Source organism: Colossoma macropomum, unplaced genomic scaffold (assembly GCF_904425465.1).
Source record: "Colossoma macropomum unplaced genomic scaffold, Colossoma_macropomum, whole genome shotgun sequence".
Taxonomy (NCBI): domain Eukaryota; kingdom Metazoa; phylum Chordata; class Actinopteri; order Characiformes; family Serrasalmidae; genus Colossoma; species Colossoma macropomum.
In genome coordinates, this window is record NW_023495255.1 from 120,235 (window position 1) to 236,693 (window position 116,459).

The following is a 116,459-nucleotide window of genomic DNA, read 5'->3' on the forward strand; positions in this document are numbered from 1 at the left end:
GGAGGAACCCCCCAAAACAGCTTAAAGAAGCTGCTATAAAAACATAGAAAAGCATCACAAAGGAGGAATGCAACAGTTTGGTGATGTCAGTGGTTGCAGCTTTTGCAAGCAAGGGATATGTGACCAAATATTAAATGGTATGTATTTTTAATTTACTTGAAGACTGTTCCTATACTTTTGCTCACCCAAAACCTGGGTGTTCTGCCACCAAAGGTGCCAAGTTCGTAGTTGTTTAACACATCTAGATGTAAATATCAGGAAACAAAGGTTGAAATTCTGATCATCTTTATATAAGCAAAAAAGTGACAAAAACATTTTCATTTTAAAAGCTACTAAATTCTTAATACTAAGCCTTAAACACCCTTGAAATCATAGCATATATATATATAGCCTATATAGCCTATGTGTGCTGCATATATATATATATATATATATGTATATATATATATGCAGCACACATAGGCTATATAGGCTAACATACGACATCGCTATGATATTCATGTAAGAGTTCATGAGTGAAATTATAATTGTAAAATGCAAACCCCATAATTCTAGCTCCAGTAGCTGCTCAGTTTAGGCCACAAGCTCTGTAGTTGGATTGTATTAGTGATTAGATGAGAAATTATAGTTGTATTGTGTTAGTTATTCATACTACAACTAATTAATTAATTAATTAACAACTACAATTAATTAATTAATTAAATAAACTTAAACAGTGTAACTGGAGTTATATCAGTTTGTAGAGCAGAAATAGCAGTTTATGGAATAATTTAGGGATGAGAAAGGAACAAATGAAAGGAAAAAGTGGATAACAATTATGGATAGGTAAAAAGAAGCAATAATTTAGGAAAAACAGGGAAACTGACAGTTGGTGTAATATTCAGCAGTTAGTTTATTCATTATGAGATATAGTTAATTTTTATGCAAAATGAACCTCACTAAAATTTTTATCCTATTACGGTCCTTCACTTGTACACTCTCCTGTAATGCACAGGGTGTCACATCATGTCGGCACCCAAATGGAAATTTTCTTTGGCAGAATGTCCCAGAACTTGAAGAGATCCTGTAAATAAAAACATGCATTTAAAATAGAGCGTGCCAAAATTAATCAAATAAAATCATATCATGAAACTAAGTTTTAGGCAGCTAGTAGTTACATTAGTTCAAGTAGAAAAGCCTATTTGTAGTCTGAAATGTTATATTTATATAGGTTTTTGTATTATTGCATGGCAAAACTGACAAAAAGATGGATCTTTTATTTGGGAACAAAAATGTAAATGCATAAACACTTATGAACTGCCAGCCAGCCAGATATGCAGCATTTTGTCTAAACTGAAAAACTGCAGTCCACTTCATTATCAGCAAGTGTCCAAGTGATGAACAATGCATAATTACTTACATTGACAGCAAATAAAATTAAATGGAGGAGCGTTTTGACACAGCATCTGTCATGGTTTCCCAGGTCATTGCTACCCTTTTCCTGCTCTTGCCTTTGTCTCCCCATGTGCTCTTCAGTTTGTTTTGGTTTCTTGTCTCCACCTATGCATCTGCCTTTGTCTCCCCTCCTTTCATCATTGTTCCTACCTGCATGTAGTTCGGCTGCCCCTCCTTCCCCTGGTGTTTCTAGTCTTGTCATTCCTATAAGTAACCCTCTTGTGTTAGTTTTCCTTTGTCTGATTTAGTCTGAGTTTGCTTCGGAGTTTGTCTCCCTGAAGGTCTGCTAGTAGACTGTTTGGTTTGGGTTTTGCTTTATGGTTCCTTAGCTTCTTCTTTTTGTTCGGTAATGATGGCAAAACCAAAGCTTTCTGAAGCAGTGAAGTTTTCCTTTAAATTGTATCCAAAAAGATACACTCATGATGTTGTTGTTACTTTTAATCACCAAAGTTACTTTTGTTATTATACTATATCTACCTACAGTCAGAACATTTTGGCTGCACATAGTAAGTTTAAACAGGGTTACAAGTCCTGAGGTGCTTTGCCTCTAATAACTATTGCAAAATCTCAGCATTTTTCCCCAAGAAACACATATGGCACAGAACAATAAAGAGCATCAAAAACTGGACTTTGCGTGACTTTTGACAAAAGTTGTGTGACATTTAGCCTAAATAAGGGCTCCAACAAAACTAAATTTGTTAAATTTGTAGCTTTCTGGTTCCATGTTATCTCAATTTGCTAGCTAGATAAATAGCAATTTAGGAACAGACTAACAACTAATGTTAGCAATGAACAAATGTTGCAAATTGGAATAAAAAAGGGCCTTGATGAGACATTTGCAAAATGAAAGAAAAAAAAAACGGGTACCTTAAATACTATGAAAACAAGCAAACCACCTGTCGTCATCCAACTTAATTGGCTAATACTATGACTTAATAATACCTCAACACATTAGGCAGCCATATAACGTTTCAGCCATCACTGCACGCTTCATCCCTCTCAATATTTAAATGCAGTGTAAACATAATGAAAAATGTTTAGCACATGTACTTTCTGGAGCTACCTTGCCATCGTAAACTTGGCTTCTCCTCCTCACTTTTGTCCACAGCTAGCTATCAGTTCACCAGACTATGGCTCAGTTGCCTTTGCCTATCCTTGGGTAGGCCAGATGTTGTTCATTTGTATTTTTGAAAGTGAATTTTGCAGGCTGAATTTGACCAGTCGAATATCAGCACTGAAATTAGAAAGCTGAATATAGTTTTTGAATATCTGAATATTGAATTATTGATTTTTAATTTTTTAATTCCCTCAAAAAATATATGTGAAAACAAATGATTTTTGGGAGCTTGAATTAAAAAAATGTAAATTTCTGAATGCTAAAATAAAACTACTTTGAATTTCAAAAAGGTTAATTCAAATCAGACACACAGACAGTGATTTTCAAAGTATTTTCAGATATATTTCAGTGCTATGATTGTTGTGTTCAGTTGTGTTTAAAGCTTAGTATTAAGAATTCAGTAGTTTTTAAAATTCAGATCTTTGGTCTTTTGAAGGGGACTGTAACTCAACATGAGCAGCTTCAGTGGGAAAACTCAGACTTGACTGTGTCATGGATATTTTCAGGCTGTTTGAGAGAATGTTCAGATTTCAGCTGGCTTGCCTTAGAAATATTTTACTCTTATCACTACAAACACTTGATGTAGTGTGAATAATAGACTCTGAACATTAAATCAGCTGAATTTACAGGAAGAAATTTGAGAAGTTTTTTTTCTGATGAAAAAAATATTAAAGCTTAGAGACAAACAGCCTCTAAGAAATGCTTTGGTAAGGTCTTTTGAGCAGCAGAGAGGAAGCTTTTCTGCAGATAAGCTGATCGACTTTCATTTCCCATTTCTTTTGAAAACATGATTTCTTGGATGCCATCTTATGAAACTCCCCCTCTCCCCTGCTTTCAGTAGGCCTATAGTATTCAGTTGGCACTCTCCTTCAACCACCTTCATCTGTGACTTCCAACCATAATCAGAGGATATTTGGAATATTTCTCAGTAATACCCAGCACATCTCCTCTTCAGTTAGCTACTAATTTGCTGGTGACCCTTTCTTGTCATGATAAAATTACTGGTAGAGAAAATATAATTGACCACACAGAAAAGAAATGTAAATAGAAAGGTTGGTTTGTACATCAAATTACTATGGTCATAAGCAAATACAGATAGGCTGAGCATGATCCACGAATGAAGACAGTGGGCCTCATTCACCAACTGTTCTTAAGAAGAAATTTCTTTTTAAAACCCAGTTTTACGAAGATTCTGACATTCACCAGTGTTTTCTTATTTGAGATTCTTACATAAGAACAGAATCTACACACTCTCAAGAGCACAAAGATGTTAACAGTTCTGCAGTTTAAGAACACGTCATAAATCTGATGTAGATTTTTTCCTAGGACATTTCTCAAAAACCTAGGAAGATATTAGTGAATGAGGCCCAATGTTTAGATGTTCTAATGTAGCACAGAAGGTGGCAGAAACTTCAACCTCCAGCCATTAATTTTTGCATAGAAGTTATGAAAGGACCAGATAGGATTTTCTTACTGTAGGTTTTTGCTCCATGGAAGAGAGTGATGGATTGGACTGGAGCATTGATGGAAGGAAATGATGAGAATTCAGGAAGGGAGATAGAGCTGTCTGGCAGGAAAGCTGGAGAAGGCTTGAGCTGGAACTTAAGGGAGGAGGAAATAAGAAAGCCAAGAGAATGAAAAGTTGGGATTGATACACAGAGCCTCATGAGGGAATAGTTTAGCCTACAGTTACCACTGAACTCAAAAATGAGTTAATTATTGGAGTGTCTTTCTCCTGGGGTTATAAAAATCCTTAATTGTATGCACATTTTTGTGCTTTCCCAGATCTAGTACACCTGATTGAACTCAACTGCTAATTTACAAGCTCGTGTTGTGCTGGTTGAGGTGTGTCAGAGTGAGAAAAATACAAAACTATGCAGTGTCAATTCTCAATTCACTATAAAGAAAGCAGTGATTACTGATAACTCATGATGAATTCATAATGTTTGTGCCCCCTAAAGTGATGAACCAGTCACACTATTACTCATTAAATACTGATTCTTCATGATGAATTCATGTTTGTGCCCCTGAAAGTGATGAGCGAATCACAATTTATTACTGATTATATACTAATTCTTAACGATGAGGACATGAGCTAATAAAATAGCAGGGGTTAATCATTTTACCTACCAAAATGACAGTCATTCTTTTGCCCTCTCAAGAACAGTGATGAGGGATAAGTAGCTACAATATGGCTCATATGAAAACATGACATTGACGAAATTCACAGGAATAAAAAAGCATATTTTATTATCATCTTATGACTTCTACACTATACACAGAACCAGGGCATGACTAGAGAATCTGTCACTGTAACACGGAAAATGAAGAGAACCCAATACATACTGGTTCTGTAGTTCCACAAACATCTGTAAAACGGACAGAACTGCTAGCTAATTAAAGTCACAAAGATGTTCACACTGCAGCGGTGTTTCCACATAACTCACAGAAGCTGAAGATCGAGTCTGTGACTCAGCTTTACTGAAAAACTCAGAACGGAGTACAAACGAAAGGGCAGAATATGGCGCCAGGTCAGCGCTCGGCTAAGCGCAGTTAGCGTCCTCTCGCTGTCTCGGCTCAGTCTGTTTACTACTTGGCCCTGTGAAGCACCGCCACCGCACACATAGCCCTTCAAAATAAGAGTCCCTGTCAAAGGAGGAATAACAAATAAACCAAGCAGCATAAAATTAACATGTGATTTTAACCAGACAGAATAGACGTGCCTGACGCCACATATTACTACTACAATCACACGACGCTCGTGAGAAATACAAACACCTTACTATTAAAACCAAAAAGATTTATTGCAAATAACTAAGCACGAAACCAAATATTTAAGCTACTTTATAATGAATTTAGAAATAATAGTTCCTGCAAATCCGTTGTTTCGCCACAGATAACAGCTGCATGTTTTACACCTTAGTCTAAAAAGAGGTGAGGCACAAACATACATACTAGACTTATAGCATTTAACGCAATTACTGCCATTTACTGGCGAAGAAAAATAGCAGTAATTTCCAGCTGCGGAAACAGTTGAAGTGTTACATTGCAAAATGCTGTGTTTCCATTAATAAAACATTTAGATATAGCAAATTTTTTAAAAGAATAATAGATGTATAATGGGCAACACATTTTGGTGGTATTTCTCAGAATAACTGTGGCATATATTAAGATAATTCACAGTTTTAATTAAATCAAATGCCTATTTTCAGTAAAATAAACTAGTTTACAGTTTATTAAACATACAGCAGTTTATGTTTCTGTTGTAACAGTGTGACATTGCAGTATGACATAGGTAATCATAAATTGCATGAATAGAATGAAACTAACAGAGCTTCTGGCAGTTCGCCAATGTGTACTAACATTCTTTTTATATGCTTAACACATGAATTCCTAATTAATTCAGGCACTGAATAAAGCCTTTATTACCTTCATCTTCATTCATTAGTACATGCGTTAGTAATTTAGTCTTGTGGTTGTTAATATATGACTTATTCATTTGTTCCTGATTAATGACTCATTACTTTCTGATTAGTTATTCATTAGTAAATGCCTTAATTACTGCCAGTTCTGCCACTGGACTTCCTGACGAGCAGACCCCAAGTGGTGAAAGTTGGTAATGGCTTCTCTTCCACACTGACTCTGAGCACAGGGGCTCCCCAGGGATGTGTGCTTAGGCCCCTCCTGTACTCCCTGTATACACATGACTGTGTAGCCAAACACACGTCTAACATCATCTTCAAGTTTGCTGATGACACTACCATCCTAGGCCTCATCACTGATGGAGATGAAACAGCCTACAGAGACGAGGTCAGCGCTCTGTCAGAGTGGTGCCATGACAGCAATCTCTGTCTCAACATCAGCAAAATAAAGGAGATGATCGTGGACTACAGGAAGCGGCAGAGGGGTGGTCACTCTCCCCTGTTCATCAATGGAGCCGAAGTGGAGAGAGTCAGCAGTGTGAAGTTTCTCCGCATACACCTCACTGATGACCTCACCTGGTCCCTCCACACCAACACTATCGTGAGATCTGCCCGTCAGCGTCTCTTCTTCCTGCGCAGGCTCAGGAACTTCTACAGATGCACCATAGAGAGCATCCTCACAGGCTGCATCGCTGTCTGGTACAGCCGCTGCACTGCCTGTAACCGCAAGGCCCTTAAAGGAGTGGTGAGGACGGCAGAAGCCATCATAGGCAACAGACTACCAGCCTTACAGGACATCTACCAGTCCCGCTGCCTCAGGAAGACCAAAAAGATCTGGTCAGACAGCAGCCACCCAGCACACAGCCTGTTCACCATCCTGCCATCAGGCAGGAGATTTCGTAGCATACAGGCTAGGACAACCCGGTTAATGAACAGTGTCTAGCCACAGGCTGTCAGGCTTCTGAACAAGCTGTGAAGCTGTGGGTCCTTCACCAACTACCATTTTACTCAGTCACTTTGTCAGTATTATTATTACATCATATCATCTCTGCTATGGACAATAACACCTTAACACTAAGCCACTTTAAAGAACAATAACACTGAGTGACTTAGTCACTGTAAAATGTATATTGCCTGTATATTTGTGTACATTTCTCTATATTTGTGTATATTTTATCTGCATGTTCTCTATATTTTGGGTATATTTAATATATTTCATTTTGTTTTTCTGTAATTTTATTTTTACTTATTTACTTTCTGTAGAGTGATTACCTGAGCCTCACCACAAGCATTTCAATGCATGAATGTCCTGACATGTTGTGCAAATGACAAATAAACTTGAAACTTGAACTTCATGTACCCTTATTATAAAGTGTTACCAGGCATTTTAAATGCCAGAAATATGGGCACATAGCAGCAGTGTGCAAAGGGAAACAGCGGTGTGCTAGATGTGGGGGTGATCATGACTATGGCAAGTGCAGGGTATGGAGGATGTCAAGCATACAGAAATGCATAAATAGTACAAAATGTAAGAATTATGAAGGAAATGTCCTATGCAGAAGCTTTGAAGGAAGTCTAGACTGTAAAAAGAACACAACTAGAAGAACCATGTCAAAATCGGTGCAGAGTAAATAAAGGTTCACTGATTGTGGATAAAATCAAATTCCTTGCATTCATGGAAGAAGTAGAAAACTGTTCTGCACAAACTAATAGCAGGACAGAAAGAATCAAAATAATTCTTAAGGCAGCAGAAAAATATCTTGTTAGTGTAACGGTTGAAATGATAAATGGGAATCTGGTGATCCAGTTAAACAACTCACAGACAGCATGTGGTTCGTAATGTTGGCACTGTATATTCTACAATGGAATGCAAGGAGTCTGATGGCAAATGGACCAGAATTGAAAAAGTACATTTAGGATCAAGAGAAAAAAACGAGTGTTATTTGGGTTGAAGAGGCGTGGCTTATACCTCAGCTTGATTTTAAATGACAAGGGTATGAGGCCAGAAGGAGTGATAGGGAGGCTTTGAAGGAGGGGTGGACCCATTTGTGAAACAGGGCCTGAGATATAGCATAGTAGACGTAAATAAGGATGTAGAGTCTGTAATGGTGAAAATATGGACAGGTAACCAGTTTTTAAGAATAGTCAATTTCTATAACCCCTGTGAAAGGTTAAGTACGGATACAGTAGAAAAAGTGGGTGGACAAAGGAATCACAAACTGGTTTGGTGTGAGGACTTTAATGCGCATAGTACTTTGTGGGGAAGTAGTGAGACTGACCAAAAAAAAAGGTTAGACTGGAAAGAAATGGTGTGTCTGTATACTGGTGAAGGGACGAGGTATGATGTAGTAGTGGAAGGCTATCTGCAATAGACCTGATCTGCAATAGATCTGACGTTAGTAACTAATAACTTAGCTGGAATAGCAGAATAGGTAGTTAAGCAAGAAACAACAATGGGTAGTGATCATTTTCCTATTTGTTGCACTGACATAAAAATTGTGTGCAGCCCCTTTTTTTGAGTACATTTTTACCCAACGTTTTACTGAGCAAAGTTTAAATTTTACATCTAGTAAATCATACCCATTTTTTTGTTTATCAACACATTTTACCCCTTCCCTTTTGCAAAAACTACTTTTTAAAACTAAGTAATACAACTTAAATTATAAGTATTTCAAACCTAATTTTTTTCAGTTTTTATTACTGCACATTTTATAGACTACAGAATAAAATATATTTTTTGAAATTTTATTTACTCCCACAGTGTGATGCTAATCATGTCAAAGGTTTATTACTGAAATTCTTAAATGACTACACAGCAGAACACAAATTTTCGAGTATCTTAAATGATGAATCCAGCCAAAAAAAAACAATAAAACAGAAAATCCCACTAAAGCCTACAACCAGAGCATCAAAAGAAGAAAATATTTTCTAGTGTTAAGCAATAAGACATTGTTTACAGAATTTAAAAATAACACATGTATCATAATCAACATAATGGACAAAAATAAATCTGAAAAAGAAATCTTATTATTCACATAAAGAGCTAGGCTAACACAAAATGCTATGTAGGGTCAGTTCTCATTAAATCTTGCATTAACCCTTTCAAAAATGTCTAGGCTTTAATTCTGTAGTCTCAAAGAAAAGAGGACATCATCCTTCAGGAGCACTTTGTAGAAACGAAATCATGCTTCTTGATATTCAAGCTAGCAACTTGCTTGAGCCACTTTATCTCATAAGGCTAAAGAAATATCTTCTGAAACACATAAAATGTGTATCTTGGCTTTGCTTGGCAAACTAGATTCAATATGTAAATCAGTTCCTTCCACAATGTGCAAGCTGTTGCTCTGCTGCCACATTTAGTCAGCACTTCATTACCCTCAACAATGATGGTAACATTGATGGAATCCTCCTTGACAAGAGGGATCTTCAGAATGTACTTGGTTTTGCCATCTCTGTCATCAAAGAAAAAAACTGTTCAATCCCATACAAACATAGTATAATTTTTTTTTTACTTGAGTAACAGTACAAAAGTATTTGGTTGAGAATGTGCTTCGTGTCACAAAATAAAAAAGTACTTTCATTTATTACAGATCCTGCATAATATTGTTTTGATAAAAATCCAACAAAGCAAATTATAAGCTTAATCAAAGCTTACCTGATTTAGAGCATCTGGTTTTGGCCTAGTCCCGGCCACTCCTCCCTTGGATGTCATAAGTCCAAGCAGACGTGGTGTGTAACCATCAAGCCTACCCATGAGTGTTGCCTCCAGACAAATAGTCGTAATTCTTCTGAAGAAATCCTTGATATAGTGAATCAAGGTAAATAAAAGGATTTCACAGTCTTCAAAATGAACAGCCAATTTCTCAAAAGCAATCTGTAACTAGAGAGAATTTGTGTCCACCAAGGTGGCAGCCTATATATAATTTTTTATTCTTTGTATTTGAGACACTCTAGCAGTGTTTGTGTGCACATGCTGGGGGCATCAGACATATTTAGGAGTTGCTATATTGTGGTTATGAAAGTTTAGTCATGAGGACTTGATACTAACTCACTTCACATTACTCACTCCATCTAATTCAAAAGGGCAGGACAAACAGGCTACTCAATAAACACAGTTAAAACAATCATCACTGCTAACTGTACATATCAGTCATAATGTGTTCATATTAACATAGGCAAGGTTTACCTCATAAACAATATTACTAATGTTAACTAGGTACAGGAGTAACAGGTTAACCACAAAGGAATGCTAGTTCACTACTTTGCCATGGCTTATTAATTTGTTTAGAAGTAGATTATACAACAGTGCTTGGCTCTTAACTTTAGTTTAAATCTGAGTGGCAACATAGCAGTGAGCCAGGACAGGTTGAAATGTTAATATGCTAAGCTAACGCACTGGAGGACAGCAAGTTCATGTTAGCTTCAATCCAGGTAGCATTGATTAACATTTGTAAATAACCTTAGTTAACAGTGTAGATTTTGCCTAAAATTGCCAACTGCAGTTGCTAATTGAATTATTTTATGTAAATGTTACTCAATTCAATTGTATTATATTTACCACCCCCAAAAAACATTTTTACAGTGTGCAGGATAGGCTTAGAGGTCGCCACTGAAGTGGGAAGGGTAAGAAGATGGAATTTCAAAACAGCAAGGTGGGATCTATTTATTTAATTATTTTAGGAGGGAGTGAAGGAACTTATGTTGGAGGATGACAGAAGATTTTTTTTCATTAGGTTTAAAAGGGCAAGTGCAGTAGCAAGTCATACGCATGGCTAAAAGAAGGTATTGGCAAGAATTTTGTTGATCTTCAAGATAAATCATGGATGAGAGAAACTCAAATTGGCTATTAGGAGGCGACAGAGGATCTTTAATAGATGTGGAAAGACTGAGAAGTGGAGTAGAGCTAGAAATAAGGTACAGAGACTCATTCATCAAGCAAAGAAGAACTACTATGTAAACAAAATTCAAAATCTTAAAAAGAAGAACCCAAAACATTGGTGGGACTATGTTAATAAAGAGTTGGGACGATCAAAGACACCAGGGGCCACCATCAGAGTGGGGAATATAGAAAACTCTGACCTGGCAGAGACCTTTAACAGCTTCTTTTCTGAAGCCTGGTCCAGTAACACTACCTATATATGCTATCCACTCCCTAATACAGTCAGTTCCGGAGAGTTGTGTAGCACTGGTCAAATGAGACAGAAATTGCTGAGGCTGAATCCCAGGAAAGCTAGTGGCCCAGATGGTATTCCACCTTGGCTACTAAAGCAATGCGCAGACGACTTCTGGCAACAGGGCATTGTACCTACCATGTGGAAGGCTGCCAACATCTGCCCTCTCCCAAAAATCTGAAATCCCTCTGAGTTAAGTGATTGGAGGACAATCGTCTTAACCTCATGTCTTGGAAAGGTACAGGAGAAGTTTGTGCTCAAAAGGCTCATGCCAACAGTTTTACAGGAATGCAAGAATCAGTATGCATACTTACCTGGAAATAGCACAATTAACTCACTTGTCAAAGCTGTCAACACATTGCTGTCTCAGACAGACTCTTGTTAGCCAACAATGGTTCACATTTTGCTGGCTGATATATCAAAGGCCTTTGACCGAGTTGACCATGCAAAGTTAATGCAGCATCTGGCTACATTAGATCTGTGTCCTCAGCTTTTTTCTTAGATTCATGGGTACATGGTAGGGAGAAGACAGAGAGTTGTGGTGAATGGCGTAAACAGCACATGGAAAACCATTACATCAGGTGTTCCACAAGGAGACATTATCTTATCTGTCCACAAGGTCAGTTTTGTTTGAGGATACATTTGATGTAGGCTATGCTGATGACATACGGTTGTCTCGTGCCATTAAAATTTCTCATTTTGGCAGTGACACCTCAATGGAAGGTGAAGTTAAACAGCTTGAGGAGTGGGCTGCAGCAAATAATATGGTCCTCAATGGCAATAAGTCAGTTGAGATGAGAGTGTGTTTTTCTAAAGATCCTCCCCAACTCCCTCCTTTGATCATTGGTGGACAGGCTGTCCCTGTTGTAACTAAGACAAAATATCTGGGCTTTTACCTGGACAATCACCTCCGTGGAGATTCTCATGTCGAAGAGGCAGTGAAAAAGGCATCTAAGTAGATGCATTTCCTCACTATCTTGACAAGAAATGGGGTGCCTGTTGAAAATCTTGTTGATGTGTATAACACCCTCATTAGGCAATGCCTAGAGTATGGGAGTGTGCTGCTGGTGGGCTGCACAGAAAAACAGTGAGGAGCTATGGACAGGGTTCAGAAAAGAGCAATCAGAATCATGACACGGTTTCATAAGATTCCTCTACAACTTCCAGATCTACAAAAACGGCAGGAACAGGCCACTGTAAAATGAATAAAAGACATGCATCAGCCCAATCATCCTTTACATGAACTCCTTCCACTCAACAAGAGTGCGAGAATGGGTCGTCTCCAGCAGAAAATTCTTCTGCTGTTGCTTGTGTATGCAAGAACCAATAGACTAAGAAACTCCACTATTCCATGTGGCATCAGGCTGTTTAATTTATTGGAGTGTGGTGTATATGTATCTGTGTATATATTTTTATATATTTATTATTTTAAATGTTTTGTAGTATATTTTGCATGTTCTGCAAAATTCAATGTTTGGATTGCAAGTCAGAATGTTTTGTAAATAAACTAAACTAAACTAAACTTCATCCATTGGAAGAGATACTTTCGTTATTGAAGTGTGGGGTATGATTAGGAAAATGGGGGATATACAGAACAACCGTGGTTGTCCCATTCTTAAGAGAGGGGGAAAGTTAGTGATAACTGACCAAGAAAAAAGCTGAGATGTTAGCAGAAGTATTTGTAAAGGTACATAGTAATAGTATTTTGATGGAAGAAGAAAGCTCACATAGGAAACAAAGAATAGTAGAACATCAAAATATCTTATTTAGGAGGATGTCAACCAGTCACCCATTAGATATGTATTTTACTGTGAATGAGCTAAAACAAGCATAAGAGAGTGTTAAGCAAACCTCACCTGGAAAAGATGAAGTGCTATGAAATGATAAATCATCTATCAGACAGGGTACTACAGTATGTTTTGCAGTTGTTTAATAAGATATGGGATAAGATAAGGGAGACGATCTGTTTCTTGGAAGCATGGAGTTATAGTCCCAATTGGAAAGCCAGGTAAAGACAAGTCAGTAATTACCTGTAATTACAGACCTATGGCCTTGATATCAAATTTATGTAAACTAACGGAAAGAATCATGGTTCACAGGCTGAACTATGTTATAGAAAGTAGAGGACTGTTGTCCCCACATTCCAGTGTGGCTTTCGTACAGGCCGGAATACAATGGATGCAGTGCTACATGCCTAGAATCAGACATTAGAAAGGCAAAAGTAAAGAAGTGGTTTTGGCAGTATTTTTGATGTTGAAAAGGCATATAATATGGTATGGAAGGAAGGGCTTTTGATTTTGAAATTGGAATAGGTGGGAGAATGTTCAACTGGATAATGGATTTTCTTCTAGGAGAACAATTCAAATAAGAGTGGACACATTGTACTCTGAAATATATCTGATAGATAATGGTACTTCTCAAGGAAGTGTATGTAGTCCAATCCTGTTCAGCATTATGATGAATTTTTACACAGATAGACTCAGGTATAGGTAACTGTATGCAGATGATGGGGCTATATGGAAGAGGGGTCATAATGTGGGGCAGGTTGGGAGGAGTATGCAGACAGCAGTCTCTACAGTGGAGAATTGGGCTAATGACTGGGGATTCAGAATCTCAGTAAGTAAGTTGTTTTACAAAAAAGAATAAAGCACCTTATATTCTGCTAAAATTGTACAGGTAAAACTTAGAACAGTTATTAGAAATTAGGTACCTAGGATTGTGGATGGACTCCTGGTTGACATTTAAGACACACATTAATAAATTAGTGTCTAAAAAGTAATAAATGTGTTGAGATGTTTAGCTGGGTGCGATTGGGGTGTGAGCTGGCAGGCTCTGGGGCAAATATATTTCTCTTTAAAACGATCAGCCCTGGACTACGGCTGTATAGTGTATGGTTCAGCATCAAGAACACTATTAAATAAGGTGGCTGTAGTTCAGACATTGGCATTAAGAGCTTGCTGTGGTGCTTTCAGGTCCTCTCCTAATCCAGCAATACAAGAGGAAAAGAGCAAAATGCCACTAGTAATCAGAAGAGACTTGCAGTGTTATACTGGGTGGGGTTAAAAGGGCACAAGGAGGACCATTTCACAAAGAAAATACTACAGGACTGTTGGGAACATGGTAATGACAAAGTAAAAAGCTTTGGCTGGGTGGGAGATAAACCTGCACGACTCATAGGATTGACAAGTGTCAATCAGTGTGACAGAATTAGCATCAAAAGGACAAACGACAAGACTTTATTTAGAACAAAGATAAGTATGAGCTCCAGGTATTTACAGATGCATCTAAAGATCTTGCATCAGGACGGTCAACAGTGGCTGTGTACGTTCCACAGTTTAAAACTGAAAAAAGAGAGCATTTGACCATATTGCAGTATTTTTGGCAGAACTGGCAGCCATAATGTTGACTCTGCTGTGGGTAGAGGAAGTGCATACAATGAGAATAGTAGTCTGCTCAGACTCCAAAGCTGCATTGCAAAGCCTAACAAATAGCCGGTTGCTGGCTAGGGTGGATATAGTGTATAACATCCTCCAGATCCTTCTTAGGCTACAGCATTTAGGATTGTCCATTAGTTTCCTGTGGGTGCCATGCAGGGGTAGAAGGAAATGAGACTGCAGACAAACTAGCAAAACAGGCCCTCAAAATGAGGCACATTGAAGTTATAGTACTGTTGAGTAAGTCGGAAGCGATTATTTGAGTTAACGCTATCAAAATGTGGCAGAAAATAAGGGATAAGGAAATGAGAGGAAGACATCTTTATAACATTCAAAAACAAGTAGGGCCCAGAGTGACAACTGTGAGCAGATGGAAGGAAGATACTGTAGTTGCTAGGTTACGTATTGGACATTGTGGGCTAAATCATTCTTTATTCAGGATTGGAATACATTTAACTGGTCAAACTGTGAGCAGCCTGAGATGGTGGAGCATGTATTAAAACATTGCAAAACATATGAAAACGAAAGAAAAACGTGTTCGCTGATTATGAGGAAATATATAAGTAAATGATCAAGAAGTTGTTGAATTTGTCCCAGTTTAATGATCTGTTAGTCTCCTTTAGAAGGTTAATGTTAAATCCTGATATTGGTGCTCCATGCTTTTGTCCAGTAAGTGATGGTAATGAACCACATAACAGGTTTGTCCACCACCACAAAAACCCAGAAGAAGAAGAAGAAGAAGAAGAAGTAGAAGAAGAAGAAGGTTATGCTCCCTGCTGAGACTATTAAAATATACTTTCAGTTCCTTGTAAAAACATGGGTTTCCTGTGAACCTCTCCATCTCATCTGCTTCATCATGCCTTTCTATGTATTTACAAGGAAGGATCAGTGCAGGTACAGAAATGATTAGTGCTAAGTATGACTTTTAAAGTAGTACTTTGAAGATGCTCTAGTACAGGACATATCATACAACTGCTTATAGTTCTTTCAGAGAGGTCATTTCAAAGTGGCTTGTATATTTATTATTTATGAATATATGTTATTTTATGAATGCTTCTGTAGATCTTTTGAGCGGCCAAGTGAAGCATTTCTGTGAAGAGCTGATCCAGTGAAACTACCGGCATCATCTGACCTACAATACATTTGAATAATGCCAGAGCCTGTTAAATCTATAACAGAGAAACTGATTTTGTTGGGGTTATAAAACATCAAAGAACTGTGTCCTCAATGTATTGAGATGCGTGACAATAATCCTTAACACTAATTCAGGGTTTGAGATGTCCATATGTGTATGAGTATGAAAAATGATTATATACACTATATGGATAAAGGAACTGGGACACCTACACATTACACCAACAGGAGCTTTTATGTCATCCCATTCTAAATCTAAAGTCATTAATATGGAGCTGTTCCCCCTTTGCAGTTATAACAGCTTCCACTCTTCTGCGAAGCTTTCTATAAGATTTTGGAGTGTGTCTGTGGAAATTTTTGCCAATTCATCCAGAGCATTTTTGAGGTCAGACACTGATATTGGATGCAACGGCCTGGCTTGCAAACTCCGATCTAGTTCATTCCAAAGGTGTTTGATGGGGTTGAGGTCAGGACTCTGTGCAGGCCAGTAAATTTCTTCCACACCAAACTCACCCAGCCATGCCTTTATGGACCTTGTTTTGTACACTGGGGCTCAGTCATGCTGGAACAGAAAAGGGCCTTCCCCAAACTGTTCCCATAAGTTTAGAAGCATACAGTTGTCCAAAATTTCTTGGTTTGCTGAAGCATTAAGATTTTCCTTCACTGGAACTAAGGGGCCTAAACCAGCCCCTGAAAAACAACCCTATAGCATTATCCCTCCTCCACCAAACTTTACAGTTGGCACAATGCAGCCAGGCAGGTAATGTTCTCCTGGCATTCACCAAACCCAGACTCGTCCATCAGACTGCCAGATAGAGAAGCGTGATTTGTCACTCCACAGAATACATTTCCACTGCTCCAGTCCAGGGCGGCGTGCTTTACACCACTCCATCCAACGCATGGCATTGTGCTTGGTGATGTAAGGCTTGCATGCAGCTGCTCGGCCATGAAAACTAATGTCATGAAGATCCCAGTGCACAGGTTTGTGCTGAAATTAATGCCAGAGGAGGTTTGGAACTGCAGTTATTGAGTCAGCAGAGTGTTGGCGACTTTTATGCACTGTGTGCCTCAGCACTTGGCGACCCACTCTGTAACAATATGTGGTCTGACACTTTGTGGATGTGTTGCTGTGTTTGCTAAATGCTTCCACTTTTCAATAATACCACTCACTGTTGATTGTGGAATATCTCTGAGAAATTTTGCAAACTGACTTGTTGCAATGGTGGCATCCTATTACAGTACCAGACTCTAATTCACTGAGCTCTTTAGATGGATCCATTCTTTCACAAATGTTTGTAAAGTGCTTGATTTTATACACCTGTGGCAATGGGCCTGAATGAAACACCTGAATTCAGTGATTAAGAGGTGTGTCCAAATACTTTTGCTCATATAGTGTATGTGTAGCAGCATGCCAGTGTGATATTCCCTCACACTGTGACTCACAGGGTCGTGTATGTCAAGTCAAGTTAAGTCAAAGTTAATTTAATATAACGCTTTTTACAACAGGTGTTGTCACAGAGCAGCTTTACAGAAAAATCCAGGTCCAAGCCCCCATGAGCATCGCCAACAGTGGCAAGGAAAAACTCCCTAAGAGCAAGAGGAAGAAACCTTGAGAGGAACCAAGACTCAAAAGGGAAACCCATCCTCCTCTGGTTGACACCGGATAGAAAACAGTGTTAAAATATTAGAATATAAAATGGGGAAAAAACAGGTGGAGCAATGCTTAATTAAATTAAGTTTGCTTAAGTTTGGGTTTAAGCAGCAGCAGCATCATCAGGAGGGTCAGTTCATGCAGGTGAGGTTTGCACAGCGTTGTACAGAGTGAAGCTCCATGGTGGTCAAAAAGGTCCAGAGGGCCGAAACGGTCTGAGCAGTGGGCACCTGATCAAGGCAGAAGAAGCAACAGCATCAGACTACACAGGATGGGCAGCTGTTCAGCTCGGCAAAGAAAAGGAAAACACACAGAGAGTGTAAAGAGTGACTGATCACAGATTACAGGGTTAACAGGGTGCAGCAGAGACTCAGTCAGGTCTAGATATTACAGCCTAACTGAATCAGCACCTTGTGATCTAAGTAGGTGTGATGGTTCATAATATGAGAGGAGTTCACTCAGGTACTGAGAGGTGAGTCTATTTAGAGCTTTATATGTCAGTAAAAGAATTTTGTAATTAATGCAAAATTTAACTGGCAGCTGGTGTAGGTTTGATAAAACTGGGCTGATATGGTCAACCTTTCTGGTTCTTGTGAGGACTCTGGCTGCAGCGTTCTAGACTAATTGAAGCCTGTTAAGGCTTTTGCTGGTACATCCAGACAGCAGGGCATTACATTTTCTGCATCCTGTAGAGATAATGCATTTCTTAATTTAGCAATATTGCAGAGATGCAGGAAGGCTGTTCTACTAATATTTGTTATACATGCGTCGAAGGACAGATCAGGATCTATCATGACACCAAGATTTTTTACAGATGTACCTGACGCAACTTTTGGACCAAGAAGCAGAACCTCTGTTTTATCTGAGTTGAGCAGGAGAAAGTTTCTCAACATCCAGTCTTTTATGTCTTTTATACAGTCCTCAATCTTGCTAAGTTGAAGTTTATCATCTGGTTTGGCTGATATATATAACTGTGTCTTCGGCGTAGCAGTGGAAATTGATGCCGTGTTTACTGATAATGGTACCCAGTGGTAGCATATATAATGTGAATAATAAAGGTCCTAAAACCTAGATTATGGAACACCATACTTTACTTTTGCAAGAACAGATGATTCACCATTTACATTTACAAACTAGCGAACAGTGAGGTAAGAACTGAACCAGGAAAGACCTACTCCTGTTACTCCTACAAGGTTTTCTAGTCTATCTAGTAGGATAGCGTGGTCTATCGTGTCAAATGCCGCACTAAGATCAATGAGGACTAGCAAAGACACATTTCCTTGGTCAGAGAATAATAAAAGATTGTTTACAATTTTCACTAGTGCTGTCTCTGTACTATGATGTGGCCTAAAACCAGACTGAAATTTTTCATGTGTATGATTCCTGTGCAAATAGGAACTTAATTGTTTTGCCACAACTTTTTCCAAGATCTTTGGTATAAAGGGAAGATTTGAGATCGAGGTCTAAAATTTGACAGTTTGCAGGCATCAAGGTTTTCTTAATCAGAGGGCTAATTACTGCGAGTTTAAGAGTTTTTGAGATATAGCTAAGGCTAAGAGAGGAGTTTATTATTGACAGAATATACTTGGTTATTTCTGGCAAACTTTCTTCGAGTAAACCTGTAGGAATCAGATCTAACATACAAGTAGAAAATTTTGCGGAGGAAATAATTTTAATTAGTTCATTTTGTAAGTAAGTAAGTAAGGTAAATGATTCCAGCTTCTCTGCAGTAGTTACAATATTCTCAAGATTTAGACTGGCATTATAAGGCAGCAGGTTTGTAGAGTTTAATTGTGTATTCTGAATTTTCTGCCTAATTTTTTCAATTTTATCACTAAAGAAATTCATAAAATCATTGCTGCTATAGGCTAATAGCATCTGGGGTTCCCTAACTGTTTGGTTCTTAGTCAATTTAGAAATTGTGCTAAATAATCTAGGATTATTCTTATTATTTTCAATGAGAGAGGAAAGATAAGATGAGCGTGCTGCAGTAAGTGCCCTTCTATAGTCTATAAGGCTCTCCCTCCAGGCGGATTGAAATACTTCTAGTTTAGTCAGATGCCATTTTTGCTCTAGTTGTCTGACAATCTGTTTTAAAGCTCGAGTATGATCATTATACCATGGGGCAAGCTGTTAGAAGCTGATAATTGTGGGAGGTCTCTAATAAAGCTACCAGCCGTGGAGGAACTTTTAGTGCAATTAACACGATAGCATGGTGATAAACGTACATTACTACTAAAGCAAATTTCATATGATATTAGCTAATGATCTGATATTGCTGTGCTCTGGGGGAGAATGGCTAAATGATCTATGTTTACACGAAAGGTCAGAATTAAGTCTAAAGTGTAGCTGCAATAATGAGTGGGCCTGTTAGATGGTGATACCCCCGGATGGAGGATTTCGGCTTTACGTAGACTTCGTGGTTAAGGTCTGTGTGGGTGGGTCGGTGCTTGCTAACGTGAAGACTCCAAATAGGTGCAAGAAGTGATTTTATTAAACGACAGGACATAAACAAACAAACAAAACACTGTACGAAATGGAAAGAAAACGCAATAATATATACACTATTTACAAGTAGGTTTGAGTTACAGCCGCAAGGCTGGAACTCCACACACATCTACACACGCTGACTCTAGCTACACGGGCAGCTAGTAGTGAATACAGGTGAGACCTCCATCTGAATGGCTCTTGTATTCTAAGCTCCACCCCAGCCTGCACCAAACCCAACCCTGGGGTACATAACTAATACACACACACACACACACACACACACACACAACACATACTGTGTAGTAACATACACCCGGTTGCAACCATGACAGTCTCACCAGTAAGTCCATACAAACATTACATATAAAGATCATGATTCCTCTAACATATTTCGCTTTCTTTACAGGACCCGCACAAGAGTGGACCCCCCCTCCCTACGTTGGTGGATCTGTCTGACTAGGATAAGAGGAGCCCCACCTCCGCCAACATCCTCTAAAGGACGCACATCAAAGGAATTCAGGTAAGTAACATTTTACATTACTTAAATGTCCATACATCTGATGATTACACTACCAGTCTCTAGCATGTATCAGGGCTGGTGATGGGGTGTAAAACTTACCACATCACAGGGCCCCTTTATATTTTGAGTGAAACCTATCTATCTATATAAGATAGATATAAATGGCTTGCTTAGTGGATCTTGTGGTTTATCAAAATGGATATTAAAATCTCTGACAATTATTACTTTATTTGAAAACGTTATTAAACTTGATAGAAAGTCAGAAAATTCCTGTAAGAACTGAGAATACGGCCCTGGCTGCCTATAGATAGTAATTAGTGAGAATTCTTATTTGTTCCTCGATCACTTATATTAAGAAAAAGAATTTCGAAAGAAGAGAATTTGTAGCCTACTTTGTGGTTCATGCCTAAAACTTTTGTATAGATGGTTGCTATACCTCCACCCCGGCCACTTAAATGAGGGCCGTGTGCATAACTATAGCCTGTGTGGGGGGCTTCATTTAGACTGAAGTATTCATCGGGTCTAATCCACGTTTCTGTGAGGCACAGAACATCGAAATCATGATCAGTTATAATTTCATTTACAACAACGGCCCTAGATGTAAGAGATCTTATGTTAAGCAGTCCTAGTTTTAGACCAACGGTGCTGTTACTGCAAATTGGTATAACTGGTCTGATGTTAATCAAGTTACTAGAGCAAACTTTTCAAGGATTTTTGATGCTTTGTTTTATTCAGGGAACAGACAGTCTCAACTGGGTGGAACCTATGTGTCTCAGGGCAGCTCGCAGACAGTCGGTTTAGCCTGTTTTTCTGCTGCCTGGCCTCAGCCCTGGTTTGTTAGCGACTGACTGTCCTAAACTGACGGCTATCTGAGAGAGTATATGCTGCATGAAATGAGAGCAGCACCCTCCTGCGAGGGGTGGATACCGTCTTGACTCAAAAGACCAGGCTTGCCCTCAAAAGCAGACCAATTATCTACAAATCCCACATTGTTTTCTGAGCACCACTTGGACAACCAGTGGTTCAGCAACCATAACCTGCTGTACATTTCGGCACCATGTTGAACTGGGATGGGGCCAGAGCATATTACGGCATCGGACATCGTCTGGGCTAATTCACACACCTCTTTAATGTAATCTTTAGTTGTTTCTGACTGCTGCAGACGAACGTAATTAGAACCTACATGAATGACTATCCTAGAATATCTATGGCTAGCTAGCAGCTTCAGGTTCCCTCTAACGTCTGGTGCCCTGGCTCCCAGTATATAGTTAACTGCTACTGGTGCCCCTAAGGGAGAAGCTATTTTCACGTGCCGTAAAATAGAATCACCTATAACCAGAGTGCTTTCAACAGGCGTCTCAGAGGGCGTCTCACTGAGTGGGGCAAACCTGTTGGACACATGAATGGGAGATGAGTGGTGCTTGCATGGGGTAGCTTTAGCTTTAGCTTTGCGGCTATGCTGCCAAGACACCACCCATCCGCCCCACTGTGACGGCTCTACTGCCAGAGTCGAGGGCGTGCTAGCTCTCCCTGAGGCACCCAGAGCTTCTAACAGCAAGTTTGAGCCCTGCTGACTAGCCCTGCTCTTTTCTAACTTCTGGATGCACACCTCTAACTGTATAATCTTCTCCGTCAAGTACAAAACTAACACTTCTCACAAACAAAGCTAGTAACACTGCTGTCACTAGTGATGGAGAGAGAGGCATAACTAAACATGCTGCACTCAGAGCAAAGCAACAGCTCACGGTCTGCCATACTGATACTCACGCTGTTTCATTGGCTGAATTGAGTCCTTTCCAGTGGTCTTGCGAATCCAATGAGAGAAGAAGTGGGCAAATCAAGTAAGCCCAGGACAGGAGTTCTACATCCCTAGTTAGCACTTTCCTGTAAAATTATGAACCTCAATAGTCAGAAAGGTCACCAATAACAAAGTAGTACAGATGCCATCACCAACACAATAATAATAATAATAACAATAATAATAATAATAATAATAAGAAGAAGAAGAAGAACAGTTATTAAATATTAATGACCAACATAGATTCTTTTCTTCAAAAATATAGTTTAGAAAGTGACCAATGTCACACAGTGAATAAATTAACTCCTAGAAATTAACCAATTATCAAAAATTTTGACCAATTGTCAATTTCTCCTTTAGTTTTATCTATTTGTTTATTTATTTTTTTTTTTTTTACCAAATCATATCTCCTCTTCTTTTCGTTTGTTTCTTTCCTAACCCTCCATTTACTATTACTGTTCCATAAACTGATTTGACTCTAGTTACCCTATTTAATTTCATACAATCATCATTTGACTATTTATTTACATATTTATTTTCAGCTAAAAATACAGGTTGAAATCTTTACTAAATCACATTTGATTTTATTTAATCTGTCTCTCTGTCTGTCTATTTCTTCTAGCATCTTAGTATTTGATTACTGAAAAAGAACATATTAAACATACATGATAAACATCTGTCTCTACCAAACCTGACAGAACAGGGTACTCATACAGTTAATGAGACAAAATACAGCCTAATGTACCTGTTGACTTCATAATTATGTTAGATGATACTTTGATATCAATATGCTAGTTAACAGCCATTTTTTTACTGCGTGAGTTTTACATTCCACTCCAACCAGCGTGAAGGATGCACTGCACACGCTGGCCAACCAGAAAACCGGCCTGGAACAAAAATGTATAGACTCAATCTTTATGATCCTTGAGTCCTTGAGAAATTTACCAGAGCAAAATTAAACCATGAACTACCAAAATATAGGCAGCATATTAATTGTTCCACCAGGGATAATAACACACTAGACCACTGCTACACCATTCTTAAAGACGCATATCCCTCTGTTCCCTGGGCAGCTTTGGGGCACTCTGATCGCTCGGTTCATCTTATTCCAGTCTACAGGCAGAAACTAAAATCTGCAAAGCCTTTAGTAAAAACAATAGAGAAATGGACCAGAGAGGCAAAGCAAGAACTGCAAGATTGTTGAATGTACCAACTGGAGTGTTTTTGAAGCTTCAACTGACAACCTGGATGAACTGAATGACACTGTGACAACGTACATCAGTTTTTGCGAAGAAATGTGTGTGCCAACCAAGACCTTCCACACATAGAATAATAACAAGCCATGGTTTACAGCCAAACTAAGACAGCTTTGTCAGGCCAAGGGTAATGCCTACAGAAATGAGATAGGGTCCTACACAAACAGGCCAGAAACTCACTGACAAAGAAGATCAGAGTGGCTAAAAGAAACTAAATGGAAAAGCTGAAAAACAGGTTTTCAGACAACGACGCTGCATCAGTGTAACGAGGCCTTGCAATATTATGAACTACAGAAACCCACCTCCCCCTGTCGAAGCAAACAAATCCCAGAACAAAACTCATCAACAGATCCCTGGAGCTGTGTGAAGTCTGCTCCTGCTTCAAATGCTCCAGCATCATCCCAGTCCCCTAGAAACCCTCATCTGTGGTCATAAAGTCCTTTGAATGACTGCTGTTGGCCCACCTGAAAGATGTCACAGACACCTGCTGGACCCCCTGCAGTTTGTCTACTGGCAAACAGTCAGTGGATGAAGCAGTCAACATGGGGCTGCACTACATCCTGCAACACGTTGACTTCCCATGGACATATGCAAGGATCCTCTTTGTGGACTTCAGTTTGGTGTTTAACACTATCGGCCCAGAAATTCTGTCCTCTAAACTCTCCCAGTTTAATGTATCCCCAGCGACCTGTCAGTGGATCACCAGCTTCTTCCTGACTGACAGGAAACAGCAGGTGCAGCTGGGGAAAGTCAGTTCTAGTATACAGACAGTAAGCACTGGTGCTCCTCAAGGATGTGTACTCTCCCCACTGTTCTTCTTTCTGTACACCAACGACTGCACCTCTAAGGACCCATCTGTTAAACTCCTCAAGTTTGCAGATGACACTACGGTTATTGGACTCATCCAGGATGGCAACGAGTCTGCATATCGGCGAGAGGTTGAACAGGTGGTGTTCTGGTGCAGTCAGAACAACTTGGTGCTGAACACGCTTAAAACTGTGGAGATGACTGTGGACTTTAGGAGACCCCCTCAGCACTGCTCCCCCTCACAGTATCCAACAGCCACGTGTCAACTGTGGAGACCTTCAAGTTTCTGGGAACTATCATTTCCCAAGACCTGAAGTGGGAGACCAATATCAACTCCATCTTCAAAAAGGCCCAGCAGAGGATGTGCTGTCAGCGGCAGATGAGGAAGTTGGATCTGCCACAGGAGATGTTGAGCCAGCTACATTGCAATCATCAAATCTGTCCTGTGCACATCCATTACAGTCTGGTTCAGAGCAGCCACAAAACAGGACAGAAACAAGTCAGCTGAAAAAATAATTTGTGCCCTCTCGCCCACCCTGCAGAGCTTGCACTCTTCAAGAACCAGGAAACAGGCAGGGAAAATCATTATAGGTTCCTTGCACCCTGGACACAACCTTTTTTCAACACTGTACACTAAGACCACCAGACACAGGAGCAGTTTCTTTCCTAATGTCATCACCTTCATAAATAGCTGACCAGTAATATTATCTGCTGGGACAAAGCTACTCCTGGTATCCCCCCCCCCCACTTCTTCCAGATAGTTATTACATCCTTCATCAGACTCATGCCATTGTTTACCACAATTTCATTCTCATACATGATGTAGATTACTGTTATTTGCACAACCACACAAACGTATGTATATTACTTGCCCCTACATAATCTGTTTGTTGCTTGTATATTGTGTATTGTCTGTAAATACTATGTACATTGTCTGTATATTACTCATCCATATGTAGTCTGCATATTGTTTGTATACTGTGTATATTGTACATTGTGTATTGTCCGTAAATGATTTGCATATTGTTTGTGTATTGCATTTAATACTGGAAAGACACCACAGGCACCAAATTCCTTGTATGTGTCAGCATACTTGGCCGATAAATCTGATTCTGATTCTAATTCTGATTCTGAACAGTGAACTGTCTCATGCTTGTTGTAGTTTGCTATGTGTAGGTAACACAATACAACTTTAATTTCTCATCCAATAGGCTAATATAGACTTCTACAGAGGCTGTAGCCTAAACTGAACAGCATCTGGAGCTAGGGTAAAGCATGCTGATTTACCTAGACATGTTATGAGTGGTCCAAATAAAAAAAAATAATAATAATTATGAGGTTTGCATAATCTGTTAATCACTCTTATAATCTCACATTTTTATCAGTGCTGCATGTTAGCCTATAGTATATGTGCTGCATATCTGAACATCTCAAGCAGTCACTCAAGGTGACATTAGCGTAGCTAGCGGAGATAAACACAGCAGGCGGTTATGCCTGTGACCAAAGCACAGCTGTTCCGAGATCAGATGAGAGAGAGTCACTACCTGATTAGGTATTCTCATCACTGTTTCACACTGAATCTCTTAAAACCCTTCCGAAACTTGAGAGGACAGCATTTTTTTTTCTTTTTTTTCAAGGACCTCGGTGTCCTCATGCATAGTTAGTTATGAACCTTACAGGTGCTGATAACAAACTCAAAGCTTGATGCAATGGCAGATAGCAATGGTTGCAATGCATTGGAGGGCTGAGAAAATAAGGTGGAGTTTGGCAAAGAGCATAATAATTTTGATTGGCCATAATACAGTGACAGCAAACACAGAAAACACATCAAATCTTATAAAATACAGTTTAATAAATATCCTGTCCCTATTTGATTGGGTGGGGCTTTGATACAGTAGGCTACTGCATTTTCAGAACACCACTGTTTCTATATTAAATCTCACGAATGGAGATATGTGAAAAAAACCCTTCTGAAACTACTGAGGTCCGGACCTCAGTGTCCTCATAGCTAGTTATGGCCATGTGAGTGAGTGAGTGAGTGAAAGATATGAGTGAGTGAATGAGTGAGTGAGGGAGGGAGTGAGTGAGAAGTAGCAAACATTATTTATAGACAAAACAAGTATTGTGATGGGATGGTAAGTTAAACTGAGGGACGCACACAAATCATAAAATTTTGTCTTTTTTTCTAACTCTACCTTTTAAAAATCCCAGACACTGTAGACACAATATTCCACTGTCCCCTTTTTGTTACCTTTGTGTGTTTATTTTGATGAAACATGCCGAATAAAATATAACATTGGTGAATAAGGAGGAGACAGAGTTGAACGTGTGGCTGTTTACTGGGAGGAATAAAGTTTTAGGAAATGTAAATTGAACTGAGGGAGCAGCCACACTCTGATAAACAGCAGGGGGCACTGTCACAAAATCCTTAACTTCCAGCTTATTGCACCAGAGAACTTGTAGAGAAGAGAATTAGCACCCTGTAACATCTTCCGAGTTCCTCAAAAGCTAGAGGTGGCTCCTGAGCAAGTCCAACATGAATGTGTTAATATGGAGCATTTGAGCAAAATCATTGTTTATAAATGCTTGAACATTTTTCATTTAAAAGAATACATTCATTTCCTAAACACAGCACAGCATAAAACATTTTAACACAACTCTCATATTTTTAAGAGCTTTTGAAGTGCAATTCTAGGACTTTAAAATGGCACCTCATGTACATTCATGACATCAGTGAGCGTGAACAGCTAATGAGCTGCTCCATTCACCAACCAATCAGCACTCAGTAGCAGTAATGATAGCGTCCCACTGCCCAAAACTTGTTTGCTGGTGAAAAAAGGAAATATACAGGTAGGTTTTCTCTGTGTTTTAGTGAAATACATCTTTCTTCTTTCTACAATCAAAGGAAAGTTCTGGGCAAGTGATAAGGAACTATTTTAACTTTTTATTTCTAGCCGTTTAGCTCCATTCACCCCCGTTCATTGCGGATGCCCTCCTGGCATTTTGCAGTCACGTTTTTGACATAATGGGAGAAATAAGAAGAGGCCAGGCTCGTCATTAAACAGTTCTGATTGCACTTTAGATTTGTTTTGACCTTTTTTACATCAGTAAGGGTAGCTTTAATGTATTGTGGCATCAGAGCACGTCTGGCCTCTAGTTCAAGAAATGTTGTGCATGTCAGTTTTAGTTTATGGTTCTCTGTAGTTATGTTTTTTTTCTCCTGGTTTATTTTGCTAGAACTCTTATTGTGGAGGGCAGGGCTAGGAACCACCTATGGGCTCTCTGTGTGTGAATGTGCAGTGAGAGAGAGAGAGAAAACAGTAAGAGACATGAGTTAGAGAGGGTTCTGCTTTGCTTGTACCCTGGGTGCTGAGTTCATTCTCAATAAGAGCTGCTTTATGGGCACGAACTTCGAGTTGTCTGTGCTTCTTCTGGGAATCCCCATGCTACATTACTGTTTTACATACATACATGCATACATACATACATACATCATCTAAACCGCTTATCCTTCTGGGTCGCGGTGGGGTGCTGGAGCCTATCCCAGCAGTCATTGGGGGGAAGGCAGGATACACCCTGGACAGGTCGCCAGTCCATCGCAGGGCAGCATTACTGTTTTAACCTTATTTATTTATTATTAACATTATTATTATTTTTTAATTATGTGTTTACGTTTCAGCTGTGCATGCATCATTAGTTGCTTGGTAACTGACATCACAGTTGATTGTCTACTTTGAGAAGGTTAAGATTTCCTAACTTGACATAAGATGCTGTAAGGTCATCATCATCATCATCATCATCTAAGCCACACATCCTCCTGAGTCGTGCAGGGTGTTTCTGTCATACGAATTTGTGAAAAGTGTAGTTTAATTTGTCTTTGCTTCTGGCCTGACAGTCCAGGCCGCCAGGAAATCTCCCAAAACTCCCAATGGGCAGTCCCAGCTGGCTGGCGTGTTTCTTTATAGCGTATTTTGTAATAGCCCAGTTTTGAAAAATTGCCTGCCCCTACATGTCACACTAGAAGAATGGTCTGTGTTTGTTGGTTTTTTTTTTTGTTTGTTTGTTTTTTTGCATTTCCTTTCAAAGTAGGTGGTTTCTGACACAATCCTGTCAGGTATTTTCTCCTCCTAGGCTTCCAGTATGGACAGCTCCTGATGGTGGAGTGAATTCAGACAACTGCACAACATGTTACCGCATTTATTTTTCAAAGTTAAAACAACAAATACTGTGAGTGGTGCTATGGACTAAGCATTCACCTCCACCAGGAAGTTGTGAGTTTGAACACCAGTGATGCCACAGCTGACCATACATTCTGTATTGTTTACCTAACCAAGATGCAGAACTAAAATGTGAGTTAGGAGAAATTTTGACTAAACTAAGAAGAGTTAACTAAAGAAAAGCAGTGTAATCAATAATCTTATAATTTTGAGTTCAGTTGACTTTCATTGTTAACAGTGAATGTGAAGTTTCAAGTAAAGTATGTGGACGCCTGAAAGTCACATCCACATGTAAATCTCATTTTAAAACCGTAGGCGTTAATAGGGAGCTGTAACAGCCTCCGTTTTTCTGAGAGGAATTTTCACTGGAATTTGGAACATTGCTGTTGGGATTTGCTTCCATTCAGCCAGAAAAGCACAGGTGAGGTTAACAGTGATGTTAAGGCCTGGCTCGCGGATGACATTCCAGTTCATCCTGAAGGTAACTGATGGGGTTGAGGTCGGGGCTCCATGCAGACCAGTGGAGTTCTTCCACATCAAATTCTGCAAACCATTTTTATGGGCCTCACTTTGTGCATGGGTTGTTGTCATGCTGAAACAGGAAAGGGCCTTCCTCAAACTGCTGCCACAGTTGGAAGCAAACAGTTCTTTAGAATGTTATTGTATGCTGTAGTATAAAGACTTCCCTTCACTGGAACAAATAGAAGACCCATTTTATGTTGTGCATTAGCCACTGGGTTGTTATTTTTGTAACAGATGGGAACCTTTGTATCACACAATCATCATAGTATTATTATTTAATATTAAACTTTAGATTATTTAAGTCTTTCTGAACCCAGCTAGCCAAAATCAACTTGCGCATGGTACTGCAGGAATATGCATTTATAGTTAATTTAATTGTGAATAGGAGTTTTAAATGGGTACTTTTTAGGTTATGGGGCTGTTTTCCAGTTCCCAAAAGGTCAAAGCACTAAAATGTCAAAAACCCATTGCCCACATTCAGTAAATAAACATAATTTAGATTTATTTCATGTTTACATAAAATCAGGGATATGAAGCTGACAAATACGTGTCTGGGAGCGAAAATGTTACTTCAACACTTTATCACTAGAGATACTGCCCGCATCTCAATCCTGGATGGCCACACAACACTGCAGCAACTGTGTCCACTACTTAGATAGCAACGGATTTTTGCCCAAATGTGGCCCACATCTGCAGTTCTATTATGGCCCACATTTGGCCTTGATGTACACGGTTGAATCAGGGTGAGTCTGGCTGGCTCAACTCAGCCACAGGTCCACCATATATGGACCAAATCCAGGCCAAATAAATTTAGCATACCCTCACCTTACATGGGCCATATCTGGGCCAAAGGACTTAACCTCACCCTTACCTTACATGGGCCAGATGTCAGGTGTGTTGTGGACCAAATCAGGGCCAAATTAATTTACTGTATGCTCACCTTGCATGGGACACATGTCTCGCATGTTGTGGGCCAGGCCTGGGCCAAATCGTGGCCAAAGGACTTACCCTTAGCTACACCTTAAACGGGCCAGATGCTTGCCAGATCAGAGCCATACCATACACTTACCCTACATCGGCCATGTTGGCCTTAAATGAGCCATATGTCAGGCACCCCAGCCGGCATTTCAACGTTTATTCATGGTTGAGTCAATGTTGTGAATCAAGGTGACACTGACGTGGCATTAGGTGTGGTGTTGCACAGAGTCACACTGTAGCGTTGCCCAAGTCTTTAAAGACTTGAGTGTATTTGCTGGACTGAGAATAAATATCCAGCCAAGAGCGTCCTGTGGGCACTGATGAAGGACTAGAGAATAATTAACAAAACAGGGCAGCAACAGATGAGCTTAGATCTCTAACTTTACTTCTAAAAGGACTAATAAGGTAGGTATGTAATTGGAGACAGAGGAGTGGACGCTGTTTTAAAACTCCAGCAGCACTGCTGTGTCTGATCCACTTGTACCAACACAACCCTCAACAACATACCACTACCATGTCAATATCACTGCAGTGCTGAGAAGGAAACCACCTCCCAAATAATAACTACTCTGTCGTCCTATTGAGGCAGTAGATAAGCAAATAAGCAACTACCTCCTCCAGACATGCTTCTACCCAAGAAAGCAAGTGAAGGCGTACGAAAGTACTGAGGCATCATCGGGGAATAAGACACTGCAGCTCACTGCAAATGCATGGCAGGTTGTTTATGTTCGCCTGGCATTTGTGTAACTGTTAACTCGATTTAAGTGTTAGTGGTGTTGCTTGTAGTTGTTGTTTTAAATTTATCACCATTGCACACCCACAGATGAACTGCGCAGAATACAATCCTCTGCTCCTCTTGACCCCAATAATCAGCTTGTTTTTCGCCAGTTTACCCGTTCCATGTTAAATGGTCCAGCAGGCCTCCTTCGTAGAAAATCACTTCCTGACCTCCATCTGCAGTTTGCGCCACAGCAACGCAGTGATGCGATGTTATATGCAGACAGGTTTAACTAGTTAAACTAATTTAGGTGCATAAAAATTGGCTAGTGAGTGTATACATAGAGCATGTGTGAGAGAGAGAGGCAGACAGAGAGTGAACATCTGATCCGTGCTCTACGATGTTAACTATACTCAGCTCTTAGCAGATGTGGAAATCTCTGGTCAATTTTATTGTCACCTGCAGCTTGTGATTGTGGATTCATCTAAAATGAAAAAAAAGCAAAATTAGTAATAAACACTCACCAGATAAATGAAAGTTAGCTTATGCACGATCCTCAAAGAAGAGCAGGCAGTAGGAAAAATAAATCTACAAAGCAACAAGAAAAAGGGTGTGCATACACTAAAATACAAGAATAAGGGTGCTACCGTGAATGACAGTGTGCTATGATTTTCACAATAGCACACAACCTTCGAAATCCTAGTGCTTTTATACAATACTTGTTGCAAAATAAAGAAAACAGCAAATCAGGTGAGCCATTGTTTCAAATACATAATATTGACAATATCTTGTGCTAAAGATGTAGTAATATATGTAAAGAAACATGCACTAATATTACAAAGAGCAACACTACAAATGTTATTAGAATATTTATAATATTGATATTAATAAAAAGAAAGTACCTGGAACAAGTTGTAAGTCATTATCAGTCAAGAACCAGAAACGGCAGATGTATGGCTGTAGGAAGACAACAGGTTTAGTAAAAAAATTAAAATACGAATTTAAATAATTGAAACAGATACAGGCATATTTATGTTGACTAATTGCTTTTGCATAAACATACAAGCCTCTCAAATCCAGTAAAGACAGACACTGCTTCCAAACCTTAGAAATACCTGTTTATGCAGACCGGGTTTGTTCCCCAGCCTCTCCTGGTAGGCCAGGATCATCAGGATGGACAGAGTACACAACATGTGTACTTGAGTAAAAGCAGAAATGCTCTTAGTGAAATATTATTTAATAAATATTAAATGTATTCAATCAATATTTGTACTGAAGTTTGAATTACTTAAGAATCAGAAGTAAAAGTACTGTAAATTATTACAGAATGTATTATTATTAGTTATTATTAAATCAAGGACAATCAAAAAAACATGAGTCTGACTGACCTCTAGTCAGTGACACTGTGTTTTCTTGTGCTATTTTAAATTTCCTTTACCATACATAAATTAATATTCTCATAAATATATGGGTTTAAGCATGTAAAACCCACAGGGCAGCACCAAATCATACCTCAGTTTAGTTAGAATAACTAACTTACTGTTGTAACTTTAACTCCAGCACCTGTCACTCAACATCTCTGCCTCAGATTTCTGTTCTATCCTCAGAACTCGGGTGAAGCATCAAACTTGGTCTGTGGTATGTGAAGCCATTAGCCTGCTAACCAGCAAGCTAACAGCCCCAAACATCACATAACTTGATTAGTTTCTGCTTTTCTGTCACATTATTTATAGACAAAACAAAGTAGTGTTAAGGGGTAGTATGTCAAACTGAGGGACGCACACAAATCATGAAATTTTAACAAAAGAATAATGTTTTTATTTTGAATACATCTATCTTATGTAAACAGGGACACATAAATAATCCTGGAAATAATGAAGGTTTGATACAAAATATAACATTTATTTGGTGATATTTCAGATGCAAAATGTGATATCGGTAAATACGGACATGTGAAAGTGGCCGCTTCAAAATCTCACTTCATTACCTTATCCTAACTCCAGATAAGACAGTATTACAGAAACATCCTACCTAGACAAAATTTCCTACATACCGCCCTAATTTTGGGACAACCCCAGAAGTGTCTTACCTTCTGTTTTAACCATCTGTTCTTATTGTTTTTAGGCAACTGTGACAGCCAGCATAGTTCTCTACTAGCATAATGACGTTACATTTATCCATATTTTTATGTTTTTTTTCAAACTCTACGTTTTAAAAATCCCAGACACTGTAGACACAATATTCCACTGTCCCCTTTTTGTTACCTTTGTGTGTTTATTTTGATGAAACGTGCCGAATAAAATATAACATTGGTGAATAAGGAGGAGACAGAGTTGAACGTGTGGCTGTTTACTGGGAGGAATAAAGTTTTAGGAAATGTAAATTGAACTGAGGGAGCAGCCACACTCTGATAAACAGCAGGGGGCACTGTCACAAAATCCTTAACTTCCAGCTTATTGCACCAGAGAACTTGTAGAGAAGAGAATTAGCATCCTGTAACATCTTCCGAGTTCCTCAAAAGCTAGAGGTGGCTCATGAATGTGTTAATATGGAGCATTTGAGCAAAATCATTGTTTATAAATGCTTAAACATTTTTCATTTAAAAGAATACATTCATTTCCTAAACACAGCACAGCATAAAACATTTTAACACAACTCTCTTATTTTTAAGAGCTTTTGAAGTGCAATTCTAGGACTTTAAAATGGCACCTCATGTACATTCATGATATCAGTGAGCGTGAACAGCCAACGAGCTGCTCCATTCACTAACCAATCAGCACTCAGTAGCAGTAATGATAGCGTCCCACTGCCCAAAACTTGTTTGCTGGTGAAAAAAAGATCCTGGATGGCCACAGCACTGGCTACTCAACACTGCAGCAAGTGTGTCCAGGGGTACTTCCCTAGATATGCGTGAGGTTGATTAACGGCCACCCAATCAAATTGGGAAAAATATTTATTAAGGTAAACATTTTAAGGTGATGAAATTTTATTAGTTTTCTTTGCGTGCCATCATTGTATTATGGCCAACCAAATTATTACGCTCTCCTCTAAGCGCCGCCTTCTTTTCTCAGCCCTCACTACTTATCAACTATCACTATCCACCATTGCATCAAGTATTCATTTCTTTTAACATCGGTGTTGGAAATTTAAGCCCCAGGTGCAGTTAAATGATGTAACTGAGGAAATTTAAAAGTGAGATTCTGTTCCGTAGAGTATTTTGTTTTCTGCTCATCCAAAGCCAAAAACAAATTTAAAAATATAACCACAATTCAAGGGCCTGTGGGTGATTTTACAAGTATACCCAACATAACATTCAAGTGGAGTAGTGTAATTATTTTGGGTGCCAGTTACTTTAACATTCTACAGTAAGAGGGGCAACACATTTACATTGTGTTGACTAACTAACATGAAGTAATGCATTAGTTTAGATGAACAAGACATGAAGTAATGCATTAACAATGGTTAACTAATGTTAAGTAAACATGTAACAATTGCATTAGTTGATGTTGTTTTCATATGAAGTGTTGACTCATCAACATGAAGTAATGCATTTATTAACATGAACAAAAACTGAGGTTCTACATTGTTAACTAATGGTTAACAAATGTTAAGTAAACATGTAACAACAGCATTTGTTCATGTTGTTTTTTATATGAAGTGTTGCCTAAATAATACATTTATTAATATGAACAACAAGGTACTACATTAATGATGGTTAATTACTGTTAAGTAAACTGCATGAGTTAATGTTCTAGTCTTTTGCTCATGTACTGCAGTTATACATAATGATTGAAAAAGCAGTGTTTAGTTTAATTGGCTGAAATTACACTAAAGCAGTGGTAGCCACTAACTTGTTTTATTTACTTCCATTTAGTGACATAATATTTTGAACTTTCTACTGTATTTTTAAGTGATAACACTTTCACTTCTCCCTACTGATTTTCCTTCAGTTCCATTTCAGTCATGTTTAGTTGTTTGTTGGGGTTTCATTGTGTCATGTTGTTGAAGTGGTTCAGCTCCTGTTTTGCTTCTTTGTTGCTCTAATGCTTTAATGTACTATTTTAGATGAAAAAGGGAATGAAAAGCTAAGAATAGAGTCTAACATTCTTCAGTTCCTATGCTGAGAGATGTACCTAGATGAGGGATGTACCGAGCTCCGCTGGACCTTTCCAAGTTACTCCTTATTTATGTATTATGAGCGCAAGGTAATATATTCTTTTATATATAAAGGCTTACACTAATATGCTACAGGGAGATTCACTTGAAAGAGGCCCTGAATATTCTGTTGTAACTCCTGTTAGGATGAAGCATCTGAACCAAAAAAATACACTAAATACCTTGACGTGTGTGTAATCGATTGCATTACATGCAATACTGAAGGTGATCTCTGTTTTCTCCCAGACACATTAAGGGGTACAGGCATTTGCACTCTGATGCAGGTGCATCCTGGCTTGTTTGAAGCTCCATATACTGAGCAGCACATTGCACGTTGTTTTGTTCAGATTGATTTGTCCTTGAGAGAGTTATTACAGAATATTCGGGACCTCTTTCGAGTGAATCTCCCTGTACATTCTGTTGTATGTTAGATATGCTTCTGTGTGTATTGTAAGAAGGAATTATACATACCATTCTCTCAGTCATATCAGTCAGGCCTGGATGGGGCAGCATACTGAAATTACCCTCTCACCTACCAAATTTGTAAGTGTGAATGGGACATTTTTAGGAAGTCATCATACATTTAGAAATTGAAAATGTAAACATGATTGTATAAACAGACATTATTTTCATCACAAGGACACTACTCAGAGAGCATAATATGGTTTATGTTAAAACCAATAATGGCTTAATAATGCATTACTAACATCTATTAAATATTACTAAATGTTAATTAAGGTCTTGTTCAGTGAATTTAATATACCTGATGTAAAGTGAAAACCAATAACATTTTGTACATATAACGACATTTTGATAGCTTCCTCAAATGCAGAGGAACATGAACATGACTTGCTAGTTTTGTTAGATTACCTGCATTTGGTAGGGCATAAAGCCTCTTTTAAAAAGGCCCAGATTAACCAATCCTCTGTTGAGTATTTGGGACAGCTGGTTTTACAGGCTCAGAGGTCAATTTTGCCTGAATGGTGTGCTGCGGTGTGTACTATTTCACCACCTGTCACCCTAGCACAACTATGCTCTTTTCTGGGACTGTACAATTACTGTCGGCCTTGGATTGAAGATTATGCAAAAACTGCTCAACCACTATACGATCTAACTAAAACAGAAAATCAGAAGCCTGGGTTTCAGCTAAATGATGATCAGTTACAAGCTTTTCATTCCTTTAAAACTGTTCTATGCAAGGCCCCAGCACTAGGCCTAGTGAACATGGAACTACCATTCATCGTGCATGTTTCAGAATCACTAGGATTTGTGTCTAGCTGTTTAACTCAAAATCATGGTGAGAGAGAGAGGCCTGTGTTTTATTACTCTGCTGAAATAGACACGGTAGCACTTGGAATGTCACCTTGCCTGAGAGCAATTCAGGCAACTTATCTGTCTGTTTTAGCTGTTGCTCCTATTGTTTTGGATCAGATTCTCACTGATAAATGTCCAGTGTTTCCTCTTTGCTCTTAAATGGCAGGATTGTTTCAGTGACAGCACAAAGGTGGGGTAACTGATTTGCAGTTTTAACTGCTTATAGTAATCAAAAGGGCACCTGTGAATGCTATTTCAGATCATTCGGTGGAATTGGAGTATGATTCAGATGATTATGACTGTGAAACTCTGGTGTCTAGTTCAGTGCAAAGTATGTATGCTGAAACACCTTTGCCAAATGCTGATGTTATTCACAGATGGCTCTTCCCGCGTCCTTGATGAGAGATGACGCACAGTGTGGGTTGTCACAAAGCAGTATGAAGAAATAGCTATCGGCAGATTGCCGGATCATTATTCTGCACAACAGGCAGAACTGGTAGCACTAACTCATGCCTGTGTGCTTGCTAAAGATTTAAAAGCAAACATATTTGTCGATTCAAAGTAAGTCCATGGCACATGCCACGATTTTGGCTTGTTATGGAAGCAGAGACATTTTCTGACAGAAAATGGAACCCCAGTGAAAAATGCTCAGCAGGTGGCAGACTTAATGGAAGTGCTCACCCTTCCAAAACAGGTTGCTATTATTAAAATAAAAGCCCATTCTTCTGCCACGTCTTCTGAACACCAAGGCAACTGTTTAGCTGAAAATGCAGTCACCCTGTGAGCAACCTGTTGTGAAAAATTTGGCTGATCTGCTTGCTTTATACCAGCAGGCCCCAGGTTTGAAAGTTTGGACTTGGGTTGAGCAAGGTGTGTCTCTTCACGATGGAATCTGGGTTAAGGGGGTAAATATGTGGCTCCTGATGCCCTGCTTCCCTATTTGGTGGCTACCATACATAGTCTAGGTCACCCTGGAGTAACCCAGATGGTACATCGCTTCAACCAAGTATGGTAGAATCCTAAATTCCGCAAGTATGCAAAGAGCCATTGTCTAGCTTGCACCACCTGTCTTAAGGCAAATCCAGGACCTGCAGTCTACCTCCCCTACCAAACTGTAACACCACCGAGTGGCCCGTTCCAAGAATTGCAGGTAGATTACATCACTTTGCCAAGATGCCTGGGAAAACAGGACTGTTTGATAATAATTTGCAAGTTCTCAAGGTGGATTGAGGGATATGCCACTACTAAAGGCACTGCCCTACATACCGCTAAATGTCTGGTGAAAGATTTTATGCCAAGGATCAGGTCCTCAAGCATCAGGTCAGGTTGAAAGGATGAACAGAACTTTAAAGTCAAGACTGACCAAGTTACATCATGAAGGGGTTTCATGGGAGAAAGCTTTACATGCTGTACTTTGCAGCATCAGAGCTTCAACTAACAGAAATACCCAGCTGTCACCATATGAGATTATTACTGGTCGTCCTATGTCACTTCCAGGAACTATTGATTTAAACGTGGCAGACATACATATTATGTCTGATAGTCTGCTGCAATACTGCCAGACATTATCTGAGGCTGTTGCCGCCGCTCAGAAATAAGTGTTGGATGCATGGAAAGAACCTACTAAGGGGGGTCACCCTATCGTTTCAGGTATGTGGGTAATGGTTAAGGTGCATAACACTCAGCCATTAGGGCCAAAGTGGGAAGGTCCATATCAGGTCCTCCTTACTACACCCTCTGCTCTAAAATGTCAAGGAAAACCAAAATGGATACATGTGATACCTGATGGTGATGGCTAGTTCAGGGATAAAATGGGTGACTCTGGTTGGGAGATGCTCTGAGGAAGAACTATGGTATTTAGATCATGGGGGTTACCCTCAGAGTGAAGATTTTCCTAATTCCCCTTTGTGGCTAGCTCTCCCTTACTCCCACCAGAGGCCAGGACCCATGTTAGGTAGGGAAAGAAGGTATCCATTACAAGGGCTAAACCAAACCTTTATATAAGGGCATACGACACTGGTTGTGTACTAAAAATATGATGCTGCCGCTGTGTCTGTGTGTTTTGTTTCCAGGATATACCCAGAGCAGACTGGACACTGTGATGAAGGAACAGGACATCAGGTTCCCTTAATGGTGGTTGACGAACTGACATCAAAGCCTATCTACACTATATTGCCAAAAGTATTCGCTCGTCTGCCTTCACACACATATGAAATTGAGTGAGATCCCATTCTTAATTCATAGGGTTTAAAATGATGTCGGTCCACCCTTTGCAGCTATAACAGCTTCAGCTCTTCTGGGAAGGCTTTCCACAAGGTTTAGGAGTGTGTTTATGGGAATTTTTGACCATTCTTCTAGAAGTGCATTTGTGAGGTCAGACACTGATGTTGGACGAGAAGGCCTGGCTCGCAGTCTCCGCTCTAATTCATCCCAAAGGTGTTCTATCGGGTTGAGGTCAGGACTCTGTGCAGGCCAGTCAAGTTCTTCCACACCAAACTCACTCATCCATGTCTTTATGGACCTTGTTTTGTGCACTGGTGCATAGTCATGTTGGAACAGGAAGGGGCCATTTGGATGGGTAAGTGAATACACATATCTTGGTAACAGTACATGTTCTGTTTCAATCTCTGCCTTCTCTATGAATGGCACATTTTGGTATAAAACACTGTACCACCACAAATACCAACCCATGCGGTATTTGGATGAGGGAACCACTTCCTTTGGGTTTCTATTGGGTTTGTGGAAACAAGGCTTATCCATCACTTCCATCTGATTCATGGTGCAGTTCCTGTTACATGGCTGTAGTCATGCCTCCTATTACAGGCCATACCGATCCATGGACCACATTACAATCTCATGGACCTTTACATCGTATGAAAAGAGAACTTGGCGTTACCCTAGCAGGTATACAAACATGAAATGGTCACATTATGAAGGACCCCTGGTCTAGTATAGCGCAGACAGTAGGGTGGGGAATATTTCCATTTGGAGGTGTTGTAGATGCCTTACAGAAGATAAACTATTTGGCTTATTCCACACAGAAACTAGCTAATGAGACTAGTGAAGCTCTGCGCTTAGTAAATGATGAACTGTGCATTATGAGAAGCAGTGCTGGAAAATAGGAAGGTTTTAGACTTGCTGACCTTAGAAAAAGGAGGGGTATGTCACATTCTCAATACCTCCTGCTGCATCTACATCCCAGATAACTATGAAAATATTGATAAATATGTAGCAGATCTTCATAGACTCATTCCAAATCCTGCTCCAGAAGGATCTCTTGATAAGATCTTGGGTTGGCAACATTTTTGGAGGTATATTTTCTGGGATCTTACAGCAACTGCTCCATTATGTACTTCCCTTTGTATCACCAGCAATAGTTGCTATTGTCATCTACTTTTGCCTCAAATTACTCTGGTGCTTAATGACTAAACTCCACCAGCATAGGCGTTCCTTATAACCATGGTAACACTTCATTTCCCCAATTTGCCGGTATGCGGACTGAAGCAAAAGAGACCTGTCTTTAGGACGTGAAGAAAGAGGGAAATACTGGCCATATTTCTCTGGAAGAGGAAAGGATAGATTGATTAAGCTTGCGATTTTATAGTATGTTTTAAGGGGGGAATGAAGGAATTTATTGTTGTGAAATGTGCTGTGTTATACATTCTGTATTGTGTGTGAATGTGCTGAAGTTGTACATTAGGCTGCCTATTTTGTGTTTACCCCTACATGGTCATGTTTGTCACACCTGTTACTTGTCCTTTATAAGCTGGGTCTAATCTCGGCACCAGGCCAGCTATAAAACTGTGTCAGTCCAATGTCTTACGGGCTGGCTGGGTGTCTGGTACCTGTGTGCACATTGAATAAACTTCACTTGTCCAGACAACAGACTGGGTCCCCTGGTATTGAGAGGGTTTGGATTCATCAGTAAAAACCTGAAATGTTTGACTTTGCCTTTACTTAGTCTAAACTTTTGTTGGCTATCACACCTTTGGTTGTGTAAGTTTGATTGTTGTTTATACTTAAGCTCACTTTTTGGTGGTCTTTTTATATATTTGCTGAAAGCCCAAAGATCATGGCCAGCAAATATTGTTTTTTTGGTCTTGTCCCTTGCATACAGAGATTTCTCCAGATTCTCTGAATCTTTTACTGATATTATGTACCATAGATGATGAAGTCTCCAAGTTCTTTGCTATTTTGTGTTGAGAAACATTATTCTTGAATTGTTGCACTATTTGATCGTGTGTGATGAACCCCTTTTCATCTTTACTTCTGAAAGAGTCAGCCTCTCTGGGATCTTTTTTTCCAGTCATGTTACTGACCTGTTGCCAATTAACAACCAGGTTTTTTTTTAGCATTACACAAATTTACCAGCCTTTTGTTGCCCCATCCCAACTTTTTTGGAATGTGTTGTTATCAAATTTTTCAAAAAACAATAGAATTTTCAACATTTGATATGTTATGTTTGTACTATTTTCAATGAAATGTAGAATTTAAATGATTTGCACATCGTTGCGTTTTGTTCTTATTGACATTTTGCAGTGTCCCAACTTTTTTGGAAATGGAGGTTTTTGTTATTGTAAGTTTTTTTTTTGGGGGATAAAAGTAACAGTCAAAAACAGGACAAAATTGCTTTTGCCAGATTTATTCAAATAATTTGTCAGACAAAAACAGTTTTTGTGATGCTGATAAAAACAATAAGTCATTCAAGGAAATCATTGGTTAAATACACAAAAAATTATAAACTGATTACAATAAAAGGAAAAAAAAAGTAAGTGAAATGAATAGTTTCAAAAAGGCCTGAGCATTGCTGGCTCTCAGTAGCTTGGCTGGACTCAAAACAAGCTGATAACATCTTTCTTGCCAAGCTACTGTTGATCTCCTGAGTGTCAAGCTGTTATTGACTCTTGTCATGAGCTAACCTGCTGTTCACTGCCTACATCTAGAGTTAACCCCCTTTAGGCTAATTTTTCACCATCGCACGATGGTCTCAGCCACCAATTACATGTTTGTAAAACATTCTTTGTGCATAAAGCTACAGATTTGAACTTGGGTAATATGTGCTGTTCTTTTTAGCACAACTTAAGCTACCTTTTGTGACACAGCGACCTGTAAATTACAGCACACAATCACCAGGAAGGGTACAAACTCTAGAATTAGGAGCCCAAGCTCTTTCAAGAATGAAGGTCACAAACCAGTAAAGACACTATGTAGTTTGTTCTGTTTTATCCTGAGACCGCATACCCAGTAAATACATAGGTCTATGAATCACACATGATTAAATGAGATCATACCATAGAGAAAATATATTTACAGCAAAATCACAAATGACAATGACAAAAACAGCAAAACAATTAATAATGAAGTAATAGTGAAATAATGTGTAGACAGGACATAATCTCTTTCAGTATAACTTACAACACTTAATAAAGTGTCTTAAGAGTAGGTTTTGACGAAATACTGATTTGACCACCTTTTCCAATATATACAAGGCACATGTGAAAAATCTTTGGGCTGTGTAGTCCCTGCTTTACTATAGCTATTAGTTACTTTGTGCTTGTTGTGGCTATTACTGCAGAAATGTTACAGCTGTTTATTTCCATGGAAGTTCTTAGCAGGAAATCACCTAAAGTGGCTGCCCCCACTAGCATAAGCGGTCAGCAATTACCGCCTCCTTTTAGTCAATCTATTTTCACACACATTTGGAATTAGAATAACTTCCTTATTCTGTTTGTTATTGCTGCTGTCATTGTCTACTGTTGATTAAACTCAAGCATTAATTTAAGAATCACTTGTTTGCTTAAAATACCTACAGTTTCCCTTTAAAAGGTACTTCTTCATTCATTGATTAATATTGTGAAAATGTCACATTGCTGTGAAGGTGATTACCTTTAAAGAATGACCTACTTTAGAAAGAAGAATCCAAGAGCATAAACATCTGCCCCACTTCTCACTTTAATCCCACGAAATATCCCTAAACCCACATCAATGGACACAGGCGGGCCCACGTCTGGGATTTTAGCAGAGAATGTAAGAGTCCCCCCAGTTTTCCTCACAACTTCAAACTGAAGACCTCCCAGACGATTCCTAGTTTGGTTTGGCCACAGTGTCAGTGAACGGAAACGATCACCGTCCTCAAATATGAATGCCTGGGACAGGGCACCTTTCGCACTGCCATACGTCTTCTCTTGATTATTGCTGAATGTCATGCATAGAGCGTCCATCTGGAGATGAGAATCATTTCTCATTATTTTCATGTCATCACATTGTGGTTAAGTTCCTATTCACAAGGGGAATCAGTTAAACCAATGGGCTCAGTGAAATAGTCAGTGTTATTTACACACATAGGAGCTTGTGCATTTGTGGGTGTGATGTTAATTGTACAATTACAATAAATTTTATTGACACCTTAACAGATTCTGTGTCAACTGGGAAAAAAAATATAAATGTAATCAGACAAAGAATAAAATATGTAATAGAAAAAAGAATCTCACTGACCGTATGATCGCCCAGCGTAATGCTGATCTTCTTCAACGTCACATCGATATCTTGAGTCAAAATATCTTCTTGTCCTTCAACACCACCCACCAAAGCACCTGACAATTTTGAAAACTGTTTAACACACTTTCTGTGCAACAAGTACATACTGACAAATCTAGTTTATTCAACAGTAGATAACAGTACTATAACCTCTCCTTTAAACAAATAGCAAAAAATGCAAAAGTTACTAATAACTACCAAAAGCACAATTGCAAGCCTATTTTGTACATTTCACGGCTGTTAGGAAAACAGACAACTTTTTACCTGAACAGCTTTTTCAATATTAGGCACAAGAAAATAAATATTGTTCCTTACAGGGACGCATAAACTCGCTGTCAGGAGTGTTTAACTGCAGCTAACAGAAAATGAGAGAATGGAACATTTAAATATTTTGGCTTTTTTGTAGAATAAAGTTCGTATTTTTATTTTATATGTTCAAAATCTGCAGTAGCCACACACTGTTTAACACTGGATTTTAGAGTAAACTGAAATGTTGCCATTGCCACCTGCTGGCCACTTTGGTGGTCATGACAATAAAAACAAGCAGGATTTGTGGGCTAGTTCTGTAACCTAATGCATCCTAATATTTATATTAAAAAATATAAAAATAAAGAGACACAAAAATATTTTCAGCTAACAGTTATCATCCTCTCTCATTCATTTTTTCAACCACTGTAATAACCTCATACTAGATGTTCATGTGTAGCTTGACTATGAGCATGAGAAAAGCGTGTTCCACAAATAAGCAACCTGACTGGCCTACATTAATCTTATTTCCAAAAGTCCTGCAAGAGAGAGCAGAGACAGCAGAGTGTGCATCAGCGGATGCTGTGTTGGATACATGTGCATATCTCTCACTACAATAATACACTGTCATCTAAAAAATAAAAAAAGTTATTTAGCATGCTGCCACAGTATACGTCATCTATGTGATTCCAAAATCCCCCCCGACCTGAAACACCTTCCCATGCCCCAGATTTCTTAAGAATCGCCATATGGTGATACAGATTTGTTGTGACAGTAACCATCATTTCAACAAATTTTACAAACACTAGGACTGTGAAAAGTCTAGCCTAATTTGAAGTTTTTTCTGTTTCTGTTAAGCAGCAGTTTAGGTGAGTGTATAAGATGCTTTTGTCTGGTAATAACATCACCTTGGTGTTGGCTTGTTTATTATAGTTCGATATTTTATAGCAGTCCTTATGGAAACTACGATTACAAAACTATGAAATTATGAGAATACTATTAATCGTGCAGCCATATGGAGCTAATTTTATGCTAAAAGTTTCAAATTAAATAAACTGAGAGCAAAATACTGAGTTAAACTTAATTTCAAAAAGACTACTACTCATTTTGTTTCATTCCGATATACATTTTTTACTCTTTTTGCCAGTTTTTGCTTTAATAATTTTTCCTATTTGCTGATTTTGCTGATAAATTGTTAGAATCGCTTTTTTGCTTCTGAAATCTTTTTTTTGCTTCTGCCTTTTCGCACTTTTAACAGGAGGCAGGTCTCAGAAGAGGGCGTTCACTTTCACTTTCTATTGTTTTGCAGCTGTTTAAATCAAAGTTTATTAGCCCAGCTTCTGGCGACCTACATCTCCACACAGTTTCAATTCCTTACCTTAAAACACCTGATCCGGCTCAGCAACTGATTATCAAGCTCTTCATGAGCTGAACCAGGTGTGTTGGGTCAGGAAATTGTTGAATCTGTGATGTTGTGGGTTGAGGAAAATAACGTAGCACTGACAAACACAGTAAAGGGTGGAAAATACCACTGATTACTGCCAGCTATGTTTAATTACTACAAAAGGGAATAAAGTTGACTTGTCATGGTTGGCCATTCCGTTCTGGGAGTTAAAGGCAATTATGTGAGTGTTTTCTTGTTTTACCCAGAGAATCCTGTGCCAGTCACAAACAGGCGTTCAATCTCTGCACTCCAGTTCACAGAATGCTGCTGCTTCAAATCACTGTTTTCACATTAATACAGTGAACTAACTTTAGACATTTAAGCAGTTTAGTTTCATTACCAGTATGGCTTGCCTCTCTAGAGGACACTGCTAAGCTTAGCAGCAAACTCGAAAGGTGGCACAGCTTCGTTCATAAACAATTTGTAAGGTGGTGGCTTGCCAGAGGTGGGATTAGAGCCAAGGCCGTCTGGGGCCAACCGGGTGAGCCACCACAGGGCTTTGGAAGGCAGGACCCAAACGCTAAGCTTCTATGCGATTGGAGGGTATTATTGAAATAACATATTAAACTGTGGATACCAGGGCTCGAACCCACGCTGGCGAGTTGATAACCCGGCGCTCTACCACTGCACTATAGAGGCCATGTCACGTGGTGCAGGAAGGGTTTACCTTAAAAAGGAAAACGGGTGGAACACAAAAGGCAGTATGAAAGCCCACCTACAAAGGCTTAGGTGGGAACAGAACAAAGGACCAGGGGAAAGACTAGCTCTCTCAAACACTGAGGAAATGCTACCTGAAAAACCACTTTCCCAACAGAAAAGAATGCACGAAGGAGAACGAAAAGGAGAAAGGGACAAACTTGTCCCTTCTCTAGCTTTACATTTAGTTCTGTTCTTTTAAAGGAAGAAAGACGCAACTCGAGAAAGAGGATAGGCTCGAGAAAAGAAATTCTCTAGAGCGTCTACCCGAGATTAAAAGCCGGTCTGCTTACCGGAATTCTGAAACAAAGACTCAGCAAAGTATGTCTTGTTCCCAGCCCTTATAAAGCCTCCTGAGCAGGTGTGGCTCATTTGGGTCGTTGACTCCCCCTGGTGGCCGGCGGTGGCCTAGCCCTTGAGCCAACCCTTACACAGTTATGTTCGTCAATGCCCAAAACAGCAGTTACATCGTTTTGCACATATTGACACAGGATCCATAAACCTGTGTTACATTAATAATTTAAAAGGAATATGACAAACATTGCTCATAATGTCAGATATGCCAGTACAAGACTGCACTTACAGCAGCACTCAGTACAGTGTGTTCTGCCATGTTGGGGTGGTTCACGCTGAGCAGCTACGTGTTCAGAAGACCTGTCACCCCAAATCAGTTAACCAATAGAAAGTGCTGGTAAATCCGACTTCGCAAGTGGCACCCAACTGGCAAAATGAGTAATAATATCAGACTGAGAGAAAATGAGTAGTAATCTTTTTTGAAAAACTTATTAATTTAACCCGTTATTTGTATTTACAACATATTTTGGACATTTTGATACAAATATAATTGATATGAACTTTTTGCTTGTGTAACTTAATATTTTTATTAGAAACTTCTGGCACAAAATTAACTCCATACAGCCCTACTTACAGCATGAGCAACACAGTTACAGTAGCAAAACTTTCATCAGATCCCTGTTAGAAAGCTTTTTCTATGTATCTGGAGGGACTGATATATCTCAAAACTTTCAGTTTCATAAAAAATTAAATGTGTTACAGCATGTAATGAAGACTGTGTACTGCTGAAGCCTGGGAAGAGCAGAGACCATTTACTCACTTTCAATGGTGATGGCAGTAGGAACAGATTCACTGGCTTCACTCACTCCTGCCGCACTGACAGCTTTATACCGAACTAAGTATTGGTTCCCTGGCTGCAGTCCAGTCAGTACGAAAGGTTTCTCTGCATCCGGAGTGTCTCTGGTCTCCCAGTCTTCCCCCGGGTTAGATTCACCTTCCTTTACCATCCTGTATTCTACTCTGAACCGCAGTGTTTCTCCAGTTGGGGATTTTTGAAGCTTCAGGGTTACAGTCATGTCTTGGGTCTCAACTGTTGGTGGAGGAGGCTTGGACACAGGCTGGAACTTTGGATCTGTCAGTTTGCCTTTTTCATAAAGCTGGATGGAGGAACCTGGATTGGCAGGGTCAGAGATGGAGGCAATGACGAATTGGATTCTCTCCTTATTTTTGTTGGCATTTGAGAAACTTGTAAAGAGAGAAAGGTTCTGTCTCATGGTCTTGGAAATTTCAGTGGAAGTGAACCAAGGCTGTGCTACTTGGAGAGAATATGCTTCTGTGTTTGCTTGCTCTAGATTTACAAGCGCTTCAGAATCTTTCAGTGCGTCCAGGTATGTGTCTTTGTACTTCAGAGATGTGAAAGACAAACATACCACTACATCTACATCAGGATTAAAGAGAATGGCCTTGAGTTTTCTTGAGGATGTCACAACTCTGATGTCCTTCAGCCCACTGATATAGGAACTCAGTATGTTCAATTCAGTCGTAAAGTCGTCTAACCACTGGTTCAAGTTGTTTGCAGCAAAGGGTGACCTGTATTGAGCGTTTAGGATGTTAGCCAGTGCCAGCTCTTCCTGTGTTCCATTACGAATAGCTGGTAAAACTTTGGAGAGAGCCTGCTGGAATGCAATCTTGTGAGCACTAAACGAGCCTTGAAACATTTGCAGTCTGCTTTTCAGGTCAAGGAAATCATCCACGCTTCTGTTTGTGACCAAATCGTTGCACCTCCTTTCTACTTTTCCTAGTTCCTCCAGCAAATTTTCTATTTTAGACACCACATATTCACTGATTTCTCTGACCAAACTGGCTGCCTTATCATTCAACAGTTTGAGGGGATACAGCCACACTCTTACTGGTACAGCATCCTTCTCCTCTCTCAGCAGATTAGGCAGCTTATTATACACTTTCAGGGCCTCAGAGTATGTTGTGGGGTTTTCTTCTAGCTTATAGTCACCATGAAATGTGACACTGATATTCTCAGCCATCTTCTTTTCACTCTCATTCAACTTTAGGTCTCCATCTCCCTCTATCGACAGGGAAGGCATCTTCTTGATCAGAACATGAAGATTTCCTTTAACTTCCTGTTTGTCCTCATCATGTGCAGCTGTATGATCAAACACCATGAAGGCCTGAGCTCCATACAGTACAGCTGTGATGACATGAGTGGCTGTTTGCTGATCAAACACTTCTGGATAGGTGATTTTGCTAAACTCAGCCATAGTGAGTTGTTCAAACCTTATGGTCTGGCTGTAATGCATGGTGATCCGCTCCTGACGTGCTGAAGATTTGCTATCATGTAGGTACTTGGCAGATCCGGCAACCTCCACCAACCCACCCATAAAGCTGGCTTTAAGCGAGGCACTTACATCCAGAAGGTTGGCCTTGTCACTGAGAGAGTCAGAAGCAGAGAATTTCAGATGTGTTTTAGGCTGTTGATGAACATCTAGGTTCTCACGTAATGCTTTCTCATCCCACAAAGTGATGCCTAAAATGAGAGGATGATTAGAAGTGATGAGTGTATCAGAAATAGTGATTTGATAGTCACAGGTAGTCATAATAATAGTATGATATCACACTGAGTGCTTTAACATGCACACAAATAATATGAACATTATCAGATTTTGTCAGTTAACGGATTATTTAAGTGTTCACGTAAACAGCGTGCTCTGATTTTATAGATCAGATTAAGGCTGTTATTGGATTTCAAGAAATCCATTAAAGAGACTTGTATTTTTCATGTATACCCTTACTGTGATTTCTTAGTCTGAGCACGTGCACAAACAGAAGGTAGAGATGTCCCAAAATATCAAGCAGCATGCAATAGCAAGATGGCAATAAAACACTTAGAGCAAAGCTGAAACCCACTATATACTTGATGAAGTGAACAATTTGAATATTTTTCATTCTACATGATGCATATCGATATTTGCCAGTAAAGTGACTCAAAGTACAAAATTAAAAAAAAAGCTGCAGCATGCATTTTGAATTTTACATCATGTCCTCACGTGAATTTATTGGCAGGCTCCAAAGCAGTAATCTGATTACTGCCCAACTCATGTAGACCTGGAGTTTTCCCATTATTTGACTTCCCAAGTGCACGCAAATGCATCGAACAGATTAAACAAAATCTGATTTTCTGCAGTTCTCAAATTATTATGTGCATATTAGCACACTCATTGTATTCTTCTCCCTGAAAAATCTTACATTTTTTTGTGGATGGAATCAGATTTTGACAGTTTTTCTGTACATGCTGTGCAGAAATGTAAACATGTTTGAGACCTGTTTAAAAGATTTGTTTGCACAGATTTTATCTTAAAATAGTCCAATGAAAATCACATTTAGGTTCTGATTTAGAAAATGATAATTTGACACAAAGGTGTATGTAGATTGATGCATGTTTCCAGCCTGACATAAAAACTTTTAGCAGTCAAGGGGGCAAAACTATCACCCTCCACTGAACAGCTGATAAATTACTATAAGGATAACTGACTAAACTGGTTTGCATTAGGCTAATTTATTCTACTAGACTTACCTCATAGGGAATCTAGTCAACATCATTAAAAAGATGCATGGACCATAATTAGAAAACATGATAAATGATTAGATGACTAATATTTGATATATTTACCAACAGATACGTCTCATACTGCGGCACTGCAGAAGGGAAACACTACGACATGGATAGTCTCAAGCGTGTTTAATATGCCAATGTTAATTAATGGATCCAAGTTAAATAACCTTTTTTTAAGTGGTAATTTGCAGTTTTGTTCCAGTGATAGAGTTCTGTATTCTTGCTGGAATGTTGTAAGCTAGACATTTAAAATCAAGTCTGGATGAAAAGCTTTATATTCTTCAAAGAAAATGAAACAGAGGACTGAGCACACAGTTATATCTGAAAGGCAGATTTACTTTGGAACTGAAATATGTTTTCTAAGTAAGGCCCTCCTGTATAGGTCTGACCAGACTGTACATCTACGAGCTGGTCCCTTGAGCACGAGGTCTGCAGGACTGCCTCTGCCAAGAACCACAGCAAACAGGCATTTAGCATATGTTGCTTATTTCATGATGAGCCAGTGTCATCAACAGTGTTACTATTCACTCATATTTGATGTAGGATAAAATCCTTTTTAGTTCAATTAGTCAATCAGTCATGACTAAATGTTTTAGTCAGTTTTACAGCATAACTGCTTTTACGAACCATAGAAGTAGATTGGGGGGGCTGATTATGATGAACTGATTTCCTCATTATGCATAGAGCAAAGCTTTTACATTTAAAGGTGTACTTATGTGTCTGTGTGACACCTTTTAAAACTACATTACCTGGTTCTAAAACAGTTTTAGATCAGAGATTTCTGTGTGTACACATAGCAATGCCTTTTTTGTATCAAAGGTAAAGTGTGAGTGGCCATCTAAAAATAGCCATGTGCGTTGCCTGGTGTTACTTTGCTCCAGCTGCCACTATGATGCGTCTACATGAGAAAGTAAAGGTGAGCGCTCAGTGGAGGCATTTATTTGGAAAACAAAACACGGGTAGGTACAACTTCCAGTTCAAGACAGTACATGCATCCCATACTAACTTGAACCTGAAATGTATTAGTAATCAGAGGAGGGCCAGCAAATCGGACAACTTTCCCATTTCATGCTATGTTGGGTTGGGTGGCACTGGGGCTTTTTTTATCCTTTAAGGCTTGTGTTGAGGTGCCTGTTCAAAATAGAGCTTTGGCCTAAAAAAAAAATCATTATGCTGTGTTTGAATATGCTCCAGTCACCAGCTTCACTGGCCTCAGCATTTGCCTTGGTGAAGCATCTGGTTGGTAGTGAGGTTAGCTTTTACCAGCTTTGAACCTTTGAATCTGAGGTCAGTAATGAAAACACAATGAATAGCAACAATGGCTAATTATAGCTATGAAAACATGTAAAGTCTTATAATGGCACTGGGAAAGTTTGGGTTAGCTAATGTTAACTATGTGCAAGTCAGCAAAAAAAAAAAAGAAAAACAACCTGAAAAGTCTGGTAACAGTAGTACACCACCATTATAAGTGTTTTCAGTGGTAAAGTATGTAAAATTCCAAAGTGTGTGTGTCTTAAGTGAATACCGTACATTGTTAGCATTGGCATTAGTTTGGGAATTCACACCAACTTCATCACATAGAATTCTGTTCTGAGTTGTACATGTGAGGCAGGACATTAATGTTAAATATCAGCCTGGTTTTTAGCAACAGAGAACAATGAGGCTGAAGTCAGCTTCCTATTCTCCAGCTTCTTGTTTGAATGCCCGTTACACCTTAAATAGTGTAGCAGCTACATTCTGGCACTAATAACAGCCGCACCATTTAAGGTGGAACAGGAAAAGTCAAACAAGAAGCTGGAGAATAGAAAGCTAACTTAAGCTTCGTCGGAGAACGCAAGTAAACGCTTCTTCCAGTGTCCATACTGTTCAATACGTTTCTCAGATCAATAAGCAGAAATAACATAATATGCTTAGTTTGTCATTAACCTCTCCAGAATTGTTTTCAAGCAGCGATGCAGCTCTGTGACTTCAGTGGCAGATTCACAGTAGCAAATGTGATCACCCCCCCCACCACCCACCCCATGTCAAACTCACTCCCACGCCCTTGGCAAGGGGTGGTTGCTATGCACTATTCCTGTAGCCAACACTGAACTTGGATTAATAGTTCTATGCACTAAAGATCATGGAAGTTCTACCTGCAATGAAGGTATCAGTGTGGCAGTTGTACAGCATGCCAGGATACAGAGGTCTTCCCAGGGCTGCTATTTCAATAGGTCTGACATCCTTACCTGCTGCATAAACAAAATGCGGGTAAATTTAGTTTTTTCCATGTGGAAAATTCTTAGTGACGTAGGTCTGCATTCTGTTCAAATGTGGTAAGCTAGACATTTAAAAATGAGTTGGAATGAAAAGCTTTACATTACTCACACAAGATGAATGACAGATTGCATCCATAAACAAATTAATTAAAACCCTGCAATGTTGAACAGTCTGTACATATGCACCCATTTCTACAACCGTTTGTGATTTATATATGATTCACATTCAAGCGTATACTAATTTTTATAAATCATTCACAAACAAAATCTGAGAACAAATTTAGTATGGAACAAAAATTTGTTTTCTAAACAAGGCAGTGCGACTCAAGGTCTGACTAGATTGTGCATGTATCAACTGGTCCATTGAGTGTGAATACTGTCTCTAGCAAGAACCACAGCAAACAGATGTGCCAAAAGCACCAGAGCTGTCTGTTACTTATTTCATGACGAGACAGTGTCATCAGTGTTAATTTTCCACTCATTTTGTGTTAGGATAAAATCCATGTTAGTCCAATTTTAGCCATATCATATTCTGTATTTTTAAACAAAAAAACAATTTTAGTCACCCAGCATTAGTCACCAATGTTTAGAAAGCAATGACAACATTATGTTAAGATTGTTCATAACAGGATTGCATGTATGCAAATACATATAATCCTGCATATAAAAAGTTCAGGAAATATGGATATAACCTGGTTTACACAGTAGTATTTTAATATTGTTAATACTGTCCATCCTAAAATCAACAACCTTCATCACCTGCTTTTAATTTGCTGCAGCTGCTACCACGACATGTCTCCATGAGACAGTAAGGGTGAGCTTTCACTGGAGGCATTTATTGAGAAACTAGTTATGTCCCCCAGTACAATACAGATGCATTCTATACCAACTTGAAGGAAGGGCAGCAAGTACTGTGCTTTCAACATGTGGCCAAAATTGCTAAAGATTGTTATTCCATAAAACAGGCTATGGATTAGAAACAGATCAGACCTGCTCCTTTAGTCCCGTCAGTCTCCTTTAGCTCCTTTCTCTCCATCTCCTCACCTGTGTTCAGTATTAGATTTTTTTTTTATTAAAATCAGATTAAAAAACCTCAAGGGTTAATGAGACATCAGTCTGTTCATTTTTTTAACTGGAAAAATCTTCTCACCTGACTGCCCTCCAGTGGAGATGTCAGTCTCGAGTGTCTTGTAAAACATCTTGTGTTTCTGCAATATTAAACTATTATGATTAACATTATGTGACATTTTCACTGAAATTATCTTATTACAAACAAAGTATGTGAATACTACTGATGTGATTGTTTCAAATACTGAAGAGTAATATGAAAACAACAGAAAGAGCTGTCAGTAATGCAATAATATACTCACTACCTGTGAAGTTTCTTAAAATTCATGTTTACACTTTAATAGGTTGCTAACATAATATTGATAGCACTTTTCTTTATCTCATGTAACTTAAAATTAAAATAGCTATCTAAGAAGCAACTGGTAAAAACTTGATAGCCAGTTATATTGTAGCATGTTGCATCCTCTAGCCTTTATTGGTTCAGTATGTTAAGTACTAAGAGAGAGAGGGGAGACGTGAGCTAGCTACTTAGCAAAAGAACTGTTAGTGATGAGAAAACTCTGCTTATGTATGGTGTAGCTGTGGTCAACAACAGCAGGTTAATAAAGCACCATGACTTGTGCGAAAGCTGTGTCTTTTTTACTAACAGTACACTACAATATTAACCAAATGTGTGCTGTAGGTAGGTATTTTGCTGTAGGTAGGTATTTTAAATAAATCCTAATAATTGTGTCAGTAAGCTTTTAGTCTAAATCCTGTCACACCTTTAGTGGTTGCGGACCTACAAAGAAATAACCACCAGAGCCCTTCCCCCAAATGTGATACACATAACGGCACAGTTAAATAATCAATGAATGAATAAGAAAAAAACTGCTGATGGTTTGAATTAATGATGTACATTTATTTGGTTGGGCTGAATAAATTAAAAAAATAATAAAAAAAACTATTTAGCAGAGCTTTGTTCTTTATTATATTCATATTACTATTCTATTACAAGAGGTGCAATATTTTGCATAGGAGTAACTTGATAATATACATCTTGTTTTGGAGCAATACCTTCAACTATTCAAAAGCTATTGAAATAATTTTTTGAAAAACCTGTCCCTGAAATTCAGCAGAAGATTTCATTAAAAGAGGTGTAGTATGTTGTATGTGTGTCACTGGATTATATATGTCTTGTCATGAAGCATTCTGTCTGACTAATACAAAGCTTTTAAAATTATATAAAAAAAAAAAAAACTACAACAAAAATCCAGTATGTCAACCAATCAACTTATGTCCTGTAAAAACTAATAAATATTTAGCAAGAGTTAGCCATAATATAGGGGGGTGTGCTGTATAGGAGGCACTTGAGAATATATATACAAATGATAGCAAATTGTCATTTTTTGTCTTACCATTTTTTGCAATTATCAAAAGCGTAAAACACTACTTTTTAAAAATTAGCCTCATACCTTTCATCCAATCAGTGGTCTGCTTATCTAAAAATCATTTTATCAGTAAATGCTACTATCATTAAAATTATAATTAGGAGATTTTGGTAGTCTAAATCACCTTATCAGAGGGTACACATTAAGCTGAGTCTTTATAATAGACTTGAAAAAAGGCTGAATTAACATTAAAACACAAAAGCTTAAAACATCGAAGTTATTATACTATTCTAATGACATGCTCATGCGCAGTAGGATCACTCAGTAAGTAGGACAATGGAAATTTCTGTCCTCTATTACTGTCTAGTACTGAAATCTAAATGTATTAGTAGATCTTACCTTGAATTCCATTCTGATTACAATTTTCAGCAAATAAAATTTGCAAATTTGTCAAAATATCCACTTCTTAAGGTATTTCTGTATGAAGCTTCCAAATTGTAACCACTGTGCACCGGAAAAAAAAAAACTTAGCCCGAAATGTGAAGAAAATAAAAGCACTCGTTGGTTGCTGTGTATCTAGTGCTCCACAAGACAGAAGAGGAGGAACTGGGGTCTATATAAACAGTGAGAAGTGCTGCCATCAGCATCCTGCAGTGATATCACCCACTGTAAACATGCTCAGAAGTATGTGTCTGCATGACAAAGCAGAACAATTTTATCAACTATCAAGTCTGCTTTTCAGGTAATGTAAACTTTAATAAAGGAAAACCTAGGAGTTTGCTTTCTTTTAAGTAAATAAAAACAAAATTAGCCAGTTACATGAGAGCCCTGATATAGTTGTGTATATTAGCCTAAACCCATACTTAAGTCACTTCAGAGAAATGACTCAAGGAAAAGTAAAAGTGCCTTTACCAAAAAACAAACAAACAAAAACTTGAGTATAAGTACAAAGTATCAGGTCTAAAAAGACTTGAGTACTGTTTAACATATAGAACTGTTGTCTAACTCCTTAATTCATCCAACATCTATCAGTGGAACTGAAGCCTGTCAGGCTCTATTCTTCTCTTTATCACAAAGCAGTATATATGCTGTCACCAACATATCTTTTTCACACAAATATACTTTTGAAGTAAAAATGGCCATTACCTTGTGAGCCACATCTGCCTCTGGGATCTGGGATCGGGCTCAAAGAAGCACTCAAAATGAAATATGAAAGATAATCAGGAAAAAAAAAACAAACAACCAAACAAAAAATTCCTCTCTAGATATAAGAGAAAGATCTGATTTGTGTTTAGCTCTGCTTTTCCCCTTGTTTAGAAGCTGGTTAACCTCTGCTTTTACTTTACAGCTCTCCTTTCCTTTTCTCTTCATTTTAAGAGCTGTTTTTCTTTTTCTCTTCCTATACCAGGTCTGTTTTCTTTATTGTGGAGCATTTACCACCTTTTTTGTTCTTTTTTATGAGTGGTTTTGTTTCAGTGATTCAACAGTGTTTCTCTTTCCAGTCCTCTTTTCTCTGTCCTTTTCGTTCAGAGAACACTCTAGATCAGGGGTGTCCAATCTTAGCCGCAAAGGGCCGGTATGGCTGCAGGTTTTCTGCAGCCACACCAGCCCTGTGGATAAGATTGGACACTCCTGCTGTAAATACTGTACAGGTCACCCCTCTACAAAGGTGTGACACTGATTGCTGTTTGCCACAGCCTTAAATGCAGAGGCCTACATGCACTGTATGTCTGTTTGGCGCTGATTAGCCCAAGGGCTTCTGGGAACTAGTGTTCCTCAGGCTAAAAATGCCTTGCTTCCGTCACCCTCTGCTGGCAGCCATCGGCCCAGCCTTTACAGTGTATCTATCCAAGCCGCTGACAATTATTTTTGACATGTTAAAAGCGACCTGCAATGCAAATCCTCTGATGAGACTGTGGATGTAGATGAGGGGTTTGTGGTGGAATCAAAAATGGTCAGACCAGTTGCATGTGTAGTACGGACTGTGCGCTCCTCCATCAATAAAGATTCCGGCACCCTTTTACCTTCTATAAAACGAGCCATGAAAATAACCTCAGGTTATATTAATCTCATGTGATTTGACATGTCGGTAAAATGCTATCATATCCTGTGGAAAGGGGAGTTCCTTAACCATGGAGGAGGAAGCTGAGGAAGCTTAAGTTGGCTTATTTATTTTCTTGTTTGAATTTTCCCATTTCACCTTCTTGTGGCAGTTTTTATTATAACGCCTAAGGCGCCAGAATGTAACCGCTGCACCATTTAAGGTGGAACGGGAAAATTCAGAATAAGAAACCTTGTGAGCCCATATGTAACATTACTTTTCTGTCTTAAGTGTGCAACATGTAAAACTTTTTGAAAAAAAAAATATTTTATGCAGTGAAGTTGACTGCTCTGAATCCCCAAGGTAATGGTGATGTTAATGATGCACTGCATTCACTTAAGACTTAAAGGTAAATGGTTAGGGTAAGCGAAATAATGGCAAAATTAAATGTTTAAACAATTTTCTACTCTTTTTTTTTCTACTCTTTTTTGGAGTAAAGGCGGTGCGTAAATCGAGTAGCCACTCATAATGCCCCCAAATCAAAATGAGCTCTGATGAGCATTTCTGTCCATTATCACATCAATCTAACACTTAAAAATCTGTCAGACAGTCTCAGGGAAAAAAAACAAAAAAACAAAAAACATGCATTCAATTAAGAAAAAAACATGAGCACGATTAAAAGAAAAGGAGGGAATGAATTAAGAAATTGTGATCACAAATAAAAAAAACATACCCACGAAGTAATGAAAACATGCACATGATTAAAAGAAAATGAGAGAACAAATTGTTAATTGTAGGAATGAATTAAGAAATCGTGACCATGAATAAAAGAAAACGTGCGTACGAACTGCAAAACTATTTTTTTTTTTTTTACCTCTGTCTCCTCCGGGGCTCCATACCTTTGAGCAATAGGGAGGAAGCTTTTCTGTAGATGAGCTGGAAATTAAACTGAATATTAAAATTCACTCTCACTTCCCGTTTCTTGTGAAAACATGGTTTCATGGATGCCTTCTTGTGAAGTTATGAAAGGAGCAGATAGGATTTTCTTACTGTGGGTATTTGCTCCATTCTGGGAATATTAAAATATGGTTGTATCCCTTTGCAGGTATTGTGCTGAATTCCCTCAGGATCGCACACACAACATCTTTTACCTGAAAGTGAAGATAATCCGCTTTTACTTTACTTATATCAACTAGAAGAATGTGCAGTTTTTTTTTACGAGCCATTGCTTTTGTTGCCAGATTTCTATCAAGATTTTTCAGTTATAAGAGAGCAAAGTCTATAGAACTCAAACCAGATTGGTGAGAAATGAGACACAATTAGTACAAGAGATTCTTCTGTATATTTATTCTGTATATGTATATTTCGATGTCAAGGAATAGCAACTTGCAAGTTTTATTGCATGTGAAGTGAATGCAGACTACAGCGTTGCAGAATAAACAAGCAGCGGTGTACGTAGGCTACATTATCCTCTTTTAATTGGTGATTAAAATGCACAACATTTTTTATTGCTATCCGGCCTTCCGCCCAATGACAGCTGGGATAGGCTCCAGCACCCCACCGCAACCCAGAAGGTTAAGCGGTTTAGATGATGTATGTATGTATGTATGTATGTATTGCTATCCGATTTATATTCGTCTTTTTCTTCTTCTTCTTCTTCTTCTTCATCTTCTTCTTTTCTTATTTTTCTTTTGGATTTTTGTTCGCTAACTCAAGATATCGGCACTGTTCCAACTCCAGAATGGTCTGCTTGTATACAGCTTTTTGATCAGACTTACAGTTTTCATACAATCTTTGTTAAATTCCAAATTTTATCCTATAGAAATTAATGGAATTAAAAATTGTATGGCCATCTAATGTACTTCTGCTTGACCGAAATACTCTTTCCTTTCTAGTGTTTCCTATATACTATCTCAGGGCAGGCCCCCGAGCATGAACTCAATGCTGTTCTGATCCGCACTCATCTTTGCTCGAAAGCCACCACACTGCATGTATTCACTCAGGGCAGCTCACCAAGCTCTAACACACCGCCATACTGACCCGCACTCCTCTATGTGTCATTTTCTCATCCTTTTCTCATGACTCCCATTCATTTTCGCCCACAAACAAGCCATATATTTTCCTTTGGGTGATAGCCTCCAAACTGCAAGTGTTCATTTATGGCAGGTCCCCAAGCTCTATTTCACAGCCATACTGACTCACACTGCTCTAAGTGTCGATTTTTCATCCCTCATTCCTGGCATAGACTCTTATTAATTCTAAACCATACCTACAGACCACTCGGCAACCCCCTAACAACCACTCAGGACCCACCCCTCATGCCATAGAAACCACTTAGCAACATGCTTCCGCTGCGCAATCACTCTGCATTTTCTTCAGTATTGTATCGTAATGTGGGCTACACTATTTTTTTTATATTATTTACAAGTCACCATTTAGAAGAGTTTAGAAGAACACCTGGGCTGTGTACATTGTGTAAAACAGTGATTTACTTTATTGTTGACTGAAATAAAGGTGATTTGCATGTTCTTCTAGTCAATGTAAGTAAAGTAAAAGCGGGTTACCTTCGTTTTCGGGTAAAAGACATTGCGTGCGTGATCCAGAGAGGGGGAGCTTTTCCTGTCAGGGGTGCCAAATTGGCCGTGGCCGTGCGGGAAGCAAGGCCATGTGGAGCGACTAGCATGGAGCCCACGGGAGAACACCGGACATGAAGTGAGAGAGACTTAAAACATGCAAATAGTTGTTGTTGTGGCTTAAACCCTATATATATATGCTTATCTGACTACTTGTTTTTAATTAAAGAGCATTTCTTCAAAGGCCCAATGGTTACTGCGTTTCCTTCTTTCATTCCATTTCTTGGAAAATAAAGCTTCATAAATACCTTCCCTGGGAAGCACTCCCTCTCCTTCTCTTATGTTCCATCACACCTTTCTATGTATTTACAAGGAAGGATCAGTGCAGGTACAGAAATGATTAGTGTTGAGTATGACATTCCAATAGAGGACAAATTGAAACTCCAATGCAAAACTAAAATTTTAGCCACTAAATATGTCTCGGCCAATAAACTATATCTAGAGTAAGGAGAAAATTGTGTAAATTTGATTTGTCTGGTGAACCTTTCTTTTTAGGGCAGTGAAAAACATCAAATCAAACCAAATCCATATTTAGTCATTGAAACAGCAGCTTGGAGGTCCTAACAGAAATCCATATACTAGGTACTGTAATGAACAGGGAGCTTGATGGTGTCTCTACATGTATACGCAGTTGGCATTGGGACGCTTCTTGAAACAGGTTTGAATTAATACAAATAAGCTATGAAGTCATCTGTTGATCACAAACGAACTTCATAAAACTCAGAGAAATTAGACAGCAATATAGTTTAGTTAGCTATACAAATTAATAGTTTTGTAGCGACTCTTACCAATCAGTTCAAACAATCTTCCTCTCTCCCAACACTGCCTGCTCAAGTTCAGCTTGGTGAGTGAGCTTAGGTAATTTAAGTCGTCGTCGCGCCGTACATTCAAACAAACAAAAAAATATGAGTCTTAGTCGTTTTCTTTGTGGGCTTAGGTGAGATTGGCCTGCTCAGGTTTACAACCGATTTGACATTAGGGAGAGCATATGGAGAAAACAGTCTACTCACTTCTCCTAGTACAAACACAAACACAGACATACACACACACGCACTCATGCAAAATAAGCTAAAGACTGTGTAATACATTGTACCAGTCAACAAAACACATGTAGCTAGCAGTAGTAGAAAACAGCGAGCTTATGTTTCTAGACTGCTGGTCTGGTGTTCAGTTTCACCAGATCTGAGATGTGACGTTTTTCTCGAGACTTAAAGTCATTTAGCTTGAATGATGCCGTTCTGACTCTGAGGTCTGAGGATGTCCTAAAATGTACCCCGTAGCCCTGCCTAGTGCTAATTAACATATATTTGCATGTTGGTCAACTTAAAAAACGAAAAAGCAAACTGGCAAATGAAAACTAAATCTCCAGCAGATGGCACATGTGTTCGTTTCCATTAGCCATTTCATTCTGAAACTTGAAGCATGTCCACACCGAAAACTGAATCCCAAACTGTCACTTTACAGTTGATTTATCCATTTTACATTTTCATTTTCATTTTGTCAGATATGCAGCCTATTACTATGAAAAAGAAATGACAATGGAAACATTGCAATTTGATTTTAGTTTTGACATGTATTAAGCATTTCATGAAAAGCCAAAGTGAGGCTTGGTTTTTCTTTTCTCTGTTAGCTTTTTCATTTTAGATATGACCATGAAATACCAGAATAAGTACAAAAATTAAATGACAAATAGCTGTTTTAAATTTATTTTATTGTTGTCACAAATAACTCATGCTTATGTGAAAAATTATATTGTAAATGTTGGTATTTCATTTCATTTTCAATTTTGGCAGGATACTTGTGCAGATGTTTGGAAAAAGAAATGGCAAAAAGAGGTTTGCATTTATATTTTATTGTTTTCATTGTAATTTCTTTTTTGGCTGGATTTGCCTCCCATACTAGATTTTGGAACTTGGCTATGGATTTGCTTTCGTTTAGAACAGCATAGGTGAGGTTCACAGTGATGTAAAGGCCTGGCTCACAGTCAGCATTTCAGTTCATCCTGAAGGTAACTGAGGGGTCAAGGTCGGGCTCTGTGCCGGCCAGTCGAGTTTTTCCACATCAAATTCTGCAAACCATTTCTGTATGAACCTCACCCAGTACACAGGGTTGTTTTCATGCTCGAGGACCTTCCTCAAACTGCTGCCACTGTTGTAAACAAACACTTCTTTAGAATGTTGTTGTATTCTGAAGCATAAACACTTCACTGGAAATATGGGGGCTAACCCAAACAATGAAAAACAGCCTCAGACCATGATTGCTCTTTCACCACAATGCATTCGAGAAGGTAGTGGTCTCCTGGCATCTGCCGAACCGAGATTCAGAATGCCACATGGTGAAGTGCTATTCATCACTCCAAAAATGCGTGTTCACTGTTCAGTGAGTCCAGTGGTGGTGCGCTTTATACCACTGCATAATCTTAAGCTTGTATGTGGCTGCTTGTCCAACATGAACGCCGTGGAAACCCAATCTGTGTAGCAAACATGTGACAAACTGACTTGTTGGAAAGGTGGTATTCTATGATAATGTCATGTTGAAAGTCATTGAACTCTACAGTATGAGCCATTCCACTGCCAATGGTCGTCTTGATTCTATGCATCTGTTAACAATGAGTGTTGCTGAAATAGTGGATCCAACTAATTAGAATGGGTGGCTACATACTTTTGTCAGTGTAATGTACAACCCCATTACCAAAAAAGTTGGGACTCTTTGTAAAATGCAAATAAAAATAGAATGTAATGATATGCAAATCATGTGTGGGCGTGAGCAGTGCTGCTAGTCCCCCTAAAAGCCCAAAATGTCTGACTAGGCCACTCTCAATTAAGGGATGAGAGCAACCTGTGAGTTAAAAATACAACCCCTTTTCCAAAAAGTTTAAACAAAAAATAGAATAGAATGATATACATAACAAATAAACCTTATAATTAATTGAAAATAGTACAAAGACAAAATATCAAATTTCAGAAAATATCAAAATATCAGCAACACATTCAAAAAATGTTGGGACAGGGAAATGTTTACCAATGTGCTGCATCACCTCTTCTTTTAACAACACTCTGTAAGTGTTTGGGAACTGAGGAGACCATCTTCTGTAGTTTTACAAGTGAAATGTTTTCCCGTTCTTACTTGATATATGATTTCACCTGCTCAATAGTTCTGGATCTCCTTTGTCGTATTTCTTTTTACAGTTTTACTTTTTGTTTATATCATGGTTCTTAGCCAAATATGTAATATTCAATTATTAGCCTACATTCAATAAACCTCAAAGCAGTCAATACATATCTATATGTCAGTGAAACTGGTCACATTTAAGAAGGATTTTGATGGAAATAGGATTAGTCCCTTTTGAAAATAAAGGGTCAAATAGACCTATAACATGGATATATCATTGTGAAGGCTTTTTTAAACTCAAGGTGTAGCTTCAAAAACTGCATGCAGAAATTAATCATGCATGAACAGAAATGTTGGAATGTTACATTAAATCTAAACTTTTAGCTAAATTTTGCTAAAACAACTAAATAAAAGATTTGATTTCAAAGATGAAATACTGCACAACAAGTATGTTCTCCAATACCGCAACCTGTTGTATGAATGTATTACATGAAACCAGTTGATTTTAAGTGAATTGTTATTCTTAGTTTTGTATTCATACCCAATTCATAACTAAAAATGGCTGGAGATTTCCATCCTTACCTGCAGAGGTCACTCTCTCCTGAGTTTTAATCAGCTGACTGTTCATCTGTTAGTCTTTTTTTATATATCCTGTTTTTGGTAGTGATTGTTGTGAAATCTTGTTTGTTCCTTATCTTGCAATTCTTACTTACTGTTCATTGTGTTCTCATATTTTGACCTTCTGCCTGTCTTCCAGTTTTTGCTTGTTTTTGGATTTCGATTTAGTTTGATTGCCTCAGACCTTTTGAACTGGACAGGCTTTACAACTAGGAGTTATTTTTTCACTCACACCTGGATCCTAATCCAAGTCTGATCATTACTGTTACACACAGCCGCTCAAATTAAATTTAGGTATTTGCTTGAATTTCAAAGGAAATCCATGAAGGACAGACAGGCTCAGTGTAGCATATATAATTAATCATAAGAAATGAATAATAATTAATAGTAGGAAATGAAGGAGAAAATTATAGAAAAAGTTCTACTCTGGCCCTGACTCCAGGTCATCTTAAAGGTATTGGATAGAGTTCCATCACTCCAGAACGTAGTTCCACTGCTCCACAGCCCAATGCTGGGGGTCTTTAAAACCCTCTTGCTGAGTCTTGGTATTGGACATGGTGACTTTAAGCTCATGAGCAGCTCCAGCATCCCCCACAAGCAGTGTTTTTGTAATTGAACAAGCAGTTGTAGTTGTGTCAGCAATGGGTGTCCCTTAAAATAGTTAACTTCAGTAATTAAAAGACAGGAATATTTACAGGAATAAAATAAATTAACAAACACATTATACCATAGTGTGGGCTGTAGTAGGGTGCTAGGAGTAATAGTAGATGTCTTTCAAAAACATTATTAAAATGAAAAGCAATTCAATCACAATTCACGTCCATTCTGCACTCACTCAGTAAGTTATCTGCAAAGAACAACACCATATCTATTGTATGTGCAGGTCAGAGATAGAGAACACTAGCAAAATGGCAAAAAGGTGGTAAAACAGGAGCCTGACATGAAGGGATGGGGGCAGGTGAGCCAAGGAGGGTTGTCGGAGATTGTGAGAGGGGGGAGTGCAGTGTGGGTAATGGCATTTACTATCCTCAGTGGGGGCCTCAGACTAAAAAAGTTTTAGAACTGCTGATATATGTGGTTGGAACATATGTCGCTGTTCTTCTCACTAGACACTGGTAATGAAGCTGTGGTCATTCAAAGTTTGATTTCTAGTGACCCATTTGTCATAAAATTAATTTAGTGTAAATGATGGCTGGGGCTTTTCAAATAATGAATAAAAATAAAAAAATAAATGCAAGTTTTTGATCTGATAGTGATGATGTATTTGACTCAAAGATAAACAAACAGATGCGCAAGTGTTACAGTGGTAAGTGGCCAAGGTAAGGGTTAGGATTATTTTATCATTTTATTAGGTGAGTCAATGTTAGAATGGAAGGGCATCACAGGTGTAGCAATAAAACTCCTGATGTAAATATTTAATACACTGCATCTACTTACAAGTGCTCAAACTTTTTAGGAAATAAAGGTTTCCTTAATAGTTTGGATGTATAGTTCTAGGAAAAACCTGTACCTGATCTCACTAATGCTCTTGCGGCTAAATGCAATCAAATCCTTACAGCAATGTACCAACATGCAGTCTAAAGCCTTCTCAGGAGAGTAAAGGTGTTGCTGCAGCAGAGGGAGGAAAAACTCAAGTAGGCATCTACACTCAAAAAAATATTTAAGCCCAAAAGTTAAAACTTATGTATTTTAATTACATGTCAATTTTCCATTCAATTTAAATACATAAATCCAATGTAAAAAATGGTATTATAGTTTATGTTTCTCCACATTGTTCAATAAACGTAAATGAATTAAATAACGTTTAAATTAGAAGTACTTGCAGGATTTATGCAATTATTTTCATAACATTTATGTATTTCTAAAGAGGTAACAGTACCTTCTGTATTCACAGCACAATTACTTAGACTGTGTAAATGTATTAAATGACAATACATATTAAATTCACAAATTTTTACTGTAGTCCAAACTGTATTAAAGAGTATTTGCTGAGTCACGTTACAAGACACATGTAAACTTTAAAGTCTAATGTGAAAGAAATAAACATAACTTTATATATTTCAGCTGTGATCAAATTCCCTGGTTTACAATTTGTATTCACTCACAACTGAACTACTAATTAACCAAATGTTTATGTGCACAATGTTCCTATTGAGATGCAGCTCTCATGCTAACCATCATGCAAGTTAGCTAACGCTATTAGTCACTTCATGCCATGCTAACATGTCAAGGTCACCTACAGTTACAAAAACCATGAACTGTTGATTTGAATATTAATGGAATTCATCTTTATATACTGCTTCACAATAAATCACTCCCATTGTTTATTTAATCTACCTTTTGTACCGTTAACATGACAGCAGACCTGGCAAGGATGCTAGCTAGCTAGTTCACTGGTGTTGTCTAAAGTATCTCTCAAAATAAGCAAAACGAAACATTAATATATGTCAAAAACATTAAAAAGACAAATTATGTTAATGCGCATCACTATTTGATTGCTCTGTATAACAAAGGATGGCAGGAGATTGTAAAAATAAAAAGAGCTGTTTCATGTCCACCATGCCAGCTGAAGCAATTTCTGGTTGATGATGCATTTCCTGTTACTGTTGCACATGCGCACTGCCTCCTAATAAGATTTAGTGGAAAAATCTCACAGGTCTTATACAATTTAATTAAATCAGTTTTGGATTTATCCAAATTGGGTTGCTTCTAGTTAATAAAAATAATTAAGTAAAGTATATTTTTATGTTTTATGTAAAATATTTGCTTAATGTTTATCATGACCATAAATCATTTTTTTGAGTGTACAAATGTGTAAAATCAATGAATAAAAGAGTTTGAGTAACTGGTGAATTAGCTAAGCATCCTGTAGGGGGAGTCATTGTGCTCTGATGTTCTCAAGAGTCAGTTTAGTGTTGGTGGGGTACAGTAATTTAGAGACAATTGACTATATTAATTTTAAAGGGTTTTTTGTAACCAAATATCTGTCTGCAGCCTCTGCATTGTAGAGTCAATTACCACAAATAATAATTTTCCTACAGCTACAAAAGAACAGAGAAGCCCTTCAGTCATAATGCACTTACTGTATATTAGAAGCCAGTGGCTTTAAAATAAAGCAGAGATGTATTGGAGTCCATGAGGGAGTATTTATGGCTTGTCTTGCAGTCATGGTGTGTCTGAAGATTCAGGAAAACTGCTGGCTCTTTGCACTGTGTGTGTGTGTGTGTGTGTGTGTGTGTGTGTGTGTGTGTCTTTATCACTCTGTCTCTGTTTATAACATCTCTCTGATGATGTCAATCCAGGCACTCTTAAACCCCTGGTAAACATGAGCAAAACAAGCTTTATTGCTTATCCTTCTGATCCTTCATGCAAAATATTAACATAACTCTAACCTTTTTTGAAGTACACTGATTATTGGCACCCCTTCATTCAATACAGTGTGCAGCCTCCCTTTGCAAAGATGAGATACTCTTCTGCATGGCTGTGTGTTTGTGTCCATGCCAAAGCAGACAACCTCTAGTGTTTAGTGTCAGAAAGCTCTATTTTGGTCTCACCTGAACACTGTTCACCTGAACATTCAAGTATTGTCTGGCAAACTGTAGACGTTTGCAATTGTTGGTCCTTGACAGCAGAGGCCTTTTTCTGGAAGCCAAACAACTGTGAAGGTGGCATCAGATTTAGTTTATTTGGCCTCTTGCGCCATCCTCTAAACTGTGAGTGGGGTCAGTGTAGACATCCTCTTCCTGGCAGATTCTTAACATCTACAGTTGCTTTAAACTTCTGAATTATTGGCCTGATACTGGAAATGAGCAATTTCAAGAGTTTGGCTATTTTCATTTGCTTGTAGCCATTGGTGGATTCTCTGGTCTTTCTCATAGTGATGGACAACTGAGGGAATTTGGCCTGTGTGTCAGCTCATACTTAAGTGTTCCTAATCACTCAGGTGAACTTTAAAACATAAAATATGAATGAGAATATACTTCAGTTAGATTTCACAAGAATTTTTATTGGTGCCAACCCTCCTATATTTAAATTTAACAAAATTTACTTCAAGATAAGTTTCTTTCAATCATTGTACTTCACATAAAGGTTAGATTTTTGTTAATACTTTGAATGAAAGATCAAAAAGATAAACAATAAAGAACCTCTTTTACAGCCTGTTATGCTTATGGTTACAAGAGGGCACTGGACTTAGATTCACATAGCACAGGGAGCAAAAAAATCCCAGACTGACTAATGTTAAACTAACAGCAAGTTGTGAGTGTTCATTCAAACATAAACTCAATGTCGGTTCAGAGGTTTGCCCGTCTTCTAGCAATTCAAATCAACCATAAGAAAATAGAAACTAGTTTAGTAGAAGTACAGAGAGTACAGGAAGGTGAAAATAAAGAAATTTTTCTTATTGTACTCATGTGTTGCCATTAATAGACTCATTGAGTTGACCTGTACTTTGAACAGTTAAAGTACAAAAAATGTAAACATAGCCCCTGGACATTTTAATGCACTTTTTTAAATGTATTCTCTGTAGAAATTAATATGTAAAGAAAGCACTATATCTAGAATCTATGAAGTATCAAAATTACACTATATTTCCAAAAGTATTCACTCGTCTGCATACGCATATGAACTTCAGTGAGATCCCATTCTTAATTCATAGGGTTTAATATGATGTCGGCCCACCCTTTGCAGCTATAACAGCTTCAACTCTTCTGGGAAGGCTTTCCACAAGGTTTAGGAGTGTGTTTCTGGGAATTTTTGACCATTCTTCCAGAAGCGCTTTTGTGAGGTCAGACACTGATGTTGGACGAGAAAGCCTGGCTCGCAGTCTCCGCTCTAATTCATCCCAAAGGTGTTCTATCAGGTTGAGGTCAGGACTCTGTGCAGGCCAGTCAAGTCCTTCCACACCAAACTCGCTCATCCATGTCTTTATGGACCTTGTTTTGTGCACTGGTGCGCAGTCATGTTGGAACAGGAAGGGGCCATCCCCAAACTGTTCCCACAAAGTTGGGAGCATGAAATTGTCCAAAATCTCTTGGTCTGCTGAAGCATTAAGAGTTCCTTTCACTGGAACTAAGGGGCCGTGCCCAACTCCTGAAAAACAACCCCACACCATAATCCCCCCTCCACCAAACTCTACACTTGGCATAATGCAGTCAGACAAGTACCGTTCTCCTGGCAACCGCCAAACCCAGACTCGTCCATCGGATTGCCAGACGGAGAAGCGTGATTCATCACTCCAGAGAACACGTCTCCACTGCTCTAGAGTTCAGTGGTGGCACTTTACACCACTGCATTCGACGCTTTGCATTGCGCTTGGTGATGTAAGGCTTGGATGCAGCTGCTCAGCCATGGTACTGTTCTTGAGCTAATCTGAAGGCCACATGAAGTTTGGAGGTCTGTAGCGATTGACTCTGCAGAAAGTTGGCGACCTCTGCGCACTATGTGCCTCAGCATCCGCTTACCCTGTGCTGTCATTTTACGTGGCCTACCACTTCGTGGCTGAGCGACTGTCATTCCCAATCGCTTCCACTTTGTTATAATACCACTGACAGTTTACTGTGGAATATTTAGTAGCGAGTAAATTTTCACGACTGCACAGGTGGCATCCTATCACAGTACCACGCTGGAATTCACTGAGCTCCAGAGAGCGACCCATTCTTTCACAAACGTTTGTAGAAGCAATCTGCATGCCTAGGTGTTTGGTTTTATACACCTGTTGCCATGGAAGTGATTGGAACACCTGAATTCAATGATTTGGATGGGTGAGTGAATAATTTTGGCAATATAGTGTAAGTAAGTACTAAGGCCGTGGATAAGGACTGGCGTGTGACACAATTGCTCCTTTGCTTCCTTAATATTGAGTGAGTTATGATTCATATTGCTGCATTTCAAGGCCATCATCACATTACAGAGAAGTTACCTGATGGCTTCTCTGTAATCCATAAAGAGAAGTTTTCTAATTGCTTCTCTACTCTGTACATGGAAGTTCTTTGATTGCTTCTCTACTTTATTCTGTACTGAGTAATTCTGTTCCGTTCTAGTGCTGCAACTAATGATGACTTCCGTAGTAGATTATCTGGCTCATTATGGCTTTCATTAATCAATTAATCTGGAAATGAAAAAGTGCGCTCAGTAGCCTTCATGTATTTCATGTCATTCACAGTGTTTCTTTCAACAAATTAAAAATACAAGTGTGGACTTAGATGCACTGGTGTATATCATTGGGGTAATGATATTAATGGGTTAATGGGATTTTAGGGGGTTTAATACTTATTTGTAATGGAGGAAGTAACTGCAAAATTACACCTTGACATTTGTGGTATTGTGTCCTGATGGTCTCCTGTAGTCACTTGTTTCGATATGCCCAGATAAGTTTTCAGACCCAACCTATCATCTTCCATATTTAAAGGTTTTTGGTAATGGAATTGGCAACAAATTCATGTCCCCAGATTATAAGACAATATAGGAATATTATTAAAGACAATGCTGTCATACTGTGCACTAGAAAAAATGTATCAATGACTTGTTTTATTTTATTTTTTCCACTTTTATAGTCTTTTTATGCTACCTCTTTGTCACTTGTAAGAGCTTTTTCACAATGATCATATATTGTTAAGTATCATACTTTATGTACACCCGACTATACAGAAACTGCTATAAAATAAAGGTTATAAAAAAAGTTAACAAAAAAGGATGCATAATGCACACAAACATCTAAATTGTATTTACTGAAAAACAAGCATATAAACAAACAAACTAAAATCAGGGGCATAGTAAGAGGTCATAAATGCTTTTTTACTCATTGTGAAGGTGCAGAAAAGCAACAGAACAACACAAACAAATTTTACATGGCAGCCCAAGTACTGTTATGGAGTTAGTTTTGATTCTAGAGAAAAATGTTGCATTGCTTTTCAGATTATTTCTCCTCTATTAATAAAGCAAAGATAAATTAATTAGTTAGAAGAAGTCAATTAGTTAAAGAAGTAGGCGCACAACGCAGATAAGGTTCTTTTATTGAACCAGCAGCAGTAGAGCACCAGGGATAGCTCAAAAGACAGAGAAGCAGGCAGGGCACCAATAGTCACACAATCTTCAATGATGGTAGGCCCTACAGACCCCCTATCATCCCAAAAGCTTGGCACAACACAACACCTGCAACATTTCTGTATACCTGATCCACTCGTATGAGCTCAACACACATTAACACATCACCACCATGTCAGTGTCACTGCAGTGCTGAGAATGGCCCGCCTCCCAAATAATACCTACTCTGTGGTAGTGCTATAGGGGTCCTGATCCAGTGTTGTGCCAGTTCACACTGAAAATGAACTAGTTCAAAGTTCAGTTCATTCTAATGAAAATGAACTAGTTTATGTTCATAGTTCATTTTTAAAATTTTTGAACTTTTGAAGTTCACAGTTCCAAAAATGAGTTCATGTTCATTTGTTTTTTGTTTTTTTTTCCCATTAAATAGGCCACTATTCTTTTTCAAAAGAACCTCTTTGGTTTGTATACTGTCCGTGTGCCTTTCATTAATTGGTTTTCCGTTTCTAATCCAGCAATGGGAAAACGGAGAATGACCCGTTTCCCTATTTTGAATTTTTTCAAAAGCACTAGAGAAAGTAGATTTTGTTTGTTTTTTCCTATTTTTCCAATGCATCAAAACACAAGTACGGGGAATATCAGAATCGGGCGTATTTTGATTTTAGTTCACTATATATTTATATTTTCTTCCTTCACACCTAACAGGAAGTTATTGACATATACGGGTCATGTAAATGTCACCATTCTGCAGTGGTTTTCGCGCCAAGCCGGCTCAAGAAGAAGAGAAGCTGGAGGGGAATTTACCGTTATGGATTTGTATGTGTTTTTTAGGGCTAATACTCGAGTCACGTTATGAGAGGATGACATGACTGTGGAAAATATCAGCTGGATTTTCCAGGTAAGCGGTTAATCCTTTGATTAAAAAAAAATCAAAGTAATGTTTTTCGTTAATAACATATTAGATTGCTAGCTAACTAATGTAAGTAACTAGGTTAGCTAGCTGGCTTATAATAAACAGTGTTGCTGTAAGTTAGTTCCTTCAGCCTAATTTACTTATGTGGTAGAAATTAACTTATTTTGGTACCACTTTAAAATAAGACTACCTTTATAAAGGGTTTATAAATGGTTTAAAATGTGTTTATTATTTAGGTTGTAAACACCTTAAAAATTATTAATAAGCTGTTATAACACAGAAATAGAAAGGGCAACAGTGGCCTGTTGTTTGCCAAATACTCAGTCCACATCCATTTTTACTGTTTAACTTCAGATCTTGTCGGATTCTAATCTTACTTTGTCTTCTCCATCATTCAGCATTTGACCTGTCAGCTTCATCACATGTTTGTTGATAAGTTTAACCATTTAACCACCAATCAATATTAATAATGATGAGACGTACATTAACATCTGAAATTACCAAATTCATATTCACAAGGCCTCAGCACTATTCTGTAACTTGACATTTTCAGCATACTATCTGACATCTTCCTCATGATTGTCATAGGTATTGATATAATGCTGCCAGATGCTAATGTACACCAGGCGTGAAGGCCCTATTGTGGTCACTGGGGTTGAGTGGCATCCTCTTTAGGACAGCATAGAGAGAGAAATAGGATGCACTTTTTGTATGTCAAATTTTTTGCTAATTAATTTTGACAGGTCGTAGCCCCGTCCCTTTGACCTTTTGACCCCCCAGAGGTCACCCCCGGAGGTCATATACCACCCCAAACACCATCACCCCTTCTGTCCCCCGGGGGTCACCCTTCACCTTTTGAACAACTTCCCATGCCTCCATTAAGCATCTGGTTTAGACATCTGTTTTTGAACAGGAAACGTGAACAGGAAACCTTCTGGCCCCAATAAACCCACCAGTACCCCCCACCAAATGCTATAATTAAATAATAAAAATTTAATAATAAGAGGGTACTAATAAACTGTTAAATCAATAAACGTTTAAAATTACAATATAACAACTTATCAAGTAACAGAGCATACAGCGGTGTGAAAAAGTGTTTGCCCCTTCCTGACTTCGTATTCTTCTGCATGTTTGTCACACTTAAATATTTCAGATCACCAAGCAAATTTAAATATTAGACAAAGATAACATAAGTAAACACAAAATGCAGTTTATAGCAGTGCTATAAAACATAAATTAACTGTGGTTTATCACATCTTTGGAAAGCTAAGTTCAATTTCCCTAGCCACACCCAGGCCTGATTACTGCCACGCCTGTTCTCAATCAAGAAATCACTTAGATAGGACCTGCCTGACAAAGTGAAGTAGACAAAAAGATCCTCAAAAGCTAGACATCATGCTTCAATCCAAAGAAATTCAGGAACAAATGAGAAGCAAAGTAATTGAGATCTATCAGTCTGGAAAAGGTTATAAAGCCATTTCTAAAGCTTTGATAGCGAACCACAGTGAGAGCCATTATCCACAAATGGCAAAAACATGGAACAGTGGTGAACCTTCCCAGGAGTGGCCGGCTGACCAAAATTACCCCAAGAGTGCAGCGATGACTCATCCAAGAGGTCACAAAAACCCCCACAACAACATCCATAGAACTGCAGGCCTCACTTGCCTCAGTTAAGGTCAGTGTTCCTGACTCCACCATAAGAAAGAGACTGGACAAAAATGGCCTGTATGACAGAGTTCCAAGACGAAAACCACTGCTGAGCAAAAAGAACATAAAGACTCATCTCAGTTTTGCCAGAAAACATCATGATGATCCCCAAGACTTTTGGGAGAATACTCTGTGGACTGACGAGACAAAAGTTGAATTTTTTGGAAGGTGTATGTCCCATTACATCTGGCGTAGAAGTAACAAAGCATTTCAGAAAAGGAACATCATACCAACAGTAAAATATGGTGGTGGTAGTGTGATGGCCTGGGGCTGTTTTGCTGCTTCAGGACCTGGAAGACTTGCTGTAGCAAATGGAACCATGAATTCTGCTGTCTACCAAAAAATCCTGAAGGAGAATGTCCGGCCATCTGTTCGTGACTTCAAGCTGAAGCGCACTTTGGTTCTGCAGCAAGACAATGATTCAAAACACACCAGCAAGTCCACCTCTGAATGGCTTAAGAAAAACAAAATTAAGACTTTGGAGTGGCCTAGTCAAAGTCCTGACCTGAATCCAACTGAGATGCTGTGGCATGACCTTAAAAAGGCGGTTCATGCTCGGAAACCCTCCAATGTGGCTGAATTACAACAATTCTGCAAAGATGAGTGGGCCAAAATTACTCCACAGCGCTGTAAAAGACTCATTGCCAGTTATCGCAAATGCTTGATTGCAGTTGTTGCTGCAAAGGGTGGCCCAACCAGTTATTAGGTTTAGGGGGCAATCACTTTTTCACACAGGGCCCTGTAGGTTTGGATTTCTTTTTCCCTTAATGATAAAGATCTTCATTTATAAACTGCATTTTGTGTTTGCTTGTGTTATCTTTGTCTAATATTTAAATTTGGTAATCTGAAATATTTAAGTGTGACAAACATGCAGAAGAATAAGAAATCAGGAAGGGGGCAAAGATTTTTTCACAAATGAAAAGAATACTAAGAAATAAAATAAAAAGAACGATAAAAATAAAGAGATAAAAGTACTAAAGTGAAAGTAAAAAAAAAAATAGCTAAGAAGTAGCTAAAACATACTAAAGTCATTTTAAAAATTAAGTAAAATCAAATAAAGTAGTTGCAGGCTGTGTGGAGGTGGTTAGAGACTAAAAATTTAAAATGTTTACACCAGAGAGCGAAGCTTTAGAGTTTCTTGTAATGAATTCCAGCTCGCTGGTGCACTGTAGCTAAAAGCAGATTTTCCCAGCTCTGGAAAAGCTCTCAGTACCTGAAGGGTGATCAAATCACTGGAATGAGTCTGATAAACTGCATTATTTACACTGAGCATTTCTGTGATGTATGATGGCATATGGCCAGTAAGCGCTTTATAGATAAAAAAAGCCAATGTATCTCCCGACGCACAGACAGAGATGACCAACCGACCTTTTCATATAGTATACAATGATGGGTGTTGTAGGGGTCACCGGTAATGAATCTTAAGGCAGCGTGATAAACAGAGTCTAGAGATTTCAGAGTAGTTACAGGTGCATATCTGTGTAACACGTCAAAATAATACAGAACAGGCAATAATGTTGCTTCAGTGATCTTTTTCCTTGTGTGCTTTGGGAAACATACTTTGTTATGGTACAGGGAGCCAAGTTTTTGTCTCAGTTTACAGGCAAGTTTGTTAACATGTTGTTTAAAAGTGCATTTGTCATCTAGCCATATGCCAAGGTATTTGTTCTCATTGACTCTTTCAATGTCAGATCCCTTTAGGGTTGTGATTTTAAAAGTGCTAAAATCAATGTTAGAGGCTCTGGAAAACTGCATAAATTTAGTTTTCTCAGCATTTAAAACAAGTTTATGGTTGTAAAAAGCCGACTGTAGGACATTAAAAGAATGCTGTAGTTTATCTACTGCAGTACCAATATAGTCAGTTGAGCTGTACGCCATCAGCATATAAGTGCACTTTGCAGTTAACAACTGAGGTGGCAACGTCATTTATATAAATATTAAATAATACTGGTCCAAGGATTGAACCTTGAGGGATCCCTTTGTTACTGGAAGTAGCTCTGATTTATTCTGTCCTAGGGCCACACATTGCTGTCTATTGGAGAGATCGAAACCAATGTTTTGTAGACGTTTTAAGAGTAGGGAATGGTCAACTGTATCAAAGGCTTTAGAGAGGTCAATGAAAATGGCTGCACAATGTTTCTTTTTATCGATGGCACTGAAAAGATTGTCTAAGATGAGAGTAGCTGCAGAGATTGTGCTGTGCTTTTCTCTAAAACCACATTGGTACTCTGATAAGATTGAATTTCTATGCAGAAATGCCTGGAGTTGATCATTTACTAAGATTTCTAAGATCTTGGCTAAGCATGACAGTTTTGGGATGGGTCTATAGTTATTAAGGTCAGCGGCATCACCTCCTTTGTGCTTCCATGTTAATATAATCAAATAAATGTCCAGCGGCTGCAAAGTGAGTATTAAATGCTTGTCAAATCTCTCTCTGATCAGTAAACTGTTGATCATTAATTACAATATGATTTGGAATGGACATTGATTTGTTATTGAGCAAATTAATTGCCTTCCAGAATTTAGAGGAATTTGTAGCTGAGTTTGTAAATATCTGGAGGTAAAATTCTGCTTTAGCTTTTCTGATATAAGAAGTACATGTATTCCTCAGCTGCCTGAAGGTAAGCCAATGGTCTCTGTCACCATTTCTTCTAGCTAGGGCCCATGCTTTATTTCTTGCATTGAGCAAGGAAGATATTTCTGAATTGAATCAGGGGTTTGATCTATCTCTGATTCTAACATTTTTATAGGGGGCATGCTTATTTACCACTCATAGGGAAGTTTTGCAAAAATGGTCTAGCTAAAATATCCGGGATTTCAGAAGTGTAGTGGATGTTGTTGAGCGCCAGATCATTAAAATGTTTAATTTAATGTTTAAGCCTGAATTTATTGAACTGGTGCTTCTAATGCATCCGATAGGGCAGTGGTCACTAAAACCAGGGTCAAAGACACCTGTAGAAGTCATTTTTTCAGGTCTGTTGGATAAAATTAAGTCTATTAGTGTTGACTTGCTGGGATCATGGAAGTTAGGTCAAGACATAGATTTCCACACACTTCCTTCAGGTGATCGGATGCCTTAGTTAACCAGTTTAAGTGAAAATCACCTAGGATTAGCATTTCTGAGTTGATGTAGGGATTTAAAAGCTCGGCTAAGTCATTAACCGTGTGAGAGGGTGCAGAAAGAGGTCTATAGATCCCAGCTACAACGAAACTGTTATTGCGTCCTATGCACACTTTTAGAGCTAAGAACTCTTGTCTTTGGATAGTGAGATAAGAGTTTTTACTTGAATAACAGATTTGGTGTAAATAGCCACTCCACCACCCCTTGTGTTCCTGTCAGCTCTATGTAGATTATAAGCAGAGAGAGACAGTTCTGAATTAGATACAGATTGTTTTAGCCAGGATTCTGTCAAAACTACAGTATCAGGATCAGCTTGTCAAATCAAAGTTTTCAAATTATCCAATTTACTGTGCTGACGATGCCATGCCTTTTCTGTGTTTTAAACTATAGGATTTTGTTGTAAGCATTGGTTTCGGTGTGGGATCTGTGAGGTGATTTGGGAATGGAGGAGTGACAGGGATGGCTTATTGCTGATAAGATTAGCTGGGTTAATAAAGTAGTTGCCTTTCCGCTTTATTCTCATGTCTGAATGTCTAGTCTGAATGTTTAATACAGTTTAACCAGCAACATGGCTCATAGAGCAGTAATGCACACAATGAAATGAATAGGAAGATGAAATTCCGGGTGGATACTGAAGGCCTTATTCACATTGGGCCAGGACAATTGCATATCCCAGACAAAGAGCCAGTCTACCCCTCTAAGGAAAACCTGGTTTTAGCCTGACTCAAGCTGATTTAATACATTAAAATAACGCTAACACTTTATTTGAAGAGTGTCTACATAACACATTCATATCACCTTACATAAACACTTCATAACATGTTCATGAATGCTTAAATCAACATTCGTAAACTATACATGTTTTACATGATATTAATATCGACTACAATGTCATTTTACCGAAGGATATTTTTCAAAATAAAAGTCTTTATTTATTTTTTGAATAACTTTATTATTTTCAGTGAAACTCCTGATTTCTGGACTGCCAGCATAAAAATGACCTGTCTTTATCCCTTTGGACAGAAAGTGCTTTGACACTTTTTGCCTAGACTTTCAACTTTTTTAAATTATTTTTTATTTTAGCATTTGTATTTTGCACTATGCTATTCTTTCTCCTTTTTACTCTAATTCTTCTTTAGAAATGTACTGTTAATTCAACAGTCTATACATAGTTGTGAAAATGTTATTTAAACTAAGTTTAACTTTCTTGGGGTAAATGCTAACACTGTTGTCCCAATTACTTTAGAAGTTTATTTTTAGTGATGTTCTTCCTCACTTACGGTTTTGGAGGCAAGTATAACTGTGCATTGGTTATCCTGTGTAATTCACACTTTGAGGTTAAATGTGACAAGCACTGATATCCCAAGGAATGATTCCTTTTTTTGCATTACTTCAAAGTACAATCAAGTGGTGACTCTTTGACTTTCCTCACTCAGGGTGCTGATAATTTTGTAAGAAATGTCCTTTATAAATTTGCCTTGCTTTGCCTTCACCACAAAAGTGATGGAAGTCACTTTATCCTCACTAAAGTGCATGTTACATGAATGGATAGATATTGAATGGAATGGATAAGTATTATGGACCTGTCCCACCACCACACAAAGTTTGAGACTTTAAGTTGATTGACTGTTCATAGCATATTTATGAGTAATTCACTGTCCATATAGTAAAGTGACGCGCAAGACCACATTTATAAGTGATTCATAGCATTGTAAGGAGCTGTTAATATACCATATAGTAAAGTGACATGCAAAGCAACATTCATATGTGATTCATAACATTTTTAAGAGATGTTTACAGACCATGTGTATAAATAGTGATAGTGATTTACAATTAAACATCTACAAGTATTTTCCCTACCTTTGCAGCAAGACCCAATGACTGTGAAAAGGAGTCAATAAACACCACAAGTAGGAAGGTCCTTTTTTATTGGGAAGACCAATGTTTAGAACAGGCACTTAAACATGCTGCTCAAACTCACGTCATGAAACTACAAACTCTTCTTTGTTTCTCACCTGTTCCCTCCTTTTCTGTCTCTGAACTCATTACTAAGTCTAATACTTCCTCCTGTCAGCTTGACCCTGCCCCCACCCCTCTATTCAAGGCCTGTTCATCTGTAATCAACACTCCAATTGCTACAGTGAAAAACTCATGTTTCTCTTCTGGTTTGGTTCCTACTGCCCTTAAAACTGCGGCAGTTACTCCTATACTTAAGAAACCTGAATTGGAACCGACTTCTCTTTCTAATTACAGACCCATCTCACACCTTCCATTTTTAGCTAAAAAAATGGAAAGAGTGGTTGCTTCCCAACTCCAGACATTTCTCAGTGATAATGCCCTCTATGAGCCATTTCAATCTGGTTTCCGTACTCACCACAGCACTGAGACAGCTCTTCTGCGAGTAGTTAATGATCTTCTCCGGTCTGCTGATAGTGGTTCTCTCAGTATTCTTCTTCTCCTCGACTTAAGTGCAGCATTCGATACTGTTAATCATGATGTTCTCATTTCTCATCTTTTCTCTATTGGTATCACTGACACAGCCTTACAGTGGTTCAGGTCGTATCTAACAGACAGACAGCAGTTTGTCACACTAGGTCCATACAAGTCCTCCACCTCTCCTGTTACATGTGGTGTCCCTCAGGGCTCAGTTCTTGGACCCCTACTTTTCTAAATCTACATCTCACCCCTTGGGCAGATCATTCGTAGCCATGGCCTTGGCTTTCACTGTTATGCTGATGATATTCAGTTATATCTCAGTACACACACACCCTCAGATTCCCCTCCCAATACACTAATTGATTGTATTTCTGATTTAAAGCTCTGGATGCACAATAACTTTCTCATGCTAAACACTGATAAAACTGAAGTCTTACTGGTTGGCCCTAAACCGTTACTATCAAAATCATCCAATTTTAGTTTTTCAGTTAGTATTGATGGCCTGCTCGTTAAGCCTGCACCTGTTGTTAGAAATCTTGGGGTTTTACTCGACCCATCACTTAATTTTGATCTGCATATCAAGTTCCTCACTAAGACTGCATTCTTTCATTTACGTAACATTGCTCGTCTTCGCCCGTTCCTGACCGATAATGATGCAAAAACTTTGGTTCATGCCTTCATTATGTCCCGTATTGACGACTGTAACTCCCTCTTTGTTGGTCTCCCCATGAAGTCTATACAAAAGCTACAGTACATTCAGAACTCTGCAGCTAGAGTTCTCACTCATACTAAGCGTTCAGCTCACATCACCCCCATTCTCTTTCAGCTACACTGGCTACCGGTCCTGTCCCGTATAAAGTTTAAATTTTACTACTCACTTTCAAAGCCCTGCATAACCTTGCTTCCCCCTACCTCAGAGAACTGCTGACCTCTTACACTCCCTCTCGCTCTCTCAGGTCTTCTTGTTATAACTTACTTGCTGTCCCACGCACAAGACTTTCCACTTTGGGAGGGAGGTCCTTCAGTGCCAGGGCCCCCAAACTCTGGAATTCTCTTCCTCAATCCCTCAGGGACTGCTCTTCTTTCTCCTCCTTCAAATCTGACTTAAAGAATTTTCTCTTTAATCAGCATTTTTCTTCCTCCTCCACTACTGAGGATTCTGGTTTGTTTGTTTGCCCATGCTATGTGAAGCGACCTTGGGTTTGTGAAAGGCGCTATATAAATGTAACTTATTATTATTATTTATTATTATTCTTCTCAACATGGAACTGCAAAATACAGATGTGTTTGCTAAAATCTTCAATTCTTTTCTAAAACGAAAAATAAAAACACAACCCACTGCCTTGTTACCCCTGAGCAACTTTCACATTTGGTTCACATGGTGGTCTTCACTAGGGAATGATTTATTATAGAAAAATATTTTAGCAGAAACAAAACAAAACCAGGTATTAATCGACAATTACTACAAAACATAACTGCTGCAAGTCCTTAACCGTTAACCAATATTTTTCCCAGTTAAATGATGACACTAACTCAGAGGTTGGCAACCTGCGGCTCCAAAGCCGCTTGTGGCTCTTTTACTGCAGGCTCCACAGCAGAATTAGATTTGTAGGTAACATCCTCCTTTACAGTAAAATAAAACTCTGCTGATCGTTCAACACAGTTTCAACAATAAATGGTCTAAAACACTGGAGTTAATATAGCCTATATCTGCTAATTTACCCTTTAACCCTGCAGGGGTGCAGACTGTTGGTCACAGCAGAACAGTCAACAGTCTTGCCCAGCTAGTAAGTTAGCTACCAAAAAAGCGAAGGGAAAGATTTAAGACGAGCATCGATAATTTGGATACAACTGGACTTATTTGCACTAATAATCACTCCAGCTGGTTTTCCGATATATTTAATCTGCAACGAGAAACTGTCAAATACTGAAAAGTCGCGATGCTGAAATCAGCTTCTCGTTCGCCAGCTTCTTTTTCGAATCGTCCCGTTCCACCTTAAATCCTGCAGCACTTACATTCTGGCACCTCAGGCGCCATTTAAGGTGGAACGGGTAAATGCGAACAAGAAGCTGGCAAATGAGAAGCAACTTCAGCCTTGTAAAAAATCAAACGTTGAGAGACATTTTACAAGAAATTATTTCACTTTTGGGGAAAGTTTCGTGGTGGAGATGAGCTGAGCTAGCTGAACTAAAGCTTAAAGCAGAGCAAAGTAAGTCTTTCGCTTATATACTTTTAGCCTATACTAGCACATTAACACATACTGAGACAATTTACAGCCAAGAGGGTAAAATGATTTTTGTTGAAAGGACAAAATGGCTATTCCTGACACTTGGGTTGCCGACCCCTGGTATAGACCATGTCACTAGCCAAATGTTAGCGAGTGTTTTAAGTGGACCTTGCATTTGGGACTAGCTTGTTTAATGTATCACTCTGCATCGCACTGCTGTGCGTCATAAGTAATGCTCATTTAGGCCCACTAACTACTTCAACTTGACTGGCACAGTTGCAAAACAGTAAGTTAAATCAGTATCAGTTATTTTAAGTTAAAAAAAAAGAATGTTGTTAATAAGAGCCGCATAAGGTCTATTAATATTTGGGCCTTAACTGAATCATGTAGATAACTAGGTGATGTTAACATTAGCTTGATGCATTTTAATAGCTCATGTAAGCTAATGTTAGCCTGCTAGCTAGCTGGCTAGTTAGCAAATTTTCCTGGCTACAGTTACTGATAATAAGCAAAGTAGCTAATTTAACTGCTATACGATCATACCTCTGCTATGACAGTCTGTCTAGCCCACTAACATAACGCTCATGCACTTTCAGTATAAATAGGCTTATCCTGTACGTGTAGTATTCCACACATCTGACTGCTCCTGTATGGTCTTTTTATAGCCAGAAGAGGACACGACCAGCAGCAGTGCCAGTATCATATCTTCAGACTTAGATTGATACTGTTATGCTCCTCAAGAAGTTGCAGTGACTTGTGCCGTTTTGTTTATTTTTTTCATATTTTTGTTTTGTTTTTCAGAGAATTTAAAACTATTTCAGTCTAAGAAGAAAAGTAAGAAAGTGAAGGCAATACCCTTAAGTAATGGCCACGTGAGGTGGTGTGTTTTATTTTTGTTTTAGAAAAGAATTGAAGATTTTAGCAAATGCATCTGTATTTTGCAGTTCCATGTTCAGAAGAGTTTGTAGGTTCCTGATTTGATTTTGAGCAGCATGTTTAAGTGCCTGTTCTGGTCTTGCCAATAAAAAAGGATCTTCCTACTTGTGGTGTTTATTGACTCCTTTTCACAGTCATTGGGTCTTGCTGCAAAGGTAGGGAAAATATTTGTAGATATTTAATTGTAAATCACTATCACTATTTATACACATGGTCTGTAAACATCTCTTAAAAATGCTATGAATCACATATGAATGTTGCTTTGCATGTCACTTTACTATATGGTATATTAACAGCTCCTTACAATGCTATAAACCACTTATAAATGTGGTCTTGCGCGTCACTTTACTATATGGACAGTGAATTACTCATAAATATGCTATGAACAGTCAATCAGCTTAAAGTCTCAAACTTTGTGTGGTGGTGGGACAGGTCCATAATACTTATCCATTCCATTCAAGATCTATCCATTCATGTAACATGCACTTTAGTGAGGATAACGTGACTTCCATCACTTTTATGGTGAAGGCAAAGTAAGGCAAATTTATAAAGGACATTTCTTACAAAATTATCAGCACCCTGAGTGAGGAAAGTCAAAGAGTCATCACTTGATTGTACTTTGAAGTAATGCAAAAAAAGGAATCATTCCTTGGGATATCAGTGCTTGTCACATTTAACCTCAAAATGTGAGTTACACAGGATAACCAATGCACAGTTATACTTGCCTCCAAAACCGTAAGTGAGGAAGAACATCACTAAAAATAAACTTCCAAAGTAATTGGGACAACAGTGTTAGCATTTACCCCAAGAAAGTTAAACTTAGTTCAAATAACATTTTCACAACTATGTATAGACGGTTGAATTAACAGTACATTTCTAAAGAAGAATTAGAGTAAAAAGGAGAAAGAATAGCATAGTGCAAAATACAAATGCTTAAGAAAAAAATAATTTAAAAAGTTGAAAGTCTAGGCAAAACGTGTCAAAGCACTTTCTGTACAAAGGGACAAAGGGATAAAGGGATAAAGACAGGTCATTTTTATGCTGGCAGTCCAGAAATCAGGAGTTTCACTGAAAATAATAAAGTTATTCAAAATAAAAGATAAAGACTTTTATTTTGAAAAATATCTTTCGGTAAAATGACACTGTAGTCCATATTAATATCATGTAAAACATGTATAGTTTACAAGTGTTGATTTAAGTATTCATGAACATGTTATGAAGTGTTTATGTAAGGTGATATGAATGTGTTATGTAGACACCCTTCAAATAAAGTGTTACCAAAATAACCAGCAACATGGCTCATAGAGCAGTGAACACAATAAAAGGAATAGGAAGCTGAAATTCCAGGTGGATACTGAAGGTATTATTCACTTCGGGCCAGGATAATTACATATCCTACATACAGATCCAGTCTCCCTCTGTAAGGAAAACCTGGTTTTAGCCTGACCCAATCTGTCTTAATACATTAAAATACATGGCAACATTACGCATAAAGCAGTGGTACCCACAGGTAGATACATAGGAAGCTAAAATTCCAGGGGGATATTGAAGATGTTATTTATATTGTGCCAGAGAATTGATATATCACACATAGTGTCTCACTGTAAGAAAAATCTTATTTTAGTCTGCCCCCAGATGATGTTCTAATAATAAAATAACTGGCAACATGGCATTTAGTGCAGTAATGCACACACATGCTTAATAAAAAGCTCAAGTTCTTCAGGGATGTTGAAGGCTTTATTTGTGTTAGGCCATGTCATAGAGAAATCACCAAGGAAGAACAGTTTCCCCTGTACAAAATATTTAGATTAAATCTTCAATCAGAAGTAGGTGCTGACATGACACATAAAGCAATGGTTCATTAAAGTAAATTTCAGTAAGCTAAAATTGCAGATGAATCTTGAGGTCCTTAATGATCATGGAACAAACAAATAAGATATTTTCAAAGGAGAACCAGTGTCCCCCTTAAAATGGTCTGGTCGATGGTGGTTTCATATCTTACTGCTGGTAACATGGCACATTTCACACCACTAAATGAATAAGAAACTGAAATCTCAGATATACTTTGAAGGACTAATTAGATTAGTCCCTTTTAAGAATATTCATGGTCCAATAAGCTTATATAATTTTAGTTGTGAAGCTTTTTTAAACTCATGGCACAACTTTAAATATTGCATACAGAAATGATTAACTCATGTATTTGCTGTACATGAAAGAATAGTACATAAAAGTACATAAAAGCTAAAATAAATTCTTTTTTGATGGAATGAATAATTTCAGTGATGATCTGACATAAAAATAATATCAACCAATAGATTAACTGTTGTGGAAATGTATTAACATATACAAACCAGTTGAATAAAAGTGAAATTAGCGTAATTATATTATATAGATTTTAGTTGTATTCATACTCAATTAATATTTCAGTTCAGTTCAGAATTTCTGTAAAACTTTAAAATTCAGAATTAAAAACTACTCTGAACACGATGAAATTTTGGCTTGCCTTTTTTTCTTCATGAAAATCACTTACATGACCAGACAGTCCCTAGGTGATTTGGCTTAGAATGAATCAGCTAGCAATATGGCACATTGACCAATAGTCTAAAGTGGTTAGAAGTTTAAATGTATATTTTGCTGATTGTGGCTTCCCTTTTTCTTGTGTCTTTTTCTGCCTTTTGAAAACAACAGAACAAGCCAAACCTGTTATTTCATCCTGTTATATAATGAGTATTATGTCAACAAAGGCAACATCTAAACTAATAACCCTCCAATCTAACTCGCATTCCAAGTTGAGTGTATGCAGTGTGCAACATAATATAAAGACCCAAAACATTATATAAAGAAACATTTTTTTTCAAACACTGATCTCACTGAAACATGAACAATTTTTGTCGACTTTTCTGGAAAAAAATGCTACACACATGGAACAATCACTCTATCAATCAAAAACTAACAATAATAAATAGATAAATAAATAAATAAATAAATAAATAAACCAGTGAGCAGCAACCAATAAACCAATAAACAAAAAAATATGTTATTGAAGTAAATATTACTGAAGTAAAAATGGTGTTCAATCAATAAATAGTAATGGCTTAACTGTTAAAATATGGGTTACAGCAATAAAAATAAATCTAAACCTTTGAGATTATCCTTTAAGGAGCCTAAATCACTATCAATTTCAGCAAAAACAAATAACTGTGAAGGTATAATTGCTTTTAAGTTTACCCTTTAAAGGATAAAAATAAAATGTCTATTCTTCAAAAATGAACTTACATGTTTACCAGTTTCAAACACAGAAACAAACAAACACATAAGCAAACATGTAAATAAATAATGTTAGTGTTAAACTAACAATTACTATTATTTATTAGTTGATAATGTATGTGTATAGATTTTTATTTTAAACTTAGTACATCAGAAAAACATTACAAAACAGAATGGTATATCTTTATTTTATCGCAACAAAAGAAGTGAGAGGAATTATTGTGAACAAAATAACTCTGAATGTGACTACTATTCATAGATGTCAAAACATAAGTACAATCTCAGCTGAGATGGAAACTGTAATTGATTTATTTACATACAATTGGTACAATGACACAATTTTCACAATTTTCGTTAAACACAGGAATAGCAAATTGATATCCTGTTTATTCTCATGTTTTTTTCAGTGTATCAGTTTTCTTTAGATGTAGTTAAGTGTTTTTAGTTGTGTATGAAAGCATTTGCAGTTTGGGCTGTAGAAATACTCAGATTTACTAATGGCTGAGACTTTAGAAGAAAATTAATGTATTTTGGAAATTATGTTCACAGAGCATAAACTGTATTCAAAACAAGAAGCAAAAAGTATGGGACGATGAGGTGAATTTTTGTTACATATTTATAAAAAGTTTATTTAACATTCAAAGTTTTAGTTTTGGGCAATGTTTTCTATGCAACATAAACCATACTGTTTTTTGTTTATTTGTCATTTGTGAAGTCAAATTTCATATCAGCATACGGCATAATTAATTAGAGGTGATTATGATTGCTCAAGTTCCCTTAATTGTAAACACAAAGAAGAGCTTTAAATGCTTATGCTGATACATACACATTAATAAAATGGAAATTGGAACTAAATCCACCATGATTAGCATCACAAAGAAATATAACATTAATTTATTTAGTGCTACAAATGCAGTAAAATGAATAAAATACAGATAATATTACACTGTATCCCAGCATTGTGCACAAATTATTGTGCATACCTAGTAAAAATCGAATAAAATATTCAAGCAACATAAACTTATAAGAAAGTCACCACATTCACTGTTTTTTTGCTAAGCTCAACACTATTTTGTATACCTCACAAAGAAGCAGTAACTTTTGCCAAAATTATTTTGAGTAAACAGCTGTGCAGAATGTTGACTTACAATTTGACCTAAAAAGTTTACAGAACCTTGAAATTTTTACAATGCAGACCATTTTAATATGTATATGAGTTCATTTTAAGTACAGGACAGGATGTTATGCTGGGATTACATTAGGAATGTTATTTTATGTACTAATGTGGCTACTACATGGACCTCCAGTGCGAAACAGATAACATAGTCTATTTAAAGTTACTTCCAGCTACCTGCAAGTTTTACTTGACAGAAATAAATGTAGACAGTTGTGATATGTTTTGGGAACCGTTATGAAAAAGAATACTGGTATGAATGCGTATGATCAACCTGAAAATGTCATAACCTCTCAATAATGTAAAAAGAATTATATTATCTGTAATATAAACATTATTCAATTATTGTTCAAGATAATATATTATTAGAGAGTTTATTATTGTGAGATGTACTGTATTTTTATTTACATTGTAAATTTAAATTACATTCTGAATTATCCTGAATTACTGATGGCATTGTGAGACGAAGTTGCATCTGGGTTGCAAGATCAACCTGAGAAGGAGAATAAATTATGACCAAATAATATGCTGAAAACAAAATCTAGAGGAATTGTTTTCATTATTAGATGATACACAGCTCTTTACTTAAGAAGTGATATTACAGAAGAAAGTTTGCTTACTCGAATGCACAAAAGCTGGCCTAACTGGATGGTGTTGGAGAATGTTCTTTGCACAACCAAAGGTGTTGCTTTCACTTTACCATGGCCCGGTCTATGCAGCTCTTCAGTGCCATCATAAAAATACTGCTCGTTTTCTTGATAAAGACGATGAAAGCAAATGAAATTAATCTTATTGCTGAGGTAGTACGTCACTGCTGCAGGCTGGTACCTTTATAAATTGAAATGGAAATGTGAGCCAAAACCAACCATAAAGAACTCAACTTTACAACTTTAAAATAAAATAAAACTAACCTCTCTCCTAGGACTGTTATTGATGATGGCAATGACATTGGATGAAGCTCAGATGGCAAAGGTCCTGATGCAGTTGTTGCCATGGAGATAACCATTAAACATGGCGGACCATGAGTGAAACATCTAGAATGTGTTGTTCTCAGACCCTTACACTACTCCTTCTTGTTTCTACAATAGATTAACAGATTTGTAAGGACACAGTAATTATTAATGTGATATAAATGACATTTATGAAATCAGTGACAAATATATTACAACTACTGTTAACATTAGAATTATTTGGGTAATTCATAACTGCAGCAATAGTGCAAAAAAATCTCTTACTTTTTCTGCCCACATACTGTTTGGGAATCTACTGCCTAGGAATCAATTGAACTCTGCAGTGCTGTGAAATCATTGCATCTATGGATAAAGAATGTTAAATGTTAACTTAATCTGAGCAACATAGGAAACGTTTACACATTTTTGTCCTATGGTTAAAAAATCCATGTACTTTTTATGTGTTACAATAATTGCATTTTAAAAGTGCCTTTACTGTAGAAAGGCATCCAAAAAAAGAAATTATAGAGAAATTGTTTTAGTTTTTAGGAATTATTTATATGTAAAAATATTAAGCAATTACAGAATAAAATTCAGTATTCATATGAAACTTCAAGTAGATTTGATGTTCTTCTCAGTGATGGCAATGGACAGCTCTGGGAAGAGCAGGTTATCTCCCAGTGTGTTGCCTGGAGGTAATCAAGACGGCACAGTATGAAATCCTCTTCTGAACCAAAGCAATCCCAGTATTTCTTTCCTTGAAATCTTGGAAAGTTACTAAACCAATCTAAAGTTACTAAACCACAAAATCTTCCCCTCTGTCCACTACCTGTTTGTGAAATGGCTATGGACTTTAAGAAGCCAGTCAATCCACTGGTCTTAATTCTTTAGAGAGTCTAGTTCCTCTACAATTTTGAGACATTTCTTCATTGACAAGTGGATGGTATATAAGAGGTTATCCACAGTGCATATATTGGTCAACTGAATTGTCTTATTCTCAAATCTACCTCTCCCTGACCAAGGAGAGCAATTTTTATTTGTCTCAGTTGCAGTTTTTGACAGTGGAGCAGTAAAGTATTTTGGCTTTTTCCTGGGCAATCTCTTATGCCACTTTTCTTCTTGAATGAAAGGCTCTTGTTGGGAGTGATCTTCTTCAGTCATAGTGGTGTCCTTCAGTCCTTTCATTTTCTGATCTGCTGATTTTCTTTTGTCTTTTAGGACTCACCAGTGTCATGCCATGTATTCTACCCACAACAAACTCACGCATTATCTGTAAGAAATCTCCAGGTCGGCGGTGTAGCTGGTTTCTTAGAACAATTCGTTTTGTTGTTCGGAACCAGTTTTCATTTGTATCCCAAGTTTTGTGAAATTGTTTTAACATCACTCCTGACCAAAGGGGTATGGTACCCGTATAACGTTCCAACAAATCCATCAGCTCAGGGCAATAGTTTGAATTTTCAGGACATGTTCCATCATCGTCATCAGCTTCAAACTTTGATCTCTCATGTGCATGCTGAAAAACAATGGCCAACACATCTGCAAAAGGTGAGCTTTTCTTTACCCCAACTCAACTTGCTCATGTGATTCTCCATCAGGGCAAGTGTCCACCTCACTAGTACCCAGTCTGTTGATTGGTTATCAATGGCTTTCTTCAGAGCTCTTAAACTCTGCTTGCAATAATTTGTCTCCTTTCTTGACATGAAAACACGCACAATTCTTCTGAAAAGAATCTTCATTTGGGTCAGTGAGGCTGTATTTAACAGAAGACTAAACGAGTAGAGGAACAGATCCTTTATTGATTTCTTTGCCTGAACATTGGCAATCTTGACAGACATGAGTTTCATCATGTGAGCAGAGCATATCAAGCAAGCAAGCAAAATTTATTTATATAGCGCTTTTTACATCAGGTGTTGTCACAAAGCAGCTTTACAGAAAAATCAGCATTACAGAAAGAAAATCTGGGTCCAAGCCCCCATGAGCAAGCCAGTGGCGACAGTGGCAAGGAAAAACTCCCTAAGAGAAACAGGAAGAAACCTTGAGAGGAACCAAGACTCAGAAGGGGAACCCATCCTCCTCTGGTCGACACCGGATAGCAAACATTGTTAGTAGTAAAGTATTATAGTATTATAGTATAAAGCAGGAAAAACAGGTGGGGCAATGGTTAATTTGATTAGTTTATGATTATGCAGCGGCAGCAGCAGCATCTGAGGGTGAGGATTGCACAGTGTTGTACAGCAAGAAGCTTAATGGTCAAGCCGGTCCAGAAGGCTGGCCAGCAGTGGGCACCCGATCAAGGCAGAAGAGGCAGCAGCATCAGACGCACAGGATGGGCAGCTGTTCAACTCGGCAAAAAAAGGAAAAAAAACACACAGAGTTAGTTCTGTAATGAGTGACTGATCACAGATTACAGTATTAACAGAGCAGCAGAGACTCTGTCAGGTCTAGATCTGACAGGCAAAACCAATTACCAAAGACTTGACTATACAAGTACGTTTTTAGCCTAGACTTAAAGACTGGGGCTGTGTCTGAGTCCCGAACATTAACAGGAAGACTATTCCAAAGCTGGGGGGCTTTGTATGAGAAAGCTCTCCCCCCCTGACGTAACTTTATTAATTCTAGGTTCTAATAGTAAGCCAGCACCTTGTGATCTAAGTAGGCGTGATGGTTCATAGTATGAGAGAAGTTCACTCAGGTACTGAGGGGAGAGTCCTTTTAGAGCTTTATATGTCAGTAATAGAATTTTATAATCAATGCGAAATTTAACTGGCGACCAGTGTAGGTTTGATAAAACTGGGCTGATATGGTCAAACTTTCTGGTTCTAGTAAGAACTCTGGCTGCAGCGTTCTGGACTAGGTGAAGCTTGTTAAGGCTTTTGCTCGGACATCCAGACAGCAGGGGATTACAGTAATCTAGCCTTGAGGTAATAAATGCATGAACTAACTTTTCTGCATCCTGTAGAGATAATGCATTTCTTAATTTAGCAATATTGTGGAGATGCAGGAAGGCTGTTCTAATAATATTAGTTATATGTGCGTCAAAGGACAGATAGGATCTATCACGACACCCAGATTTTTTACAGATGAGCTTGATGCAACTGAGAAATTGCTAAATTTAAGTGTAAAATCAGACAATTTGTTTCTAGCTGCTTTTGGACCAAGAAGAAGAACCTCTGTTTTATCCGAGTTAAGTAGGAGAAAGTTACTCGACATCCAGTCTTTTATGTCTTGTATACAGTCCTCAATCTTGCTAAGTTTAATTTTATCATCCGATTCGCTTGATATATATAACTGTCATCGGCATAGCAGTGGAAATTTATGCTATGTTTACTGATAATGGTGCCCAGTGGTAGCATATATATTGTGAATAATATAGGTCCTAAAACAGAGCCTTGTGGAACACCATACTTTACTTTTGCGAGGAAAGATGATTCACCATTTACATTAACAAACTGATAGCGATCAGTGAGGTAGGAACTGAACCAGGAAAGAGCTATTCTTGTTACCCCTACAAGATTTTCTAGTCTATCTAGTAAGATAGCGTGGTCTATTGTGCCGCACTAAGATCAAGGAGGACTAGCAAAGACACATTTCCTTGGTCAGAGAATAATAAGAGATCATTTACAATTTTCACTAGTGCTGTTTCTGTACTATGATGTGGCCTAAAACCAGGCTGAAATTTTTCATGTGTATGATTCCTATACAAATAAAGAAAAAAAAAAGCTTAATTGTTTTGCTACAACTTTTTCCAAGATCTTAGATATGAAGGGGAGCTTAGAGATCGGTCTATAATTTGATAGTTCGCAGGGATCGAGGTTAGCTTTCTTAATCAGTGGTCTAATTGCTGCTAGTTTAAGAGTTTTTGAGATGTATCCAAGGCTAAGAGAGGAGTTTATTATTGACAGAATAGGCTTGGTTATTTCTGGCCAAAATTTCCTTGAGTAAACCTGTAGGAATCGGATCTAACATACAAGTAGATGATGTTGCGGAAGAAACAATTTTAACTAGTTCATTTTCTTGAGGTAAGGTAAACGATTCCAGCCTCTCTGCAGTGATTATAATATTCTCAAGATTTAGACTGGCATTATAAGGCAGCAGGTTTGTAGAGTTTAATTGTGTAATTTGAATTTTCTGCCTAATTATTTCAATTTTATCACTAAAGAAATTCATAAAATCATTGCTGCTATAGGCTAATGGCATCTGGGGTTCCCTAACTGTTTTGTTCTCCGTTATTTTAGAAATTAGAACTACTTTAGAAGATTAACACAATAACATGGTGATGAACGCACATTACCACTAAAGTGAATTTCATATGAGATTAAGTAATGATCTGAGACTGCTGTGCTCTGGGTGAGAATGGCTAAGTTATCTATGTCTACACCAAAGGTCAGAATTAAGTCTAAAGTGTGGTTGCGGTAGTGTATGGGCCCCTTTATAATTTGGGTGAAACCTACGGAGTCTATGATAGATATAAATGCCTTACTTAGTACATCTTGAGGATTGTCAAAGTGGATATTAAAATCTCCAACAATTATTATTTTACTTGAAAACGTTATTAAACTTGATAGAAACTCAGAGAATTCCTGTAAGAACTGAGAATTCGGCCCTGGTGGCCTGTAGACTGTAATTAGTGAAAAGGAATTTTTATTTGTTCCTTGATCAAGTATATTAAGTAAAAGAACTTCAAAAGAAGAGAATTTATAGCCTACATTATGGCTCACGTATAAAGCTTGAGTATGGATGGTTGCTATACCTCCACCCCGGCCGCTAACACGAGGGCTATGTGCATAGCTGTAGCCTGGGGGTGTGGCTTCGTTTAGACTGAAGTATTCATCGGGTCTAATCCACGTTTCTGTGAGGCACAGAGCATCAAAATCGTGATCAGTAATAATTTCATTTACAAAGACGGCTTTAGATGTAAGAGATCTTATGTTAAGCAGTCCTAGTTTTAGACCAAAGGTGCGGTCATTGCAAACTGGTATAACTGGTCTGATATTAATCAAGTTACTAGAGCAAACTTTTCGAGGATTTTTGATGCTTTGTTTTATTCAGGGAGCAGACAGAGTCTCAACTGGGAGGAACCTATGTGGCGTCTCAAGGCAGTTTGCAATATGAGCATTGGTATTTATAGAATAAGTATTTTTATTAGCACTTGCCTTATTTACAGTATAAGTGCTAGCAATTGCCTTATTTTCAGCAGTAACACTAGCATTATTAGCTGTAGCATTTCTATTTTTGCCACTACTTATGTGGCCTTCGCTTTATAGTCAGTGGATGGCCCTCTCGATGTTCCGTGACAGAACAACAGACCCCAGATGACTAGAGTGAAGCCCATCCCTCCGGTAGAGCACTGGCTGTTCCAAAAATGAGGACCAGTTGTCCATGTAGCCCAAGCTGAGCCACGGAGCCAGGACTGCAGCGCAAATAGCCTGCTGAAACGCTCGGATCCCCTCCTGTATGTGGGAAGAGGTCCGGAGATGACGATCCTGGTGTCCGTCTTCTCCATGGCGGTGTCCAGTAGCATCTGGTAGTGCTCCTTCAGGACCTCATTGCGTCGGTCAGAGATGTTGTTGGTCCTGACATGGATAACCACGGTCCCTAAGGCGTTGCGTCTGCTGAGAGTCCAGGGGAGACGCTTGGCTATGTCTAAAACGTGCACCTGGAAAACAAGAGACAGTGGCATGGTTGTTTATACCTTTTACTTGAACATGGCGGAAAATAGAGCTACCGATAACATAAGCTGAGTCCTGTGTAGAGACGTAGGTGAAGGCATAGGCGGTAAACTGAGGGCAGTGAAACGGTTGCAGGAGGTGAAGATCAGCTGGGGTGGTAGTGAGGGTCTGCAAGGCCCTCTGCAGCGCTGGCGTTCCCAGGGACCATGTGAGGCTGGCGTGAGAATGGCGTCTCCCGGTGTACGAAAAGACGAGGCTGACGCAACCACAGAGGGGGAAACTTCCCAGGCGGCTTCAAGCTGTGACTTCTGCTTCTTCAGGAGGGCGGTGATCTGCCGTTCCAGCTGGGCTAACTCTGAGCTCAGTGCCTAGTGAGCTTGTTCTTGGTTGGACGCCATGTTGAGTGGGCTGAAGAAATATCTGTGTGAGAGAGAGAGAAAGAGAGAGGGAGAAAACAAAATAAGAGTGAGAGGCGTGAGACATGAGGGGGTTAGCAGCCTGCTAACTGCTAATTCTTTAGGTGAGAGTTGAACGCTGCTGATATGCTGCTCTCTGTCGCTCGCAGTGACGTGCTCTCTGTCGCTCGCAGTGACATATATGGATTACTGTGAAGTTGCAGTGCTCTTTCTGCTGGCAAACTAAGAAGCACCTTCTTAAGTAATCTTGAATTTGTTAAAAACGTGTAACTGCATGTATCATGGCCCAACTAAAATCAATTTCCACCTTTTGTGTTTGCAGCTGAATCTTAAATCCGTTAAAAAAATCTCTGCCCAAACAGGCTAGCTAGTGCTGGATTGTTGGAGTGTTCTGATCAGAGCTAAGCATCTCTGCAACTGGAAGAGTGGTTCTGGTTGTGGACTGTGTTGATATGCACAGTGTATAATACAGAATATTATGCTGGCAGTAACATGGCTTTGATACAACTGTTCCAGTGGAATCAAGGTAAAGCAGGCAGGCTTTTGGAGATCTCTCAAGAGATGGAGCTGTGCAGCATCATACATATGTATTATGAAAGGACATAAACTGACATGTTGTAAACTGCTGTGCTTGGTGATTGCAGCATCTTGTAAATTCTGTATTTGAAGACACTCCAGGTATTCATTGGGATTACAGCGATTTTCCAGTTTTTTCTCACTGGAAATTTTTTGAAGAATTGGAAGTGATGGGATATATGTCATGTTGCCATGAGATATTCTGTCTTCATCAGCATTTGCTATTTTCTTGGTGTGCAAATGCATTGGTGTAAATTCACCAAGTTGTGCTTTTAACGTTTCCCTGTCCTGATTTTTGCAGTGTCTCCGATGGAATTCCTCCAGAGAGTGTTGAATATTTCCTGTTACCTCTACCCTTACAACTACTTCACTTTGGTTCTTCTGGGGCTTTTCAGTTATCAAAAGCTTGTAAGTAGTGCAGCCACTGAATTTGCACACTGCTCTTCCTTGCCAGTATGGACAATTTTTCTTTCGGGTAAAATTTTTTTTTCACACAATTATACTCGATTATAGGCCAAAACACAAAATTTATTGACCTCAGAAATGTTTCTTGCCATAATGTCTGTCCATTCGCCCTTTAGAATCCCCCTTCATTTGCCACCTGTCCTCCTTCTGGCTTTATTGTGTCCCACTGTGATCTGGACAGGGCAACCGTAAAATGTGAGGGACAGGTTGGTATGGTCTTTTTCAAGCTCACTTGTTCAGTGACATTTTCTTCTTCATCATCCTCATCATCATCTTGACTTTCAGCAAAATGCAACTTCTTTTTCATCTAACTGAAATAATCGCTTTCTTGCATTTGTTTTAGCTGTGGCTGGTTTTCCCTTCACCTTTTGAGTACATTCTGGGCAGTACCATGGAGAAATCACACAGATGTCCTCTATGCTTTCATAACCCACTCATATAGGGTGAAACCAATCTTTGCAGGCCTCACACTGCGCGTATGGCTCTTTCAGGTCATTAATCGTTTTACAAACACAGAAAATGTGCTTTGTGTCATTAGCTGAAGTAGCTTGTTGAGCTTCACTTGGAGTGCTCTCCTCAGAATCAGCCTTTTTAACCAGACAGACTGCTGCCTTTGCTCTGGACTTTAAATGTCACCTGTCCTCCTGCCACATTTGATAAAGCCATTTTCTAATGTGCAACTTGTTATTCCAAACATCAGTTGCAGTTCTACCCCATACAGAGTCAGGGTTTCTGTAGCCTTCATGATCTAACACTGTGAGATTTCTTTGAAACAGGCTGATAATTTTCTTCTCTGTTTCATTTTGATTTCTGAAAAATTTTCAAGGCATGCTAAAGAGAAAAAATATAAACCGTACTCGATAGCCAAGGCACCACCACCATTGTCGAACTCTGTGCGCTGTTTGAGGTCTTTGAAGTGGTTTTAACGCGATTCTAATGTAACAAACTGTTAGTGATGACGAAGATAAACGGCCATCCAAGATATTCTGAAATCAACGCATTGTCTAGGGAAATAAAACGATGTGCAGTAACACAAAGGAAAAAAAATGAACAGCGACACCCATTGGTTTAGGTTTTTCACAACATAGCTGTCGCACATAGTATAAGTATATGCATGTATATAAGTGTCGGGAGGTTTTCGGTTGTACCATAGTTTATTGTTTGAAAGGTTATATAGGCTACAAGTCATGTTCTTATGGCATGCATGGCATCTAAAGGCTGTTTTTTTTCATGCTGGTGTAATTCACTTTGTATAAAATTGTCTGCCAGAAGATAAACTTTATAATATGAGTAAAAAATAAGTAATTTGTAGTTTATAGTTCATAAATAACTGAAAAGTAAAGAACTTAAAAAATTGGTGCTAAAGCCTTATGTGGCTTTTTACAAAAACAAAGAAAAGTAAATATTTTCTGAGTAGAAAAGGAATACAAGAAAACAAAATTCCTCTTATTAAAAGCAGTGGTTTAGGATGCTTTCCGTGATGTGGAGGAAGAATTTTTGTATGCTAGTATGTTTCTATTTTTAGAGAATTGTAGGTGTCACACAGCCTCCGAAACCCCTTGTAGATTCGGACTCGATCTCCCAGAATCCTCTGGGAGATCACATGACTTCTGATCTTCCCGTAGGTGATAAGACTAAAACAGACTCAATATCCCAGGATCCTATGGGAAGTCACATGACGTCTCATGTGACACCGCGCTCCTATCAGCGCTCTAACTCTCCAGAGTATTGATGTGATTCACCTGTGTTATGTGTCATATGATATACTTAGTATAGTATATAAGCCTGGGCTTTAGCTTAGTAAAGTTGCGAAGTATTGTATCCAGTTTGTGACCTACTGAGCGTTTATTCTATTGTTGTGTATTTCGTGTATGACCTTTGCTTATTGTTTTCTCGTCTCTGCCCTTTTTGCTCTGCCCTTTGGACTTGGTTGCTATTGTCTCTGATTTTTGATTATGACCACTTGCCTGTACCTTAGACCACGCTACTGCTTTTCCCTTTTTGGATTGTTGCCTTGGCTGAACTTTGTCTCTTTCCTGTGCCTTCCGGATCTGAACTCTGCCTGGTTATCGACTGCGACTTTGAACTCTGTTTCTACCAGTAAAGCCCTTTCTGTAAGTTACATCTGCGAGTGTCTGACCGCGTTTGAAACCTTACAGAATACTTCGCCTACAATGCAGATGGCGGATTCAGGGGCTTTCCAGAAGGCTCTTGCAGAGCAAGGACAAATGCTTGGAAGACACCAACAGGTATTGTCGGGTGTTACCCAGTCGCTAGAGTCATTAGCACAACAGCAGTCTGACCAACAGGCACAACTAGCCCAACTCGTTGAGAGTGTGAAGGGACTAACTCTGCAGTTACAGAACAGGAGCCTAGTTGAAACTGAGGTTAATGTAAATCACGCCCCATTTCAGGCTGAAGCTTCGCAAGCTGCCTTCCCCGTCAGCAAACCTGTTAAGTATGATGGTAATCCCGATAAGTGCCATGGATTTTTGTTACAGTGCTCAGTCTATTTCGAAAATTCTCCCGGTAGCTCTCATCAAGCGAAGATTTCATTTATAGTTTCTCGTTTGACAGACAAGGCTCTAGAGTGGGCAACTGCTAGTTGGACTAATATTCAGCGCCTATCATACTCGCAATTCATCAAGGAGTTTAAAATTGTCTTTGATCATCCGTATGAAGGCAAAGTTAGCGGCGAACTGTTGTCAAAACTGCGTCAAGGAAATCGCTCTGTAGTAGAATACTCATTGGAGTTTCGCACCTTGCCTGCGAGTAGTGGCTGGAATGAGGCCGCTTTATTGGTTATGTTTAGACAAGGACTGAATTCCGATATTTTAACGGAATTAGCTTGCAAGGATGATGACCTGAACTTGGACCAGCTTATCACTCTCACCATTCGAGTAGATCATCTCCTGCACTACCGCAGCAAGACAAAGACGGAGAAAAGTCCCCGAAGACTACAGCCACGTGGAAGAGTCACTTCAGAAACACTGGACACCTCTGAACCTATGCAATGTGACTCTTCCCGCCTATCAAGAGAAGAGAGACAGCGGAGGATGCAGAATAATCTGTGTTTGTACTGTGGTGGTGCCGGACATCAACTTCGTGAGTGCCGAGCCAGACCACACATGTGTAAGGCGCCTACCCCTGGACAGCACGTGGCGAATACTCCACGTGCTAATGTGGTGAGTGTGCCCACAAAGGGGTTGGTCTCTAAGTCCTTCATTTTGTCTGTAACAGTTTACTGTCATCAACAATCTCTTGTTGTCTCAGCCCTATTAGATTCAGGAGCAGAGGGGAACTTCATCAATGCGCGCCTGCTGGAAAGACTTCTAGCCCCTGTGGAAGACCTGAAAACCCCGCTGAAGGTGGCTGTACTGGATGGAGGACCTGTGGGAATCGGAACCATCACACAAGTGACTCAACCCCTGTCATTGCAGACCAGTGCTCTCCACAAAGAAACTCTATCCTTTTTGGTACTTGAACATTCAGAGTTTGAAATGATATTAGGTCTGCCCTGGCTAGAAAAACACAATCCATCTATTTCCTGGTCTGATCACAATATCCTCCGATGGTCTGATTATTGTCTACAAAACTGTATCGTCCAACCCAAAATTTCTCTCTGTTCAACCTCCATAGAAAGTCCTAATGCTAGTAGTGTTATTAACATCCCACCAGAATACGCAGACTTAAAAGAAGCATTCAATAAGAAAAATGCTACTAAACTACCCCCACACAGAGAATATGATTGTGCGAATGAGCTAGTTGATAATCCTGTGTTTCCTAAGGATAGAATCTACCCCCTGACGCAAGAGGAAGAAGTGGCTTTAGATGCCTACATACAGGAAGCCTTAGAACAAGGGTTCATACGACCCTCCACTTCTCCCATTGCTTCTAGTTTTTTCTTCATTAAGAAGAAAGATGGCGGACCACGTCTGTGTATAGATTATCGTGCACTCCACCAGGTAACCAAAATGTACCCGTACCCTCTTCCATTAGTTCCGGTAGCTTTAGAACAGCTGAAAGGCGCCAAGTATTTCACTAAACTTGACCTCAGAAGTGCATATAATTTAATTAGAATAAAGGAAGGGGATGAGTGGAAAACTGCTTTTATGACCACTAGGGGGCACTACGAATACTTGGTTATGCCCTTCGGACTCTCTATCGCCCCCTCGGTCTTTCAGGCATTTATCAACAACGTGTTAAGAGACATGCTAGGGAAGTATGTAATTGCCTACCTCGATGATATCCTCGTATATTCATCTGATAGAGCCACACATGTTCACCAAGTTCGTTCAGTATTAGAACAATTATTGCACAACAATTTGTTTTTGAAGGCTGAGAAATGCGAATTTCACCTAGAATCGGTTTCATTTCTAGGATATATCATTAGTGCTCAGGGCGTCCTCATGGACGACCATAAAGTCGATGCAGTCATTCAATGGCCTGCTCCCACCTCGGTAAAGGAACTACAGAGGTTCCTAGGGTTTGCAAATTTTTACCGTCGTTTCATTCGCAATTTCAGCACTATAGCAGCTCCGTTTACATCATTACTAAAAGGAGGTCCAAAGAAGCTTAGGTGGACTGAGCAAGTAGAAGAGGCTTTTAAGCAGCTGAAGGGGGCTTTCACTACAGCTCCCATTCTTAAACACCCAGACCCATCGGAGCCTTTTGTAGTGGAGGTAGATGCCTCCGAGACAGGTGTAGGAGCTGTTCTGTCCCAACGATCTGGTAATCCTCCCAAGTTACACCCAGTTGCCTTTTTCTCCCATAAACTATCACCTACAGAGAAGAATTATGGTATTGGAGATAGAGAACTACTAGCAGTAAAACTGGTGTTAGAAGAATGGCGACACTGGCTCGAGGGAGCAAACTATCCCTTTGTAGTTCTCACTGATCATAAAAACCTTGAGTACCTCCGTAATGCCAAACGCTTGAATGCTCGCCAAGCCAGATGGTCGTTGTTCTTCTCTCGTTTCAACTTTAGTATTACTTATAGACCAGGCTCTAGAAATACTAAAGCAGACGCCCTGTCTAGACTTAAGCCAGATGACGGTTCCGTTACTCAAGCAGACACTCCAGAACGCATTCTTCCCCCAGAAGTTTCTATTGCTTCTATTAGATGGGAGATAGACGAGGCCATTACGAAGGCCTTAACTCAAGTGTCCGTGCCTAGCCAGTGCCCCCCAGGCAAGATATATGTACCAGTCCCCTTCCGTACGCAACTTGTTTCTTGGGCTCATTCATCCATTTCATCGGGCCACCCCGGAGAAACTAGAACACATCAGTTGTTATCACACCGTTATTGGTGGGAAACAATGCACAAGGACATTCACACCATGATAGCATCGTGTTCTACATGTTCCCAATGTAAAACGCCCAAGACCTTGCCTGCTGGTAAACTAATGCCTTTACCGGTGCCTAATAGACCCTGGTCACACCTCGCTGTCGATTTTGTGACAGATTTACCAGATTTACAAGGCTACACCACTATCCTGACGGTCATTGATCGCTTTTCTAGGGGGGTTCGATTCACTTCCATCCCTAGCGCATTTCAGACAGCAGAAACATTGTTTAATCAGGTATTTAGATTATTTGGCATACCGGAGGATATTGTATCAGACAGGGGACCCCAGTTTATTTCACAAGTCTGGGCAGCTTTCTTTGAGAATTTGGGGGTCTCCATCAGCCTTTCCTCCGGGTATCACTCTCAGTCAAACGGACAATGTGAGAGGATGAACCAGGCACTAGGAAAATTTTTAAGAATATTCTGCCATGAGAATCCTACAGACTGGTCTCGTTTCCTGGCATGGGCTGAAATAGCACAAAATTCTCTTACCAGCTCTACGACTGGCATGACTCCCTTTCAGTGCTGTCTAGGATACCAACCTCCTTTGGCACCATGGACTGGTTCTCCCTCGGACGTTCCCGCAGTAGACTCGTGGATGCAACGAAGTGAAGAAGTTTGGGAACAGGTGCATCAACGTGTTGAACACGTGTTACAACGGAACAAGGAACAAGCGGATCGACACAGGAGCGACACACCAGTATTTCAACCAGGTGATCGAGTGTGGTTGGCAACCAGAGACTTCAGGAACCTAGAGGGAAGTAGGAAGCTGAACCCTAAGTATATAGGACCTTTCAAAGTGGTTAAACGCATTAACGATGTAACCTATAGATTAGATTTACCTCCCCGATTTAGAGTCTCACGGTCTTTTCACGTGTCTCTTCTGAAAGCTGTCATTCCAGGGTCATTGGATGAGGTCACGCCAGATGCCACGCCTTCCCCGCCAGACATGATAGATGGGGAGCCAGTCTACGCCGTCCGTAAGCTGCTGGACTCTAGGAGGCGAAGGGGGATACTACAATATCTGGTAGACTGGGAGGGTTACGGCCCAGAGGAGCAGTGCTGGGTTCCTGCACGGGACGTCTTGGACCCAGGGCTCATTGCGGAATTCCACAGCCGACATCCCGAGAAGCCTGCTCCTCATCCTAGGGGTCGCCCGAGAAAGGGTCTCTCCCGCTCTCTCCCTGATCGTCGTAGGGGTCCTCGTGAAGGAAGCCCGTCTGTCCAGCGCTTCGGCGGTTCTGGTTCTGCCCCTGTTCGGAGGTCTGGCGGTGGCCGGTGTGGTCGTCCTGGTCGGCCTCGTTCCGCGGCCTCCCGGGACTCTTTGGGGGAGGGTACTGTCACACAGCCTCCGAAACCCTTCGTAGATTCGGACTCGATCTCCCAGAATCCTCTGGGAGATCACATGACTTCTGATCTTCCCGTAGGCGATAAGACTAAAACGGACTCAATATCCCAGGATCCTATGGGAAGTCACATGACGTGTCATGTGACACCGCGCTCCTATCAGCACTCTAACTCTCCAGAGTATTGATGTGATTCACCTGTGTTATTTGTCATATGATATACTTAGTATAGTATATAAGCCTGGGCTTTAGCTTAGTAAAGTTGCGAAGTATTGTATCCAGTTTGTGACCTACTGAGCGTTTATTCTATTGTTGTGTATTTCGTGTATGACCTTTGCTTATTGTTTTCTCGTCTCTGCCCTTTTTGCTCTGCCCTTTGGACTTGGTTGCTATTGTCTCTGATTTTTGATTATGACCACTTGCCTGTACCTTAGACCACGCTACTGCTTTTCCCTTTTTGGATTGTTGCCTTGGCTGAACTTTGTCTCTTTCCTGTGCCTTCCGGATCTGAACTCTGCCTGGTTATCGACTACGACTTTGAACTCTGTTTCTACCAGTAAAGCCCTTTCTGTAAGTTACATCTGCGAGTGTCTGACCGCGTTTGAAACCTTACAGTAGGTAAACCACATAAACACAAAACACATAAAAATAAATAGACACAAAAAATGAATAGTAAAAATGTGCCTCCAAATTTTGTATTGCTTTAAATCTTTTCTTAAATCTTTAAATCTTATTTATGATGGGTCAATAGCACACACTTTTCAGAGTGGCTCATAATGGCTTGATTCCACTGCAAGTATTCCTCCCAGATAATGTGAAATGATCATCAAAGACAGTCACTCAGTATGCCATGTTGCGAGTTGGCTCTAGCTCATTATCATCAATGCCTTCAAAGATTTTTTTTCTTTAAGTTATCTACATAGATTGTGGCCCATAGCCATTAGAACTGACAAAACCTATATAGAATTTCAGCTTCCTATTTATTTTCCTGTGTGGAACATTACTCTGGAAAAAAATGACCAGGTATTTTATTTTATTAAATCAGCTTGGGCGAGGCTAAAACCAGGTTTTCCTTACAGTGGGAGACTGCATCTCTATCTAGGATATGTAATTATCCTGGCCCAATTTGAATAAGGTCTTTAATATCTACCTGGATTTTCATCTTCCTATTCATTTCATTGTGTGCATTACTGCTCCATGTGCCATGTTGCCAGTCATTTTTAATACACTATATTTCCAAAAGTATTCAGTTGTCTGCCTTCACACGCATACAAACTTGCGTGACATCCCATTATTAATCCATAGGGTTTAATATGATGTCAGCCCTTTGCAGCTATAACAGCTTCAACTCTTCTGGGAAGGCTTTCCACAAGGTTTAGGAGTGTGTTTATAGGAATTTTTGACCATTCTTCCAGAAGCGCATTTGTGAGGTCAGACACTGATGTTGGACAAGACCTGGCTCACAGTCTCCACACTAATTCATCCCAAAGGTGTTCTATCGGGTTGAGGTCAGGACTCTGTGCAGGCCAGTCAAGTTCTTCCACACCAAACTCGCTCATCTATGTCTTTATGGACCTTGTTTTGTGCACTGGTGCGCAGTCATGTTGGAACAGGAAGGGGCCATCCCCAAACTGCTCCCACAAAGTTGGGAGCATGAAATTGTCCAAAATCTAAGAGGCCGTGCCCAAATCCTGAAAAACAACCCCACACCATAATCCCCCCTCCACCAAACTCTACACTTGGCATAATGCAGTCAGACAAGTACCGTTCTCCTGGCAACCGCCAAACCCAGACTCGTCCATTGGATTGCCAGACGGAGAAGCGTGATTCGTCACTCCAGAGAACACGTCTCCACTGCTCTAGAGTCCAGTGGCGGCGCTTCATACCACTGCATTCGACGCTTTGCATTGCGCTTGGTGATGTAAGGCTTGAATGCAGCTGCTTGGCCATGGAAACCCATTCCATGAAGCTCTCTACGTTGTTCTTGAGCTAATCTGAAGGCCGCATGAAGTTTGGAAGTCTGTAGCGATTGACTCTGCAGAAAGTTGGTGAGCTCTGCACACTATGTGCTTCAGCATCCCTCTGTCATTCTCTGACCCCACTCTGTCATTTTACGTGGCCTACCACTTTGTGGCTGAGTTGCTGTCGTTCCCAATCGCTTCCACTTGGAATATTTAGTAGTGAGGAAATTTCACAACTGGACTTGTTGCACAGGTGGTGTCCTATCACAGTACCACGCTGGAATTCACTGAGCTCCTGAGAGCGACCCATTCTTTCACAAATGTTTGTAGAAGCAGTCTGCATGCCTAGGTGTTGGGCTTTATACACCTGTGGCCATGGAAGTGATTGGAACACCTGAATTCAATGATTTGGATGGGTGACTGAATACTTTTGATAATATAATGTATATTAAATCAGCTTGAGCCAAGCTAAAACCAGGTTTTCATGTATTCAGCTAATATTTTGTTTAGCATATTTCAGCATCATAACAAATGATGTATCAGCTTGTCCACTACATACAACCTGCTGAGCTGTAGTGAAATTTTCAGGCCTCTGTGTATCAATAATATTTAATACCATACACTTGTAGCCAAGAGTTGCCATGTGCCAGCACAGCAGAGTCACTTACATGGCAGTGTGTTTTACACTGAGTGTGGTTTTTAAAACTTAAACAGCACTGCTGGGTACAGAATATTCTGGCAATCAGGAATTTGTGGCCAAAAGTGGTCATGTTTCCAGAAACGGACCACTGATGAAGGTCTTACCATTGTAACTGGGTGCCAAAGCCTTGCAAGCATATTTAAATAAAAAACCATAAGTGTGTGGATGATTATGAAGCAGATTGTGATGATGTCAGAGGCCAGGACACATCACCAAGACAGTCTAAGACATTACACCTCATTAGAGAAAGACATTGTAAGATATTAATAAATGAATAGACTTACCTTGATTCGAGAGAAATGGTGGAACAGGGGTTTCTGTTTTCTTATAGGAGCTGAGTGACGTCACAGCTATCCTGTAGAGAAGGAGCAAAGCAGGAGTAAAACCTGTAGAGCTAATAGAGACTTAATTAAAGCTGTAGCTAAATGTGAATGTGAATGAACCGGTATAGAATTGAGAAATGACCATGTAAATATTGTTGATGTTTTATATGTGTATGTTATTGGTTGATGGTAAACCGATGGTGTATTGTCACCCCTGTAATCTGTATTCTTGTGTTCCAGCCTCAATTAGGGTGGGGCTTAGACTATGAAGCCAGACTATAGGGGTTACTGGGGGAGTAAAAGTGTAGGCTCAAGAAAGCCATAGTGTGTAGTCTGTATAGCCGATTTAGGTACAGAAGTCTCAGGTTTAGGCTGTGAGTATGAGTGACTGCCGGATATTATCTGAGGAGCTTATGGAATCACCTTAAAAACTAGTTTTGTTTTTAAACCTCCAGCACTGCTGTAAACATGTAAATATCTTCTTTTCTTTTTGTGTGATTGACATGTAATAAATGATTGACAGCACCTGAACTCACCTGGACAGGTGTGTTACATTACTTGAAGGGGAACCCAAAGCTTCTTTCCTGCTCGTAGCCTCACACTACTGGTGACACCGTGACCCACTACAAATGGTGACAACAGTGCACCACAACACAGATATAATAAACAGTAATGGTTACAAACACACTTGAAACATTAAAAGGTCATAACTGAGTATGTCAAGTAAAGTGACTGGTATTTTATGTTATTCTCTGTATTCTTTGTATTCTTTTGGTACGTTACTATTGACTTTTATTTCTGAAACATTTCTTTCCAAATAAATACAAAAACACAGACACATTATTGCAATTTACAAATTTTAATTTCTCAATGAAAAACATGATTAAAGTAAATGTGATGAATGTGTTTTGTACAGTCTTGAATGATTGTTTGTCCAAATATGAATGGTACCTGAATAATCATACAGTGATGGAAGCTCTCTCAGCTGGTCCTGCTGTAATAAAAGATATTGTTGTGTTTGTCACACACTTTGTATTTTAAAAGGAGGAACATTTGTTGTGGTTAATGTTGTCACTGTTGAGTTTATGAGTTTGTGTGTGTGTGTGTGTGTGTGTTTGTTATGTTTGCTTTGTTGTGCTGGCTGTGGGCTTTCTGGGTCTGGGGTTGTTGGTCTACCATGGAGAGAAGCAGCATGGCTACAAGTGACCTCCCCTCTATTCCAGCTGTGTTCCAGTGGCTTTTTCTGTTGATTCTAATAAAAGAACACTGCTTTAAGTAGAAATTATAGACTCATAAGCAACTTCTTCCATGCTGACGCCGCAATAAACAGTATGTTGTAAAGCACATAAACTGACAGACACATAAACAATATGTAAACATGTGGGCTGAATGATTTTGAGCACTGAGTAAATCTACATCTATTATTTCTAGTCTAGGTTCTTTAAGGAAAATGGCTCATTTAATTCAACCTGGGTGACATTAAAACATCCCTTTCACCCCAAGGACATTAGGAATTTGATGTGTGTTTATTTGATAGTGTGTAATAACTTTCTATACAATTAATAAAACTAATATTATCTATTAAATCTCTATAACAATATAGTTTAGTTTATGAAAACAACAAATAAATAAATAAACTAGCAAGAATATTTAAAATGTGTAATAATAATAATAATAATAATAATATACTGAATTTGTTCACTGAGCCTAAAAAAGTAATGAACAATAAAAATTCTAAATTAAAATTAATAATCAAAATGAGAGCTCAATAAAATAAACAAACCAATAATAATAATAATAATAATAATAATAATAATAATAATAATAATAATAATAATAATAATAATAATGATGATGTCTGGGGCGTCACGGTGGCGCAGTGGGTAGCGCTGTCGTCTCACAGCAAGAATGGCCTGGGTTCAATTCCCGGCTGGGGGACCAGGGTCATTTCTGTGTGGAGTTTGCCTGTTCTCCCCGTGTCTGCGTGGGTTTCCTCCGGGTACTCCGGTTTCCTCCCACAGTCCAAAAACATGCAGTCAGGCCAATTGGATGTGCTAAATTGCCCCTAGGTGTGAGTGTGTGTGAATGTGTATGTCTGTCTGTCTGCCCTGCGATGGACTGGCGACCTGTCCAGGGTGTATCCTGCCTTCCGCCCAATGACAGCTGGGATGGGCTCCAGCACCCCACCGCGACCCAGAAGGATAAGCGGTTTAGATGATGTATGTATAATATCTGTATGCAGATGATACAGTATTATACTGTTCAGCTGACTCTGTTTATGTTGCAGTAAGGAAACTACTCTGCTCATTTAATGCTCTACAGGTTGCTTTGTGGAAACACAAACTGGTTTTAAATGCTAAGAAAAGTCCATGCGGTTTTGCAGATCTGTACTGGATCAAATCAATACTGATTTTAATTCTGTAAATATCACTACCCTGACGGGATCCAACATCAAAAGAGTCACAGAGTATAAATACCATGGCATATCGCTGGACTATAAACTCACTTTCAAATCCCTTATTGATAAATTGTTTGTCAAATGTAGAAAGAAGCTCTGTTCTCTATATAGAAATAAATCCTGTTTCCCCGTGTGTGCAAGAAAAGGAACTGTTGAGGTAACCTTGCTATCTGTCATGGACTTCGGTGATGTAATTTACAAACACGCATCTGCCAGCTCCCTCAAACCACTGGACTCAGTCTATCACTCTGCACTGAGGTTCATTACTGGAGACCCTTATAACACTCATCACTGCAGACTGTATGAAAAAGTCGGATGACCCTGACTAGCAACACAGCGGGAAACACACTGGTTTATTTTTATTTATAAAACACTCTCCGGCCAAATGCCAGAATATATTACTTCAATGATGTCTGAAAATAACGGTATTTATCAGACTTGCTCCAGTGGCTGGATCACATGCCAGGGTTTTTACTGAACTGGGAAAATCTGCTTTTAGTTACAGTGACCCAGTGAGCTGGAACTCATTACAGGAAACACTAAAGCTCAGCTCACTGGGTCACTCAGTCATTTTAAACTTCTACTCTCTCCTCCACTTTTTACCTCCACTCTGCAACCTACCTGATTTTTTACCAATATTATCTAATTCTCATTATTTTATTATTTGTTTGTTTATTTATTATTATTCATATTCTTATTCTTATTTTAATTATGCGTACTTTATTTTTATTTTAGTCATTTTAATCCATTTTTAGTTTACTTTTTGATCTCATTCTCCTTTTATTTTATTTTGATTAGATTTTATTAACTTTTACATTTTAGCTACATTTTAATTATTGTTTTATATTTTTTATTGTATTTTTAGGTATTTTTATATTAATATTTCAAAAAAATGATGAGTCATTTTTCAGTTAAATGTACTTTTATTATTTGATATGTTCTTACACATTATCAATCACTTATTCTGTGTCAGCTCGGTAACATTGTTAATGAGAGTCACTCTCAATGTTCTCTGAGATTAAATAAAGGCTGATTGATTGATTGATTGATTGATTGATTGATTACAATATGTTTATTCGTCATCAAACAATTACCCACATTACATTATTTCAGCCTTATGAGGCATTATTAGAGTTTACAAGTGTGCTTACAAAGCATTGCTAAAAATGTACACAAGGTTCTGAGCACATTTATAAGTTTATCAATATTGGCGTCATAGAAAGTGTTAATGCATTTTCTAAAAATAACTAAAATCACCATTTGAAAAAAATTCTCTTAAAATGAAATTATCATTATAGGGCAACATAACATGCAGGAATCCAAACAAGCTTTTTAACAAGACAGAGGCCAGAAAGATTCAGCCAAACACCAAATGCTTGTCAAACTACCAGAACTGCATCATAAAAACTAAACTACCTCCGTCATTATGTGATCTGGACTCAAATGACCAGTTAATTTTAAACTTTAAAACATCACTCCAGACATCCTTAATATTCTTTAGTGCCAACATGTAAACACAGCAGACTGCTCCACTTCTGTCTGAATGATGAGAACTTATAGAGCTGATCTGTGTAGCTGCTACTTACATAGCTAGTGAGTAGTAGATGACCATAAAGTAAACACTGTAAAAGGACGTTCAGTTTTATGAAAGATAAAAAGACCAGTTCTATCCTCAAACATTCATCCTGGATATTCACATATAGTGCTGGTAATGTTGGGCTGATCATCTAATGATGTCATTACAGGGGTTGGACGGGGATGTCTTGACAGGTCTTGTGGGTTTTCCAGCATTTTGTCAGGATCAGTCAGTCTATAGGCTGCATATGAATAGTTGAATATTCCTTCTAATTCCTGCTTTCATTGACTTTGCCTAACCTGTTACCAATCACTAAATACTGTGATAGACCTGACTAGAATGTGGATCTACATGAGAATAAAATCAGTCAAAATCAAGTAAAGCAGATAAGAAATTAAATTTTATTTTACTTTTGCAGAAGCCGCCCCTTTTTAGCATCGGAAAATATTGGATTATAGAGCTGTTTTACAGGCTGCTCATATAGATTTTAGGGAACCAAATCTCTGTACAGTACAGTAACACTGTCATTACTTCACTAACTGGATCAGTTAAAGTGTTTTATAAAGGCTACCTAGAGGGAAAAATGACAGTAACTGAAAATGAAGTGAAATATATTGATAACTGAGATAAATATTCCGGTATCTGAGTTAAACGTGAGTGTCTGAGTGAAATTTGTCAGTAAGTTAACTAAGTTAAAGCTGCCTGTGTCTAAACAGAACATTGATTTTTAAACTCTACATTGGATTTGAGTGGATTTTAAACTCTATATTAATCACAATAATAGGCACCTAAGCCACAAACCAGCTAGGAAAACATCTGGGTATGAAAGAGCAGATAGCATATGCAGATCATTAGTCCACTCATTATATGGATCTACACTGTCAATAAAGATACTTTATATTATTCATTTTGTTCACTTTTTACAGGAAAAGTCTGAAAATCACAATTAAGCAGAAACACTTTAATCTCTCACTGTGTTTAAGAGATGTTGTTGAGTATGTGATTAGAGAACTAACTGTGAAAATAAGGCAGAATAATCTTCCCTAAATAATATACTGGGAATGTCACTTCTACAGTGTAGCAATGAAACAACAAATTATTACTGTAGAGATAAAATCATGTTTAATTTTTCTTCAAAAGGCTATTTTTCATTACAGCTCACTTTCAAAAATGAAAAGTTAAAAACAAAAATATGCTCATGATTGTTTACAGCTCTAATTCATAATTAATAACAGAAAATTACACATATACACACTAAAAGGGGCTTGTGGCAATTTACAGAAACAGGACTGGTATAATATCTTTTTTGATATTATCTCTGTTTATGAGATTGAATGTGTAAAATTAAATAAATAAACACACACAGGACTTTGTTACAGATGCATTTATTAATGCTGAACACATAATGCTTTATAAATGCATTCATAAGGTGTTTGTTCTGAGCTGTTCAAACAGACTTCTGGGTCTGAACCCCTGATGAACAAGCCAAGGGCGACAGCGGCAAGGAAAAACTCCCAGACGTGAGGAAGAAACCTTGAGAGGAACCAGGACTCAACAGGGGAACCCATCCTCCTCAGGTCGACACCAGATTGTAAAGACTGTGAAAGCTTCGTCGTCGGAAATGGAAGGCAGGGCTGGAAATTTATCAGGCGTTAAACTGGAAGCAGGAGGGGCTTCAGGCACAGTCCTCCCCCCAAATTTCAGTTGTTTTATACCTCCATTAATAGTTACACACATAATACTTTATAAAACAAGAGTTTACAACTTCATAATGTCAGGATTCTTAACACTTAATCTGTTCATCAGAACATTGTAAACATGAATGATCTTTTACATTATATATAATTATAATGAGGTTCTTGTATATGTTCTGCAGAGCCAGGCCTTCATCCAGCTACGCATTTATTGGGTATTGAAGATATTAAAACAATTCTGTATGGAGTTGGAGAATGGGGGCTGATTTTTGGTGGACCTGGCACTGCGCCAAATTGATTTTAATAAGAATACATTTTTAGACATCATAACTTTTATATGTAGTTTGGATTTGAAAGACTTTTTTTTATATATTTGGAAACTGTAATGTCAGGCTAGCTGGTGCTAGACTGTTAGCATTTAGCAACCAAGGCTAAATCAGTAGCAGCTCAGATAGCTGACAGTGGAGACAATCAGTAAACGACATCTGACTTTTTTAGGAATACAGGTAACTTTAGCAACGGCCTTAAGATAGATTTGCTAATTAAAGCCTTAAACAATTCCTGCCTTTGCAGATTATAATTTAAAAGACATTTAAAAAGTTTCCACCACTTAAAGCCTGTAATGTTCTGGTACAAAGCTCTATAAAACGATATTAAACTTAAGTGTATACACTGTTCTTTTGAAGAGATATCATGTTGCATTATCCTACATTGTTGAAGTCATACACTCTTGCTTTATAAAGTGTTATGTGTGTAATTATAACTATTTAACAGTTCATACAAGCTTATGCCTGGTGTTATAAGATGTTATTTAGACCGTACAACACCTTATAAATGCATTTTGCTACATTATGATTACAGGACTAATTGGAAACGTTACCACAGCAACTTGAAAAGCAGTGCTTAAGATGGTCGAGTCATGCACTGGAAGGGGTTGGGCAGAGCTCTGCGTACAGCCTCGAAGATCCTGGACAGACATTTCCGTGTTTTCTTAAAGGGTTTCACCGTTGATTCTCCCTGTGAAGCTGCAAAAGATAAGACAAAACATAATTACAGCAACTGACAAAAATGATTTCTTATTTTAATCTCCAGTTTCTTCTATTACACTCTACATAATATTTAGAATAATAAAAGAGACATATTGAGAGACACAGCTTATTAATTACTGTTCACTGTGAATTAGTGAATTTGTGTGTGTTGTTTCAGGCACTTACACTCTTGAAGATCTCCAGAGGTGGAGGGAGACTGATGGCTGTCAGACATCATGTCAGCTGGACACACTTTACTTAACTTCTTCATTAGCAAACATGCAACAAAGAAAACATAAACATCAGTATTCAAAAAATTAACATACATTCTTATATTTAACACAATAATGAATAAGAATAAGAATGTTATCATTAAAGTATGAATATATAAAAAGTTTTATGTACCTTTAATCTGATGTTGATGACAGGAGCTTTTTTACCCACAATAAAGCGAAACCTACGTCTGCTCTTCTTCACAGCCACAGTGACTGGATTCATAGAACAGTTCTCCAGTGTCTCTCTCATCGTCGCACTTCCAGCACAGCTTGAGGTTGTGGGTGATGCACCAGGTGAGTCAAAGTGCATTAGAGAAGTGTCATCATTCCTCTGAGATTCAGTTTGCTCAGAATTCACGAGCAATGACTGAAGATCCTGCATTTCACCAGAGATGATAGTTGGATGCAGTGAATCATCTGAAATGCTGTTCTGGGAGTCAAATCCTGAACTGCTTCCTTTCACAGCTTGATTAGATGCAGTAAGTGAAGCTGACAGATCAGCTCTCTGACAAGGTGCTGATTTTAGACTCAGCAAGTGTAAGAACAAGGTCTTAACTGAGTCTTCTAAAAAAGCATGGATCAGCAATGGAGGAACCTGGATAGGATCCCTCAGCACATTGCTCCTCACCCATGATGTTTCTAGGACCGAGTCTGAGGAACGTCTCCAAACGTGTGCAGGTCCTGTAAGATGTCTAAGAATGTCTGATGCTAAATTTGTTAGTCTTTCTGCATGACAGCGTACAGTTTCATCAGACATCAGCAGCTTCAGTTGGTTCGTTTCAGAGTCTTTCTGGTGGAGAGACTGAGGCAGAGTGACCGCTACAATTTCAGCACCAGAACCAGATTTCTCAAAACTGATACCATCCTCATGGTCAGTGCTTCTCTCTGGCGTAGCAGAGGAACATGATGCGCGGACAGAAGTAAGAAGATCTTTTATCTTTCTAAACATGATGAATGGATTTGACTGAGAGATCCTCTCAGACGTGTCTGGTACTTTAGCGATGCTGGTAAAGGAAATGTGTGAGACGTCAGCAAGACAGCTCAGCAAATCAGAGCTGCTGTTCACAGTGGTCATTGCTGAATGCTTAGACTCAACATGTCTGTCTAAGGCATCAACAACTGCTTCAGCATTAGCAACAGCAGCATCTTGTACATCTGCTGAGCTGGCAGAGAAAAGAGGTAAAGAGGAGATTTCTCTAGAAGAATCCAAAACGTGTCCAGATTCATCACTTGACATCTGTGAGGCTCTTTTGATTAAAACATCACTCACAAGCTGAGCAGCCTTAGTCAGGAAGCTTTTAGGCGTGGTGGTCTTCAGAGTGACTATGGGCTGTTCATGAAGGGATGTGGAGATTTGGAGAGACACTTTAGAGGAGCTAGACAGAAGCAGCTCACTCTTATACAGCTCCACTACTTTGGAAATCACCTCATCCGTACAAGAGTCCAAAAAAAGCTGGAACCTTGGAGATGTTATATGGGGAGGTGAACTAACTGATAAAGCACTGCCACTTTTCAGCTCTGCTGTTGTTGTAGGCTGATCTTGTGGAGAAACCTTCCCTCTTTCTGAAAATGACATTTGGAGTCTGAGTATAAATCCAAAGACTTTCTCATGCACACCTCTATATATGCGATGAGAAGCAGAGGGTACTTTTTTCTCTCGCTTTGAAGGTGGTCTAGTTGGTGTACCAGCACTATCTGACTGGACTGACATAAAACACTTTCTTAAGCAATTCAAACAACTGCCAATGATTTCTGAGGCTGTAGACTGAGCTTGAATGGACAAGGAAGGGTCTACAACAGGTGGCTGTATAGTAGCTGAGCTGGAAACAGACTTAAATGACTGTGTGGACTCTGAGGCGGAAAGCTTTTCCCCAGTTTTTAGAAGGATCTCACCAACAGTCTGAATTGCTTTATTCTGAAACTGAGCACTAAAAAGGCTCTCAAGAGAACGATGGGACGAAGTCTGATCAGGTGCAGGATCTACTTTAAAAGCAGGGTCTAGTTTAGGGAGTGACGTCTCCTCACACTCTCCTAAATCTTTATCTGATGAACTAGTCTTTGATGAAGATCTGCTAGTTCTGACTAGTTCACCCAAACCCTGGAATATATCATGTATTTCCAGTGATTCTTTGTCTCCCACTGGTGCTTGACACTCAGACGGTGTATCTGAGTGATAAAGCTGTACAATCTCACTGATGATGCTCTTTGTACAAGTTACAGTGAGATCATCTAAGTGGGACACACTGTGGACTCCAGACAGCTGCACATCAGAGGTGGGAACACTCTGTGTAGAGGAAACTGTCTGGCTCTGACAACAGGTCATGAAGAGAGTCTGGAGATAACCACACACTCTGTCAGACAAATTAAAGGGGGCTGAACGAGACCCCACAGCTGAAATATCAGACCTACTTAAAGCAATGGTAGGTGAGACAAGCGGAAATGCGTCAAGTGACCTAATGATAGTATCAGAGTCACTTTTGCCATCAATCACACTCGACTCAGCAAGTTTGTCCAAAGCACCAACAACAATTCCAGCAACATCAGCAGCAGCAGCAGCGTGTAAATCACTGGATGAAGATTTAGGTGTTGTTGATGAAGAGCATGATGCTGTAAAAGAGTGTGTTTGGCTCAATGTGCAACATGAATCCTTCTGTGTTGCACTTTCGAGCAGAATGTCACTGACTACCTGAATGGCCTTATGTAGAAATCTCTCAGATGTGACTGTGGACGTGTCTCCTTCAGGCTGGTTCAGGACTGGCACAGAGTCAGAGCTCATAACCTCTCCTGCAATGGTGAGATCACTCTGATCACCTGGATGTAAACATGCTGTCTGGGATTCAGCACTGTAGAGATGTTTGGTGACTGAAGTCTCTGATGTCTCTGAAACTCTTGATGAAGGTTCAGTGTTCTGTTTATCTTGTGCATCTCTTGTCTTCACAAGTTGCTTGAACACACCGTAAAACTTCTTCACCTTCTCATTGACTCCTTGGAACACGTGGTTAATGGTGTGACAATTCCAGAGTCTTTAGCTGCATCACTTCTTAAATCATGGTGATCTTTCCTCTTTTCAGATGATGGACTTGTTACTGACACCATTTCCATGTTCCCTGAAATAGTGTCTACGATATCCCTAGACGTGGCATCTAGATGACTTCGGAGCAGATCAGTTGGGAAGCCTGCCTCAGCCATTGCCTCTAACATAGAATCCAGGTCTGTTTCACTGGCGAGGCTGCTGGGTATCTCGGGGGATCTGCTGCTCTTTTCTAAAACTCCAGTGCTGATAAGAAGGATTTGACTTACAGCTCTGGTAGCCTTTGTCTGCAGCTCTCCTTGTGGCTTGTGACGCCCAATGAGATGTTCCTCTAAGTTTGAAGATGTGGCCATTCGTTTGAGTCTTTCAGCAGCAGCAATCAGTAGATCAGTGGTTTTATAATCTGCTGTCCCAGCACTGCTGCCATCCAGGACATCAAGTACCACCATGATCACCTTAGAAGCAAGAGCATCAGTGTCCAGTTCGGTGGTCTCTTTCGTCTTTCTCAAATCTGAAGGGTCCACAAGGTCAGAATGTGGAACTTTTGCCTCCAGAATGTTCATCATCTCTTGAGCCACACGACTGCATGTCGTCTTCCAGTCCCTGGACCATGTTGATGTTTTGTAGGAGGCGACCTTGCAGATTGAACTTCGCATCGCTGTTTTCACCTCACTTACAAACTCCTCAACGATCATGCATATCAGATCAGATGGGTCCACAGGTGAGCTAGTTTAAGACAAAATAATGGGAAAAGAAAAGACACAGAAAGAAAAGAGGCATAAAGACAAAGTCATTAATATCACATTCATTTTGATCTGAAACAGAACAGGTGAGATCTTTTATATTTGAAGCTAATATTTTGAAGTTAACTTCTGTGTTCAGAAATGGGAGAAGCAGCATGTGCACAGATTAGAGCTCCTATCTTTATATAAACCTCTGATTAATGTATTTTCTGAATCTGAGTGAGCGCATGAAGATTAATGACATGAATGATTTGTGTGTTTTTGATATTCATGCTTTCCAAAGTAAATATGGAGAATCACATCACTGTCCAAAACAATGAGCATCTTTAAAATGTTCACTTTACAGGACAGGAAAAATGTTCTTTTTCATGCAGGTTAAACTGAACGTATATTATTCCATGTGATTTTGGATCATTTCAATTTGGGGTGAAATTAAAGAATCACTACAACATAATAACAGCAGTTAATCTCTGACAGGTACAGCAGTGGAAACAGAGGCTCAGAGAAAATGAGAAGTGAATTTGTTGGGCTTTTAGTCTCACCTTTTAGCTGAGTGATCTGAAGAAGGTGCAGCGTTGATGGAGGAGCTCATGGAAGCAGATTCAGCTTTCTTCTCCAGCTTTTCTTCTGCTTTCAGAATAGCTTCCATCCCAACTACACCAATCAGAGTCGGCAGGTAACTCTGTAAGGCTGATCTGCAGACAGATGTGACGATCTTTGTGCACAAAGACGCAAACTGCAGTTTTGATTCCTGAAATAATCAAAGACGTGTTTCAGGATTTTCCTTTTCTTAGAACATCTTCAGACTGAAACCTGTAAAAATGTGTGATCATTATCTTTTCTGTACTTACTGTTTTCGGAACATCGCTGCTCAAAGTCCTCCATTCCCTGAAAATCAGTTATTACACGATTAGTGTGTTAATAAATTAATAATAATATAATAATAATAATAATAATAATAATCTCATTATCATAACAGAGAATGAATCTGAAACCCAGAGAAGAAACTTACTCATCACTCAGACTGAAGACGATGTCCAGGATGTCTTGGAAGCATCGTAGTTTGTGTGGAGAAGGGGGCTCCTGTTGGGGGCTTCCCAGCAGTTTTTCTTCCCCTGTGAGTTTTTTTCCTCGCTGATTCTCCATTATGATTTACTCAGATTTCTAGAGATCAAATAAAAGCAGCATTAATAATAATAATGATAATAATAATATTAATAATAATATAATAATAATAATGATAATAATAATAATAATTAGAAGTTACTGTTATTGTATTTTATTAGCACAAAAAGGTATTTAATCTTACTTAGTTACAAACATAATAGTATACAGCGCCTCCTTGTGGCAGCAGGATACACATCTGTGACACGTGTGCAGCTTCAGTGCTGGAGTTTTTCACTCATATACAAAATGTAGTGATTCTAATATTCTATATACTATATACAATATATAAACAATACATAATACAAAATATAATATATTGTATTTTTAGAAATGTGCAATAATAATATATGAAGCGCGTGATTAATAATAATAATACAACCGACAACAACGACGATAATGACTGATGAATTCCTTTTTCTGAAAATGATATAATACTAATACTAATACTAATACTAATACTACTACTAATACTAGTTTATTATATTACTCATTATTTACTTTAGTATTGTATTATTTGTATTCTCTATATTATTTATTCTATTATATTTATTTATTTTAAAGGCACAACACGAGACCCATCAAATACGGACAAATTACAAATGTTCTCTCTCATTCTCATTGTTCTAGATTGTTCTCTCTGAGGTTCTTTTTGACTGTCAGTTCTTTTTCTGGGCATTTTAAACACAACTGATGAAATTCGAACTACAACGTTTTTTTGTGAAATATTTGGTCGGTTTGCTCTGGACGCATATTAAACACTAATAATAATAATAATAATAATATATAATAATAGTGAGTGAAGGTGTGAGGAGAGTCAGAGTCAGAGGAATGAAATCACAGCCTACCTTTAGCAGCTCATCTTCATTATGACCTACTGATCAGCTGGTCAGCGGTATTTATACACGCCCGGACTCGTCCATTGTGACGTCATCGCCATTTGACGTCAAAGTGAGAGAGAATACAGAGTCAATGTTGCTCATCCACTCAGTAGAAACAGACTCATCACAAGACTTAGACTGTAAAACTACACAGGATCAGCTTTTAGAGGAGCTGGATAAAAAATAGGTATAAAAAATAATAGTATAATAATAATAATAATAATAATAATAATAATAATAAGAATTCAATGTAATACATCACTGGACACCTACAGTTTTGCATGATTTTTTTTCCCCAAAAATTGTGAATTAATTATTGTGAATAATTAATGGTTAAGATGTACATAAAGTAATTTAGAGTGATTTGATTTGAAGTGTTCCTGAGTCAGAACTGTTCACAGTGGTGATGATAGCAGCCAGACGCCTGAAGTGTTAAACACCTCCTAAAGCTTCTTCACTTAAAGCCTCCATGTTACTTGTTTACAAATGTGTTGCCTGATGTCTGAGGCATCATTTCACTAAATTTTGTGGTAAGGATTTGGAGCAAACCTGTATTTTTAAAAGCCATTCAGGCAGAAGGGTACGTGTCGGACATTGTGAAGCCCCCAAAGAAAATGTATTTTTCCAGATTGACCACTCTTTAATGATCAGCATGACATAAAATATCAAAAAAACATCAATAACAAATCACACCTGTAGGTTTACTGTTCCTTTTGGATTGTAAAAAAAAATGGTAATTTTTGTGTTGTAGACAGCGAGACCCCTGGCTTCTATCACCACCACTGTAAAGACATCTAAGTGGAAAGTGTCTCTACAATGAATGATTTCACATCAAACCACTCTGAATGACTTTGTTTACAACTCAATATCTGAATTCTATAGAAATTTTGAAAAATCGGTGGAATTCCCCTTAATATCCACAGTAGGTAAATCCTCTGTTTTCTAGCT

General features: G+C 38.7%; 1 protein-coding gene and 1 pseudogene across 3 annotated transcripts; both read right to left on the reverse strand.

Annotated features, from left to right (window-relative positions):
• Nucleotides 1-41,521: 41,521 nt before the first annotated feature.
• On the reverse strand, nucleotides 41,522-54,244 carry LOC118801295 (verrucotoxin subunit beta-like). Of its 3 annotated transcripts, none has more exons than XM_036561538.1 (7): nucleotides 54,079-54,244; nucleotides 52,392-52,449; nucleotides 52,232-52,285; nucleotides 51,119-51,211; nucleotides 46,176-47,897; nucleotides 42,634-42,731; nucleotides 41,522-42,359 (listed from the first exon to the last, which is right to left on the reverse strand). In XM_036561538.1, exons 1-7 carry the CDS (start codon nucleotides 54,088-54,090, stop codon nucleotides 42,039-42,041), a joined length of 2,358 nt encoding a protein of 785 aa, XP_036417431.1. In that variant the 5' UTR covers nucleotides 54,091-54,244; the 3' UTR covers nucleotides 41,522-42,038. The 3 variants fall into 3 exon arrangements, with proteins under 3 accessions (XP_036417431.1, XP_036417430.1, XP_036417432.1); XM_036561537.1 differs by having other exon boundaries at nucleotides 51,119-51,214; XM_036561539.1 differs by lacking the exon at nucleotides 51,119-51,211 and adding an exon at nucleotides 52,001-52,003.
• Nucleotides 54,245-88,270: 34,026 nt separating this feature from the next.
• Nucleotides 88,271-93,257, reverse strand: LOC118801296 (annotated as a pseudogene).
• Between the last annotated feature and the right edge of the window lie 23,202 nt (nucleotides 93,258-116,459).

Excerpts from the sequence above, each read along its gene's own strand:
- LOC118801295 (XM_036561537.1), bottom strand. Across the intron at positions 51,215-52,231 it reads TGACGGGACTAAAGGAGCAG|CAGGTAAGGATGTCAGACCT; the intron begins GTCTGATCTGTT and ends TTGTTTATGCAG. Across the intron at positions 42,732-46,175 it reads TACTGCCATCACCATTGAAA|GTGCTTTGGTGGGTGGTGTT; the intron begins GTGAGTAAATGG and ends CAAAATTGTCAG.